Raw genomic sequence first — 144,179 nt, 5'->3', positions numbered from 1 at the left:
CACGTAGTGACCTTTAAAGTCACGTAAAAATAATCGTACTCCTTCCGGAGAACAACATATTATAGCTCCTAGAGCTTTCAATGTTTTTATACCTAACAAGTTTTCTGGACATGATTTAGTAAGCAATAAATCTGTAGTACGTGTCAATGGACCAATCGTGAGTGGAAGAGGTTGTGTTACGTCATTAATTATGGGTTTTCCTGAGAATCCAAGGGAAATATTCTGTGAGCCTGAGAGGGGTGCCCCTGGAACTTCACTGCGTCTTATAGTTGTTCTGCTTGCCCCTGTATCAAGTAAAAACTTTCTGTCTTCCCCTAATAGTTCACTATGTACATAAGGTCCCTCTTGGTCTACAGGAACCTCAATAAGGGGTAAGCCAACTTCCCTCTCTAGGCTATGTCATGTATATCGCTGATAATCGGGATAATCTGCTTGTGCATACTGATACATCTGTTGTGTTGTTGCTTGTGTTGCAGCAATAGGCTGCGCCTGTGGCGGTGCTACGGTCTGTTGTGGAGCTCCCTGTTGCGGAGCTAGTTGTTGCGGAGCTAACCTAGGTTGTGCATGCTGAGGGATTTGTTGTTGATTCTGATCCTGTCTAGGTGGACGTGGTCTCTCCTGGGTTCTACCTGTAGCAATATTATGTTTCAGAACTGGACAATCGTGTATATAATGACCTGGTTGTTTACAATAGTTGCATGTCCCTTTCGTAGGACCTGCGGAATCACCCTTTTGATGACCATCAGCTGGAACTGACTGAGCAACAAGCATTTTCATTTTTGTATCTTTCATACGTCTTTGTTCGTGTTCTTGTTCTTCTCTAATTCTATTGTGGTGATATTGTAACATCTGTAACATCTGTGATGGGGTATTACCTTGCCAGGTACTTTCGAATTTCAATACTCTATTCTTGACTTGTAGCAGAGAATTTTCAACTAATTTTGTCACAAACAGATGTGGATATGACTCACTACTGGCTTTTATGCCACTATTTATACCAAAACATTTTTCAAATCGGGAATAGAAATCACTAGTGTCTTCATCTGGCTTTTGTTTACAGGCTGATATTGCACCCCAGTCTTCCTTTTTCGTAGTTAATAAACGTGGCAGTACCTGCACTAGTAGCCCTGCTAGTGCTGTAGTCTTTTCCCCAAGCCCTGCTCCTGCAGCTCGGGCCCTTTCTTCGTTTTCTAATGCTGTCCAATCTATCTTTTGGTCTCCCACCTCCCATTCCTTTTCTTTGAGTTTCTCATAAACACCGGCGGGTAATAGGACTTTTAATATTTTCATAATGTCGGGGTAGGTATACTCTCCCATGAGTAACATGTCTTTTATTTCACGGTGGAAACCTGCTGGATCCTTGTCATGGCTGGGTACTACTTTCTTCATTTCTAATAATTCCAGTTTAGTTATAGGCGTGTACACAAACACGCGTGTAAAGTTATTACCGTCACCTCTGATTGGGTGTACTTCGCGTAACGGGTTCTGTCGATCTATGTGATACATTTTTCTTCCCATGATGGGAACTGGAACGTGTTCTGGGCATACGAAATTTAAATATTGGTTTCGGGATTCTAGAATTTCCCTAATCAAATCAGTACCTGACCCTCTCCATATGTTCGTGAGTAGTTCTGTCAATATGTCAGGTAAGGGTCCTGGATCGGAGTGTTGGCTTTTATATAATATAAGGAGGTGTTGAATCATGTATATACTAGCTAAACGCTGTTCGTAGGGGTCAAGATTCAGAAATGTGTGTGCAAGTACATCATCATTGTATTCGCTGGGACTGTCAGCCCATTGTACTGCTGACCTGGCTAATTCTTGTTCGTCCATGGAATCGAGCATATGGTACCCCCTTCGATCTCGGAGTAATTTATCAGCGGCTTGGAATAGGTGTTCAGGGGATCTTGTATTTAACATAGGGGTTTGAAAATATCTATTATGTTCTGGACGTATCGGGCGTATCGGGTCATTAAAGCCTCTAGTATTATTATGGGGTCTTCCTCTACCTACATAAGCTATCGTTTCTAATTGTTCTGATTCTTGCTCCTCCTCCTCTTCTGATTCTACTCTGTCTGTTTCTCGTCTTTCTTTATGTATTCGTTCTACTTCCTTGCGGATCTTTCGACACATGGCGATTATACACGCCTGTCTATCATGTTTCTCTTCTGATATGTTCAGACCCCATTTGACAAGTCTTTGCATGGTATCGTGATCTGCCCCAGGCCTGTCTTGATTCCTAATTACACAATTTATGAAAAAACGTAGTAGTTGTCTTTGGACATCCACTTTCTGGTATTCCATAGCTTCGTTAATACTTTCTGGACCTCGCCCTGTTTGGACAAAGCGATATATTTCGTCTAGGTGTTCACCCATTCCTGGTATTGTCATTAAATATAATGTAGCTCGTCGTATACGTAGTGATGATATGAGCAGTTTGTCCTGTCTACCTGGTACTGGGTCGTATCTACAATCCACAAGCTGTTCTTTAAACATGTCGGATGTCGCTAATTGGGGTGTACGTTGGAGTGCTAAATCTCTAAGGGTCTGTTTATTTCGCGGCGGGGTGGCAAACATGTCTGTCGTACCTCCTGTAGCACCGTCTGAGGTGCTAGGCACGAAAGGATTCGTTGGGCGTAGGATAGAAATTGTAGATGCGGGAAAAACTGTAGAAACGGACGGACCTGTGGGAACTTGTGTAGGAGTTTGTAGTTGCGGAGATACAGACGGATGCTCTTGGTGTTGAACACCATCGGCAAGCGGCATGTGTGGTATGGCATTAGCATACTCGGGAGCTACGTCATCTAAATAGGAGGAAAGGAAAACGTCCTTTGCTGTTTTGGGATGTGTTTTGGGATGTGATTTTATCGGGAGCAATGGAGGAGTTAAGTCTTTTGGTATTTCCGGGATAGCCTTAGGTAACCCTTCGGCCAAAAGAGGATACATACCATTCATAAGAGTGTTTCTTTGTCTATCTACTTGTTCTGAGTTTACTCGGGTACCTTCCTCAAGTAATAGATTTTCTCGAGTTTTATTTGAATTCTCTCTACCTTTCTCTTCCTGTCTGAGCGCTTTTTCTGTACGTCTATATGATTCTTTACGCCATAATTCAATGGCATCTTTCTGTGACTGTCTGGCTTTCTTTTTCCATAATTCTTCTTCTACTCTCATGATGCAATCTGCATCCCAGGTCCCCGCTGCGGGCCATCTCTGACTCTCTGGTAATTCTTTGGTGTAGTCCACCCATAAATCAAGAAATAATACGGCATCTAGGCCATGCTTATGATACATAAAGTACCCTGGAGTGTCCCTTGGTGGGATGGGAACAGCTTCTTCGAGTACACCTTTTCTAGTTTTGATCTGTCTTAGTTTCGAAAAGAGCGGCATTTTTAGACCTATATTACTAGAACACACTTTATATAATGAACACAATAATGAACAGTCATTCACACCACAATGTATAGAACGTATTAAAACATTTAACATTTAACAGTTTTAACGAACAATGATAACTAATAGAAAACTAGTTACTGACATAATACTGACACTAGATAATACTTATTTATATGCAAGACATACTATATATACTGCTAAACAGTACAGATACACTGCTGAAACAGTGCAGACCGGATTTGTGTACCCAAACCCGTCTTGACCGGCACAGACTATGTGCACGTAAAATGCCTCCCCGGTAATGGTACTCACCGGGTAGCTCGGAACGGAAGGCCTCGGAACGGAACTGAAATTGGACCGGACTGGACTCAACTTGATTGGACTCGGAACTTCGGAACCTGGTGGGCCTCTGTATACCTCGGATCTTGCTCTCTCAGCTAGGCTCTGGTCGGGATACTTCGCACTTCTCACCGCCTCGTCTGGGTGTTGATCGCAGCCTCAGTCGTCCCCGCTTGGCCGGAGGGAGATACAGGAAATCCTGCAGGTACGCGTTTTTGTCCGTTCAGCTGTGGCAGGAGACCGGGCCTGCAACGCACCTCCGGCGCGTGAGATGAGAAAGTGTCCCTATTCGGGCGCCAATTTATGTGGTAAATATTTCATTACCGGTACTATTTTTTATGCGGTAAAGTCTAGTAAGAATAACTCAGTAAATATAAGAGGCAGAATCCGTGGTATTAGAGGTTTTAAAAGGCTTTATTCCTATACAAAGGAATACAATTCGAATTGTAGGCTTTCTATTCCATCACCACGAAAGTTCAGGAAGGAAGGGCATACATTATTGACAGATAAGCAGTTTTATAGAAAATGCATTACAGTGAAACAGATGCAAGAGGCGTAACAGCTGATAGTACAGATAAAAGGTGCATACGTAACTAATAGAGGCGGTCATATGGGCGTAATTTAATAAACGTCATTATACATGATGTCACAAGTGGGTGGATCCATAAAAGAATCCTGCAATGTCAGCAGAAATATTTGGCAGAGATGCGCGCGCAGCCGCATGACGTGTGATTGACGTGCAACTAGAGGGTGAAGGGGACTTGACATTTAGCTCTACATGTAGAGACAGAAGTCTGGGGGTTATGTCAACCTAATCCCAAATCATATCTAATATCCTATGTTTAAAGAACTGTGTTATCCAAAAGGAAAGGTCTCTAGGATAGAATCTATTCTATACTGACTGTTAGTGCGTGTACAAGCGTCTAAGTGTCTACATGAGATGCGAGGGGGTAGGAATATTCCATGGTAACGGGGCCTATGAATTACTTGCATGAGGACAGCGAGGCCTGGCCCTTTGCACGGTAGCTGGAGGAATGTTTACCTAAACTACTAGACAGGAATGCATCGGATGAGGAGCGGAGTAGATAATCTTGAAGGTGAAATACAGTTTTTTGGCAGGCAATATGCTGGATCAGGCACCGTTAGCCGCGCAGGGAGTAGGACAAAGTTCATGGATACAGATGCAGGCTCAGACTGGAGCTTTCAGAGGCAGAAGGCAGGAAAAGGCTGGATGACAGAATTCAGGGCCTACTCGCCTGAATGTGTAAAATGGGGAAAGTGAACCACATAAAGTCGGTGGCCTTTCATACTTAGGAATGGAATATCTGACCCATTCATGGCGGATCTGAAAGAGGACATGTTGACGGTGGACGCACATGTATTTGCGTCTTCAAAACTGGAACTGGAGGGAACATACATGTACTTATAGCATGCACATGGAGCCGTTGGGGTCTACGATAGGGGACATAACTGATCACAAAATTCATATTTCCTCAACATTCAGAATTTATGGCAAATGTGTGACACATCTGAATGTCTTCTTGATGGAACCAAAGTAAAAAACTGAAAGTATTTCCTACTGAGGAGACTGCAGTAAATGAGGAAATTAGGAAACTTCATAGCAAATAAATCTCCCAAGATGGCCACCAGAGACAAAAGAGCCCAAATGTAGCCCAAATATCACCCAGATGTAGCCCAAGTATAGCCCAAAGACAGAATGGCCCAGAGTGTTCTAACGAACAACTAGAGCGCTAACAGTCTTACTTACGACAAAAGTATGGCACACCTGAAGCCATCTTGATTGGAATAAAGTGGTAACACTTAAAACATTTAATTTAAAAAGGAACAAAATGAGGGGGTTCATTTTGCCATAGAAATTATGATTAGTGCTGCAGAAAGAAAAATTAGGGCACATTTTGACTCCTCAAATCCTCTTCTATTTCATAAAACAATTCTGACATGCAGACTGAAAAATGCACTTTGAATACCAGCAGCAGACTTCCCTGGTGAGCAGTAGCTTTACTACAGTGATCTAATGAGCAACTAGAGTGCTAACATTCAGAATTTATGGCAAATGTGTGACATATCCGAATACCTTCTTTATGGAATTAAAGTAAAAAACTGAAAGCATTTCCTACTGAGGAGACTGCAGTAAATGAAGAAATTAGGAAACTTCATAACAAATAAATCTCCCAAGATGGCCACCAGAGACAATAGAGCCCAAATAAAGCACAAATATCACCCAGATGTAGCCCACATGTAGCCCAATGACAGAAGTGTGCCAAACACTTTTTTTGTGTGTATTTGCAGTTTTATATAGTGCAGACTTGTCAGGTATTGGAGTGCTTTACATGAGCATTGGTTACATCACACAAGATCAAATTCATTTTGGTTGTAGACATGGGGAGATTAAGTGATTTAACCAGAATCACAGAATGTTGAGCTGAAGCAGAAACTCCAACCTGGTTCCCCAGTTGCAAAGTCTGCAGCTCTGGAAGTAACACCACATCCTCTCCCCTAGGTGCAACATTTAATCAAGTGGTCAACTGGATAAAAAAACATAAAGATTACAAATAATTTAAAAGTTCTTTGTCGCTATTTGAAAACTCAGAAAATATGTCCTCATTTTAGTTTTTTAGAGCACTAACCATAATTTTGATGCAAATAAGACCCTCCCATATATATAATTTCTAAAGGAAATGCTCTAGATATTACAGTTTTGATTACATCAAGATGACGTCAGGCGTTCCACACTTTTGTAATAAATATAGAATGTTAGCATAGCAATCTAGTTGTTCATTTGGGATACTGTTGAGAGGCAGAGGCCAGGGGCACGGACTCTGAAAATTGAAGGCAGGTAGGAGAGTTCAGAGGCAACAATTTGACTACACTGGGCAGGCAGGAAGGGCAGTGGCAGCACAACAGACTATGGAGGGCAGTGGAAATGGAGGCAGGGGCAACAAACCAACAATACAGGACTGGCAAGAGAGGCTGTGGCAATATAATAGACCATTGTGGGCAGAAGGAAGAGGCAGTGGTAGTACAACCATACATGCCAAACAGACCCGTTTCAGCCAGGAAACGTCCAATGTTTTTAAGCTCAAATGGGCTTTATTTGATCTGTCTCCTGTCTACAATCTCCTCTTATTCAATGTAACTCAAAGGGGAAAATCAATACCCCAGTTGTTTTTCAAAATCTCCCTCTTACCAAGTTCAAAAGGTTCGCAAGTATGGTACATTGGACCATGGTAGGCAGGAGGAATTGGGGTAGGGACATGGACTCGGATAACAGAGGACAGGAGGGACATGGAGAGGTGCACCAAACTGACCCTACAGGGCAGGCATCAGGGTTTGCAGCAGCACAATACACCACACAGGGCATGCGGGACGGGAGTGCAGCACAACAATCCATAGAAAGAAATAGAGAGGGGACAGGACCATGCACACGGACAACAGAGAACATAGGGGAAAGAGGCAATGGTAGCTAGCTGACCATAATGGACAGACAGGAGAGAAAGCTGCAGCATAACAGACCATAATGGGCAGGAGGGACAGATCAGGGGCATTACAATGGAACAGACAAGCCAGGAGGGAGGGAATAGGGGTCTGCACATGGAAACAGAGAGCTGGGGGCAAGGGGGCAGGGCAGGAGCAGCAAGATGACCATGGAGGTCAGGCAGGATGGGCACTAGAAACAAGACACACCATGGAGAGCAACAGTGAGACTATGATGGCATACACACAGACCATGGAGGGAAGGTGGGAGGGGGTCAGGGGCAGCTAGCTGACCAAACAGGGAAGGTGGGAGGGGCCATGGCAGCACAGAAGACCGTGCATGGCAAGCGGGTGGGTTAGTGGCAGCACAATGGTTATGATGGGCAAGAAGGAGGGAGCAGGGGCATGCACAGAGGACCATGGAGGATAGAAGAGAGGGTCAGGACCTGGGCACAGACAAGAGAGTTCAGGGGAAGGGGCCTCACAACAGACCGCGCGGGGCAGTCAGGAGGAGCAGATGCAGCATAACAGACCAGGGAGGGCAGAAGGGTGTGGCAGTAAAATGGACCATGGAGGACAGGAGGAAGGGGAGAGGGGCATGGCATGTGGATAGGCAGGGTGGAGGTGGCAGGGACAGGTTACAATCATCTGACAATGCTAGGCAGGTGGGAGGGGAGTGGCAGCTGCTCAACAGAACACTCAGAGTAGATAGGAGTGGCAGGTCCATGGAACATGGTGGGCAAAAAGGATGGAGCAGGGGCATGCACAAAGACATCGGAGGCCAGGGGGAAGGAGAATAGGGGCAGCAAGCTAAGCACAGAGGCAAAGCAGGAGGTCAATGATGGGCCATAGAATTGGGCAATGGAGGGCAGGAGGAGTGGACTGGTACATCATGCTAAATGGAGGGCAGTGGCAGAACATCAGACCATGCATGGCAGGAGGGAGGAGGCTAGTCCATGGATTCAGACAACAGAGGATAGGGAGGAGGTGGATGGGGCAGCAAGCTAACTGTTCAGAGAAGGTGGGTATTAGGAACTTTATTGTTTTTAAAATGTGTGTCTGTGTGAAGTACTTAAAATATGAACAAGTATGCAGCATATTCTCACTTTTATTCAGGAAGAAGAGGACGTTTGTGACTGTGACTCCGGGCTCACTCAGCAGAAACACCCCCTGACCCTCCACCCCCCATCGCAAAATGTAATGCCCGTGAAAAGGGTAGGTGGACGCAGTGTTATATAGAACATAGTCCTGAGAGCACGATTGAAAATGAAAACTAGATATAGTATATGGTATAAACTATGCACCAAAAAGTGTGATAGAAGATGAACCGGTGCGTGAAATATAATATGCAATACATTGTGCTCAATGACAGATTCATTGGAGAGTGCGAGATAGCACAGGCACTAGCGCGTGCTATGCGATATGCGCCTTGGAGTGTAATATGCACAGGGCAGTGTTGTGAAACCTAACTAGTCTCTAAAGTTGTAATATAAAATATGTGCTGGGGAGTGTAACGTTGCATATGCACTGTGACAAAGATATGCATCCCAGATTGTAATATGTATGGCATAGCGCTGTGCGTTATAAAATAGGCATTGAGGAAGGCATGTTAGATGGGGCAATATAACCCGTGCGAAGGCAAGTGTGGCATGACATATTCACGGGGTGGTGTTACAGTGCACATGGGCTAGAGAGTGTCATAGCATATGCACTAGCTGGTGGAATACAACACAGAGGTGTGTGGCACTCGGTGGGCACTGGTGGGTGTAACACAGCATTGGGCTCAGCCATGAGCACGCTGTGACTCTCAAGTGAGGTTCGTCTCCTTTCCAGAGCGTTAAATAAAATGTATTACACATTCGGCGATGGATTTGTGTTTTATTAACCGTGAGGGGGGTTTCTTGCATAGTTTGGTCGAATTTTTGTCGAATCCCCTTTGAATGGCTTGGTGTGCGTGTGTATTAAATGTGCCCATCAATAGCTACCCATGTTTGTATAAATAAACGACAAGGGTGTCTACTTGGAGAGTACCCACCGGCGGGGGCGCCCAGATTAGGCACAGTAGGGCGTCAGACACGTCAGAGCTTCACTAGCGGTGTAAATACATTCCACGTGGATTCATTGTATGCATAGTCGCCTTTTAATGAATATCACACAAATCGTCATGGTGATAGGTACATACGGTTTGTCCAGCATGTCCTAGGTGTTTCTATAAATATATATTTTTTTAAAATAATAAAAAACAAAGGCCAGCCCGGGGGATGGGGTCCCCGGGGCCATAAGTGGCCTGAGGAGGGGGGCAACGCAGCCCCCCTCCTAAAGAATAAAAAAAAAAAAAAGGCCATGACCCAGGGGTTGGGGTCCCCGGGGCCAATTAAGGCCTTGCGAGGGGGGTCATGCGGCCCCCTTCCAAATTAATTTTTTTCAACAAAAAAAATTAGGGTGCAGGCCCTGGGGGATGGGGTCCCCAGGGCCAATAAATTAGAAAAAGAAGGGGGGCCACACAGCCCTCCTTCTTAAAAAATAAAATAAATAAAAGACCGGCATCACGCCGGAGGCCACGCCCCCTCCTTGCAGCACTCTGCAAACACGCCCCCTGGCCAGTTGTAAGTTGGGGAATTAATTCCCCTTCAATACCGAGGGTCCCTGAAGGCCAACTAGCCCAACAGGTATCTCTAGTATGCGCCAGGGAGCTGCGTTGCAGACAGGTGTTCTGAGGCCATGCCCCTTTTTACACCTCTATGCAACGCAGCTCTGTGGTGCTTACTGGAGGTACCTAGTGGGCTAGTTTGACCCTAGGGACCCTTAGGTTTCAAGGGGACTTAATCTCTCAACTTAGAACGGCCACAGGGCGCGTTTACACAGTGGTGAAGGGAGGGAACGGGGCCTGAGGTGACGTGTGCAAACACGCCCTGTGGCACGTTTTAAGTTGGGGATATAATTCCCTTTCAATCCTGAGGGCCCCTGGGGGCTAACTAGCCCACCAGGTGCTTCCAGTAAGCGCCACTGAGCTGCGTTGCAGAGAGGTGGTCCAGGCCGTGCCACTTTTTACACCTCTCTGCAATGGCGCTTGCTGGACGTACCTAGTGGGCTATTTTGCCCCTAGGGACCCTCAGGATTTAAGGGGACTTAATCTCTCAACTTAAAAAACGGCCACAGGGGGTGTTTACACTGTGGGGAAGGGAGGGGACGGGGCCTGAGGTGACGTATGCAAACACACCCTATGGCGCATTTTAAGTTGGGGAAATAATTCCCCTTCAATTCTGAGGGCCCCTGGGGGCTAACTAGCCCACCAGGTGCTTCCAGTAAGTGCCACTGAGCTGCGTTGCAGAGAGGTGGTCCAGACCGTGCCACTTTTTACACCTCTCTGCAACGCAGCTCTGTGGCGCTTACTGGAGGTACCTAGTGGGCTAGTTGGGCCCTAGGGACCCTCAGGATTCAAATGAATGTAATCTCCCAACTAAAAACAGCCACAGGGCGTGTTTACACAGTGGTGAAGGGAGGGGACGGGGCCTGAGTTAACATGTGCAAACACGCCCTGTGGCGTGTTTTTAGTTGGGGAAATAATTCCCCTTCAATCCTGAGGGACCCTGGGGGCCAACTAGCCCACCAGGTGCTCCCAGTAAGCGCCACTGCGCTGCGTTGCAGAGAGGTGGTCTAGGCCATGCCCCTTTTTACATCTCTCTGCCACGTAGCTCTGTGGCGCTTACTGGAGGTACCTAGTGGTCTAGTTGGACCCTAGGGACCCTCAGGGTTCAAGGGGACCTAATCTCCCAACTTAAAACGGCCACATGGCGTGTTTACACAGTGGGGAAGGGAGGGGACGGGCCTGAGGTGATGTGTGCAAACACGCCCTGTGACGCGTTTTAAGAGGTAGTTTTAATCCCCTGCCCTATTATATACTAGGGGCTTACAGAGGAGGTCATGCTAATCACAGGGGGACCCCAACGCATAGTGTTCCCTAGTGTATGTAGGTGTTTCACTGTATTCTGAGTGTCTTTTAACATAGCACTGGCTCTACGACTGGTTAGTCAGACTCAGTTACCACCAGTATCCGTCTGAAAAAGTTGAGGGTACAGGATGATTTTGCAACAAGGCTTCTTTCTGCTCTTCTGTTTGTTCTTTCTGCACGTTATCCTTCTTCCTGCACTTTTCTTCGTCTTTGAGGACTTCTGTTGCTTCTTTCTGCATTTCTTCTTTTTCTTTCTGTGCGTTTTTTCTTCTTTCTTCACATGTCCTATCTCTGTTGGCATAGTTAGAAATTAGCATTTAAAAAACCTTTAAATTCACTAAAAAACCATAGGTTTCAGGCACGTTATAGTTAGGAATTAGCATTTAAAAAACCTTAGAAATTCACTGAAAAACCCATAGGTTTCAGGGGCGTTATAGTTAGCTGGACTTTTCACTCGTACAAAACCATTGAAATTCCCCCGTTATAGTTAGTTCAGCTAACTATAACTCGCGCGCCCGCAATGCACTGCTGATGACATCACATATTACATCACTCATGACATGGTCAGTGACATCACTCATGACATCACTGATGACATCTCAAATGACATCACTGATGACATCGCTGATGACATCATCCTTGTGATAGAGTGACAGACCTCTTCTCCCCCTAATATAACCTTTGATACACACATTCAAAAATAGAAACTACAATTTTCTACACAATGGACATACCAATACCAGCTACAACAACCTATTCAGTAATTCTAAGATCCACATACACATCCACTCATTCACCAACAGTCCTATACAGTCACTCATACATGTACTCACTCATCATATGTACTCATAAACCTATACATCCTGTTACACAATGCCACTCAACCATACAGTTACTCACACACATAGTCACTCATGCTAATAAAGAATCAAACATCCATTTACTTGCATATATAGTTATACACACACCACCACACTTACTTCTACAGAAACTTACACATACTTAGTCTTTTAAACAATCACTTATAGAAACACATACTTATTCATACAGGAACTCTTTCAATCTCTCACTCTCACATATACTCACTTATATACACCAATAGTCACATATACTAGTTTAAAACATATGTAGTTACTCATAAAGACACTATTGAGACAGTCATTCACTCACTAACACACCCATGCACACACTCATCCACCCATACTGTCCTGCACACATGCTGTCTTCAACACATACAAACAGTGAGTCACTCATTCATGCACCTATGCACTACGTAATACCCCCCACCGAACCATACAGACACTCAGACACTCATAGTGATACTCAAAAAACCAACTAATAACCTATATAGACACTCATGTAGGTACTCACCAACCCATGCAGCCACTTATACACAAAGTGAGAGACTGATACAGATATTGACATATTTAAACATTACTCACTAAGCCATGTATTCACTGAGATACACTTAATCAGTCAGTTATAGAATCAATTTTTCAAAAACAAATCATCCATTTAGACACTTATATACCCATTTATTCTTCCATCGACCTTGAGATATAGATATATAAAAAATATGTAATTTTCAGAAAAACACACATTCACTGGATGATGTAATCAGTGATGTCATCAGTGATGTCATTTGAGATGTCATCAGTGATGTCATGAGTGATGTCACTGACCATGTCATGAGTGATGTAATATGTGACGTCATCAGCAGTGCATTGCGGGCGCGCGAGTTATAGTTAGCTGAACTAACTATAACGGGGGAATTTCAATGGTTTTGTACGAGTGAAAAGTCCAGCTAACTATAACGCCCCTGAAACCTATGGTTTTTTCAGTGAATGTATATATATATTGTACATTTAAGAAATTAAATAGATTTACTTCTTTACACCATATGTGTATTAAAGAAACAATATTTTCGTATGTTTTTGGATGATATTAGTGTGAATCATTATTTAATTCCCGATATTTTTGTACTTATCATTATAAGTATAGGGACACAATATATTGGTAAAAAATATTTTTGACATGATTTTTGTGTCAAACGATATTGTTTACCTCCATATGGTGTCAGTGATCTCTCTATAGGTATATTTGCCTCTGAGAGGATATGGACTGGTCTGTGGTGAAAGTAGGTGATAAACAGACCATCATTTCTTAAAGGCCAGAGGAGCTGTGCAGGGTGAATTGATACTAATACAACAAAGGAATCTGTCAGTCTGAAAAACAAGGGCACAGTCGCTAGGAAGTTTAGAATAAGCGAAGAGTTTGAAAAGGGAGCCTCAGAGTGCTGTAGGATTCATTAGGATTTCCATCAAAAACCAGTGATTGGTGTATATCATCATCTGGATATCCACTCCTTCCCACCACTGTGATTCACTCCATCTTGGAGTTTCATTCGTGGTTAGTTAGTAACCGGAGCACATTTTTATGAGGCCCATGGAAAGGGTAGGAGAGAAGGGGAGAAGGACAGCCAAGCCACTAGTCAGGGCAAGGTATGATATATATACCAAAAAATGATATATAAGTGGTGCAGTGCAGTAAGGTGAAATGTTAAAAAAGGATAAGGAGGAAAAAAGAAAGTTTATTGAAAAATATTCCTGCCAGTCCTTAACTAAAAATGGTGCAGAAACAGCTTCTAACAAATAGGCTGTTTGACAATAGGGTCGACATGTTTCAGCCTGCTTGCCTGGAGGGTCAAATGGCTTTCGTCAGGACCTTCATTTTATTATCGCTACTGCAGCAAAAGTGAGTGGGAAAATTATAAATTGTGAGACAGTGTTAAAAAATACAACCTTATTATGGTGTACAACTTCTTCGTATTGTCAGTGTGTTTATGAACATCTGATCAGCACGAGAAGTGAGCCTCACCTCACCCGGTAAAGACTCAGGGTAGAAGGAGGCCCCGCCCTCTCCGTCGGTACCTCGATGTGGAATCTGAGCCAATACGAAGAAGTTGTACACCATAATAAGGTTGTATTTTTTAACACTGTCTCACAATTTATAATTTTCCCACTCACTTTTGCTGCAGTAGCGATAATAAAATGAAGGTCCTGACGAAAGCCATTTGACCCTCCAGGCAAGCAGGCTGAAACATGTCGACCCTATTGTCAAACAGCCTATTTGTTAGAAGCTGTTTCTGCACCATTTTTAGTTAAGGACTGGCAGGAATATTTTTCAATAAACTTTCTTTTTTCCTCCTTATCCTTTTTTAACATTTCACCTTACTGCACTGCACCACTTATATATCATTTTTTGGTATATATATCATACCTTGCCCTGACTAGTGGCTTGGCTGTCCTTCTCCCCTTCTCTCCTACCCTTTCCATGGGCCTCATAAAAATGTGCTCCGGTTACTAACTAACCACGAATGAAACTCCAAGATGGAGTGAATCACAGTGGTGGGAAGGAGTGGATATCCAGATGATGATATACACCAATCACTGGTTTTTGATGGAAATCCTAATGAATCCTACAGCACTCTGAGGCTCCCTTTTCAAACTCTTCGCTTATTCTAAACTTCCTAGCGACTGTGCCCTTGTTTTTCAGACTGACAGATTCCTTTGTTGTATTAGTATATTGGATGGGGGATTGAGTCTGTCTTGGTCTTTAAATTTTCCCTCGGACCCTCCCCTTTTTGGTTATTATTACAGGGTGAATTGATGTCAGACTCTGGCATGTGATAGACTCTGCTCCACCTCTACCACCCTTTCAGAGTTAACAGCATGTGCACATCTCTTGCTTGCTCATGGCAAATTCTCTATAGCTGAGGCCTGGAGCAAGGAAGAAAATGCTCCTACACTGTGACATAAGTGCTTCTCATTATCTTGGCTTAGGGTGTGGTCCCCTCCAAGGCACAAAAAACTGCTGATAGAAGCATTCCTGGCAAATGTAATTTCTCAGTTTTCACAGATGTAGTTTGGGAATAGGAACACCTGTTTTAGTTTGTATAACTAATTTCCCTCATCCCCTTCCCTGCTTCCAGGCTAGATCACTTAAAGAGCTTGCTAACCTTACAACCGGAGGTAAACTTTGAAATAGGATATTTATTTGCATTTTGTATAGCGTGCAGTCTAACACTGTTATAGTGTTCCAATGCTTTCCATAGTTCAGAAATGGCTAGCACAGTCAGGTCACACCAGAGAGCTTCTGAGAGGTTACATTTTAAAGAAACACTGACAAAGCCAGTAGGTTTGACTTTTGTATAGTTTATGTAGGCACACATGCAGACTGATATAACCTCGACATACACATTGCCATACTTCTTATACACACATGCGCATACTAAGACAGGGCAACATATTTACAGATATCAATGTACATATCCCTGCAGCCATCCACTTACACAAACCAACAGACAGATGGGCAATAATACACATGGATCTTCTGGCACCCGCGCTCACAGACCAGCAGACAAATAGGCAAACTTGCACTTCAAGTTGTATTATCTGATTTCATTCAGTTTGTTTTGTTTGTTGTGCATGTTTCTGTTTACATTGCCACACAGTATACATGTAAGTTTAATCCTTTATTTGAATAAGTGGATTCAAAGGACATATCACCTCTTCGCACACCCCTGCCATTGCCCTTCCCCAAATTGAACAGAGAAAGTATTGAAGTGTTTCATGCGTGTTGTTTTGTAGCTAATGTCTTTTATGCAAATGTAAGTGAAAATTGGGCTGTGAAACGCACTATTAGACCCCATTGTTTCAAAAGGTTTGTGGGGGCAAATATTCTGAAACCCCCTTGATGTTTGTGAGCTCACTTGCTGAAATCCAGCTTTGGGTGTTACGTGGGTAGCAGCAGTGGTGGAAATAAGGAGCACCAGTGATGGGAGAGGGCCATACCAATGGAGGAAATGGATGATGGCTTCCCCAGAGAAATTGTGAGCATTTGCACATATTTTCTTACAAATAACTCACTGCCCTAAACTCTCACCTACTCTTGCCAGGCATTGGGTCTAACCTTGTGAAGGTAGGAGGAGAACCACTGAAGTACATTGCCGGTGAATCCCATTCGAGACTCCTGGGTTCTTCTGAGGGTAGGACTGTCAACTGTGTAGAAAGCAGCAGAGCAGTCCAGCAATATCAGAAGCAGGTGTCATCTTTATCCACAGTCAACACAACATTGCATAAGATGTGTAAGGTAGCAGTCTCCATGGTGCAGCGTGATCTGAAGCCAGGCTGTTAGTTGAGCAGGAGATGGTTTGCATTGATGTGATCTTGAAGTTGAACATAGACAGTTTTTTCATTGATTTTGCTGATGAATTGTAGGTGAGCGATGGGCCAGTAATAAGTGAGGTCATTAATGTCTAGTGTAGGCTTTTTAGGACTGTGAGTATCCTGCCTGGAGTGAGAGCTTGTAGGAGGATGTTGAAGTGCTGATGTACACCACAAGTCAGGTCATGAACTGCAGACATGAAGCTGAGATGAAATAGTACAGCTACATTTATTGGGGAACTACATAGTTTGGGGTGTTGGTCATGTTCTGGTCAAGCTCTGGAGTAGGGCATTGGAGGGAAAAGAGCAGTGTTTTGCATCTGTTTTGCTTCCTTGTGATTTGCCTCACTCCCTTTGGGAACTACTAGATTGCCAATTTTTTGTACCAATTGGGGAGGTAATCCGGTCAGATTTGTTTGTTTGACCACTGCCTCTTAGGTTGTGACTTTGTGAAGACATGCCATGTTTTACCTGTGATACTTTTATTATGATCTGTCCTGACTTTTGTATATTACTTATTATAAATGTCAATATAAACAAGTTTTTAAAAAAAAGCATCAGAGCATCTATAAGTGAAATAGATATACTCAAGTATTTTGGTGTGTTCTAGATCTACGTGCCTTTCTTTTTTTAGCAATGAAAGAAATAGTTAATGCTTTAAGGCAACCTTCAAACCATTCCAGTTATTGAAAATAGAAGTATAGGCCGGATCTTTAAAATGAAGGAATTCAATAAATAATAAGTAGAACTTCTTATACGAATTGGTATCAGGCAAAAATAAATACTACGCCTACATCTACCACACTTTTTGTCCATCTCAGAAATGTCAAATGTATCAACAAAAGTAGTGTCATCTGACATAATGGATGCTTTTAAGCACACTACAAAACGTCTACTAACAAACATATATTCAATTCAACAGAGGGAACCATGAATTGACGCACTTCTAACTAAAATGAGAACTCGCAGCTCTTAGGAGTGCAAGTTCGAAAGACATCTAGACGGATCTGGCTGAACTAGCTGCCCTAAAAGAGTGAAATGTCTATTCCGATTTCCTGTCAAGAAGAGACATTTTCTCTTGATAAAAATCCCCTGCAACAATAAGATTATCATTAGAAATGTTGGTGAATTTAGCCTTAATCCAATTCCAAAAGGGAAAATTAGTTGTTTTTTTTACCATCATCATCATGCTCCCATGATGAAACTTCAATTTTTAGGAGCTTGTAACAAAGACTACCAACACCACATTTGTGCCCTGCAGTGGGATATAAAGTTCATATAATACCCATTTTCTTTTTAGTTTGAGGGACTCAACTTCATTACTATAAGTCTCATTTAAAAAGGCAGCAATATATTTTAATTTGGCATGATGTGATAAAATCTTTTGTCTCTTGAGAGGGTTGCCAAAAACTCGGACATCACAAGAGATTATGTTAGCCATGAACAATGTAGAAAAGTACAATCCTAGCAAAAAATTGGGCAGTCTTGAATTGCAAAAATATATATATATATATCAGTGATAATAAACAATAGATAAAAACACAAAAGGAACAAAAAAATAGAGAATCGTGAGAACCTTTCTAATAATTAGCATGAAAAGAAAAAATAGAGAAAGAATAAAAACATGATAACAGCAGATCAAGTTAAAGAAACCTGAACTGAGAAGAAGCAAAATCAAGTAGAACAAGGTTGTTGACATCATGACAACGAGAGCCAGCATCGAATTTGTAGAGAAAATAAAAATAAACAATATTGCTCACCAACATCAAGATATTTAATTATTTAGATTGGTAGATATGCATAACTACAGGCGAGAGAATGTCAGGTACTGCTAAAGCTTGGTTAGTGCATCAAAAGACCTAGATATGCCATTGTGTGTTATTCTGCAAAAACAGGGACAAATAATTATTAATAAATAAAATAATAGAATTACATTCCTTTCTTCTGGCATTAGTAGCATTAGATACTTCCTGAAATAGGCACATGGTGTGACCAGACTAACTAATTTATCTTCTCCTTCTCAGCCCTTTTAACAGTGAAGAGATCTGTGTATTTCATGAAAAAGCCCAATTATACCACAAGGTTTAGAGGGAAATATTGTTGTAGATGGTCTTCTTCTCAATCAATGTGCTCTTTTTAAGTTGAAGATGGTTGATTTAGGAATAATCTCCGGATAAGCAATGAACTTGTTAAAGGAGGATCGACCCCCTCTGGCAGACCACATAATCTAAGGTTGTTTTGCATCCTGATGTTCCCTAAATCTTCAGAGTGTTTCTGCCATGTATGTATCTCCAGCACCATTTTCACAACTTCAGAAGTGGCATTGTGAACATCCATTATTAGTTACTCCATCTCCACTAATCTATTTTCTATGGCCACCCATCTGTCTTCAATTCATTGTAATTTTCCATTGGTGGCTATCATAGGAGGTTGCGATGAACCTTACAGGTGTAAGGGTAGAAACTTGAGCACGCCTCTAGGCAAAATCAATTGCTACGATGTGACGCGAATAAGTCATCAAAAAGTAGTAAATTAAATATTCTAATTTTTAATTCTGATTTTTGATTCCGTCAGTGAGAAGGATCATATTTCATCATAGGAATTCAGAATTCCATTCAATGAATAATTTCAAATGGTAGCAATGCAATCACAGGTGTCGAAATATTTTCCATTCATAATTTCAATGGAAACACCCCAATGCATTTCGAGCCATAGGCTCTTCTTCAGGGGACATGAATCTAAAAAGAAACAGAGTTGGAAGTAATGTAAACAAGGAGCCCGAAATAGAATGCATCTGGATCAAGAATAGTGTGCAAGGTGATGGAATGTGACCGTCGAAAGTAAGGAGGCCAGAGAAACTAAGAAAGTGGACGAAGGAATATGTGCAAAAAATAGACAAAAGGAAAAGCCAAGAAATCTGTGTAAAAACAGCACGGTGACGAACAGAGACAAAGCGGTGTGGGCCCTCTCAACCTCCCTCTGTATCATAGGAGGTTGAAAGGGCTTAACTTAATCAAGAATGCTATCCAGAATTGTATTATTAGAATAAGAAATAGGAGAATAAAGGTCATTTTTAAGTCATTTAGGTTGCAACAAGGAGAAGTAGCCAGATATTAATAATAGAAGATGTATCAGGTGCCATTTTGGACAAGCTATTGTTATTTCTGAATAAGAATGTGTCCAAGTCTTCTAGTTTTCAGGTCGATTCTTTTTCATCAACAGTCTTCAATAGCCACTGCCTTTCATCAATAGCCACAGCCAACACGTGTTTCGTCAGATTGATGTATAGGCACTCATATGTGGGTGTGGCCAGATATATGTGGGGAGTTCAATCAGACCAGTAAGAGAGAGGATTACGGAATATTTCAGAGCAGTGAAACAGCGAGATATGAGATATCCAATTGCCCAACACATGAGTGAATGCACCTCACAAGGTAAACATCTACAGTTTAAATTTCACGGATTACAAATGGTACAAGTACCCATAGAGGTGGCAACCAGGAACTCATATTGAGACAAAGAGAAGCTCGATGGAACATTGATCATGAATTGCAGTACTTTTTGGATACTTAGGCCTGTGATATCTGAAATGCTAACTATGATCACAGGACTCCTATGAGTAGAATGTTTATAGGCAGGATCTTATCAGTTGCTGAAGGATATGGAGGAGATAAATGGGGTATGGACCAACATAGCTTGGAACAATATGGAGATACCTCCTGGCAAAATTTGGAGTACATCTTAAAACTTTGGCACATAATTAATGGGATTCCTGATATTGGACAGTCTGATACAGAAGGGACATTGATAATTGGGCTCACACGATGTGATAAGGATGTCCTCCTAGTGATGTCTTCTGTCCCACTACATAAGGGGGCTTGAGGCACATGAGATTTAAATTTAGTGATATACTCTAATTTTCTGGACTAATTGAATATGGAGGATATGAGTTCTAAAATTACATCCAAGGTCATATTTTTATTTTATATCAGTGTAGTGGGACTAGGTCTCCGTCATGAGTAAATCCGGGTAGAGTTTGTCATGGAGAAGACTATACAGGCGAGAGTGAACAGGACAACGTGATTGTATATTTTAGTGTATTACGATTGATAAGCCCTATTTGGGATTATTGTAGAAAGAGATTTGAGGAGAACAGTTCTATAACTTTGTGCATACATGTAACCGGGATACAAATAAAGGGCCGCCATATTAATGGAACCAAGTACTACTCTGGCGACTATATCGGGTAGGACTATAGATGAGAGGAGAAGTGTAATAGAAGATGACTAGATAGATAGATAATGAACTTTATTCGATATGTACAAAAACAATATCATAAAAGTGCATACACTTGAATATAAAAAATCCATTTAAAACAAATTAAAATTTCAGTTATTTTGTAACATAGTTAAGATCAGATAAAAAGTACAGATACACAATCAAAGCATCAAGATATATATCAACTTAGGTCTGCATTGATGTCCGCTGCCTCAAGATCATTTTCAGATAAGATGAAATGGCTGCCAGGGCTAGGGGAGTTTCCAGGGTTTTTAGTTTTTGATAAGCCATTTTACATGAACGTAATCCCCATAATTTAAGCAACGGTTTTAAAAAAATAGTCCTTGGCAATCGATAAAATCTACAGAATAGAATACAATGAATGTTAGATTGGGTTGAAAGGCCATCGCAAGGACACTTCGGTAAGTCGCTGGACCAACAATTTGGATTGGGAAAAGTTAGAAGTCTAAAAAAAGTGTTGGTACGAAAGCGGGTCAGGAGCATGCGGGTAAACGGAGATGGTTCTAAGAGTAAATATTGCTAGGTGCCACTCATAATGGTCGATTCTTGGTAATCCGCAATAGTGCTCTTTTGTTTTTCTAAGGACCATCGATGACAGCTCCAGTAATTTAGAACAAGACGCTTTAACGTAACTTTTGCTATATTGACTAAGGTTGAAGGGTCAGTAAAAAATTCAGGGTGCCCTATATCAGTGGACAACCTCTTGACGTAGTTCAACCATTTTATGTTCTTGGCCTCTTTCAATTTTAGACAATCTGTAATAATTTCCCTGTTAAAAGGTATCTCTTCATTGGTCCAGACTTTGTGCCATAAAATAAGGGGGGAAGAATTGATCGTGTCCGCAATGTATGTGAGGCCCAATTCAGTGTGCACCATATAAGTGGAGGTGCCAGGAGGGACAGCCAGGAGATAACGTAAGAAAGCATTCTTGAGGCGTTGAATTTGATCAACGGGTTCAATCCCCCAAATCCCGGATCCATAGGTGCCAGTTGAGATGCACTTCGCCCGATAGATCTGGAGTAAAGGGCTTATTGGTCGACCCCCTAGTTTTTTAGAAAAGTTGGTCAGTGCTCCTATGGCTTTAGACAATGCTAAGCCTCTGGCTTGAGCCGCAGCTTGCCAAGTGCCCCTCTTGTTAAAAATAATGCCCAAATAAGGGAAACTATCAATATTATCCAATTTGTTGCCATTCAGGAAGATAGAACATGGCTTTTTTCCGATCCCTAGGCCACAGGACATGGTGTAAGTTTTGGAGGTATTAACATTTAGGCCTCTCCTTGACATAAAGTCAGTAAATTCGTTGACTGCCCTTTGTAGCCCCATACGGGTCTGGGACATAATTGCGGCATCGTCTGTGTAGAGCAGAATGGGTATAGGTTTACCATTTATTGTGGGATAGTCATGAAAAGTTCTGTTCAGATGATGGCTAACGGAGTTAATATAAAGGGTAAAAAGTAAGGGAGCTACTATACAACCCTGTCTGACGCCTCGCCTGATGAAAAACCTGTCAGAACATTCTCCATTATTACCATATCTCACGCGGGCCGATGCATCCCTGTACAGCTGTTTAATAAATGAAAGAATAGGGGGATCTAAACCGATCTCTGCAAGGGATTCCCATAACTGCGTATGGTCAACACAGTCAAATACAGAGCTGAGGTCTACAAAGGTTATGAAGAGATTTCCTTTTTTGGCCTGAGTATATTTGGCTATTATAAGGGTCAGATTTAGACCCTGTTCAATAGTGCCCTTACCTTGTCTGAAGCCATATTGCAAGGTGGAGATAATATCTTGATCGCTTAGCCAGTCATGTATTCTGTTTAAAATAATTCGCCCAGCTACCTTCATGAGGGAGTCTAAAAGTGAGATTGGGCGATAATTGGCGGGATTATCCCTCGCGCCTTTTTTTAAAAATCGGGACGACAATTGCCTCGGGCCAAGTGGGAATAAAACCAGTGGTATTCAAATAATTCAATACATTAGTAAGCAGTGGAGCCCATAGATCAGGCTGTGATTTGAAAACGTCTATTGGGACGCAATCCGGGCCTGGGGCTTTCCCAGAGGGACTTTGTTTTAGGGCCATCAGTACTTCGGCATGGTCGAATAGAATGTTTAAGGGGAAAAAGGTAGTGATAGTTAAATCAGAGGGAGAATTGAAGTCACTTTCCCTCTCATACAATCGATTAGCCGAATCAGTAGGGTTGTATAAGGTGCTAAAATGTTTAACCCAAGTTTCGGGAGTTATGGCTGAATCCAAAATCGGGAGCTGGGAGGGTCGAAAAAAGGGAGCATTGACTGCCCTCCAGAAGGCGGTATTATCCCTCTTCCCAGAGGCTTCCACGAGGGCTAACCAAGCCTGCGACTTCAGCTGGTTTTTCCTTGCCTGGCGCGTAGTGCGGTAGTTATGTCTAGCTTGCTGTACTGCTAGGCGGTTTCTAGGATTAGATTTCAAAGCTACTTTCAAGAGTCGCAAAGCTTTGGAACAATTCCTATCAAACCAGCCATGAGTAAGTGGGGGAGATTTCCTTGGGGCACGTGCGAGCAGAGTTTTGATTTCTGACAAGATTGCAGAAAAAGAATTGGTTATTGTCTGCGGATTTTCTGTGAGTGACAAACAGGTTTGAATGTGATCATATACATTATTAACCAGAGTGTTAACAAAAGTGAGGGGAACCACTTTGTCCCATTTAAGAAAGAGGCCCATAGTGGTTCCCGGCTGGAAGGGAGGAAAATACGGGGGATTCTGTGTGACCGTGTCCTTAGCGTACGGGGTTAGCTTTAAAGTTACCCCGATTGGATAGTGATCGCTAATAACAGTGTCTAGGGTCTCCCAAGTAAGTATCGACCCTGAGCACCTGGAAGATATAAGTGTATAATCAATCGTAGTGTGACAACCTCTCCCATTATAAGTGGGTTTAAAGCACTTAGGTGGGAGGCATAAGTCATTGACAAAGGATAAATTAAAATGGGATGTTAAGCCATTTAAAAGATCTCCTAGTTTAGAGTGGCGAAAGTGACTAGGAGAGTCGTCCATGTCAATTGTCAGTCCACAGCAACCTTTAATGCTCTGTGGGCACAAAGGGCAATTGAAATCACCTAACAAAATAATTAGAGTGTCAGAATTATTTTGGGACTCTATTTCAATAAGATCATTTTTTAATCCATTAAGCACCAAATCCAAGTGAGAGCTTGGGATGTTGTTGTAAAAATTGACCAGGACAATGTTTTTAAAAGAGCCTCCGGTCAAACTAATAAGCTGGTAATTTGAAGTCCCTGTGACAAAGGCTGGTTTTAATCGACATTCTACAGAAATGTAGGTCGAAAGTCCCCCCTTGCTTCTACCATGGGGACTGGGAGAGGCTGGGGTATGAAAGGTCTGATACCCTAAGAGATGGAGCTCTGTGGCAGTCCAAGTTTCCTGTAAGCAGATAATGCTGTAATGGGAAACGGTTTGAGTCCATACGGGGTTAGTCAATTTGTCGAGGAGACCTGCCACATTCCAGGACAAAAGACTATCACCCTGCAGGAGTTCATACGTACCGGTGTTACCAGTCGTAGAGTCTGTTACAATCTCAGTAGTTTCTGAGAATTGCAGGGGAATTTTAGGGAGGGAAATATCTCTGTGGGCTAAATAATTGGGAGAAAGATTGGTTATCAAACAATCAGTCAAGAGCATTGGCTCTAAAGATGGAGAGTGAGGGGCAATGCCAAAAGTTGGCTTCCAGCCCGTATTGTCAATGAGCGGTGTGTTATTCTTGAAATTCAGGTTATCAGATTCTAGGATAATTGGCAGAATGCTCGTGGTAGAAGAGTTATCAGCCACAGGTCCAAAGTTAAAAAGTCAATCCTGTTCATCCAAACCTGAAAGAGTGGCATATCTGTTTGAAGTTGGGAGAGTGAAGTGGTGAGCCTGGATGTTGAACCTCGATGGTAGGTGTGGAAATGTGGGATTTGACAAGAGGGAGCGGGGGTAAAAGTAACTTAAGTCGACCGTAGAAATTCCCATGCCCCTGCTCGGGGTGTACCAATCCACTATGTGGGGTAACACCCTACGATCTTTAATTATAATTATAACCCTGGATGTCCTTCGGTCTAGGGCCCAAGCATTTCAATCTCCTCACATGTAATATTTCACCATTAATTTCAGGGGGGAGTGGTCTATTTTGGGTCAGCCAGTATACTACTTTATTTTTGAGTTCCTGGTATCTCTCCGTTTTACCCTAGGCAAGCACTGGAACACCAGTGAGTGTCACTACGTAGAGAGCCGCTTCGGGGGGCAAGTCGATGTAAGAGCTTTTATCCAGTTTGTGATCCGAAGTGGGCTGCCAGTTGATGTTATTACCCAGGGACACTGCAGGATTGGAGAGTTGATCTTCTCTTAAAGCCCCCTTGGCGGTGATTTTTTTCTCTGCTATAGGCAGAGGAACAGATATGTTCTCTGTATGATTTGATGTATTAGGCTGAGTAGTTGTTTGAGTGAAAGGGAGGGGCATAGTAGCCACAGTAGGGTTTTTACATAGGTGGGAATTCAGATCGTTATTTAATGCAATAAGTGAAGCGTGAGATGCTTCCAGGCATGTTAACTGTGTTGAAATATTCTTAACTCTCTCCACTAAAGGTGAAAGTGAAGATCTTACCAGGTGCTCTATGTCAGCCAGTAAGTTGGAGAAAGGAGAGGTGGGGGGCTGTATCGGGAGTGTTGAAGACCTAGCTCGTGTGAGGGTCGGAGTTAATTGAGGTGTGGGTTTAAGCACATCAGGATGACAGTCTTTTCTCCTTTTTTTTGTTGGAGCAATAGGAATTTTTTTTGCTATAAGCTTAGAGGAAGAGGGTCTATTCTTTACGGGTTTTCTCTTAGGTATCTTGGCGGTGTCAGTTGGGGTTAGGTCCTCAAAGGAAGTGACCATTAATGATTGCGAATTAGAAGGGCATATGTCAAGTTCCTCTGGAGTAGCCGCTATGTCAATTGGGTCATATGATTGCACGGAAGGGCCAGCTTCGTCGATGGGATCAGGGTCAGAGGTCCTAGTTGAAGGCAAAGGAACCTGTTGGATGTGGCCCAGGGACGAACGCTTCTGATAAATAGGGTCCAGTGATAAACGGCGTTCCGTAATAGCAATCTCTTGTTCTAAAACAGAAGCGGCCCTGGTGATAAAGTGATCCAAAGTCCCCCTAACTGAGCCCCCCACCAAAGAGAGCCTTGATTTTGTAGAGTGTGTAGCCATGACAATTTGTTAAGTGAGGTAGAACACAAATAAAATGAAAACCAATACGTTGTGCAGTGAGGATAATATAACAAATATAACCGAGGAACAGTAAACAACTGTGAAAGACAGCCCCCTATATGCCTAAGGGAAACAATGAGAATATCAGTCAACTGACTCTGGGACAGCTTGTAGCATGTATGCAGCCAACGACAGGAGGGGGGGCCCAGCCCAGCCTCGGACGGCCCGCCCTTTGCCCGGGCTTAGCCGGGCGCGTCCCGCGAAGCGGGAGGCGCGTGGTCTTTTAAGTCTGCTGCTGGGAGGAGGGAGGGGCTGTTGATGGTCACGCTGACCCCACAGACTTCTGGGCCAAGTAGTTCAACACCAGCACCGGTCAGTAAAATCCGCACTCCAAACGCTGCGCGTCCCGCGAAGCGGGAGGCGCGAGGTCTTTTAAGTCTGCTGCTGGGAGGAGGGAGGGGCTGTTGATGGTCACGCTGCCCCCACAGACTTCTGGGCCAAGTAGTTCAACACCAGCACCGGTCAGTAAAATCCGCACTCCAAACGCTGCGCGTCCCGCGAAGCGGGAGGCGCAAGGTCTTTTAAGTCTGCTGCTGGGAGGAGGGAGGGGCTGTTGATGGTCACGCTGCCCCCACAGACTTCTGGGCCAAGTAGTTCAACACCAGCACCGGTCAGTAAAATCCGCACTCCAAACGCTGCGCGTCCCGCGAAGCGGGAGGCGCGAGGTCTTTTAAGTCTGCTGCTGGGAGGAGGTGAGAAGATGACTATTGTTAATGTTACAATATAACTCACGCCATCTTAGTATATCAGACAAAGAACATACAATGAAGGTGGGGGCCGACATCTTGGGAAAGTAGGCATTGATATGATAACATTTGAGTAAAACGCACGCCATCTTAGTATATTAGACATATACATACAAGGAAGGCGAGGGCGGACATCTTGGGAAAGTAGATATTGATAAGTACCGTGGTGGCTTATTATAATATGGGCTGACCAGGTTACGAAGGTATGATAGATTGTGACGAGCATATGGATATTGGTATTGCGAAGCACCGCAGAGTTTGTAGATGGGAGAGGCCGGAAACAAGCGAGTAGAGCCATAACACGGAGTACTATAAAGAGAGGAGAACCAGTATGGCGCATGTTTACCATACTGAGTTGGATAGTCCAAGGAGTACTCTCCGTATTACAGGTATGTGGATATAGCCTTTGACGCCGGCTTTGAGGAGAATGTTAATGCCCGTTTCTGGAAGCCGTGTTGGGACAGACTACAAGAGATTTATGGAATATTGGGATTCCGCTAATAATAAGAATTGATAAGATTGGCATAAGAATTTATGGTCTAGGGAATACTACGGGGATGTCCATACTTTTCTGATACATCCATGTTGGTTGCAGGTGAACTTGAACCAACATGAATACTAGTGGATTTTGATGAGGAGAGAAACCGAACTTTGGAGTGAGATGATGTTTATGTCTACACTTGGTCGCGTATGGACTAGACTAATGAGAAATAGTGGTATATTAGATGGAATACTGACACGTCTTTCACATTGACTAGATACGACAATTCAACAGATTACATATGAGGAAACTTGACAATGAGGTGAGCCTGATAATCAACACCTGATTGAATGATTGATTGATTGGTTGATTGATTGATTGATTGATTGATGGATTGATTATGAATGTCTGGGACATGACATTTAAACTATGCACATGGTTATGCAAAGAGGGGTGTATTTTAGACACTATACATGTATATCATTTTGAATGATGCCTGTATTACACACATGGGTTTTTTCTATTAGAAATTACTTGAGAAATACCCTCTTGGGAATGTGATTGTGGTTCTAACATGACACTATATTTGGTGTAACACAACAGTTAATGAGTTCAATAGCCAGTGAAAACTGCTTAGGTATTGAATGGCAAGTCAAATGATTCACAGTGTGAAATCCTTAACAAAGAAGGCCAGGTGTTCAAAATGTCTTCTGATATTATGGATGAAACGAGCATCAGATAAAAAAGGATGCTCGGGCAACAAGAGAAGGAGCAAAGACTAAACCACTTATCAATTAACAGTGTTATGTACTGTATGCCAGAAGAAATTAAAAGGCTCCATATTAAAAACAAAATTTGACGGAGAAAGTTGGAAGATTGCTACTGTCAATCACAAAATGTTGTCTGGCATGGTCAATGTGAATTCTCACAGGATATCAAAGCTGCCTAAAATACTGAGGATTGCAACAAAATCAGATATCAAATCAAGTGAATCATGGAGAAGAGGTCAAATAGTGTTGATAAAGAGGAGAACACATCCCCATAGCCTGGCAATGGTCAAAGCATTGAAGAAAGACAGCAATCCTATACAGCATCAAGCTAAGCCCTTTGATACCAATGTTTCTCAGATGATCTTTTCAAATCTGCATACACAGTTTATTTTGGGCACAGCTACACTACATTTGTATTGTCTTTTGTGTGTCTTACAAAATAAGATTATAATGAAAATTGGAGCTATGTGTTGTTGTTTTGTTGAAACATAAAGTAGACTTTGAATAATGGTAAACTGAGACATGAATGTCTCTGCAGCCACGATGTCACACAATATGACTATTGAAGTTTTGGGTTAATTTCTGAAACATTGTAGCTCTGCAAAGGGTGTCAGTAAAACTTCATAGTTTATTTGTCAACTGTAAGTTGTTTTCCTAATACCAGAAAGTGGCCTACAATTTAAAGTAAGAAATCCCTAATTAATTGTCTAGTGATTTGTACATTTCTTTCAAGTTTCCCATTTGCAAATTAAAACATTAATATTGGTATACCCTTTTAAAATGTAGATTATGACTTAATCCTAGAGAATTTTTAAGAGGCTGTTATTGATGGTAAAAAGTGGAACAGCAAGATGTGTATGATTTTACTTCATCCAGTTGTGTGGCTTGTTGGTTATGTTTATTATTTTATTTATAAATACATTAAGCAGAAAACATAAATTGTACTGGATCATGAGGCATTGCGCCCATGATTAAGCAATTTTGCACTACTTTTTGTAACTGCCAACCAATATAGAATGTCAGTTCAAGTGAGTATGTATGTTTTCTTGCCAGTGCAAATGTCAGTGTTTAAAATGCCTAACCCGAACTACAATTAATGTAATTGAGGCCAGGTGTAACTTGCTTTCAGGAATGTTCAATAGGGTTTAGGGTTCCATTACAGGTTCTGCTCAAAACGTGTATTTTATATACATGTATTTAATAACATAAATACAGTAAACACTTACTTTCTTCTCAACTCTTTATGTACACTATTGTTTTCTTCTAGTGTGTACACCAGCACTGATAGATAACATGCTGTGCGCACACTTCACGTAGGAGGTAATTGATCTGCAACCCCTTTTTACACAGCACTGAAATTGTGCACAACTTTTATCGCTAACTGCAGCCAGGAGAGAGAAGGGTGCACACTGCCAACGTGATCACATCAGCTCATTATAGTTACTGAGTCCTAGTGCTTTTAGAGGGTGCTACCAATCAATCCTCAACAGGATAGAACCCAATAATTAAAGAGTGGTCCCCTGGAGCACTCTTCTCTTTCAGTCATCCAAAGAATCAAAGTATCAATCCCTGCAGATATTCTAGAGCCTTCTTTTATTATTCATCTATCCTAGCCAACACATGTTTTGTAATTGCTGACTTCCAGGGCTAGAAAACCATATAGTACATATTAAATTACAGTATTCAAAAGTAACTTTTCATATACTCCCAAACACCAAGTGATATATAGAAAAAAAGGAAAGGAAAGCAGAAGACATTCTAATAAAAAAATCAGTCATTAAAACCCTCATCAAATTCGATAAAAACTAAAAATCCAATGTGTCTCAACAAACAAGTTCATCACCAGTATAGTGTGGGGTAGAAGCTACCAATCATGCATGTGATTAGTGGTAGTGTCAATAGCTCATGAACTCCGCTTTTGTAAATGAAACTTAACCCATGATCAATTTTAAGTGTGAAACTTGTAACAGTGTACTCAGTGTACACAAGCATGTATTCTCTTCACTAAAAAAAAAAACCCGTGAAAGGGATACAAGCCACACCTAGTGACCATGTAACTATAATTCTTGCTGGCATAGTACCACACTCACCTTCTTTGTGAAATTACAACACAGTTTGAAAACAACAACACAGTGTGATCACTGGCTGTATCTATATGATAACTGAAATACAGATGTAAAACACATCAATAGAATTCAACCTGATTTTAGTGAGTTACAGTACAGTAGTATCTCAAATAACCAACATTTTATAAAGTTAGGGTGAGCAATATCATGCTACACCCTGAATCAAATCTAAAAACAAAGCCATATATAGCACTTCCCAGTATGTAATTAGACCAATAATTATACTTATTCCATATGATCAAAGTAGGCTGTCTAAGACTCACTGAATTTCCATTAAGGACAATAGAGAGGTCTGACTCCTCCTATAGGGGTGTGTGTATGTGGCAATCTATGTAGGTGCCATTGTGGGTCAGGGATTTAGGCTCAGGATTAGAGAATGGACTTTCACAGGAGCCTCCTAATCCACACGTAAACACTAATCAATCTGATCTGCTGAGTGGGCACCATCTTGTAGTAGAGACTTAATCCAAATTTACGTAAGTGTTTTCTCAATTACACTTGTAAACATTTGAATCACTATCATATTCAAGGCAGCAATACGTTGAGTATGCTCCTTAAATGATATTACCAGTATTGTATTTACACCTACTGTAAAATCAGAAACATTCAGTCAGTCAGTCAGTCAGTCAAAACCACTTTATTCGATTATTAAAAATCATAAAAGTATGCTATACAGATACAAAGATATAAAAGACAAATAATAACAAATATACATAAAAATATACAATTTCATTTATAAGGATAAAATTCAGGAATTACCATAACCATTTAGATAATCAATACAGATTCAGGAGTCAACTATTAGAGGGGATCAACATCATGGACAATTCTTAGTCTGACCCTCCTCTCTCTGACAGCTGCTACTAAAAAACTGGCAACACAGAACATAATTAATGGAGACTCTAACAAGTTTAAAAAACATAGAGCTGGCTTACACTGGCTAAAATTCATACTTTTTAAGAGAGGAATAATAAACCTTTTCCTGGCATGTTTAAAAAATGTGCAGAAAAACAAGAAGTGCGTGATGTCTTGAGGGGAGAAGTCGTCGCACTTGCAAGGTGCAACGTCTTCTAATCTTCTCCAACCCTCCACGTCCCAGAGAACCATATGTAATTGGTTGAACCGTAATTTGGTTAACAACCATCTGTGGAAAGAGTTAGAGACTATTGTTAGATAGGGTGGGATCCCCGAAGACGGAGTTAGCAAAACATGCGCCCTGACCGATGGTTTACAGATTTCAAAACCCTCTCGCTCTGCCTCTTTTAGTTTCTTGAAGTTAGGTTTTACCCACTCTAGATCTGCCTTACATAGGGATTCGGGGTTAGAGAAAATATCTGGTCTCCCCACGTATGCAGCTAGCGTCTCAATGTTAGACAGCCACTGGATTTTATTTCTATAATCTAAACTTAGGCAGTCCTTTAGGATTTTATGGTTGAGCGAGAGGTTCGGATTTAGCCATGTTTTTATCCATAATAATAATGGTGCTAATTTAATGATGTCTGTTATATAACCAATCCCAAGTTCCAAGTGAACTGAATAGGAAGCTGTAGATTGTGGGAGGCCAAGAAGAGAGCGCAAAAATTTGTTTTCCTCTGTCTGAATCACATCATGCTTAATATAGCCCCAGATTGATGCCCCATACCTAACAATAGAAATAGTTTTGGCCTTGTAAATGGTTAAAATTGCCTCTACTGGTTTCCCACCCAGTCTTTTTGCGAAGCCCAATACTGCCCCACCAGAGTTTCTCGCGGAGTTTACTTTTAATAAAAGCTGGGGGGACCAGGAACTATTGTCATCGAAGACTACTCCTAAGTAGGTGAATACTCTCACGCGTGAGATTTCTTCTCCCCCACAAAAAAAGGGCTTAAACTTATTTTTTGCCCGGCCCAGTGACATCACGTGAGATTTGTTGTTATTAACTACCAGGTCCAGGTTTTTCATGAACTCCCCAAACGAGTCCAACAGTTTCTGCAGGGCCAAGGGGGTCCTGGCCAGGAGAACAGCATCGTCCGCGTATAGGAGAACCGGAATCGGGGTACTTCCTATACGCGGAATATCCGGCGTTGCTAACACCAGGCTATGTTCCAGGGCGTTAATATATCATGTAAATAGCATAGGGGCTAAAATACATCCCTGTCTCACCCCTCTGCTAGATTTAAAACTGGACGTACATTTCCCCTCAGCCGTCATCCTAATGGAGGCGTTTAGGTCTTTATGGAGCTCAGCTAAAAAGTACACGAGCGACCTATCAAGCCCCAATTCCAGCAGCATTGTCCACAGCTTAGACCTATTAACAAGGTCAAAAGCTGTGGACAAGTCCATAAAACCCAAATAAATTGAGCCACTAGCCGCCTTGGTATACTTGGCTGTAATTAGGAGAAGGTTCAGGCATTGATCCTCTGTACTCCGCCCAGCTCTAAAGCTGTATTGGGCGTCTGACAGAATGTTATTGTTTGAGGCCCACCCCGTTATCCTAGCTAGAATAACTTTCCCCAAGATCTTTATAGAGGAATCCAGCAAGGATATTGGCCTATAACATCTCGGGTCTGCCCTTTGACCTTTCTTAAAGATCGGAATAATAACCGACCGAGACCATGATTTTGGAAAACCAACGCAAGCCGCGTTATTAAAGACATTAGTCAATATATTGGCCCAAAACAAAGGATTGGCCTTGTACATATCGGTTGGCACTCCGTCTGGTCCAGGGGCCTTCTTTCCAGCTGAGTCTTAAATTGCCTTAATGACCTCTCCTATATGAAACCTAACTGGCGTAGAGGTGGGTACCAGGTCTTGACCCGTAAAAGGTTCTACATCGAGGTGACTACCATATATAGCTTCGAAGTGGCTGAACCAATCCTCCTCTGCAATATTAGTTTCCAACACATTGTTCTTAATGTTAGAAAATAAGGGCGTATTAATAATTGACCAAAATTTTGCACTATCCTTTAAGGTAGCTTTGTCCATAAGATCCGCCCAGGCATTATGTTTAATTTCTTTTTTCCTATCAGACACCAGAGTTTTATTCCTCGGGCGTGCCTGAAGAGCTTTTTTAAGGCAATTGTAGGATTTGGTACATTTATGATCAAACCAGCCGTTGGCTGGACTATTAATTGCAGAACTATAGTTACGAGTACATTCGTTTGCCACTTTAAGACAAATGGATTCGAACGAGGAGATAACTTGCTTCCCTAATGCTTGTTGATCTCCACAAATTTCTAAATCCGTAGCCGCCTCAGTAGTAATAATATTAAAAAACTCCTCTGGAATTATCTTACTCCAGTTTAACCTCCTTCCCTGGTCTTTTGTCCTCACTTCAACAACCATCAAGGAGGGTATGGATGTATTTAAAAAAGAGAAACCAACAAACAATTCGATTGTCACAGGGTTATGGTCGCTAAAAGTTGACTGTATCGCGTTATAAAATACTACATAATTTAAAAGGCAAGGAGAAAGAAAAATGTAGCCAATTATTGTGTTACTATCTCTACCTATAAATGTTGGAACCCGTGTCCTTTGGTCAGAGAAGCATGGTTCATACAATTCATTTTCAGATAAAAGTTTCTCCAGTGCTTCCCCTTTTTTTGAATGCTCAAAGTGTTGTGGGGTAGTATATTCTGGCCCATCAATATCAATTAACAAACAATCATGACTACATAAGTGCACATTAAAATCACCTAACAAGATAAAATGACAAAAAGTGGTTTGCTTTTGAACATAACTTTTCAAAAAATCTGACAACCAAGTCAAATGAAAATTCGGCGAATCCCCTTGTTGAGAATTATAACAATTTACTAACAATAATTTCATACTGTTAGCAAATTTAAATTCCAGAACAAGGAAATTATTCGATATACAAGGTATCCTAGTAGCTGACCCTCTTACATTCACCGATACCAAAACCATTAAACCCCCTTTAGCCCTCCCGGACGGTGATTTTTTTGCAGGGACAAAATGGGACGTAAAGCCGTCCAACCAAAAGTCACAGTCAATTTCCCAGGTCTCTTGAAAAGCCATGATATCATAGTCCCTCAAGAAATTTAACCAGGAGGGATTATCTCTCTTAGAACGCATGCCCGCCACATTCCATGTTAACATCTTAAGGTTAGCCCCCTTTGAGTTCCTATTTGACAATGGTCTACAATTGTTACCAGCAGGATTCGTGGGTACTTGAACATTTTCCTGAGGCTCCGAACCGGCGCAAGGCTTATCCCTAGAGCCCTCGGTAGCCTCTTGTCAATCACACAAATCCAAGGAAGAAAATACCTCAAAGCGATTTCGAGTAGGGACAGTGGGCCCAAAGTTAAAAAAATTATCATTTACTGGGCCCTGGTCGGGAAATGGCATTGGTGTGGACAATGGTCTATAAGTTCTCAAGTTTAAGCTATGTGAGGGAACACTGGGGGGAAGATTATAAAAGAAACCAAGAGGACGCGCCTTGATGCTGTTTACATCTTGTGCCAATGAAGCAGCCCTCAATAAGACTGTAGCCACGTGCTGTGGGTGTCTAAAGTTAACTATTATACAATCACCAACACAGGATTTTTTCGAGGGCCCAATCCAACTCACTCGTCTAGTGCTTAGGATTTCATTATCAAGATTTAACGGAAATCCACACTTTCTGTGCAACCAGGATACCGTTTTAGATTTGAGGGAGTCATGAGATTCCTTGTGCATAGGAGTTGATTGACTATCCTGGGGGGGTACATTAGTTAAGATCACAGCGTAAGGGGAACATGCCGGGGGTAGATTTATAAACCTATTTTTCTTTGTCTCCTGGCTGTTCAATGACGCAACCAACCCCGTGGAGGCCAATGTGGCAGTTCTTTGTGCAAAGGTGGGCTCTGATAGAACTGGCACAGAGGTAATGGCTGGCTGGTGGGGATGATGCAGGTTAGCTACACTGGCTACATTCTCCTGCCCAACTACTCCTGTCGATTTGATGTTGCTATCTAACGATTTTAGATGTTTAGAAAGCAAGCCTCCCAGCTTCTTGACCTCTTCGGCCATAGTGTCTAATTTCCATACTAGGGATTGCACTAACTGGTTTAACTTAGCATCAATTATATCCTCCATGGAGCGTAATAATACGGACAATTGATCCGGGTGTGTTAAGCTGTTGCCCACATTACTGTCTGCATAAGAATTCGAGGTCTCATCTAGATTAGCCTGTACAGATTCGCTAATCTCAACCCTTTTTCTGGGCTTCTCTCCCCCCCTTTTATTATGCTGCTTTCTGCAGTTCCTCACTGGCCTAGCATCAGGGATGACTTCATCACAACTTTCACCTGGAATAAATGTATTACAGGCCGGCAGATCCTTATGAACCTGTGCTGTGACCAATAAGGCAGCTGGAGTGGCCTGCTCACTGCTGCCAAGATCTGGCGGGCTCACTAAAGGAGTATGGGGAACAATGGGGCTCGGTAGGGGACTGTCCATTCCCAGAGAGGCCCTACGATCGCTATTTATTTTGTTAACCTTTTTCACCAGGTAGTTGTCAAGAGGGCCTGACCCCAAGGTACATGGATCCTTCGAAGCTGCAGGCATTGTGGAGGTTAGTTGAAATATTATATGTTAACAGCAATAAAATACAATATACCTCACAAACACCCACAGGGCAGTATAGGGTAATAATGATTTACCTACAACGAAGAACACCTCTAATGCCAGATAAATCCGTACAAAGTACTAAGGGGATGGCCCAGCCCTGCCACGGCCAGTCCCGGACTGTCACAGACTGTCCCGCCCTTGTCCCGGGCTTCTCCCGGCGCCGACCCGCGCGCGGACCCGCGATGCGGGGGCACAGCAGGAACTTATGCGCCTCCAGGCGCGAAACGAAGTCCGGCGTGTTCCGGGTCCGCCGCTAGGGCAGTAGGGAGTTGGAGTCCGGGGGCGGTGAATGAGAACAGGCTGCCAAGAACCATGCGAAGACCAGCGACGCTGTAGGCACAGCCCCACCACAGGTAAGTTAAGCTCAGGCACTCCGGGCCAGCAGAGGTCCTCCCGCTCTGTCAGGGGCACAGCAGGAACTTATGCGCCTCCAGGCACGAAACGAAGTCTGGCGTGTTCCTGGTCCGCCGCTAGGGCAGTAGGGAGTTGGAGTCCGGGGCCGGTGAATGAGAACAGGCTGCCAAGAACCATGCGAAGACCAGCGACGCTGTAGGCACAGCCCCACCACAGGTAAGTTAAGCTCAGGCACTCCGGGCCAGCAGAGGTCCTATACATTCAGTCTTATTCACCAAACTAATGCTAAATGTTTGCTATAGATAAACAATATCCCAAAACGTATATACTGATGGAGTATAATAAATAATAAAATAAACAAAAGCACTACTCTTCCTCCTGTAAATTCCCAAAGTAAGCTTCCTAACTCTTCTTTCAAGTTTGTATAACATGTCAACTTATAAGAGAACTTAAACACATTCACAAAGTAACTTGTTGAGATGGCGCAGGAACTTAATCATTACCTCCCAGAAAATATTGTAACTCATGATCTGAGTTAAGTCCCTTCTTCGCAGCTTTAACTTTCATCATCCATAGTGCTTCAACATGACACAGATGTAATTCCTGATTACCACCTCCAGGGTTGGCTTCCACTAACTCAATTCCATGACATTGAAACTTAGAGTGTGGGATTCAATTCTGAAATGATGCAAAGCGCACTGCAAAATGATAATTCAAATTGCCAGCTTTCACAGCCCTCAAGTGTTCCAAGATTCTCTCACGTAGTGCTCTGATTCTACTCCCTATATAAATGTTACCACAATGACATATTTAAATGTAAACCACATAGTTCGTATAGCATGTAAATGTCTATTCTTTGCTCCCATTGTAGCTGAAGGTTCTTTTTTTGTCCATAGCCAGTTTACACAACAAAATTCGTACACATTTATAACAAGCATTTGCAATGCAATAGGTTTCACATTTAAGCGAGTTTAAGATATTGGCATTGTAAATGACAATGCCTTTTATTTATGTTTTAAAAACCAAAACATAAATAAAAGGCATTGTGACTTACAATGCCAATAGCTCAAATTTGCATCAATGTGAGACCTATTGCATTGCAAATGCTTGTGTTATTGTTTTTGTGAAGGAAGGTACCTCTTCCTGCACAGAAACAATCTCCCCACAACGGTGCCTTTGTGGTGCATGGCAGCTGATTGTGCGCCAGCACAGGGGAATGCACAGGGATGAATCATATTGTTGTAAATATGGCCTATCCCTGTGTTTTGAAAGTGCCGTAGCGTGGCCCAGCCAAAGGGCTTGCGGTGTCGCGCTGCTGCATTTTCTTGTAAATAAGGCCCCCAGTGACTATATATGTTATATCTCAGCTAAGTGAAGACCTTTAACGGTTCTATATTAGTAAAAGTTGGGAGGGATGTAGAGTGCTGCCCTGCCTCTACCCTATAATGTTACACACATGCAGCCTGAGGGCATGGCCTAAAAGTATAAATACAGACAGGGTGATCACTCGTAGTCACTCAGCGATACCCAGTGTGTTTGCTGCCTGTTTACTTGTATACATACTGCTCCTTACCCCGAGCGGCCTGTCATCCAGCCAGAAAACCGCACAGCTACCTTCCTTCCTGGGAGTCGCAGGGTTGTAAGAGGCCCTGCCAGCACTAAATGCCACCTACAGCTACCTGAAACAGCACAACCGTGTCAGCAACGTCTCTTGCAGACAGTGCTCTGCAAACTGACACCCTCTCTCTTTTAAGCACAGCAGGAAAATGATTATGTTGCAAAGGTTGGCCCAATGACTTCAACACAGCAGGCGTGGTGTCAGGGCTTTGTACCCCTCGCTGGCCGCTCCCTCAATGACCCCTTGCACACCCAAAGGCTTTCTTCTCCAAGAATCCTTTACAACTGCCTAAAGGAGAGGATGTGGTTTCACAGCTAGACCTGCTGACTTTGGAACTGGAAAACCAAGGTTCGAGCCTCGGGGTCGGCTCCACATCTTGTGATTCTGGGCAAATCACTTAATCTCCCTGTGCCGACCAAAAAAAAAAAATTAGGAACATGTCCTTATGTTACGTAACTGGTGCTCATGTAAAGCGCTCCAATACCTTCGGGTCGAGTTCGCTCTATAAAAATCTGCAACAAAACAAAATGAGGGGTCCATCCCAGCCCTGGTTCTACAGTCATAGGGTGTGTGTTTAGCTTTGCGCTGGTTAACTATGCAAGTGCATGGCAGTGGCCCTGGCCCTAATCACCTGACAAAGCAAACCTTTCCCAACACCATGAAAGGTATTTGTTAATTGAAGGGGAGCTGCTGTCCGACAATATTTAGACCGCACTACCCAGTTCAAGCATTTGCTCAGAGGATGCTCTATTCATTGTCACACACTGGCTTTTCATCAGTTCAGGGCTGTGTGAGTCATGGCATCCTGCTCCAGGCGCGTGTCAGTGTACAATAACAAATATCGTCTTTGTGTGAGTAAGCTGAGACATTTGCACACATTAAACCGTAGCAGTGAGCCAAAAATGTCTGGTACCGAAATCCAAGATGACTCATGTTCATTTTTAATACTCCAAACAGGCCCAGAATGCAAACACAAAGAGGGGCGCTAAAAACATTACAACAGTACGAGCGCGAAGCTTGCGAGATCCTGTGAGAACACGCCTGGTTGCAACTCATACAATTCCATTCCTATGACTTGCCTCATGTTAATCCTTGTATAGGAAAGAATATCGGCCTCCTCCCGATTCTCGTAATTTTGGGAAACTCTACCACCTAGTGGCCACTAACCAAAACCACCAGCTCAAAAGCGTGGACTCTGTTGACAGGGCAAACTATACGGGGTGTTACTCTTTAAATGGATTTCCCACTTGAAAATACTTTGAGGCTTTTTTATGTTCAACAGTGCCCCCAAGTGGCTTAAGCTAATAACAGTCTTACTTCGTTTATGGCGCGTTCACTTTCACTTGTCTGATTGCCGCGAGCAGTACGTGTTTACATCGCCTGTCCAGGCGCGAACATGTCCTGTCCCCCTTCAGCCAAGAAACCGACAACAATATATCTCGCCAAGGCGAGCAAGGCGCATGCGCTGCGTCGCTAGGCGAGACCTAAAAGTCCTTCGTCATAGAGCTCCCCCAGTTTAAGTCAGTGTTGGAACTCACTGCGTAACTAGGCCTTAAAATGTTTTTGATTGTCCTTCCTCTACGAAAAGAGATACTAGGGTGTGGGGTAATATAATTCTTGATCAAATCATCCTGTGTTAGGATATGCCAATGTTTGCCCAATATTCTGCTAAGTCTGCCTACATCCTTCCCACATTTATGTAATCATTCTAACCATATTTATCTTTGTTTTATGCTGAATAGTTTTCCCCTTTCAGTGTGATCTCTCATTTCAATTTGAGAGCTTTACTGCTAGCTTTTTAAATCAATCTTTCTCTAATGAGAAATCTATGTTTAATATTGGTAATTCTATCACAAAACCTGTTACCCACACAGCAGAATCTCCTTGCCCTAGTCATTTCCCTTAGCAGGATAGCTGTGATCTGTGATTTTTTTATATGAGCTTGAGGTGTGTAAGATGGCATTACAGGATGTTTTCTTTTGATACATCCCACTCTATAGTTTTTGATCCCTTACATTCTACATCCAAAAAGATGATCTTGTCCTTACTGAATGTCAGGGTAAACTTCATATTGCTATTCGACTGAATCAGGCAGGAGAAGAATTCAAGAAGTTAATTTACACTTCTCATCCATATCAGTAAGACACCGTCTATAAACCTGCCCCAATAATCACAGAATACAATAGTGCATAACACATGTCCATGCTAAAAAGCACTTGCATATATTTCACAGGAAGACTTTCTTTGTAGTACCTATTTACATTTGATGTCAGGCTATTTTAAAGGCCAATTCATAAAACAGTAACAATGTGGTCTGCAAGGGATGCTTACAGTGTCGCTGGTGCATTTGCTGTTCTATATGTTAGAGAAATGTGCACTTTTTCTGCCCATGGTGTGCCTGTGCACACAAAAGCTAAAACTTTCAGCATTGACAATGCTTCTTTCACAATATCCTGTACCTAAACATATAGAAATACAATGGAATGTTATATGATTCCTATGAATTAGGTAGGACTGTGTATCCGGACAACATGAGCTTTAGAATATAGGAACTTAGTACACACAATCCATCATAAAATTCTGGCATGATTCCTAGCTAGCTCACAGTGCCAAATCACAACCCCTAACCTTACGAGGGTGCCAGATGGTATCAGCAACCTCAAATATGACTACTCTTTATTCCCTCAAGGAAATCATGGTAACAGATCTTACCCTTTCGTTGTTTACTTTCACATGCCCAATGTAAACAAAAGAAGGATACAAATTGGTTTTTCAAACTTTTATCGAAACAATCGGATTCTTGCATAGAAAGAATGGGCTGCAATTATTAGGCAGAAGAAACAAAGCGTTGTAAACAGAATTACAAGTACTGTGAAAAAGATAAACAGTTCCACCATGATAACATTACTCCTACCTAACACTGCCTACACTATCTAGAGCATAGTGGGAGTACCTTCTGCCAGATTCGTTAGGATGGCCAAATGCCCCATACCTGCGTGTGATGTACCAGGAAGCCTGTCTGTGTAGAACAGGCTATCGTCCTTTGCAGGATAGAGGTCAGGGTCAGCATCTCAGCAACAGTGTGTCACCCTCCAGGAGGATCCCAGCAGCAGTGCTCCCATGCCGAATGTCACACAGAGGCCATTTATATAATAAAAGCACTGTTGCAATCACACTGTCTCAGAGTTGTCTCCAACCGGACAACGTAAATGCAAGTTCACCGCGTTCTATGTGCCTAGCCTTGTACAGACTGTATGAACAACATGATAATAATGCTTTCTAAGAAATGAAATGCATGTAGAATGACTTCTCAGTAGAATATCATGTAAATGTAAATCATGCACAAAGTCACCATCAGAAAATGGTGTCAAGCTAAAACGTGAAACTGAAATGGAGACTGAGAGCGGGCCCTGTTGTACCTCACAACACTTTAGTTCACTGTGGCTTCAATTAGAGTACCTCTCTTTTTTCGATTTAATTTACCCTCTTCTGCCTTTCACATCCTCTGTAAGTCTATTCTCTGCGGGTGCAACCTTCTCTAAATCACGTGTGTTTGCCTTAATATCTAATAATGTCTTTCTGCAAGTTGCCCACGACTCAGTTCAAAAATCACATGCTCTCCTTTTTTGAAAGCGAAACCCCTGCAAATTAGCAATCCCTAACCCCTTTAGCTGATCTATTGATCCCACCAAATATCTGTATGAATCCACTCACGTCCCCCACCTCCCACTAATGATAACAATTATCTCCTATTAATTTATTCTACTACAAGGAAACCAGAGTGAATGCACCGAATGGTTGACTTGAGGCACACAACTAATTCCAATAACCAATAACACTAGATTAAACACTAACATTGGGTTCTCGAGTAGTGTGCTGCCCCTGGTAAAGCACTTCAACTCTGCGATAGGGGTAGTAGGCGCTGTATAAATGCAATTACAACATGTTTGCCTGTTCAGCTGCCACAGCCTCACGTGTTCATATTATTAGCCATGTCTGTTGGGCCAGATATACAAAAGGAGCTATAATATACTTCCGGGACACTTAGCCAGCCTCCGCCCTGATCTTCTGAATAGCGCTCAGGTTGGCTCTAGTGGGCTCAAACGTCTGATTTGGAGTTAGAGACGCTGCACTGCAGAGATCCGCTCGCATTCATGACTACATCTCCTTCCAGCATGGAATGAACGCGTCCCGCATACTCCTAAATCATATCTTTCTTAAGAACAAAGCGAGTGCATTTTGTCAGGGCGGTCTGACCTGACCTTTCCTTCCCTCAGAGTGGGCGCGCTCGACTTTCATAGGCAGGACGCGCCGGAGGTATTTTTTCTATTCTTTCCAAAGCATAATTGTCTTTCAGATCTGCACCTCTTAACAAACGTTAGTCTGACAGACGCCAGGCCTTGCTTCGTCGTGTTTATCTTGCACTAGAGAGGCTGCTAGGGCAGAAATGCACAAATGACACTAGTACTGCCTCTGCAATAATGTAGGCGCGTGCATCGAGACGAGCCGTGAATCATGTTTCATTACACACCTCACTGGATGTCCATTGTCCAATGAGAGGTGATGTCACGTAAGTCAGCACAGACTGTTATCGACCAGACCTTGCGCTGAGACAGTACCAGAAGTGCCCCTGCATATAATGTCTCGGGCATGAACGCGAAGGTCGGAGTGATGGCACAGAGCTCCAGACAGGATGTCTGCAGGTATGACTTCAGGTTTATGTCACGCGTCGCAAATAGATGGAGTCATCTCGGCAGAGTCATGTGCACGGGTGAGTCCATGGTTCACCTGCGGGGAATGAAGTGATTAGCTTTAATCTCAAAGTCAGTTGCAGATGACAGAAAAGGACAGCACGGTCTGCACAAAGCCACACAGCCCGGAATGGATCATTTTTTTTGTTTTTTAACTTCTGTGTGTTTTGGGTGTGTATGTGTCTGGGAGGGGTTGGGGTGCTTCTGTATCAAAAAATCCAAGCCCCACTCCTTTCCTTTGCCGTTGTATGACTCAATAATGTGCACAATAGTAGACAATAGCAGAAAATGTGTAAATATACAGCAGTACGTCTTAAACAAAGAAGCTTCTGATTCCATTAAGTAACTACATTACTCACCTTAAAGTCGTGTTAGTAAGCGCACCTTTACAATTATTATACATATGATTTAGTGAAAAGACACAGCCATCGCCCATCGCAATGCCATGGAAATAATGGCTGAGGTCGTAGGTCTGATGCCCTGTGAGGCACGAGCTCATCACTGAGCGGGGGGAGGGCGGGGCAAACAGGGGGAGGGGCCACCCTCTTTCCTCCTTCACAGGTGCACATCACTAGGGAAATAGGTGCCCTTGTTCCAGGGTCCCAGGTTGTGAGGAGCAACTTTACCCCAAATGGTGACCGTGTTTTAATACAACATTTAAATCCGTGACATCTGAAACCTATTATTATTATTTATTTTTTTACATTTGTATTTTATTTTACGTGGAATTGGATTGTATAGGACGACCGAGCCAAAATGGCAGTGGAGGACTTCCACTCCTGGAAAGATTAATAACACCAACGGTGTGACACACAGAGGCCCGAGAACATACTGTTAATGTATAAGGCATACAGTGCCCACCTGCTGTGCAGTGTACGGATATTGCAAGTCACCAAGGAGCTCCATGGCCAGATAGAGGAGTGAGGCAAAAGGCCAATTTCCTTCATAAAGTCATAACACTTGGAGATTACTCGCAATATCCTTATAATGTTTCGCAAAGGGGAACTTTATTCCTTAAACACATTGTCACTCCATCACCCTTGCTACAAACCGCTGAAACCCTTTGTGTGTTGCTTTTTCATATGAAAGAGGTGTTATGTTTGTAAACATGAAGGATTTTAGGTAAAATCTCCAATATAAAATTAAACACACCAAAAAAGCAGTGAGATATATGTTGCCAAAAGAATCAGTTTCATACAAGTCAGATTTTAAAACAAGATGTAGACATGCGGAGACATTCAAATAATATATAATAATAATTTCAAATAATTTGTGCCTGCCACATGGTGCCGGGACATAGGTGCCTCCCCAAAACCCAGAACTGAGGGACAGGGGGCAAAGGGGGCCCGCTATGGGCCACCAATGTCCCTTTCCGCCAGCCTTTTCATGGTAGGTAAACCGCCATGAAACGGGCGGCAGGGAGGGACATCAGGCACCGCCACCATTGTAGGGTTTCAAGATCCCTCTGACCGCCACCCATCCGCCCGCCATCCTAATGTGGTGGGCGTGAATCATTAGTGTGATGGCGGTGGGACCACCACAGACTGGTTGTTGGTAGCGGTCCCACTGTCATCGTAATGAGGCCCATCATTTTTAAAATGAGGAAACTAAGAATGCAAAAATGCTGGGCCAAAAAGTTTGGCCATCAAAAGCATTGTAGAATAAAATTACAGAGTAGTATGTAGGTAAGAGTGCCAGGGATAGAATACGGATGAGATGTAGAATGAGGGGTATAGTGGTAGTAGAGTGAGTGATAGCAGTAGAGGCAAAGAATTCTATAGATTAATTCAGGGGTTGCCAATTCTTTCTCTGATAAGAGCCACTTATCTTCAATGAAAAGCCACCAGAGCCACTAATATTATCAGAGATGTAATAATTACCACATAAGACAAGTTAATAGTAGTGGCCACTGTATGCAGAGATTACCAGAAGTGATCCCGTCAACACATCAGGCATGGTTGATTGCAGTAATCTAAACAAGCATTGGCATAGCCAATAGGTCTCGCCTTTGGGACCTTATAAGTGTTTAGCCATGCAACACTTGATGTTGTTGCACCAAGGATATTGTGATGGATAACTTAACACTTATAAGATCCCAAAGACGAGACCTATTGGCTATGCCAATGCTTGTTTCCCTTATCATTTGTACGCCTACCCTTTCAACTAATTACATTATGATGCAGAAAATATTCATAAAAATCTGATCTTCCATTTCTGCATAATTAACATAAACTCACTGATGGATATGCGCACACTCACCCCCTTACATTTTCTTCACATATTTGCCAGGTACAGCACCAAACATTGTTGAGTACAATGGTGTTCAGTTTGTGTGTTGTGTAGTTTGTGTGTACACACTACTTTTATGGACTCCAGGAAGAGTAGTGACAATAAGAGTGCAAGCTTCTCCTACACATATAACTTGTACTAAAGAGCAACATCGCTGCAATTGTCAGGCACACTCAGGAATGGCATTCGTTGTACACACAGTACGGCTGCAGAGCAAGCAACAACCCTTCAAACTACCCTTAGAGTGGTTGGAGAGAAGCCGATAAATGGGCAGAGAGAGCCTGCTAGGAATGTAAACAAGCATTTGCAAAGCCTCGACCTAAAAAGCTTTCTTCAAAGCACAGATATTCATACAGCTCTCACTCAACAATTGCTTACTAAGTCAGCTATCGATTGATCAGCAATTAAACTGATTACAAAACAAACAAGAAAAGAATGATAGCATGGAAGAAAAAAAGGCAAGAGTGAAATAAAGGAAAAAAGAAAGAATCCGAAAGACAGGGAAAGAAAGTGAACAAAAGAGTCAGACTGAAAAAACAGTACATGAAAGAGGAATAAAAAAGAAAGAAACAGTGAAAGGGATGAATGAAAGAAGACGAAGAAACAATGACAAAGGCAGAAGTAGGAACAAAGAAGGAGAAAGATCACGACAGAGAAAGAGAAAAACAATAGCAAAAATAGAACAAGAGAAAGATGCAGCGAAAGGAGAGAAAAAGAATGCAAAAGCAAGAGTAGACGAAATAAGAAACTAAGAAAGAAACAAAGGAAAGAAGGAGAGATATGGAGCACGGACTGCAGCTCCACAGATGTGCCACTGCACCCTGAGCCAGGCAGCCGAATCGGAGGCCCAGGAGCAGCATTCAAGAAGTAGTGCCCCGTCCAGCAGTTAGGTGGTGTTCGGTATATTGTACACTCCACACTGACTCCTGGCCTGCAGCGCTGCCCTTTCCTCGCAGGAACTGCAAGTCACTCCACACTGACTCCCGGCCTGCAGCGCTGCCCTTTCCTCGCAGGAACGGTAAGTCACTCCACACTGACTCCTGGCCTGCAGCGCTGCCCTTTCCTCGCAGGAACTGCAAGTCCCTCCACACTGACTCCCGGGCCTGCAGCGCCTCCCTTTCCTCGCAGGAACTGCAAGTCACTCCGCACTGACTCCCGGCCTGCAGCGCTGCCCTTTCCTCGCAGGAACGGTAAGTCACTCCACAGTGACTCCCGGCCTGCAGCGCCTCCCTTTCCTCGCAGGAACGGTAAGTCACTCCACAGTGACTCCCGGCCTGCAGCGCCTCCTTTTCCTCGCAGGAACTGCAAGTCACTCCACACTGACTCCTGGCCTGCAGCGCTGCCCTTTCCTCGCAGGAACTGCAAGTCACTCCACACTGACTCCCGGCCTGCAGCGCTGCCCTTTCCTCGCAGGAACGGTAAGTCACTCCACACTGACTCCCGGCCTGCAGCGCTGCCCTTTCCTCGCAGGAACGGTAAGTCATTCCACAGTGACTCCCGGCCTGCAGCGCCTCCCTTTCCTCGCAGGAACTGCAAGTCACTCCACACTGACTCCTGGCCTGCAGCGCTGCCCTTTCCTCGCAGGAACGGTAAGTCACTCCACACTGACTCCCGGCCTGCAGCGCTGCCCTTTCCTCGCAGGAACGGTAAGTCACTCCACAGTGACTCCCGGCCTGCAGCGCCTCCCTTTCCTCGCAGGAACTGCAAGTCACTCCACACTGACTCCTGGCCTGCAGCGCTGCCCTTTCCTCGCAGGAACGGTAAGTCACTCCACACTGACTCCCGGCCTGCAGCGCTGCCCTTTCCTCGCAGGAACGGTAAGTCACTCCACACTGACTCCTGGCCTGCAGCGCTGCCCTTTCCTCGCAGGAACGGTAAGTCACTCCACACTGACTCCTGGCCTGCAGGCTACCCTTTCCTCGCAGGAACGGTAAGTCACTCCACACTGACTCCTGGCCTGCAGCGCTGCCCTTTCCTCGCAGGAACGGTAAGTCACTCCACACTGACTCCCGGCCTGCAGCGCCTCCCTTTCCTCGCAGGAACTGCAAGTCACTCCACACTGACTCCTGGCCTGCAGCGCTGCCCTTTCCTCGCAGGAACGGTAAGTCACTCCACACTGACTCCCGGCCTGCAGCGCTGCCCTTTCCTCGCAGGAACGGTAAGTCACTCCACACTGACCCCCGGCCTACAGCCACCTAATACAAACCCAGCTCCCAACATGGCAGCGCTGCAGGTCGGCTGCCCTTTCCTCGCAGGAACTGCAAGTTATAGCGCGGCAGCCCATGAAGTGGGCACAGATTATACAATAAACGCCGAAAATAAAGGCAGCATAGCGGCAGAGGATGTGGTGCCACGGCCTGAGCTGCAGACTTCAGCATTAGGGAACATGGTTTTATTTTTCTCGAGAACAGTAAGCCCAAAAATTCAAATGAAAGAAGAAAAACTGCATGGGGGTCGATAAAATACTCACTGTCCGGAGTTTCTGCCTGCCACACAACTTGTTCTGGTGTCTTGCTGGAACTGCAAGTCACTCCACACTGACCCCCAGCCTGCAGTGCCAACTAATACAAACCCAGCTCCCAACATGGCAGCGCTGCAGGTCGGCTGCCCTTTCCTCGCAGGAACTGCAAGTTATAGCGCGGCAGCCCATGAAGTGGGCACACTGATTATAAATAAATGCCCAAAATTCTAAAAATAAAGGCAGCACATCAGCCGAGGATGTGGTGCCATGGCCTGAGCTACAGACTTCGGCATTAGGGAATATGATTTTATTATTTGCAGCGGATACTAAGCCCAAAACAATGAAAGAGAGTGAGAGTGTTCACCTCTGCTCCCCGTCTGACGGCGTCTTTGAAGCGATTTAAATGCGGCGGTCACAGCGAAAATGCCGAGTCCAGGGCATGACGTGGATGCGGGTAAATGAATGAAGCCCAGTTTTAGGTCCTCTAATCAAGTTAACTTTTCACTGTGTAGCTGGAGAGTAATAGATTCTATTGATGGGAGACAGCGCCTAACGTAAGAAACAAGCAGCCGCAAAAGTGAACGTGACCATCTGTTTACAAATAACGTGAGCACGCGACTGGTGAGCGCTAATTAACAAGCACGAAAGTGAAATAAATGCCAACAATTCTAAAAATAAAGGCAGCACAGCAGCCGAGGATGTGGTGCCATGGTCTGAGCGACAGGCTTCGGCAAAGCGCGCGCCCGTGCACATGCACTCAATTTCTAGGCCGGCCATGGCAGCATCTGGTAGCACTTTTTTTTTACCCCTTTACTAAAAGTCGAGCAAGCACCGCATGCGCTGCTCTAGGCTCGACCTAAAAAGCTTTTTCAATGTGGAATGCATCTATAGAGGTAGCACATAACAGCCACAGATGCAATGCGCCTAGCACCAAGTTAATAATATTAAGACTCACCGGTTGCTGTTGAGGGTTCCCTGACCTCCTGGCACCCTACTTAACACACTGGACTCTATCCCCCAACATTTGAAGCACCAGGAGGTGCAGCTGCAGAGTGGGATTGCAAAGGGGACAGGGCCAGCCACGCTTTGAAAATCGCTTTCTGGCCTCCTGCAGCGCGGGACTCACTGGTTGCTGTTCAGGGTTCCTTGATCTCCTGGGACCCTACTTTCACCAGGGGACTCTAGCCCCAGCATTAGAAGCACCAGGATGCGCGGCTGCAGAGTGGGGCTGCAAAGGGGGTGTGGCAAGTCACACACTGAAAATGCTCCCTGCCCTTCCACAGCCCGGGACTCACCTGTTGCTGTTAAGTGTTCCCTGACCTCCTGGGACCCTACTTTTCACAGGGCACTTTATTCCCCAACTTTAGAAGCACCAGGAGGTGCAGCTGCAGAGCGGGGCTTGAAAGGGGGTGGGACCAGCCATGAACTATAAAGCGCTCCCTACCCTCCCGTAGCGCAGACAGCGTGCGGGCTGCGCCCGGGCCAAGGGCAGACCCGTCTTGCGCCCATCAGTGCCAGGAAGAGGTGGGCGGGCCTCCCCCTTTGGTCTTTCTCTCTCACCGGGCCTGTTTCTGGTGTGTTCCTGTTGGGGTCAAGTCCCTGGCATACCAAGGCACTGGACGAACTGTGGCCTGGCGGAAAGAGTTCAAGAAGGGCGCAAAAACATCCTAATGGGCTGAAGACAAACTGAGGGCCCCATTGAACTGGCTCCTAGCACCCGGCGACTGTCGTAGGGATTAACAAACATTTACAGCCTTGTTCTGGACTGTTTGGTTACTGCCATCAGTAGTGTTTTGTTGAATTATCTTTTGGTGGCTGGACAAACCACTAGATTTTCAAACAAGGGCAAAAGGGGTAGGGGATTGTGTCACTTCTGGGATTGACTTTCTTGGGTCTGCTTGACACAGGGGTTTTGGAGGGGACCTGTTAGTCTCTGAAGCTGTTGACTAGGAGGGGCTGTGTCATGGCACCTCACAGCCCCCCTCACCACGATTCATGACCATTGAAGGGTCCCTAACACGTGCAGTCTCAGTGGTGTCCATAGAAATTGAGCAGAAAGAAGTCTATCGCTAACTAGGGGTAGCTCTCCTAAGTCTTCAATCGTTCATATCTCACCCCTTGAGGTCCCCAGGAGGGTGGAGGGAAGGAGTATTGTGAGTGATTTGGGGAGGCGCAGGAGTCTTGGTGGTCCCTGGAAGTCAGAAGTTTATCAAAGGGGGGCTCAGGGGCCCTTGCTCTTGATGCACTTTCCCCATGTCCCATCAGCCTGAGAAGTAAGTGGAGGGGAAGAGGGGCAACTGTAGCATCGGGGAGCTCCAGCACCCATGTGGTCTCCCGGTCCACCCCCAAACTGCCCTGTTGGGGGGGATCCTCTTATCAAGAATCTTATTTCTGAGCTTGTGACCGTGTTAAACAGCAAACTTGAATCAATCATGTTCAGGTTAAACACCATTGAGAGCAGAGTGTCTGAAGTTCTGGCTCAAATTAATGCAGGGAGGGATTCGCAGGCAAGTCAGACTAGCCCAGCAGATCCAGCTGCTGCTATGGCTCATGCTTCCGTGGCTAGCACTACCTTTACCCATGGTGCATCTGATATTACATCATGTTCCTCCAGGCCAGGAGGGGCCTTAAGGATATTACCATGGCCTCTCCGACCCTAGTCACCCCAACAATGGAGAGTCACCATAGAATTATAGCCTCACTCCGTTCATCACCACTGGAGATACACTTAACTTTCACCTGAGGCGACCCCACATGTCGTAGTTCTAGGGAATGTCCCACCCTGATTAAATTCTGCACATGAGCTCTTTGAAGAGCTAAAAATCAAGGTGACGCATTGGTTCCACCAGCACTCCCCTGTAGGGATGTGGATTGCTGACTCAATTATCATGGCTCGCAGAGCTAGTTTGGTAGACACGGATCTCAAATGTTGGGCAGGGGGCTGTGTGGTGGTAAATTTCAACAAACCCTCGACAGTCGCACACGTCCTGGCTACCCTCTCTTCTTCTAGGCTTCCTGATCCGCAGGTTATTGCAGCCCACCCCTGGGGTTCTTTTACAAACAGGAGATGGTTTTTCGCTCCCATAGGCCTCAGGGCTGGTGAACACAGGGCCATTTTGGTAGCGATCATCAGCCTGGGGGGCAGCCTTCGGTGCTGAACTTTTCAAATCGATTTACTCGTTTGAGTAGCCTTAAATCCTGTGACTGACTGGGACCTATTCACCAGCCATTTGCTCTTTTCCGGCTATTAATCTTTTAGAAGTCACCTTGCAGTCCATCAAGTCCCCATATCCAACCCTCCAGCCCGCTATTTCCCCAGTGATGACCTTAGCATCGAACTTAAAGGGCCTATGGCTATTGTCTTGGAATTTTGCAGGGCTCTCATCCAAGTTTACTGTTTTAAACTGGGTGGAGGTTGTTAAATCCTATCAGATTATTTGTCTGCAGGAAACGAGGGAGGTGAATAATTGCTTTTTCATGTATGGCTATTACACATATTTCTTACCAGCAGTGCCCTTGGTTGCATGGAGGGCAAGTGGGGGATTGATCATCTTTGTGGTAGTGCAGCTGAGTGGGCATGTTGTTGATTTGTCGTGGTATACAATGGTGTTGCAGGGGCTAATGATATCTGTAATGGGCTTGTCCCCTATCCAATTGGTAACTTTGTATAATGCCAGATGTGGGCCTGATGGGGTCTTTAGTTTTCAACATTTAAGTTTGTCTCCAAGCTCCCGGATGGAACAAGCGGTTGGGGCGGGTTGGGAGATGATACTGTTAGTGGGGGATTTTGATTGCCACCTATGTGACTACCCTTTAAAGAATAATGCCTCTAATCCCAGGTGTATGGTGTCAGTGGGGCTTCATTTCATTAATACCAAGGAAGGCTTGGAGCTTGGTGCCATCCTAGAATCCCATAATCTTGTGTGTGCCTTGGACAAGTTGATTACTTCTCCTAATCCTATTATTGTTCCAACGTTTAAGGGGAGGGGGATGCACCTCTAGCATCGATTTAATCCTTAGTTCCGTGCCCCTATATTTGTGTATTGCCAACTTTAATATCACTCATCGCCCAATTAGTAACCATAATCCCTTGTCTTTAGAACTTGAGGGCCTCTTGGACTCCATTTGACCCAATCCGGCTAATACACTGGTCCCAGCTAGACCCGGCGCACATTAAAGCTTCCCTTTTAATTAATGCAGCCCAGGAGATAGCCCCCTGTCAGGACGCAGATGCCCTCAAGAAGGATGTTTTGCAAGCATTTGAGGGTATCGCTTGTAAAGCCAAGGAATTACTGACAGCAACCTCAACTCATGCGGGTGGGCAACACCCACAATGGTTTGATAGGGCTTCTTCTAAGCACCTTCAGCAGCTAAAGATGGCCCTGAAGCAGGACCCAAGAGATAGGTGTGTGGTGGCAGCCCGAAGTCAGGCCTACAAGCAGGCACTAACCAAACACAAAAATACTCTGCAGTAATTAGCCCGGGAGGAGTTAACACAGGCAAGCGAGATGGCAGTAAGCTATATCTTTTGGAGGATATTAAACAGGCCATGCTTTGCAGACGAGACAGGTCCTTCTATTTGTGCCCACATTTCTGTACAACCGTGGGTAGACAACTTTACAGGAGTCTACAACTTTGGTGAGGTGGCATAGGGGGTATCCAAAGAACTGCATCAGGTTCCCCTGGATTTCGCCCTGGAGGAAGAAACTAAGGGTATACAAGCTAACTAGGAAGAAGCCCCCTGGCCCTGATGGGATTCCCCAGGACTTGTTGAGGATGGATGATGAGCTCCGGGGCCCCCTTTTAAACCAGGTCCTTAATGTAGCAGCACATTGCAGGGTGCCACACTCATGGTCAATGGCGGTGATCATGCCTGTGTTCAAGAAGGGCCATAAAGATTAACTCACTGACTCACTGATTGACATGGTAGTAAAGATCCTTGGGAGAGTCATACTTAATAGGCTGATGGCCCCGTCGGATGCAGACAGATGTCCAATATGGCTTCAGGCCAGGGAGGTCCACCTCTGACCTGTGTTTGAATCTTTACTTAATTATAAATAAGTATACTGTAGCCTGGCCTAAATCCCTCCACCTGGGATTCATCGACCTTACAGGGTCAACTAGGTTAATTGAGCCAAACTGTGGTCCTTCCTGCTTAAGTTAGGGATGGAGACCAACATAGTGGCCTTGTAGGCAGAGATGCCCTCTGACACCACGGCTTCTGTGCGTTTTTCGCACAGTGCTGCCTGCAGGCGGTCCTACCGACCAGTGGTGGGGTTTGGCAGGGGTGCAGCCTTTCGCCATTCTTTTTCACCTGATATGCAGGGCCACTGGAATTATGCAATTGTGCAGTCGCTGCAGTTTTCTCATAATTATAGATTTGCCGCATAATCCATCATCTGCCGCATAGTCTGCAGATTTTAACAAAAACTATATTTTGTTTCTAGCTCAAACGGCAAACATTTTGCTCCAGCACAATAATAAATGCAACACACTGCTGTGACGTCATAATTAGCCCCATCACAAGTAAAGTAACATGCACTTTTTCATTTCTTATTACATAAACTCTGAAAAATATTTTCACATTAGTTTATTCTTTTTACTTGGACTAAGCGTTTGAAGTTTTTGTTTGGAACATGCAAATCACAATGTAGCTTATTTGGTTATAGCTAAAGTCTAAATAATATGTGCAAGCTGCATCCCGGCTCCAACCTAGAGCCGTGCTGGCCTTCATATTTCACGCCTAGTGCTCGTGGTCACATGCTCGTCGTGTGCAGAATAAATGCCTTTAATGCACACATACACAGGTCCACGTGTTTGCTGAATATTAGTTAACAGAACCGTGCTCATTTCTCCAAGTGTGACGGAAATCGGCACCTTTAGACAATATAGTCTATGAGTTTAAGAAAAATATAATTCCATCGCTCACCCAGAGCACTAAACTTCTCTTGGTCTGCAGGGATGTGTACACCTGGCCTTCCGATGCTCTCTTCGGGGCATATTAACAACAGACATATCGTCGCTTTTCCGTCGCTCTGCGCCGGAAAAGCGGCGATTATGATTTCGCGATATTTACAATGCGCTGCTAACATGCATTAGCGCATGTTAGCAGCAGTTTTCCTAACGCCTCGCCTCGCTAATTAGATACAAGGTAGGCGTTCCTGAGGAAAACATCATTGAAATACGCGCTAACACGGCTTCACCATATTAACAAGCCGGCAGGGGACCCGCGAAGTGAAGTCTAAACTCGTGCTAAGCCCCCATTATCGCCGATTCTAACGTCTGCAAAAAAGCAGACTTAGCCTTCTTACATATGGGATGTGGATTATAAAGTTGAAACCACACTTCAGTTTCAGCGAGCTCTACTCTTATCGCCGACAATTCATCTCCGGATTTCTAGAGTTAATGGGGTTATTAGCCGCTATCGCTGGATTTCTTATCGCCATTGTGATAAGCATTGATGATACAGCGCTATCACGGCGATGAAATCCATCGATAGCCCGCAATAAGATAAACATCGCTAAACGCGCTTAGCGATGTTTATCACTATTCGTTGTTAATATGCCCCTTTGTCTGCCCGATGCTTGTACTAGGCCTTCTGCTGTCCTTATGTGCCCAGGTGCGTAGCAGGAAGTTGAAGAATACATAAATAGAAGTTTATTTGGTTTGTCGAAACTATAAAATGTTATAGCGCAATATTAATACAAACAACATTGCAAATTGCATGCACGAGTGAAAATTAGGTAAGACGGGTCTTAAAAAAATACTAAGGACGTTTCTATAGACATTTGTCATGTATCGTACACAAAAAGTGGATACTTTCACAATACGTCATCCTGACCAAGCTTCAGTACAACACATCCAGGTTCACACTCCTCACTGTCAATAGATCCGTTTTAAAATAATTGGCGTACAATAATTTCGTTTCTCTATATATCGCCCGGAATCACGGTTAGTATGACTACCTACTGGTTCTATTTGACGATCCTTTATGTAACGAAGTACTAGAAAATGTGGCAGGCTTAATTTATGCAGGTGGTTGGGCTGCAGGTGGGGGGCGCTCATTGTTGGGGACCGGTGCTTGTTCTTCATCGTCCGAATTTGACCAAGTGCAAGAGAGAGAAAGGCATAAAAGGGGGAAGGCGGAGAGAAATATATGAAAACAATAAAAACGCAAGAATGATAAAAAAAGAGCAAAACTGAGATACAGCGGCAGAAAGTGCAGGGGCTGTGGACGAATGAGGCAAAAGGTGGAATTAGAGCGAGGCAGCCTTGGTATTCAGCACCAAAAGTATTCAGGGGCGCCCAAAGTGGGTTCCAAAAACTTTGGGCCCCAACACTTTTTCTAACAAGCATTTGCAATGCAATAGGTCTCGCATTAGGAAAGTTTGAGCTTTTTGTATTGTAATTTTTTTTTTTTTATTGAGTTTTAATAGCATGTAGTCAGAACATACAGTGATAACATGTAAACCAACATACAGGTCATGGCACAGCAACATCCTTCATCCAGCATACAGTAATTATCTTTATACTCGGATGGCATCTTGCCCAACGTTACCCTACAGTAATAATGTTCACACAGGCTGGTGTGTTTGTAGGTATTGAATCAGGTAAGTCCAGTAGTCCCTTGGTTTGGACCCTGTGGGCAACTCCTCCTCATACGTTTGCAGCGTGTCCTTGCAATAAGTCAAGTCCTAAAGCCATTGCCTGACCCTGGGCTCCACACGGCCACCCCAACAGAGCGACACCCGTCTCTTAGCAATTAGCAACGCAATCAGACAGAATTTGCGCTTGGTGGCCCTTATTCCCGGCAATAGGCCCAGTAGGCATGTATTTGTCGAGCATTCGAGCTGTGTGCCCACCATGGCACTCAATATATGTACCACCCTCTGCCAGTACTCTGCCACCGCCCCACAGTGCCATGCCAAGTGTATGAAGTCCGCCGGATCCACCCCGCAGCGCTGACATTTAGCGTTGTCCCTCAGCCCATACTTATAAAGTCTTGCTGGGGTATAGTACGTCTGATGGAGGTATTTGTAATGCAGCATGCGCAGGTTCCCATTCGGGGTCAGCATCCCAGTGATTGTACATGCCACCCCCCAGTCCTCCTCCGACAAGGGATTCGACAGGCAACCGTTCCAGCGCTCCAGCGCCTTGTGTGTCGTGTTGGCAATGTCTGTCTGCATCGCCATGTATAATCTAGACACCAATTTAGCGACAGTCGGTGTTGTAATCACCAATTGTAAAGCTCCCAGGGTGGGCGGTTCCTCTGGATGCGTGGGGTACAGTTTCTGCAGCACCCTCTGTAGTCTGTAGTATGTGAATGTAAACAGTGGTGTCTGGTTGCTTATGTATGTCAGTTCCTCGTGTGTCTGGAAGGCACCCCCTTCGTATAAGACCTGTCGGTATACATGCGCTTTATAAATTCCCCTACAAATACAAATACAAAAGTCCCCCATGGTGGTGATACCAACCCGTCGAAGCAAATCCATGCCAACCTTTTCCTGGGTGACCGAGAGCTCAGGGTGGTGCTGCAGCGGTAGGGCCGGCGCATATAGGGGCAGTCTGTGTGCTTTCTCTCCCATGGTTTGCCAAGCCCTATTCGTAGTGTCTATCGTGTTTATGTCCCGAGCGTGTAATGGAGGTCACCTGTGCGTTATAATAGCACTTAGTGGGACAGGGAGTGCATCCCCTTCCTCGATAGCGGTGTGTGTCAGAAATGGGACCGGATGATACCAATAATGCGCGTATTGAGCTTGCGCGCAAAGATAGTAAAGCAGAAAGTCCGGGACCCTAAATCCCCCCTGGGCGTACGGTAGTGTGAGGGAACGCAGTTCTATCCTGGCTTGCTTACCTCCCCTTATAAGGCGGAGGACCATGGCTGAGATTCTGCGGAACACCGCCGCCGGTGGCCTAATCGGGATATTGTTAAAAAGGTACAGTAGCTTGGGGAGAACGACCATTTTGATAATGGCTATACGATCTGCCAGTGACAATGGCAGCTGGATCCAGCGCCCTATTTTACCTTCTCAATCGCCCACCCATAGTTTGTGCGTATCACCACCTCTGGGTCTCGGTGATACCAGACCCCCAAATATCTCACCGGGTCCGACTGCCATTCCAGCGGAAATTCCACTGGGCATGGATCCGTGGTGTCTGTCAATGGTATGATCATCGATTTTGACCAGTTGATAGTGAGACCAGAATGCTGGCCGAACTTTATATATTCTCGCAGTAGGGGGCTGAGGTTCACCTCCGGGTCTCTCACATACAGCGTCATATCGTCGGCATACAGCGAGATATGGAGCGGCCTCTGTGGGAATTGGAGCGCTGAGTAATGGTGTCTCTGTCTGATTTTGCACGCAAGCGGTTCCAGTGCTAACGCAAATAGTAGCGGAGACAGCGGGCAACCTTGCCGCGTGCCTCTCGAGATCTTGATTGGGTCGGATACGTATCTATTAACCTTTATCCGCGCCGTTGGGTCTGTATACAGTAGCGCCACCCCCTGTAGGAAGAGCGGGGGAAAACCCATACGTTGCAGTATGGTATAGAGATAGGGCCATTCAATGGAATCAAAAGCTTTGGCAGCATCAAGGAATATCGCCGCCGCCTTTGTGGTAGGAAGCAGATAATGTGATAGGGCGAAGAGTGTCCGGGTGTTATGCGTGGTAGATCTGGACGGGATAAACCCAGATTGATCCGGTAAAATCAATTTAGGCATCAGCGGTTTTAATCGGTTGGCGAGAAGCTTCGCCAGAATCTTAGTGTCCACATTAATAAGAGACAACGGTCGATACGACTCGCATTGCTCCGGGTCTTTGTTCGGTTTCAGTAATGCAATCAACATGGCCTCGCGCAACGTAGGTGGCAGCCTCTGTTTCTCATTGGCATCCCCGTACATGTCAACAAGATGCGGCGCCAGTTGGTCCACAAACGCCTTGTAGAATTCACACGTGCACCCATCCGGGCCCGGAGTCTTCCCATTCGGCAGGGATTTGATCACCTCCGTCACCTCCTCCTCCGTGATCGGGAGCGATAAATATTCCCTCTGTCTGTCCGACAGCCATGCAATTGCGATGTCTTCCAGGTATTCCTCAATCACCTCTGGGGGCTCTGTGGGGCGTGAGGAGTATAGTGCCGCATAGGTAGCCATAAATTCACCCAATATTCCCTGCATGTCGCGCTTGAGCAACCCTGTGGTGTCCCTTACCTCCCGCACCGCGTGGGGGCGGGATCTCGAGCAAATCCTAGCAGCCAAACACCCGCCAGGTCTACCGCCCTCGCCATACTGTCTCGCAGTCGCGCGTTTGGTGATATATTTAAGCTCATCCTCAGCGTAGGATTGATATTCCGATAGGACCACCCTGATGTCTCCCAGTATCCCCGTGTTGTGTGTCCTCTCGTATTCCGACTCCAGTTTGCGCAATTTAACCTCGCGTCGGTTTAGTTGGTGTCTAATGCCCTTGAGGATACCCGCAGCGGTACCCAGGCACACCCCTCGGATAGTAGCCTTGAATGCCTCCCACAGGAGCCCCGGGTCATCCACCGTAGGGGTGTTGATGTCGAAATATTCCTTGATGGCCCTATGTATAGTGTCCGTTTAAACGGAATCTAGCAGGGCCCGTGCATTAAACCTCCAGCTATAAGGCGGCGGCGTATAATGTGGGATTTGTAAGGACAACAGTACTGGGTTATGGTCCGAGAGCGTGCATGGTAAGTGCGCAATGGACCTCGTCCATAACAATGCCTCGGGCGAGCCCACCCAGTAGTCTAGCCTAGACCAACTACCATGTGTTGCGGAAACGTGTGTGGCTTCCCGGGTCCCCTCGTGTCTGTCCCTCCAAATGTCCGTTAAGTGTCTGTCTACCAATACATCCCTTAGCATACTCAGCGCCTTCTTGTGTGGCTCCGTCGAGCCCTCCGACCTATCAAGCTGATCGTTGAGTGCCAGATTGAAATCGCCCCCCCCATATCACAGGAATGTCAGGGAGGTTACCCAGTGTGCGCCATATCGTGTGGTAAAAATCCGGGTCATCCATATTCGGGGCATATGTGTTCAGTAACGCTCTGTGTTGCCCTCGTAGTGCTCCTGTGATGAGGACAACCCTCCCTGCATCATCCGTAGTAGTGTCTATCACTTCGAACTGTGTCCCTTTTTTAATCAGTATCAGTACTCCCCTGGAATAAGAGGAGTAGGAGGAGCTTTTTTTGACCTCCGCCCATCTTGTACCCACTTGACCTGGGGGGGCCGGCGCAAGGTGCGTTTCTTGTAAAAGCGCAATGTCGACGTGGTGCCTGTCTAGATATGCAAATAGCTGCCTAATTTTCTTGGGGTTGTTTAGGCCTCTCACATTCCAGGTCAGTAGATTTAAAGGTGTATCATGTTCTTTCCTCCTAGCCATTGGACTCAGTGCAATTATCAAACAGCAGCCCTATATTACCGCACATCATAGCAATCAGTAGTAACACGATCCGAGATATCATATGACCACATGCAAAGCCGGAATATAGCCATGTTTCTCGTACACCATAACCTGTAATAAACATCCCAACCTTTGAGGACCCACCGCCCTCCCACTTCAGCAACCGAACCATGCCAAAGCCATACCCTTCCCATACAGAACAACAACTAGTAACTTAGAGTGGGGAGCACCCGCTGTGGGGAATCCACCGAGAGCCCAACACTGCATCCAGTGGTATGGATGTGACCAGGCATTCGCATACACAGTCTAGGCAGCGCATATTGCACTTCACCCGCTCGTTGAACAGTTCGTGGATCTTAGGGCTCTCAACAAGCACTTGTTGCGAGTTAGTCGCCATGTCGTGCACCCCCCAAGCCAACCAGTGCAACCTTCCAGCACAATAGAGCGTGGGGACAAAGGAGCCTCCAATGGCTATCCCCGCATCCCATCCCTCCTATTGGGGCAATCAAGCAGCGCAGACAGCTGGTCCGTCGGGCAACATGTGTGGTCCCATCGTTCGCCCCCGGTGCTCGCCGTTCCCGCGCCAGGCAGACAGTTCCAGTTCAATTGGCACAGTTCAGGGAGTCCAAATCCGAATGGGCCATCGCCTCCCGCAGCTCCGCCTCTACATGACACAGCCACAGCGCGCCCCTACCTTGACCGGCCGGCGCTCAGTCCCAGCAGAGGTTAGCGGAGCATGCCCCCATAGTAATAAATGCGCAGAGTCTTACCAGTTCTGGACCAATATGACATCCCCGGCAGCTCAGTCCAGGTTCTCGTCCATGTCCGCTTCCTGCCTCTGCTCTGCCTGCCGTCGGTCTCTCCTCTTGCCCACGAGCTTCTTGAGAAACTCCTGAGCCGCTTTCGGCGTCTGCAGAATCGTTTGATGGCCATCTTGCATTACGCGGAGTCTTGCCGGATAGAGCATGGCATAATCAATGTTCAACTCCCGGAGCCTCTTCTTTGCTGGGTTGAATTCTTTGCGTGCCATTTGAACTGCCATCGTAAAGTCCGGGAAGAACTCCAGATTGTTGCCTTGGTACGTGATGGTTCATTTCTCTCGGGCCAGCCGCAAGATGGTGTCGCGATCGTGGTAGTTCAGGATTCGGGCGACGATCACCCGGGGGGTCGCCCCCGACTTTGGGCGCGGGGCGAAGGTCCTATGCGCACGTTCCACCACAAAGATAGCCGATAGGTGTTCCATGCCAAACACGCCGCGTATCAGCTCTTCGATATAGGTCTCCATTTTCCCTGTGTTTGTGGATTCCGGAATGCCCTCGACGCGGATGTTGTTGCGCCGCGAGCGCGCCTCCAAATCCTCTGCCTTGTTGCGGATAACCTCCAGCAGCCTCCCCATCTTGGTGCACTGCTGCTGTGTGCCATGTGATTCGTCCTCTACCGCTGAGATACGTGATTCCGCTTCCTCCAGTCGCAATCCGTGGCCATCTAGTTTGGCCGACATGTGGTCCACTCTCAGTGTGATAGTGTCGAGCTTACCGTTGATGTCCTGCAAGCTACGCTGTATGGCCTGCAGCACTCCCTCTATGCCCGCAGACGCGTCCACTGGAATACTCTGCGCCGGCGTCGCCGCGGCCGACTGCTCCTTCGTGGTCTTTTTGCCCTCAAATGGCAGCTTTGATTGCGTTTTATCTGGTTTCCCCATTGTGAGAGCGTACGGGGAGTAGCACACGTCGCAGCCACCAGACCTGGGAGCACACAGCAGTCGCCAGTGGCCAGGAGCCCCCACAAGTCCGAAGATGATCCTCTGGGATTTGGGCCGTCACCCGCAACCGCAGCGACAACAGCGACCAAACCCCGGCCCAGCAGCACTCAGCAGCCACGTCAACACCAGTCCAACGATGTGGCTCAGCGGAGGTATTTCGGCCGTGCGCAGCGCCTGTCCACCCACGCGCACTCTATGCGGTCAAAGGGCACCCCCGCCATCACTGCTTGCAGGTGTCCACATACCAGTCGGGCGCTGTGCGCTGTACCCAGGTGACCAGACGCCGTGGGCGCACACCGGGTATCCTTCACCGGGGCAAGCCATGCGATCTCCCAGCTCCACATGTCCCCGCTGTGCCCTCCGCGATCGACCATGCGCTGTACGTGTGTCTCTCACCCTGCGCGATCCTCAATCTGCGGCGCCCAAGTGGCCACCAGGGGCGGCGTGGCCGCAGGTAATCCAGCCCCCGGCCAGCGCACCTCAGGTCCTCGTTTGGGGTAGGCCGTCCGCCTCACAGCACCGACCGGGTGATCGGCTTCGGCCGCGTGTGCACAGTCCCGTGCCCGCACACCACAGCGCGGATGAGCCGGCTGCGACAGGGTCCGTTGTGTGGTATGAAGCCCGTGACATAGGCATCCGACTCGCCTCTGAGCCGCCCATCAGGTATTGGCACTCGCTGGGCCCATGCTCCGCGGGAGCCGCCGTACACCGCTACTCTTCCGCGGCCCAACTGCCGTAGGGTGCCGCCATCTTGGTTGCATCGGACATCGCGTCCGCGGCTCGGGGAATTATGCCGTTTTCACAATGATCGCTCGTCAGCGCCCCTTCTCCGGTGCACGCAGTCCGAGCCCTTGCCTTCCGACATCAGTAGCTGGCGGTAGAAGGCAGATGCGAGCCCGCCATCGGCTCTTTCCAGCCGTTAATCGAGCCTGGTCGGCGGAGCTGTCTCACGAGGCAGCCATTCCGCTGTGGGCTCTCTAGCGCCCCCCTTTTGTATTGTAAATTGACACATTTTTTATTTATTTGTTGCTATTGAAAATATTGAAATTACTAGCTTTCTCATGTACAATGTCAATAGTTTTAACTGTTGCAAATGTGACACCTATAGCATTTGTAACGCAATATGTGTTGTATTTACGTGACTTAGATGTATTGATATTACAAATAACAATGGCTTTTCATTTTTGCAAATAATTAATACTTAAATAAAAGTTAATGTAAATTATAATGGCAATCGTTTAAACTTTTGTTAATAACTCTTGTGAAGATTATGTTTAGTGTATTTAATTGCGCCTAACAATATTATAATTTTTTTTTGTGCCATTTGTAATAAAGCCTAAATATTGAGAGAACATATTAGAGCCAGTTGTTGTTGATTGGTTGTACAGATTGATACTGTGGTGGCGGTGAGTGATGTTGTGGTGGTGTCGAGTAATGCTGTGGCGTTAATTGAAGCTGTGGTAGCGCATAGTGATGTAGTGGTGCCCTTGAGTGATGCTGTGGTGGTGCTAAGTGATGCTGTGGTGATGCGATAGATAGATAGATAGAGTGCAATAGTCCGATAGATAGATAGATAGATAAGATAGATAGATAAGATAGATAAGATAGATAAGATAGATAGATAGATAGATAGATAGATAGATAGATAGATAGATAGATAGATAGATAGATAGATAGATAGATAGATAGATAGATAGAGAGGGCGATAGATAGATAGAGTGTAATTATGTAGAATATAATTATGTGGCACTGAGTGGTTTTGTGTGGAGTGTATGTTTATTTTAGTGGCGTGTAATTATGTGGCATTGAGTGTTATTTTGAGTGTATCTTGCATTGTTTGCATTGTAATTAATTGGCACTGAGTGTTATTTGGAGTTCATGGGGCATTGAGTGTAGTGTAATTATGTGGTGTGTAATTATGTGGCGCTGAGGGGTATTTGAGGTGTATGTGGCATTGAGCGCTGTGAAATTATGTGGTGTGTAACTATGTGGCACTGATTGGTTTTTGGAGTGTCTGTGGTATTGAGTGCTTGTAGTTATGTGGCATGTAATTATGTGGCTCTGAGTGGCATTCGGAGTGTATGTTGCCTTGCCTTGTATTTCTATGGTTCCTTAAACCCTTAGAGGCAATTCTTTTATTTTAACTAAAAGGATGGTAGTTAAATGGTGTTTACGGCAGGATGGTCATTAAATGGTGGTTACGGGGAAGCTGAGTGCTGAAAGGCAAAGAGAACACGGGCCAAAGCTGGAAGAAAACACGAGATGCGAGAGGCATGTGTGTGTGGCAAACACTGGTGGTGCTCAGAGCATTCTGTAGCTGCCTTGATGCCTGTGTGTGTGAGCAGGGGGGCTGTGTGTGTGAAGTGCCTAAAGTTGCAAGAAAACATATGGTTATTTAAATCCTTAGACCAGAATTAATGGAGCTAATGTTATCGACCTTAGAAGGAAGAAAAGGGAATGAGCGCGGCATATGTTAACTTTGTAAGCGCAGAAAGCGTGCAGGGCAAACTTATTATTTTGGTTGTTTGATACTCAGATCTGGGCAAAGCTGCAAGAAAACACGGAGGGGGGAGGGCGGGCTGTGTGTTGAAAGGCAAAGAGAACACAGGCATGAAAGTGAAATCGATGGATGGCAATGCGTCCGTGAGACTAGCCCTGTGGTGGGGGAGGGACAGTTGTGAGAGGCGCCATGAGGAAACAATCTCTCGGCATGCTGTGGCGGGGGCGGGGGAGCGCATTCCAGGCGGGGAGTGGACCCTTTGAAGTATAATGTCGAGGCTGTGGCTACACGTGCACGCACCAGTGGGCTGAAGCGCTTCCCCAAACGGATTGCATGGCGACACGATGCACGAGATTGTGCGCGTGCTTGCCATGCAATCCACTTTTGGGAGCACTTTGAAATGCCCCTCTTACTAGAGTCTCGCATGGCGATTGCGTAAACGCAATAGCTAGGCGAGACCTAAAAAAAAAAGGACGGACCGGGTGGATGTGCGCGGTGATGAGGGTGCCAGAGCAGAAAGCTGCTTTCTTCTACTTCTCCCGGAAATCCATCATCACACCCCATGCGCACTCCCAGTCCTTTCACCCCCTCCAATCGAGCACCTACTCGAGACGATGACGCTGGCAATGACGCAGATGCACAGAGTCTGTCCACATTCTCTCATGGTAAATAGCCGATATTTGTCTATCTCCATATTTGTAAAGCGCATGTCTGGTGATTAGTGTCTGGGGCTGAGCCATGCGCGCTGACACCGATACTAAAGGCTGCTAATTAGGCTGCGAGCTGTGAACCAATCACGCTGCAGCAGGGTCACTATTTGAAGAGCAGGCTGGCGCGAGCGCGCTCAACTGCATCCTCCTGAGGTGTGAACCGGGAGAGACGCGGTACTATACACTTTAAACTTGCGATATTTGCACAATCTGTTTTTAAGTTGTTGCATAATCTGTTTTTAAGTTGCTGCATAAACTGTTTTTAGCTGCTCTTACTGCTGAATATCTGTCCACATTCTCTCATGGTAAATAGCCGATATTTGTCTATCTCCATATTTGTAAAGCGCATGTCTGGTGATTAGTGTCTGGGGCTGAGCTCATGCGCGCTGACACCGATACTAAAGGCTGCTAATTAGGCTGCGAGCTGTGAACCAATCACGCTGCAGCAGGGTCACTATTTGAAGAGCAGGCTGGCGCGAGCGCGCTCAACTGCATCCTCCTGAGGTGTGAACCGGGAGAGACGCGGTACTATACACTTTAAACTTGCGATATTTGCACAATCTGTTTTTAAGTTGTTGCATAATCTGTTTTTAAGTTGCTGCATAAACTGTTTTTAGCTGCTCTTACTGCTGAATATCTGTCCACATTCTCTCATGGTAAATAGCCGATATTTGTCTATCTCCATATTTGTAAAGCGCATGTCTGGTGATTAGTGTCTGGGGCTGAGCCCATGCGCGCTGACACCGATACTAAAGGCTGCTAATTAGGCTGCGAGCTGTGAACCAATCACGCTGCAGCAGGGTCACTATTTGAAGAGCAGGCTGGCGCGAGCGCGCAGCGGACGCGCGCAGCGGACGCGTGCGGCGGGCGCGCCCGTGGCGCGCCGAAGGCACGCCTAGGGCAAGCCCGTCTGCGCCCGTCCGCACTCGTTTCGCGCTCAGCGCCAGCCACGCTGTCGGCAATCCCACCCAGGTGATAAAGACATGGTCTAAAGAGCAGCTGCTTGCCTACTCCCATTTGGATTGCCAAAGACCTGTATGCTTCAAACCTGACAAGATGTACACAAAAGGAAAGGGGTGTGTTGAGTTTTGCTGTGGGTCTTGTAGGTTTGCTTTGAATACGCCACCTAGGAAGGAAATGAGCTCTGATACATTGGAGGAACTGCCCTGTTGTAATTCCCCTGAGAACTCTAGCTCAGGACAGCGGATCAGGGCAGGTTTGATCAACTGTAGGTCCCTTCCAAAACATGCTGAAGAAATGTGGCTGCTGCTACAAATGCATGATTGGGACCTTCTGTTTGTAACAGAAACCTGGTTAAGAGAGGGCTCTAACCCTGATACATGCCTTGCTATTCCCATAGGCTATAAGATAGTGAAGGCCAATAGGGACGAGAATAGACTCGGAGGGGGCCTTGCCATTATTTTGAGGGATGGCTGGGAAATATCTCATAAAAAAATCGAGGGCATGGGGCCGATAGAAGCAATGTCCTTTTATGTTAAATTCTCAAGTACTTCCTCAATGGCCGGACTTTTGGTCTATAGACCCCCTAACACTGTGGCCTCCCACTGGGCGTCGCTGTTTGACTGTATTGCTAATCTCTCGGTACGATATACGAACTTTACCGTGCTTGGAGATTTTAATGTCCATATGGATAATGCAAATAGTTCTTCAACTATTCAATTAGGAGATGCTCTACAAAGTTTAAATCTAATGCAAATAGTTCTTTCTCCTACCCATGCAGCCGGCCATATCCTGGACCTTCTCTTTACGAATGATCCGGCCATTAAGGTGGAAGAGCTTTTTCCTCTCACTTGGTCTGACCATCTGCTGGTCACTTTTAGGATAAGCCGGAAATGCTGCGTCAGCGTTAGTGGACTGGTCACTGAGAATAGGAGAAACTGGCGGAAGGCTACTCTTGAATCTATGGGGGATGAACTGTATAACACCCCCCTTGTACTTTCGGGGAATCCTAACACTGACTCCTCCCTCTTTGATTCATGGCTTAATCGAGCTCTCGATAAACTAGCTCCGATTAGAACATGTAAGGTAGCTAGGAGCAAACCATCAGCGCCATGGTTCACGACGGAGCTTCGATGTGAAAAAAGTCATTGTAAAAGGCTTGAGCGCGCTTGGAGAAAGAACTATGACTTTTCAGCTAAAATGATTTATAAGGCAGCGTTGAAAAAATTCCATACGCTGAAACGGAAGGTCATGAGAGATTTTATGGCAAAACAAATCAGAGAGGCTGACAACTCCCCTAGGGAGATTTTTAGGATAGTAGAGGGCTTTATGAAGCCCCAGATCCTAAAAAGCAAGATTTCACCTTCCCTAACTCTTTACGAGGAACTTGCTGTTTTTTTTCACGAAAAAATTCAGACCATTTACTCTGCCTTTCCAGTTAAAGAAATGCAGGACATGACAACTGTCAAGTCATTACACAATTGGTCTACCTTCCATCGATTTGAGGTGGAAGCCTCTCTGAGGGAATTGTTGAAATTGAAATCTGGGTCTCCCCTCGACCCTTGTCCGGCTAGAATCTTTAAACTCCTAGCACCTATTCTAAATGGTCCCTTGAATCTCCTCTGGAATATGTCTCTGGAAACCGGAATTTTTCCTTCCGACTGGAAAAAAGCCTTTGTTCAACCCATCCTGAAAAAAGAGGATGCCGACCCAACGGAGCTAAAAAATTTCCGGCCTATATCACTACTGCCTGCCCCTGCAAAAATTCTAGAAAAAGAAGTTCAAAGGCAACTCTCAAACTTCCTTGAATCCAACAACCTTCTGCATGACTCCCAGTCAGGTTTCAGGGCAGGATATAGCACCGAAACAGCTCTCCTAGAGGTCGCAGAGTCGATCCGTGAAACTCTTGATGCGGGTAATTGTGCTATGCTGGTGCTGCTGGATCTATCTGCCGCGTTTGACACGGTCTCCCATAACATCCTCTTGAATAGGCTACATAATATAGGAGTGATGGGGACCGTGTTGCGCTGGTTTCAATCCTTTCTGGAGGATAGGTCACAACAGGTGTTTCTACACCCCCATGTCTCTAGCTCAAAGACTCTGGCACAGGGGGTGCCACAGGGCTCGGCACTTAGCCCTTCACTCTTCAATGTTTATCTTGCTCCGTTGGCGGAAATTGTGGAAGAATGGGGTGTGCGTGTTGTCTCATATGCGGATGACACGCAACTTGTCTTTTTGTTTAACGAACAAAGCGAGTCAGCATTTGCTAACTTCAGGCAATGTCTCCTAAATATCTCCTCCTGGATGACAAATAGTTGCTTAAAATTGAATACGGATAAAACGGAGGTTTTATTCTTCAATCAACCTATTCCCCCTAGCTCTGAGTTATGGTGGCCAGCTGAGCTAAATCCGCCACCAATTCCAGTAACCTCAGCTAGGAATTTGGGTTTTAGATTTGATGCTCAGCTTACAAGTAAGGCGCAAATTATGCATGTCTCCGCTCAGTGCTTTTGGAGATTAAAAGCACTTCGTAGATTTCTTCATTTTCTTCCTATGGAATGCAGGAAATCAGTGGTACATGCTCTCATTACATCTCAACTAGATTATGCGAACAGCCTGTATGTGGGCATCCCTGATTATCTGATGAGGAGACTGCAGCGCATCCAGAATTCTGCGGCTAGGCTCATCAGAAATGTGCCTCTTCGGTATCACATTACTCCTCATTTGCGCAGCCTGCACTGGCTCCCTATGAGAAAAAGAGTCCAGTTCAAAACACTGGTGCTGGCCCACAAAGCCACTAGAGGAGTAGGCCCTCTTTATTTAAGACAAAGACTCCAGAAGTATTATCAAGCAAGAACTTTAAGATCAAACAGCTGCAACCTTTTGGTCAACCCGCGCTTCAAGAAGGCAAGGATGGGTGGTCGTGCTTTTTCCACCAAAACCGCCTTGCTATGGAATTCGTTGCCTAATGATCTTCGCCAGATAGAGTTGGAACTTCCTTTTAGAAAGGCTCTGAAAACTTGGCTGTTTAGACTACCTTAATTAACCCCGGTATTATACCATACGTCCTTTCCCCCCTCTGTTCTCCCCGGTTGGATGCTAGCGCCGGGACACTTCCGTTGGAAGTAGCTGTGCGCTTAATAAATATTATAATAATAATAATACATATCTTAACCCCTTCCCCGCTCATGACGGAACCGTTCCGTCATGAGCCACGGTTGCCGTGTGCTCATGACGGAACGGTTCCGTCATGACACGACCGTTGGCGGCCGCTCCGCCTACGCGGCGCTGTTTCCCCGCCTGTGCGGGGGGACAACGCAAATGGGCGGAGTCATGACGGAACCGTTCCGTCATGAGCACAGCTCAACCGTGGCTCATGACGGAGCGGCTCCGTCATGAGCACAGGCCCACCGCGCTGCCCCCCTGCCCCCCCCAGCGCTGCAGCGGAATGTCCGCAGCAGCGAAGGGGTTAAACTAAGCCAAAATAAACATGTTATCCATGAATCGATGGATATCATAATATGCAATGGGCTACAATGACAAAGCGCCAAACTGTGGTCCTTGCTGCTTAAGTTAGGGGTGGAGACCAACATAGTGGCCTTGTTGGCAGACATGCCCTCTGACACCACGGCTTCCGTGCTTTTTTTTCGCACAGTGCTGCCTGCACTTGGTCCTACCCGACCAGTGGTGGGGTGTGGCAGGGTTGCAGCCTTTCCCCATTCTTGTTCACCTTATATGCAGGGCCACTGGAATTATGCAATTGTGCTGTCACTGCAATTTTCTCATAATTATAGATTTGCCGCATAATCCATCATATGCCGCATAGTCTGCAGATTTTACCCAAAACTATTTTTTGTTTCTAGCTCAAACGGTTCAAAAGTTACTAAAAATGAAGCGACACGTGCTGCCTGCCCAGTGATAGGCCCTTCGTAAAGCTGCACTGGTCACCTTTTTGTCGCTTATTGCTATATGTGGGTATGAAAATGGTACTAATGAGATGCAACCAATTCCCTTACAAGGTTATCAAGTTTAACAATGAAATAATAAAGTAATACTATTAAACAATGTCCCACATCATGCCGTATAATTTCCCCTTTTCTTGCCGAATAGTTTACTAAACCCTGCCACCTCATTTGGACCTCTCCTGCCACATAATTTAAATGGCCCTGCTTATATGTAAATGGGATTGAGCAAGACCTTCTCTTGATTCAGGCTGATTGCCCTTGGGTAGGTTTGAGGTCACTCCCGGTATTGTTATATGCCGATAATGTGGTACTGATGGCCCGCACAACCAGGGGGCTGCAACTCCTACGGGACAAATTAGTCATCTTTAGGGATAATCTGGACCTGGCTGTGAATTTTACCAAATCTTATGTTATAGTAGTGGGTCCACGATCTACCAGCTAAAAGATCTTCAAGTGGGACACCACACTCTGGGCAAAGTCTCAGCCTTTCCCTTTCTCTGGGTGGTATTTAATGTTGAAAATAACTGGCAGCCACTTTTGGAAGGGAAGAGAGCTGAGCTTGTGAAAACCACTGGGGATGCGGCTAGCTTTGCTCGTATGTTGTGTTCCTGTTTTCTGCAAGTATTGCTTAAGATTTACGATACCAAGTGTGTGTCCAAGACCCGGTATGGAAGTGAGATCTGGGGAAATGTGAAGAATGATATAATTTTTTTTTTTTTTTTTAAGTTTTCAAAAACCTTTATTGAGATATAGTAAATAGGCTTAGCAGACTGCCGTACACTCCGTATACATAGGGTTACTGCAGAAATCCCGTCTGTGACAGTCCTGTAGTGTTCACACAGCCATTTAGCCGACACCCCGGAGGGCCGGCGGCGTTGCAGTTCTGCATAATGCAGCCCGTGCTGCAGCATTACCGACACATGGAACACGGATGCCCCCCCGGCCTGCACAGTGGTGTAACCGGCCCTTCCGTCCAACCTACGGGCAGTCCGCCCAAGCACCTGAATGTTCGTTTACCATATCTCAACATCCCACCCCCCACCCCGTTCACAATCGTGTCACTGTCTTCACCCGTTTCATGTCCACTCATGCACGCTGTCTCTAACCCGGGCGTCGTACTACCGCCGGACATCACACACCATGCGTCCAGGCCTGGCCGGCAAGGCCGTTCCAGCGTCCGCTTCGCAATCATACCGCAAGGTAGCGCACGCCTCATACAGGGGGCACCCCGACCCACCTCCCGCCAACCAGTCACGCTCTCACACGCCGCACTATCTTCATAGCCCATCTCACCTCTATCGGACTCTAATCCGGTGGCCCACCCTCCTCTACCCCGCCACAGACCTCCAGGTCTCCATGCTGCACCTCCCCTCGGCCAGCCTCCTCAGAGTCTCCAGTTGTCAAGTAAGTGCTATACAGCGCCCAGAAGTTCTTAGGGCGACTCCTGGGGGGCAACAGTTCGCTATACGTTTCCGCCTGCGTGCTACAGTACAGCATATCCCTAGCCCATCTTTTCTTAGTGGGAAGTGGCCCTCTCATCCAACAGGCCGCCACGACTCGTCTCGCAATAAGCAACGCCACGTCCGTCAGTCGCCTCAGTGCCCGCGGAAGCGGCTTGGAGTAGCCCAACAGCGCTAGAGCCGGATCAGGGGGGATCTCTTTTTCCAGAATCTGGCTCAACTCGCGGAATACCGCCGTCCAGAACCGGGCCACTCCTGGGCAAAGCCAGGCCATGTGTAGGAAGTCAGCAACTTGAGCATGACATCGTTCGCACTCCGCCGTGGGGCGCAGCCCATATCGATGTAGCCTTTCAGGGGTGTAGTAGACCCGCTGCAAGAACTTAAAGTGTATTAAGCGGTGTCGACCGTTTAGAGAGACCTTTTTAGTGCTGGAGCAGCAGTATCTCCACATCTCATCTGAAATGTCCATTTCGAGGTCCGTTTGCCAGGCTCGCCGCGCAGCAGAACACTGGGGCTCCCTGTGTTGGTCCCCAATCTTTTTGAGCGTCGAGACCAGCTTGGACGGCGCCGCAGTTTTAATGACATATGTAAGCTCCGGGGTCTCGGGCGGCTCCGCAGCAGTCGGCCCCAGAAGAGACAGCAGTGCGCCCCGAACCCTGTGGAATTGAAAGCGCTGGAGTAACGTGCACCCCGGCTGTGCCGATACAATACTCTCCAGTGTCTTAGCCACGCCGTCTTGGAACAAGTCAGCCATCTTAACTATACCCAAAGCACCCAGCGCTCGCGTCACCCCTGCTTCTCGCAGAGGAGAGAGCCAAACTGCCCACTCCACCCGCATCAACGGGGAGTATAAGAGGTCACATTCCTGCCGTTTCATTAGCATGTGCCACGCGTGGTTGGTAGCTCCGAGCGAGTCCAACAGTCCTGCCCTTCGATCCACGGGCAGGAAGATCGTCGCCGGGAGTGGTACCGGGTCCGCGAATAAGCGCTCCAGTAGCACATGGGGGACATCTGGTTCAGCATGGATCCACGCATGCAGATGGGACGCCTGCGCTACCCTGTAATAACTCTCCAGGTCCGGAGCTCCAAGGCCCCCCATCTCGTATGGCAACGTCAGCACTTTCCACTGGACTCTCGGCTGCCCACCGCCCCAGGCCAGTCGGACCAGGGTCTGAGTCAGCTGCGCAAAGAAAGACCTGGGTAGCACTATTGGAATGTTGGTAAAGAGGAACAGAAATCGCGGTAGGATGATCATCTTCATAATAGCTACCCTGCCCATCAGCGAGAGGGGCAGCCTGTTCCACTCTTCCACCTCATCCACAAGTTTGGAATAAGCCACCCCGTAGTTTTCCCTAAACAAGATCTTCGGGTCCCTGTGCAACCGGATGCCCAGGTAGCGGATCGAGTCCGTCGTCCACTGCAAGGGGTACTCCATAGGAAACGGCAATGTAACCGGGGTCAGCGGGAACGCCAGTGACTTGTGCCAGTTGACTTTGAGGCCCGACAGCGCCCCAAACCGCACCACCTCCCGCAAGATAGAGGCGAGATTCTCCTCCGGGTCTCTGATGTACAATAGCGTGTCGTCCGCATAGGTAGAAATACCAATCTTATAAGAAGGAAAGTTAATTCCCTCGAATCTGTGGTATTCTCTTATTGCGCACGCCAAGGGTTCCGCCACCAGCGCGTAGAGAAGTGGGGAGAGGGGACAGCCCTGCCTGGTCCCTCTAGTGATTGCAAACGACTCCGTCACACGATCTCCGAGGCGAAGCCGGGCAGTGGGTCTGAAATACAATGCCCCGATCATCTGCAGGAAAGGCTCTCCCAGCCCAAACTTCCTCAACACCCGCACCATAAACGGCCACTCCACTGAGTCGAACGCTTTCTCCATATCAAGAAAGAGCACCATGGCTTTACTCTCTGGGCGCACATGTTGCATGACCCCCAGGACCGTGCGGATATTGTATGTAAGATTCCTGGACGGGACAAAGCCCGCCTGCTCCGGTGCCACGAGCTCCGGCACCAGTAGCGCCAAACGCGTGGCCAGCACCTTCGCATATATTTTGGCATCGACATTAATCAGTGAAAGTGGTCTATAGGATCCGCACTGGTCGGGAGGCTTCCCGGGTTTTAGAATTGTAACAAGCAGAGCCTCTCGCATCGTGTCAGGCATACTGCCTTCGAGGCAGATGTCGTCGAAAAGGGCCAAAAGGTGCGGGAGAAGCTGGTCCTGGAAGGCCTTATAAAAGGCCACCGTCAGCCCATCTGCTCCCGGGGCAGTGCCCGCCCGCATACTTCCTAAGGTCTTTTTGTATGGGCAGCGCCAAGAATTCCCGCCGCGAGTTGGACAGAAACGGCATTTTGAGGTAACTGAGGTAGTCGTCTATCTCATCCTCCATGCGCGAGGACTGCGATTTATACAGCCCAGCGTAATAGGCCCTAAATTCTTCTATGATCCCCTCCTCCTCAGTAATCACAGCGCCCGTAGCCGTAACGAGCTCGTCAATGACCAGGGGTCGCCTTGTGTTACGCAGTATTCCCGCTAGTAAGGATCCCGGGCGCTCACCCTCCCCGTACGTGCGGGCTGTGGCATACTTCCCCATATGTTGAACCTCCCGGTCCGCTTCACTGTTGAACTCAGTGACCAAGTGCTGCAGCCTCGTGGTCACCTCCGGGTCCACCGAAGTCCCCTGATGCAGCTCCAGCTGAGCTATCTGCGTCTCCAGAGCCCCGAGCCGCCGCCGGATGGATTTAAGCACTCCCGAATGCTTGGTCATCGCTACCCCACGAATATAAGCCTTGAACGAGTCCCACACTATTTGGAAACTCTGGACTGTGCCTGTGTTGACCTCAAAGAACGTGTCTATTTCGTCCGCCAGTTCCCCACGGAACACGTCGTCCAGCAGCGAATACGGCGGGAGCCGCCACGTGAACGGCGGCACCCGCCGATGCGGAGTGGTCAGGGCTAGCAGCAAAGGGGAGTGGTCCGACAAAGTGCGCGGCAACACCTCGCAGTCCGCAACGCACGCGAGCAACGACCGAGACACCAACCAGTAATCTATTCTGGTGTGCACATCGTGAAATGCCGAGTAATGCGTGTAGCCCCCTTTACCCGGGTGGCGATGTCGCCAGACGTCGAGCATGTCGAGCCTGATCAGCTCCGCCTGCATGTGTAGGGTGGCGGTCGCCGGACGGCGGGCTGGCCCCGAGGAACGGTCTAACTTCGGATTAAATGTGAAGTTAAAGTCACCTCCCCATACCATGCCAGCGGACACATGCAGCCTGCATTGTGCCGCCAGTGCATCGAAGAAGTCGGGGGAGTCATAGTTAGGGCCGTAGACATTGACCACAATCAAGTCGTGGCCCTTACCCACGCACCTCGCTATTAGGTAGCGCCCGTCCGGGTCGGAGAGCAGCGACGTCAATCGCAGTTTCGATCTTGGGTTTACCCAGGTGATTACCCCCCTGGAGTGCGATGTAAAGCCTGCTGCCACGCTGGTGCCCACCAGGCCTCTCGCCGCTAACAGCTTACTTGCCAGTGGGAGATGCGTCTCCTGGAGCAGTGCCAGGTCAATGTGATGTCGATGGAGATAGTTTAAAACTTTTCTGAGTTTACGATAGTCGTTCAGCCCTCGGACATTCCACGTCAGCGCTCTAAGAGCTTCCCCACCAGTGTCACCTATCCGTTCACCCGTGCCAGTCATCCCAGTTAAGCATACAAAAATCCCCTCTGCACATAGGGCAGCAGAAAATCCCCGCCCACCCCGCAAGTTCAAACAGTCTGAGACAGCCACACTCCAATAAGTCAAATAACATGCCACGCAAAAGACAGTGCTTATCACAATTGCCCAAAACAAAGCGTCCCCCTAACTTCCCAGCCCCCCACCCACAGCCGACCGTCCCCAACCTGGCCAGACAGATCCCTCGTCCCTCCCCCCACCCTACCCCACAACAACCATACAATACCATCCCCGATCCAGCCCCCGAGGGGGCCAGAAGAGCTATCAGCGCTGGGGCAGGGGCCTCCGTCGAGCAGCTACTCTAAACTCTCAAGAGTCCAGCTTGTGGCCGTGCCCCCGTCTCCAAACCCCTAGTTTAAATGCAGCTCTAGCAAATATCGCCTCCCCTCCAGTAGGTGCGGTGGGGAGGGGGGGGGGGTATCCCCGCCCGCCCGTCAGCGGCGAGCTCCCCAGACCATCTGAATCTGCACAACTCCCCCCTACCACCCCCGGACAGTCAACCAGGCCCTAGTACACTTATCTCACCACTCAGCCCATGTGGTGCGCTCAGGCGCCGCGCACACTAAAGTCTCGCACTACTTAAGGCCACAGGGGCTATCCCGCCCCCGATCAGAACCACGGTAGAGGACCAGTCTCTCGCCCCCCCGCCAACTCTGGGGCAGCGTCACCCAGGGCACCCCCAACACAACGGAACGTTCTCACCCAGCAGCAGCCTCAGAGTCCTCCAGGGCGTTCGTCGTCTCCTACACTCCAACAAAGTTCCAGCTGCCGCAGAGCCACCGGGGAAGCGGCAGTCACCGCAACAGGGCAGCGTCCCCTTGCTAGGAGACTAAGCACATCAAGCGGTCACCGCAAGTGAGCTAGTCCTGGTCCCCCAGGTCGGAGCACTCCGCCCGGGCAGTCGCGTCCTCCTGTATTCCACGCCGCTGTTCCCTCGACCATTCCTTCAGGGATCGCTGCAGCTCCCTTGGGTCCGTGAAGAAGTGCGACTGCCCCTGCCTGTTGATTCAAGCCGCGCCGGGTATAACATTGCATAGTCCAGTCCCAAGTCGCAGAGCTGCTTTTTGTAGGGTGCAAATTGCCTGCGTTCCTCCTGTACCTTCGCCGTAAAGTCGGGATAGATGGAGATATCCATCCCTTCATATTGCAGCTTCCCCTTTTCCCTCGCCACACGGAGTGCCGTGTCTCTGTCTCTATAATTCAGCAGTTTTGCTATTATAGGTCTGGCCGGCGCCCCGGGCTTGGGCCGTGGGCCCAGTGAGCGATGGGCTCTCTCAACCACAAACATTGGGGAGAACACCTCCTCTCCAAGCAGTGTCCGCAGCAGTTTTTCCACAAATAGTTCCATTCGACCTGTGTGCGTCGATTCCGCTACGCCGGTAATGCGGACATTCGATCTCCGCGAGCGGGCCTCCAAGTCTTCGGACTTATCCTGTATGACCTGCAGTAGTTTGCTGAATTGCCGGCGGTCCGAGTCCCATGCTGTCTGCGTCTCCTCCACCTGAGTTATCCTCTGCTCGGTCGCATCTAGCCTCTCTGCGTTCTTATCTACTCGTTCCGACATGCGGTCCATGCGGTATGTGAGCGCATCGAGCTTAGTGTCTATCACGGCCAGACTGCCCTGCAGCCCCTTTTCCATTGCCGCCAGCGTTGCTTTGATGTCGGCACACATAGAGCCCTCCGCCGTCGCTCCGTCCGGGGGCCGCGCCGGCGAAGCCTCGACTGACCCCTTCGGTTTGCGGGGGTCAAAAGACAGTTTGGACTGTGTTTTGTCACTTTTGCCCATGGCGGCGCCGGAGGGCAGCCGCCGGCTCGTGGCCGCTTCTACGATGCAAGGGCCCAGTCCCGCAGGTCACCGCCGCCACCTCTCAATGTCCGGGGCACCGACTCCCCCGCGTCTCAGTGTCGCACTCCGGTGGCGAAGAGCCGCGCCCGCAGCTTCCAGTGTCTGGTCGCCTCCTCGGGGCCAAGTGCTTATGGGGCACGCCTTGCCCCAGTCGGTTATTCCCCCCTGCTCCAACTGTGGCGTTGCTATCCAGGACAGGGAGGGCGCCCCCAGGGCAGCAGCCGAACAACGCCGGCAACGATGGACGCACCGCTGAGGGCCACAGCAGATCCGCACCCCGCCACTCGACTACACCAGCGGCTCCTCTACCACACGCGGCTAAGTCTCAGCGCCAGCTGCGAGGGCTAGTATTCCGGGCCACCGCCGTCTCCCATCAGGCTTTCCACCACACCGCTGTATGGCCGCCGCCGCTTCTGGACTCAGACCCGGGCCAGGATGATCAGCAATCCCTCCGCCGCCCCCGCGTGCTCAGTTCAGCGCCCTTAGCGCATGTGGGGGGGTAGGGCGGCGAGCGGACCAACCTCCAAGCTATCCACAGGTGTCCGCCGCTCCCCAGCTCCCCGGCGCGGTTCCGATGCGCGCCCCGAGGGCATGCACCGCCCCCCTGTATTTCCTGCGGGTGGGGGGGGCGAGTCTCCCCAGCCCGTCGTCCAAATGCCTCGGGGGGGCCTCCGGGTCCGCGCCCCAAGGGCGGCTGAAGTTCGTCGCAACGTGGGTAGCTGTCCCCACCAGCCGACCCACTCAGCTCGCTAGCCAGGGGAAGGGGGGGGCACCACCACGGCCGTCCCCCCGTTCGCTCGTCCGGAGCGCTGGGTCTCGCCTCACTGTCGGCCCCCCGGGCTCCGACCGTTGGATCGCGATGATCGGGTCCACCTCTTGCTTAGCGGCCGCACGCCGGCTGACGCACGGCAGGGAGAGCCACGGGACAGCCCGGGGATCGCGGCCCAGTCCGCCTCCTCACTCCCCGCTCGCCAGTATCGATACACCAGGGCTCGATCTCTGCCGCCGGGCCCCCGGGATGACACCACCCAGTGCCAGAGGGGATCCCCCACACCAGTACACGGTGCAATGCTGCTTTTCAGGATCCTATGTGCGGATAGTTAGGGGTTTTGAGCAGGAGCTCCGCACTCACACGTCCGCCATAGCCGCCGGCTAGCTCCGCCCCCAAGAATGATATAATTCAAGCAGCTGAAAACAAATGTTTAAGGGGACTTGTCCAGGTCCCGCATTGTTTCTCAGCTTTTTCAGTGCATACTGAACTTTGAATCAGGTTTTTCACCGACATAGTCGATCTTAGCCTCCTGCTCTGCTGGATAAAAATCAGGACCAGGGAAGATCTTAAGCAGACTGATCCACTCTGATTGCTTGTCCCTCGATGGCACGCACAGCATTGGTTAGCCTATGTCAAAGCGGCATTTGCAGCACTCAGAAAAAGGAATGCTTATCTGACACCTCATTCTTTGTTGCCCCAGGATCTACAAGGTATAAAAGATCTGTATTTTGAGCAGACAATATTAACCAGAGAAAGGGCTGAATTGATGAAACCCCTAGTGAGAGGTCACATGCTCTTAACGTCTGTTCAGGGTATCGAAAGTTATTTTTTGCTGGTACCTAGCAGGTGCGACCGGATTCTCTTGGCCAGGTTTTGATTTAATCAATTACATTGTCTTCTGGCCACACCCTGCGGATGGGTACACCCGGGCTATAGGATGCCCTGCGGCTGCGACAAAAGGTCTCTGCAGGACACCCTACATTTTGTTATGTTTTGCAAGTACTACAGTTGGCTCAGAAAACAGTTTCTGTTACCATTGTTGAAGACATTGAATTTTATCCAGGTGCGACCTGCTCTCATGTATTTACAACTACTTCCTAATGAACATGTGTTTTTTTGCTGTGGTCAGTTTTTCACATGCAGTCCTGGTATCCAGATGCTCAAGACCCGATTGAGCTTTGTATCATTGTATCTGGTGTCCCTTGTTTAATCAGTTCTTTTTGTATTTAGGATTCTTATGTTGTACTTAATATATGTGTTTTAACTGTATGTTTTTATGGATATTTATTGTGTACTTTTATGGTTGCCATGTACAAACAAATAAAGTTTTTATGATGATGATGAATATTAGTAATAAGTCTTCCAAACACCCTGTGATTTTATCACTCAAATATCAGCTTTAAATATGTTTTGGAAATTTAGCCATTTTTATCAAACATCAGCTTTTGAGTTCTGAAAATAGACACTTTGTCATCTCTAATACATGCTTTTCAATTTTGGTATACAAATATTCATTTAACAAAGCAAAATATTCTAATTTAGTTGACTAGACTGCACACAGAAGAGCTTCTTACTGGTAGCTGTTGAGCTACCAGCAGCTCACAAGCTACGCATTGGAGACACCTGGATTAAGGGCTACAGTTAGGTTTAGGATTACAAGAAGGTATATGGTAAAACAGTTAGTGTAAAGGGTAGGCAAGAAAATGGGCTGTCTGAAGGTTTTAGGGCATAACGGCAATCTCTTCCATTGAAAACTAACACTAGCATAACCAATGGAACTGTTATGTTATGTCATAAAAATTTAATGATGTGCATCAGTCGGAAGTGTATATTTTTGCCTAAAGAAGGGAAGTGTGCCCCGGTTGGGGCCTATTAGAAGAGCCAAGCTTTTATTTTCTTGGGAAATTCAAGGACTGAGCTGTCTGCTATGATATGCAGGGAGAGGTTGTTCTAGGCTTTGGGGTCCAGGATCAAGAATGCGTGAGCACCAGCTGTAGCTCGTCAGATGCAGGAGACGTGGGTGAGCAGGAGGCTGGTTGAGCTGAGGTTACAGGTCGGGCATAAACTCTAAAGCAGCTCTTCAGGTAAGTTGGGCCTAGATTGTGTAGAGCTGTGCATGTGTGTTTGAGGAGTTTGAACAGTGCATGTTTGTAAATTGGGAGCCAGTGAAGGTCTTTGAAGTGTATGGAGATGTAAGTGCAGGGTGGAAGTTTTCGCAGCAGTGTTTTAGATGACCTGGAGTCTTTTGGTGAGGTCTGCTTAGATACCAACATAGGGAGTGTTCACGTAGTCCAGCTTGCTGGAAACCAGGGCCTGTGTGATGGTTTTGGACTCAATATTATTGTCAGGCAATATTTAGGCCCCAATAAGATGGCGCCATACTTGATGTGGTCATTTCTTTCATAGCTGCGGTGTTTCAAACTGTAGTCACTGCTCTGGTTCCTACTTGCTTGCTGCTTTTGCTGCAGTTCTGTTGATGTTACTTTGGTGGCTGCTGTTTCTTCTTTTGTCATTGGTGTTGTGTCTGCCTTGTTGGCAGCTGTTGCTGATGTTGTCCCTTCCGTGGTGGCAGCTGCACTATGCTCCTTTGATTGCTGCTGTTCCGGAAGGTGTTCTTGTCTCTGATGTGATCCCTGCTGTCTTGACAACTTTTGTTGATGTTGCTGTTCCTGATGTGGTAGTAGATGTGGTTGCTGCTTGTAATCCTTCTGTGATTCCTATTGTGGTGGTAGCTGTGATCTGTATTGCAGTGGCAGCTGTTGGGGGTAGGTTTTGTCATGGATGTGATCCCTGCTAGACTTGTTAAAAGCCGCCAACCTTACAATGCAGATGCAACAGCAGTGATATGTACTTCCACACTGGTCAGTACCCACTGCCAACCATTCACTGATAATATGTTGGTTATACGTAGACCTGTTGTTAGTCTCAACTTTTTCAGTGGATTCAACCCCTTAGTTTTTGCTCTTTGGCCTCTGTTTTTGATCCTGTGTTTGTTGCCGATAGTACTCTGGGCACTTTGCCACTGCTGATCAGTGCTAAAGTGCACATGTTCTCTGTATAAATTGTGTTTATGGATTGGTGTTTCCGTGATTGACATATTTGATCTACTGGTAAATCCCTAGTAAAGTGCACTGAGTATGATAGGGCCTGTAAATCAAATGCTACTAGTGGGCTTGTAGCACTGATCGTCCCACCCACATGAGTAGCCCGCAAATGTATTCAGACCTGCCACTGCAGTGTCTGTATGTACTTTTAAACTGCCATGTCGACCTGGGAAGTGCACCTGCTTGCCAGGCCCTAACCTTCCCTTTTCTTATATGCAAGGCACCCCTATGTTGGGCCCACGGTACCCCTAAGGGCAGGGTGCAGTGTATGTGAAAGGTAGGACATGTACTGGTGTGTGTGACATGTCCTGATAGTGAAATACTGCCAATTTAGTTTTTCACTATTGAAAGGCTATCTGTCCCATAGGATAGAATAGCAAATACTTTGTAACATCTTACAAGTATAACTTCCCATTGGAACAAGATAGAGAAATAAAGTTCAGGCTCTCTGAACTCAGAATTTAATAACACATATTTTAGTAAAGATGGTTTTTAAATTGTGTGTTCGAAAATGCCACTTTTAGAAAGTACTTGTATACACAAAACAAATCAGGTGGTTGTGAGATTTAAACACATCTTTACTTATGCATGAGGTACATTTTACTCAATAATCTCTGGCAGGAGGATGATGTGATCCAGAGGGAGCCCTATCAAGCTTTTGTAAAGGAATCACACTGGGCTCCAGTATCCCCTTCTAAACAAATAAAAATGATATAGACTCACAGAACAACATGAGCAATCCAAAAATGCCTGTCCTGCTCCCTTGATTTGGTGCACGAGTACAAATCCTTAATAACCTCGACTACTGATTAGTCGGAATCAAAACCTTTTGTCGTGCCCCCTAAGAATTCACCAAACCTTTGTCCTGAAGAGAACCCCCAAAGAAAGTGTGGGCTCGAAATGCATAGACAAGGATCAATAGGGGATCCTAGTTCAACCAGTATCAATATGGACGTATAAATTCATTTGTCTAAAGAAACTATTGGAAACCCATATTAGATACCTCTGGACCGTTTATACGTTCCAGTACTAAGAGCACTTAATGTGAATGCAATGCTCTGGTCTTGTAAAGTCTTGGATTGGTGAAGATGCAATTTTAGCCTACTTCATGTATAAATTTTGCGTTATCACAATGTATTTTTGATTTATCTCTCCATATTTCACACGTTTTTCAAATATTTTTCACTGTATATCCATCTAGTCGAATGTGGACTTTCCTTTCTTTTATCGCACCAAATGTGAAAGTTTAAAAAAATGTTTGTGTTCAATCATTACTGAAACAAATTTGAAGTCATGATTATTGAGTAAAATGTACCTCATGCATAAGTAAAGATGTGTTTAAATCTCACAACCACCTGATTTTGTTTTGTGTATACAATTATCTAAGGCCCAAGGTGGTTGTAGGTAAGGGCCAAACCCCCAATTTAAACAGAACTTTTAGAAAGTAGGCATTTTCTTGTTTAATCATTCTATGTGCCTCTGCCCCTTTGTGATTGACTGTCTGGTTTTGGAGTGACAGGGGCTGGGGATGTGCATTCACTGTGGACAGCCATTAGGGGGGTTGAGGTGTGCCTGGCCCTTCCTGGATGACTCAGAGCTGAGCTGAATAGACCTTGGCTGACTTTAGAGTGAGGGAGGAGTTCTGCTTGGAAATGAATAGGGCCTGTCTCCCTTGGAGCCCCATTTCCAAGGTAGAGGGGAAAGAGAGTGAGAGTGAGAGAGAAACAGAGACACTGGATACCATCACTCTGCCTGACAGTACATCTTGGCATTGGTTTTCATGCAGGAGCAATCACGTTGGTTCCTTTGAAAGTACCAAATAATTAATGGTCTGCTTCAATTAATTTTGATGGTTGTGCACAAAATTGTTTGTTTTTCAAAAACAAACTCCCAAAGTGGGAGTTTGTTTTGAAAGACAAATAATGGATTTCCCTGGCAGTGATGGACAGAAAAAAGGAAACCCAACCATCTTCCCTAAATGGGCTGTTGGAGTAAACATTCTATGGACAGACCCAACAGGCATGCGGCCAATGGAAAGCTGATGGTCTGTCTGACTTAAACTAGGGTGGGTGCACCAAGAGTTTGGCAGATGGGGTACTCGTTCACATTTGTGATGGAGGACCCTGTCCACCAAATCCTAACTCAGACCCTCTGTGTCTTTCTAGAGCTGAAACACAATTTAAAGTGTTACAATTTATGTCAGAAGTATTCTGAACTATTATGCATTTCTAACTATAGAAAACTACCTTAAATATTATACAAATATGTTCTGAGATTTGCCAATAAACAATAAGGTACCACTTCACTATAACATATGTAATTGCATATCAAAGTGTGGAAGAAATGTGTACCATTTTTGTTTACTTTTTATCAGCAGTTAAGGTATAGTATTGTACACATGTATTAACCATATTGTTTCACATGATAGCTTATTAAACAATCTCATGAGACAGAGAGATGAAGAGATAGTCAAACCATAGCCTCTGCGTGTTGGTAGAAGGCAGGTGATCAAGGTGGGAATGACACTCAGATCAGTAAACTCAGCACTACTCCTATACTACAGATACACACCTCTATAAACAGGTCTTCCTTTAAACACTGGAGGATTGTGGCACTTATTGTACTATACAAAAGTCAGACAACACAATAGGAAGATACAAAGTTCTAGGAATTTTGTAGATTCCCCCAGATACTTTCACAGAAATGTGAGGAAAATGTGTGATTTTAGCCAAAGCTTGACATCTGCAGGGCATTCTTGGAAAGAAAATATTGTGGGATCCATGCAAGTCACACCACCCTGGAATCCCCTGTGTGTTAGTTTGAGCCCAGACCCAAATACCTCAGCTACTCACATCGCCAAAACGGGTCAACTTTCAAGGCAAAATGTTGATGTCTACACATTATGTGTTGGAGCCTTTCCAGTCTCCGACCATCAGCTCAGCCTCACAAGTGGTTTACCATTTTCAACAGAAGAAGTGTAGGAATAGAAAATAGTAGCGCATTTGCTATTGTCAATTGAATTTCTCTCCATTTTGGGCTTCTAAATGTAAGACAGTGCTCCAGAAAGAATACATTTTGAACAATGCCCCCTGAATTTCATGATTGCATGGAGAACCCCAAGTTCAAAGTTGTACAAATGACTACTATGCCTTAACTCAGTATCTTGGGCACATTTAAAAAACACATTCAATTTTCTTTAGGCCCATTTTTCATTCAGTAGATTCTACCATGTGAATTGTTGCATAGTTGGTATGCCCCCTGATCCTCGACAGTGCCTTCATCCTCCTTTGAGACCTCAACTACCACCTTGAGGACCTTACCGAGCCCAACAAGATCAAACTTCTCAAGGGCCTGTCCAACTTTGACCTCACCTGGTAAAGTGGAAGGCCCCACATATGCCCCCGAACATCTACTGGACCCTAACTTCACCAGCTTCAGCAACATCACAGTAGACAAGACACACCGAGCACCTGGTCTGACCACACCCTCATCAACTTCAGCATACCCATCCCACACAATCACTGAAACACCAACACCAAATCTTCACAATGGCCGGTGTTAGAAATGGGGTCCATGGTTGGCAGTGGTTTGCACCCTGTCCATGTAGGGACCCTGATTCTAGTCAGGGTAAGTAGGTTACACACCTAAGATAACTCCTGCTCACCCCTTTGGTAGCTTGGCGCGAGCAGTCAGGCTTATCCCAGAGGCAATGTGTAAAGTATTTGTACACACACACACACACACACACACAGCAGCACAGCGAAAGCACTACAATAGGATTACACACCAGTTTAGAAAAATAGCCAATATTTATCTGAATAAAACAAGACCAAAACGACAAAAATCCAACATACATAAGTCAAGATATGAATTTTCAAAGATTAAATAAATGCCAGCTCCTAAAAATCAATAGTTGCACTTGATCAGGACAAAGTACCTTAGATGCATCAACAATCAAAGATGATGCAAGGCGCAGGAGAGGTAAATAAAAAGGCGATGCGTTGGTTTCTTACTAGCTCAGGGGAGGTGATGCGTCGGTTCTTTACTGCTAGGCAGAGGAGGTGATGTGTCAGCTCCTTACGGTCGCAGTGGAGGTGATGCGTCATTTTCGGACATGTTGCCTCGGTTCCTTACTGCGGTGTGGTGTCGATGAAGAAATCGGTGCCTATGGATGATGCGTCGAAAGTCAAGTTGCACAGTGTCGATTCCACAGCGATGAGGCTGGCACTGCATCGGAGTCAGAGCGATGCGTCATGAACTTCGGTGATGAATTGCTCAAAACTCATGCAGTGGCGGTTCTTCTGACACAATGCGATGGAAAGCTGGGGTCTGCGTTGTAAGCCGCGATCATTGCGTCAAGCGGGGACCACGCTCAGGAGGAGGCAGCGGTGATGTGTTGAGTTTTGCAGCGATGCATTGGTTCGGAATGACGCTGGGAGTAGATGTGTTATTTTTCTTCTTGTTGCACCAGAACTCCAAGGACCCAGTAACTGTATTTGGCGCCACTTGGCAAGACAGGACTCTCAGCAAGAGGACCTAGGTGCTGGTAGGTGAAGTCTTTGATGGTCCTGGGACTTCTTAATAGGAGGCAAGCTCAACTCAACCTCTTGAAGAACCTTGGAAGCATGATGTAGAAAGCAAAGTCCAGTCCTTTCACTGCCAGGACAGTAGCAGCAGCAGCAGGCCAGCAGAGCAAAGCAAACAGCAAAGTGGCAATCTCTCCGGACAACAATCTAGCTCTAGAAGTGTTCTGAGTATATGGTGTCAAATGTCCAGTACTTATACCATTTCAGCCTATGAAGTAGGCAAACGTCAAAAGAAAGTCTTTGTAGTGCACAAGACCCTGCCTTTTCCTGCCCTGGCTTCAGACACACTACAGGGGGATGGATACTGCTTTCTGAGAGGACAGGCACAGCCCTATTCAGGTGTCAGTGTCAACTCCTCCCACCACTCTAGCTCAGGAAGGCCCATCAGCTTGGTTATGTGCCATCGGGATATGCAGGACACATGTCAGCTCCCTTGGAGTGACTGCACAAACAGCCCAACTGTCATCCTGACCCAGATGTGTATTCAGAGACAGGCACAGAATGGTTAAAGTCAGAAAATGCCAACTGTATAAAAGTGGCATTTTCAGACCAGCAATTTAAAAAACAACTTCACTGATATATGTGTTTTTAAATTGTGAGTCCAGAAACACCAAACTCCAATTTTCTATCAGCTCCCAATTTGCAGATACACTGGTAAGATGTTACAAGGCAGCTCCAATGCTATGGGAGAGATAGGCCTCTGTAGTGAAAAACAATATCAGTATTTCACTACCAGTACATGTAAAACACAATAGTCCTACCTTTTAAATACACTGCACCATGCCCATGGGGCTCCCTTAGGCCTACCTTCGGGGTGCATTACATGCAATAAATGGGAAGGTTTGGGCCTGGCAAGTGGGCGTACTTGCCAGGTCGAAATGGCAGTTTAAAGCTGTACACACAGACACTGCAGTGGCAGGTCTGAAGCATGTTTACAAGGCTACTCATGTGGGTGGCACAATCAGTGCTGCAGGCCCACTAGTAGCATTCCATTTACATGTACTGGGCACTCATGGTGACAATAAATGGAAAGGTGCACCATGAAAACATTGCAATCCAATCTGTATTTTCCAATTATGATTTTATTCCTTTTTATATACCCGTATAAAAACATCCACTCAAACTTTTCATGGTGCACCTTTCCATTTGTTATCATTTCAAGTCTGCTGGACAGTGGTACTGAACAACGTCAGTTACCGGATGAGCAGTGCACAGGACTATATATTTGGATTTTTGATTGAGGTGCGGTCTTTCTGGTCCACCATTGTTTGTCACTGGGCACACATGGTGCACTACACTAGGGACTTATGAGTAAATCAAATATGCCAATCATGGAGAAACCAATCACCATTACATTTTAGGGAGAGAGAATATGCATTTTGGCACTGCTTAGCAGTAGTAAGGTGCCCAGAGTCCTAAAACCAACAAAAAGCAGTTAAAAAAAACAGGAGGAAGAAGGCAAAACGTTTAGGGATAAGCCGGCAAAAAGGGCCAGGTGTAACAACCTGGAACATGATCTCAGAACTATCCTGGTCTTTTGAAGTCCTACACCTCTGGCCTAGACACAACAACAACCTCCATTCACCTCCAACTTCAATGCCTGGATCACTGGCTGTGCAGATACTCTGGCTTCTCTCAAAAGCAATAAAACCAGAAGAATCAGTCCACAAGCAAGCTGGTAAACGGAAGAGCTCATGCTCACAAAACGTCACTGCAAGCAACTTGAATGGAGATAGAGACAAGGTCGTAACGTCACAGCCAAGACCATCTACAAATCCACCCTCAGTCACTACCATCAGCCAATTAGAGCCACCAAACGCTCTGTGCTCACCGACTGTATCAAAAGCAGCACCAAAAGCGCCAAGGAAATCTTTGCCATTGTGAAAGACTTTACCTCTTCGACAGCAACCTCCACTATTGTAGCCCTCCCTCAGGACCTCTGCAGCCAGTTGTCACTATTCTTCATCAACAATATCACCAGCTTCTCCAAAAACGTCCATCCCCATACAGACTCACATCCCCCGCAGCCCTACTGTCCATCTCTGCCAACACCCAAATGACTGCCCTTACCACCTGGCCCATCATCACCACTCAAGAAACTGCAATGAACATGCAATCCATACACTCCAGAGCACCCTCAGACCACTGCTCTCGCTCTCAGCGCAACCCTCACCCTGATTTTGAACTAATCAAGCATCACAGCCAACTACCCAGCCGCTTGGCAACATGCCACAGTACTCCCCTCATCAAGAAACCCTCAGCAGACCCAAAGAAGCTACCCAACTACTGGCTAATCTCCCTGCTACCCTACTTAGCATAATTCATGGAAAAGATGATAAACAAATGCCTAGCCACCCACCTCACTGACAACCTCCTCCACAGCACTACTCAATCATGAATCATGCTCCATTACAAGCAGATGCCACCCTCATGGCCTCCACAGACAACAACTGGATGATCATGGACAGAGGTGATACCACAGCCCTTATCCTACTGGATCTTCCCGCAGGCTTCAGCACCGTCTCCCACACCATCCTTATACAACGACTGCACAAAGCTAGCATCCACGGTCCCACACTTCACTAGATTTGCTCCATCCGGACAGGTTGCACTCAGCCAGTCTGCTTGGTCCACTTCAGCTTGGAGGCCATCAGTGTCATCTACAGAATTACACACCTCACAGATCCCCTCTCAGCCCCACCGTGTGTAACGCCTACATGACCACACTTGCCAGCATCATTCACTCCCACAGAATAAACATTGTATCCTATGCAGACGACACTTAGCTCATACTCTCCTTCTCCGACAAGACGTCAACTTCTGGACCAATTTCTCTGCCTGCATGATCGAAGTCACCAGATGGATGAAAACCAGCTGCCTCAAGCCCAATACATGTAAGCCGGAACTACTAATTTTCAGCAAAGACACCTCGCTCTGGGACTCTACCAAGAGGCCTACCGAACTTGGATTCACACCCGTCCTGGTAACCTACACAAAAAACCTTGGAATAATAATCAACAACAAGTTCACAATGACCGGACAAGTGAATGCAGTCTCCATCTTCTGCTTCCACACATATAAGATGCTCAATACAATCTTCAAATGGCTCCCCACCAACACTCGCAGGACTGTCACCCAAGCCCTCATCACCAGCAACCTTACTACAGTAATGCACTCAATGCTAGAATCAATGATCTACTAACCAGAATACTACAGACCATTCAAAACTCTGTGGCCAGGCTCACCCTGAACTTCCTACCCAACACTCACATAACTGTACACGTCAAAGAGCTCCAATGTCTCCCAATCCACAAATGAGCACGATTCAAACTACTCATGCAAGCCTGGAATGACCTACCTCCACACATCAGAGCCTCCTCCTCAGCTCTTGAATTCTACAAGAAACTGAAGACCTAGTTCTTCACCTCACCTTGACCCTGACTCGGCCTATGCAGCTCCTGCTTCAGCGGCAGAATACCCTCCTGGGTGAGTTGTACATAACATAACATAAAACAACATAACATAACATAACATCAGCATAAACTGCAGCTCAGTGGTTGGCTCTATTAGTGCATGTTGTAGAACATCCAACAAACACTATATATCCCTGTGATCAGAAGGGGCTAATGGATGTAATGGTATATTACTTTTATAAATCGCCCTTTGAGGGAAAATGTTATAGATGAATGTTGTTGTAAACAGTTTAGTTTTCCTAATATAGGTTTCCAGGTTCAACCCTGAGTTTCACACATATTTCCACCACCAACTGCAAGTAGATGAAAATACAGAATAGGACAAATAGACTACCTTTTTAGAAAAATGCAAAAACTGGTAAAAATGCATTTTTGCAACGCTGCCTCGTCCTGAAAGTTAAAAAGAGGGTAGTCTACACATAGAAAACCATTTGTTGCAACCATTTTTGGGGCAACAATGTGCTTCTCTGCACAGCATTCTATATATTTTGGCAATTTTTTCAGTTTCCTCCAGGAGAATCCAAAAACCCAGCTACCTTTAGAACTCCAGACGTGAGTAAAAAAGGTTGCAAATTTGGTCAGAATATATTTTGTTGAAAAATGTTATGAAGGCTCATGAAAGCTCGCAACTACTGTTGTTGGTGTTCTTGCTACTGCAATGTTGTCTGTTTGCAGCTGTTGTGGCTAACCCTGTGGCTTATTTGGCTGCTTGCTGCTGCTATGGTCTATGTTGTGGTTTAGCTTTACTGCTGCTGTTGTTGTCGGGGCAGATGTGGGTAATACTGCTATAGCTGCTGAGTTTGAAGCTGTGATAATTTTAGTTGTCTCTTCCGTGGTGGCAGCTTGTTTCATAGCCCTTACATTGTGGAATCTGTGGCTATCCATGTGGCAACTGCTGTGGGCCCTGCTCTGGTCTTTGCAATGGTGGTGGTATGGTCACTGCTCTGACCCAGCTGTGGAACAGCTGTAGCTACTGCTATCGCCCCTGTCACAATGCATGGCTGATGTTGTCAGTGCTGTGTGCATGCTGTACTGGCAGCTGTTGTTTCTGCTGTGGTAACTGTTGTGGTGGCAGATATTTTCACTAATGTTGTCCCTACTATGATGTCAACAGTATTTTTTTGCTGCGACTGAAGCTGTGGGTGCTGCATCTATTTCTGCCATGGAGGCAGCTGTGGCTGCTTTTGTGATCCCTGTTGTGGTTGCAGTTGTGCTTAAAGCTTTTTTCACTGCTTTTGGGGTCCTTACTATGCTTGCAACTATTGTTGCAACTTCTGTTGCTACTGTGTTGATGACTGTGTTTGGTCTTGTGGCTCCAGTTAGTGCTTTTGTTGCTACTGCGGTCCCTGCTGTGCCCGCTGTAATTGTAATAGTAATTCGCATTTGTAGAGCGCATTATCACTGTCAGGTCTCTAAGCGCTGTCAGAGAGAGCCTGTCCCTGGCACGTGGGGAGATGTTTGTAGATTAGGGTAAGCCCCAGGCTTCTGCGAAAAGGACTGTTTTTAACTTCTTCCTAAAGGGAAGAAGGGCTTTTCCTTGTGCAAGTTCTCCGGCAGCTTGTTCCAAAGTGGAGGAATAGAGGCTGAGAAGGCTCTTCCTCCTTTGGAGGTTAGGCTGAAGCGGGGGCAGGCCAGCACGCCGGCCTCTGAGGACCGTAGCGCCCTGCTAGGAATATATTGGGATAAACAATCTTTGATGTAAGTAGGAGCTTGGCCATAGATGGCTTTATGCGCAATGCGAAGGCCCTTGAACTTAGTTCTCTGCCCGACCGGGAGCCAGTGCAACTGACGTAGGAGAGGGGTGGCATGGGCCCTCCTGGGCAATCGAAAGATTAGTCTGGCAGCATCATTCATGATAACCTGTAGTCTGGCTAGCAAATTTTCCGGGAGACCGATGTATAGGGAGTTTCCGTAGTCTAGTCGTGACACTATCATGGCTGATACAACCATTCTGAGTGTGGCGAATGTGAGAAGGGTGGCAAGCTTCCATAGCTGTCTCATCAGGCCGACACATGTTCCCACTACTGCAGACACCTGCTGGGTCATAGAGAGTTTGGCATCAACTTTGATGGCCAAGCTCTTTATGGTCAAGGCCGGTTCCGGATCAGTGCCCAACTCCTGTGGCCAAAAGAGGTCACTCCAGGGATTGGAATCTGTGGTGATGGCCAATACTTCGGTCTTGTCCGGAATGATTTTGAGGGAGTTTGCTGTCATCCAGTTGACAGTGAATTTTAAAATGTTTTGCATTCTTGTGTGGGCGGCCAGGGAGTTGTCTATCTGGATGATGATTTGAGTGTCGTCGGCGTAGTTGTAGATCTGACACTCCATAAGGTTCAAAGCGGCAATCAGGGGCTGGGTGTAGGCGTTGAAGAGGAGGGGTGACAGCACCGAGCCCTGCGGTACCCCGCACAAGAGTTTGCCTGGGTCAGACACATAGTCCGCTAGCTGTACTCTCTGGGATCGGTCGCTGAGGAAAGATGTGAGCCACATGAGGGCCATGCCCTGGATGCCTAGTTCCGAAATCCGCGACGGAAGTTGTAGTACAAGTTATAATCACAACAGTTGTTGCTGCCATGGTGGCAGCAATGGCTGATGCTGTTCTTCTTGCTGAGATTGTAGATGTGGTCCCTGTGGTTGGAGGAGCTTTGTTGATTGCTGTGAGTACAAACTGTGGTTGATGCTATTGTCCCTGATACGGTAGCAGTTGCCTTTCCTGCTACTGTCCCTGTCAAGTGGACAGCTGTTGTCACTTCTGTGCTCCCTCCTATTACTGCTACTGTGTCACTGTTCTGGCCCCCGTCATGGTGGCATCTGTGATGCTTGGTGTGCTTGAAGTGGTTGCTGTTGCTGTTGTGATGAAATGGTCTGAGCCCAAGTTTCTTTCAGATTATTTCTTTTTTGATCACATGAGCTCTGGTAGAATGCTAAAGCTGTCTCTAGGCTGACCCAAAAATAGTGCCTTCACCCAAGGTAACCCTATACAATCACTGGTAAGTAACTGGGCTGGTCTTATAAATAGGGTGATCAACATTCCTAAGTCTATCTCTGTATATACTCTTTTCTTAGTTTATGACTGAGCCCTGAACGATAGCTAAAGCTGTATCTAAGCTACATCTCAATATATAATGAGATATTACTTATACATCCTGAAAACAAATATCAGAGATTTCTGTAAAACAAATGAAAGAATAGAACCAATTGAATGCCTCCTCAGTGATCAGCCAACTACAATTCACCTTTAAGTGTTTTTTATCCGAAAAAATTACATGGACAACTTTGAGCAGCATAGGTCACAAGGATTTCCTGTTCCAATGCCTAACACGTAGGATCCTTACAAAACACAATTTACACACACAAAGTAATTAACAAAATGATGAATGCTTTAGTAACAACGTTGTTGTACTAGAGAGTATCCTCAGCTCTCAATACTATAGACGTGTTTAAAGTGAAATCTTATATAGAATCATTTCCTGGCTAAATGGAGTAATGCTTTTTTGAGAACACATAATCTTCACAGAACATTTTGTATGTTATGCTGTCTTTTATTATGCTGTTATGTGATAACCCTCCGGTGTGATTCTCTTACTTACCATGTTTAACTTCAAAACTGAACAACTCAGTCTATTCTTGGATGACTATATTAAAATACAGCAATGTGCAGATGACAAGCAACTCTTCCTAAAGATGTCATCCATAATGGATGTCCTAACATTACACACTGTAATTATTTCAGTGCTGTGAGAACTGTGCAATACAAAGACTAAGAATTATAAAAATATAAATTATTCTGTTAACATTTTAAAAGGAGGGTTCTTGGGGTCCCTGTAGCTTTATATTACCTATTATGGTTATATAAATTATCCAGTGAGGGTATGACCCCCATCCCTCAAAAAAAGTGTTTACAAGTTACTGGAAGTATGAGGAAAATTACATTACAGTATTTAGAGTCAATCTCAGATGCACATTAAGTATGATACATATTAGGAATTAGATAGTCATAACATCATTTTACATGTACGTGCTTCATGGAGATACAAGGACACTGGACTTCAGTTAACAGTGATTAGGTGTTTTTAGCTTTTATTTTCCTCATGGTCAGAACAACAGCCGACATATGTTTCGCCCTGTAGTGGCAACATTAGAGAGATTCGTAGTCATTGACTCAATGATGAAGTAGTGAGGACTTGCACTAGTCTCTCCCCTGAGGCGGAAGCCGGGGGCTCTTAGATTGCGGTTAAGAAATCGATTTTACTGTTCTTAATATATTGTGTATACCTTGTTGTTTTTAAACATTGTGAATAATTTGATGTTTTTAAACGTTTTAAAATCTTTCTAACCTTCTATTGCTGCCATTCACCGCCTTGCCTTCACTCCTCGCGCGTTGTTGCTCTCTCGCGCCGGGAAAGAAGGGGCCGGCCATCTTGGGTGAGGGAGGGGTAGCGCTGCAGCTGCTCGCCGCCTCCCGCCCTCCCAGAGTACTTAATTCGGCTGTATTTCGCACAGCGCTGACTTGCACTAGTCTCTCCCCTGAGGCGGAAGCCGGGGGCTCTTAGATTGCGGTTAAGAAATCGATTTTACTGTTCTTAATATATTGTGTATACCTTGTTGTTTTTAAACATTGTGAATAATTTGATGCTTTTAAACGTTTTAAAATCTTTCTAACCTTCTATTGCTGCCATTCACCGCCTTGCCTTCACTCCTCGCGCGTTGTTGCTCCCTCGCGCCGGGAAGGAAGGGGCCGGCCATCTTGGGTGAGGGAGGGGTAGCGCTGCAGCTGCTCGCCGCCTCCCGCCCTCCCAGAGTACTTAATTCGGCTGCATTTCGCACAGCGCTGACTTGCACTAGTCTCTCCCCTGAGGCGGAAGCCGGGGGCTCTTAGATTGCGGTAAAGAAATCGATTTTACTGTTCTTAATATATTGTGTATACCTTGTTGTTTTTAAACATTGTGAATAATTTGATGTTTTTAAACGTTTTAAAATCTTTCTAACCTTCTATTGCTGCCATTCACCGCCTTGCCTTCACTCCTCGCGCGTTGTTGCTCCCTCGCGCCGGGAAGGAAGGGGCCGGCCATCTTGGGTGAGGGAGGGGTAGCGCTGCAGCTGCTCGCCGCCTCCCGCCCTCCCAGAGTACTTAATTCAGCTGCATTTCGCACAGCGCTGACTTGCACTAGTCTCTCCCCTGAGGCGGAAGCCGGGGGCTCTTAGATTGCGGTAAAGAAATCGATTTTACTGTTCTTAATATATTGTGTATACCTTGTTGTTTTTAAACATTGTGAATAATTTGATGTTTTTAAACGTTTTAAAATCTTTCTAACCTTCTATTGCTGCCATTCACCGCCTTGCCTTCACTCCTCGCGCGTTGTTGCTCCCTCGCGCTGGGAAGGAAGGGGCCGGCCATCTTGGGTGAGGGAGGGGTAGCGCTGCAGCTGCTCGCCGCCTCACGCCCTCCTCTTACGGATAAATGGGACACATTACTCGACCGCGCAGCGGGCGCGCGCAGCGGGTGCGCCGGCGGCTCGCCGAAGGCGCGCCAAAGGCAAGCCCGTCTGTGCCCGTCCGCGCCAAGTCCGGGCCCAGGGCCACGACCCCTGTTACATCTCCCTCACGTTTGAAACAATCATACGATCGCTATACTCTCATGAGGCTTCAACCTTCCCCCTCTTCAAGCTGCTTCATACATGTCCCCTCACTGCTAAATAACGACGCCTATCATACCTGCTTACATTGTAACACCATGATCAGGATTTACAACACCAAGGTATTGATCTATCAGGGAAAGGATACTAATGAAGCGACCATTTTCATGGCACTCATTAACGCACGCTCTCTAGTCAAACACAGCCAAGAAATTGCCGACCTCATTCTCGACAATAACCTGGATGTGCTGTACATCACGGAAACCTGGACAGATGATGCCTCAGGCCCCGACCTTGTGGTGGCAGTTCCGTCCGGTTATAAAGTCCACCGACAGGACAGGGTCGGCAAAAAGGGTGGGGGCGTAGTGATAATAATTAGAGAGAGGCTAGAAATCCGAACAGCACCCATCCCTGATACCGCTTGTGAAGCTATGTATTTTAACATAAAGCTCACAGCCTTGTATAACTATAAGGGTGTGCTTCTATATCGGCCCCCGGGGAACAAAGCTGACTTCCTCGCCAACCTTAGTGTATTAACAGAAGTCATGGCTACAGATGAATCTATCACTATAATGGGTGATATGAATTTCCATCTGGAACAATTGACTGACAGGGACACCGATGCTCTTATCTCAGACCTTGAAATCATGGGTCTCAGACAACTAGTCACAGCCCCTACTCATAAAGCAGGACATACGCTGGATGGCATTTTTTCCAACGCAAAGGGCTTACATATATCACATATCTTGCCCATGCCTTGGACGGATCATTATGCCATCTTCAGCAGTCTAAAATTGAAGGAAGTAATGAAGAACAAGGCTGTAGCTTTAACAATTCTTCCCTTTAAAGTCTGGAAGAATTTAGACCAGGATAAATTCGCTAAACTACTGGATGATACTCGCCCTATTTTATCGGATGATCCTACCACCGCCACCAACCAACTACATGATTGGTTCAGTACGGCATTGAATCATCTTGTACCTACTAGGCGCTATTCCAAGAATAGGAGCACCCCGACAGCCCCTTGGTTCACGGACAAACTACGAGCCCTAAAACAAATATGTAGGAACAAAGAAAGGCAATGGCGCAGAAGTTATGATGCCAAATCCAAGACAATATACAAAGAATCATTGGCCATCTATAAATCTATGATTGCTGCTACCAAAAAAATATACTTCTCGCAGCAAATTGAAACCTCAAAAAATTCTAGCACCATAACAAAAACCCTGTCTGGTAATGCACCAGATTTACTTCCACCTCCGTCCCAACCACTTTGTGACGCGTTGTCAGAATTTTTTTACTTTAAGGTTAACAATATCTATCAAGCCTTCTCCTCTACAAATACCGGCAGTAAAGTTCCTCCGGTTGACATCAGCCCCAGTAGTTCCATGTCCAGCTTTAGGAATCTTTCTACTGATCAGATAACTACCATCATGAAAACCATCAAATCAGGTTCGGCCTTGGACCCTTGTCCTCCCGCAATGTTCTCCTTGGCGATGGATACTACCATCCCTGTCATCACACAGGTCTGTAACACCATACTGACTTCCGGGATGTACCCCGTTTGTCTTAAAAACACACTGATTAAACCTTTATTGAAAAAACCCGGTCTTGATACAGAAGAACTCAAGAACTACAGGCCCATTGCTAGTCTTCCTTTCCTAGCTAAGGTGGTAGAAAAGGCAATGAATCAGCAGCTCTCCGAATATCTAGAGACCAATCTACTCCTGGATGACACACAGTACGGCTTCCGTAAATATCACGGCACGGAAACCGCCCTCCTCAAGGCAGCCGATGATATAAGAACCATCCGCGATCAGGGCATGACAGCACTGCTCGTGCTGCTGGATCTCTCGGCAGCCTTTGACACGGTCGATCATAAGATTTTGGTCGACCGTGTCGGAAAGAAGGGTATTGATCAGTTGGCAAAAGAGCTGCTTTCGTCCTTCCTAGCCGACAGAACTCAGGTGGTCACCCTGGGTCCATATCAGTCAACCAAGTTGTCACTCCCTTGCGGGGTTCCCCAAGGCTCCTCCCTTAGTCCGACGCCATTTAATATCTATGTGTCGGACCTTGCAAGTATAATCAAATCAGCCGGGATGAGCCTAACCTCCTACGCCGATGACACTCAATTGGTATTGGCCATTAAAGGTAAGGGGACGGAAGTGGCAGAACACTTTCAAAATACCATGAGTTTGATTGGAGAGTGGATGGCAGGTAACTGCCTAAAACTTAATTCCGATAAAACGGAGGTGGTCATCTTCGGATCCCTCTCACCGACCTGGTCCACTCTCTGGTGGCCCCCTGAGTTCGGCACTCTACCTAACCCAACTACCAAGGTCAGGAATTTGGGAATTATCTTCGATGATCACCTCAACTTTATGGCACATGCTAATAAAGTGGCAGCTACTGCCCACTACAAACTGAAGATGATTAAAAAAATCATGCCATTTCTTCCAGATGATGCTGCCAAAACTCTGGTTACCTCTCTGGTCCTCCCTTCTTTGGACTATTGTAACTCACTTTTTCTCAATGGTCAATCCAGAGTCACAAAAAAACTCCAAACCATACAGAACGCGGCAGCACGCCTTCTGACAAGAACACCCAAGTTTGCGCATACCTCGGATACCATCAGGACACTCCACTGGCTAACTATTAAGAACAGGATCACCTTTAAATCCCTTTGTATTATCTACAAAATCCTACACGATCAAGGTCCACACTTTTTGAAAGACCAACTTAAACCCTACAGACCTACTAGACAACTCAGATCCATGACCCTTGATAGGCTGGTGATGCCACGTTCTAAAACTGTCTCATGGGGTGATCGCCGCTTTACAGTAGCGGCACCCAAGATTTGGAACACGCTGCCTCAGCAAATTAGATTCAGCACATCTTTAACTCAGTTCCGTAAGAGCCTGAAAACATGGCTGTTTAACCAGTAAACCCCCCTTGATCCTTCTTGCTGAGGAGAGTTAGTTGCTTAGTCCAGCGCCGAGACGCCCATGGGTATTTGTTAGCGCTCTATAAATGTCAAAAATAAAATAAATAAATAAATAAATAAATATATATGTCCTATACCCAAAACCAAATTAATGGGCACCTATGAGTCACTGCACACTGGAGATAAACTGTGTTCAAATGAACATAAGTCGATTAAAAAGGAAAGAACCAAGATGCTGTCATTAGGTGAGTCACTGCACACTGTGATAAACTGTGTATTTTAAAAAGAACATGAGTCAATTGAATAAGAGAAAATCCAAAGTTGTGTCATTTTATGAAGAGATAGGCATGTGGGAAGACTAGAATACTTGTGAAACATTTAGTGGATAGAGAATATATAGCAATAGAATGAGGTTTACCTAGATGGTAAATGTCATAGTCAATGCCTAGTTCATTCACTAGTAAGTTCAAGTTTGAAGTGTTAAACTGAAGAGAGCTGTAGAAAGAACGTAGTGTAGATCAGTAACTGTGGCAGTGGGTGATCTACTTTAAGCACTCCGTGCTTGGTAAACAAACGTAAGTTACCTCCTTGCTGCTGAGGTAGGTCTTAGGTATCTGTGACTGTAGAAAAATGCATGTACACATAAGTGTTTTTACAAAAAACTAAACGGTAAGAGCCAGTTTGAGTTCTCCACTGCAGGTGGTGGTCACATAAATAATAGGCTAAAACATACCTGGACTCGGTCCTGGTGTTGCCAAGAGGTACATGTCCTAGGGGTCATGATAGTTCAAGGTGCCTTTCCAGTCCAAGTGTTGCCGAGAGGTGTGTGCCTTTAGTGGCTGAAGTAGTAGAGAGTGTAGCCTCATTTTAATGTGGTATGGGTAAAAAGGTCCACAGGAGAAGGTTTCTTCTGGGTTTAAGATTCCAGATCCAACCTGGAAGTTATCAAGTTTGAAAAAACAAGGCATTCTGGGAATGCGAGTGAGGTTGTGCACTTTGCGCGGCCATATTAGAGTGTGTTTCTAATAAGCTATCTTCAATGGGAAGAGCCGCAATGAGTCCTCATATCATATACATTGAGACACAGGGGCCAGATGTACGACAGAAAATTGCATGGGCAAACTGGTTTGCGACCCATTTGCGCTTGCAATTTTCCTCTGGGCCATGTACTAACACAATATTGCGAGTCACAAATAATTTGCGACTCGCAAAGTAGTGTTTTGCTACTCGCTATGAGGAAGGGGCGTTCCTTTCCTAATAGCGACTCACAAGCCATGTACAAATGTTTTGCAACCTCAATTTCGGTCGCAAAACACTCACAATTTACCGCCCTCTTCAAGAGGGTTGTAATGTAGTCGCAAATGGGAAGGGGCCCCCCTTTGCAAATGCAGGAGAAAATATTTTTGGGGGGCAGGCAGTAGTCCCAGGGACCACTACCTGCCCTTAAAAAATGAGATGAAAAAGTTTCTTTTTGAAAAAGAAAATGCATTCCATTTTCCTTTAAGGTCACAAATTGTGAGCGCCTCATTATTATTCATGAGGCTGGCATTTTGTGACCCCATTGGGAATCGCAATCAGTGTCTCTGACACTGTGCACATTGTAAATTGCGACTTGCAATCGAGCGAAAATTGCGAGTCGCAATTTACACTGATCATACATCTGGCCCAGGATCATATACATAGATTTAAACAATGTACACAGCATATATGATCAGTACATAAATGGTTCTATTGAGGAAAGTCCCCTTACATTTCAAACAGTGGTGTAATCAGGCAATCCATATGAAATTATTTTCAATTTGCATATACAAATTATATCTCAATGGATACATTATTTAATGATATTGAGTGCATATTTATATACTCGTGTTGAATGGAAGCCTATTAGTGGTGGTCCAGCTATAATCGGTATAATGTATAATATTGGTGTCATTTTAAATGCGTGATTCAGTTTACATATCCTATTTTTATCCCCAGTTTCTATTTCCAGAACAAATCCAAGTAGGTGTGTGGTATATATATAAGATTTGTACAGTCGCAGTTATAGGGAAAAGGAGAGAGGTTTTGGAATTGTAAGATAGATTTATTTCTGCCAAAACTGTAATTCTGCATCTTTGTTCAGGCCATCATGTACAGTACTTAGTCATAATATGTACATACGGTCTGTTTTGTGCATTTTTAGTTCATGGTTACCTCCTTGTGGATGTTTAGCAGTTTGTTTCAAACCAAAGAATTTAAATTTCCGATCATGTTCATGGTATTTGGTGTATTGTTTAGTCAATGGGAGACTTGGATCACTTTTAGGTATGTTTCTATAATGCTCTTAGATCCTACTTTCCAATGGGCTTGTGGTGCTTCCCAAATATATTTAGGAGCAAGGGCACAAAATGATATAGATCATGTATGTACTGTTACAGTTTATCCATTGATTGATTGGTATTCTTATTTTTTCACTAGTTTTAAATTGTTTCAGTTTATTAAGACCCCATTTACATACTAAACAACCATGGCAAACTTAGAACCCTGTTGGCTTTGTCCAAGGAAATTTTGTCTGATTACTTTCATCCTCATATTTGGACAGAGTATTTGTTTCAGTTTAGAAGCCCTTCTGGAGTTCATCTGTGGTTAAGTGGAGATAATATTGTTAATCTGTTAATGGATTGATTGCTGGTTAAGAGATGCCAGTGTTTTCTCAAAATCTTCTGACTATGTTGATGTCCAGTGTGAATTTGTATGATAAATCTTGGATTTTCAGTCTCTTGATTCTTTCTAGGGTATTTGTTATCCGTGAGTAAGGTGCTAGGTGGTGTTAGTGTAATATCTTCTACCATACGTTTATGATGTTGGGGTTTGTATCGCCTTCATTGTAGTCTGTTGATAACCTCCTTTGATCTTTTTCTGAAGTTGTCATCCTATGAGCAGTTCTTCATGTGCTCTAGATTTCTCAGTTCGTAATGTTTCGTATGGTAGTTGGGGGATGGCAACTGTCCGCCTGAAGGATTGAGTTTGTAGCTGTGGCTTTTTGGAATAAAGTGGTTTGTAGTTTATTGTCTGAAATGTACATCTTGAGGCCTAGGAAGTTAATTTTTGCAGCAGAGAATTCTGAAGTTGGTGTGATAGTCCAGAAATTATTTTTGATGAGCTGCAAGAATCTCTTCAATTTAGATTGATCTCCTTGCCATATGCACAGGATGTCACAATAATTTATTGTGTATATAAAAAAATACTCTACACCAGTCAGAGCAATAATAAACACGATCTGTAATCATCCCTTAATTTCATATGTTTCTTTATTCTCCCATGCTACTAACTTTATTATTTATTTGCAGAACAATGTTTATTAAAGTACTGTGTTGAAATGTAGACACAAAATTGTATTTGATGTGCTTCAACTGTTGACATATTCTTCTTCCAGGTACTGGAGACTTGCACCAGATGGTGACGCTGAACCACCTACAAGTAGAGGGTGGAAACAATCATTGTTGAGAATCCTAATCCTACTCCAGACAACAATGTCAGCGGCCAGCACAGCATGACAAGAAGTGGAAGAGGAGGAGATGAGGGAGGACCAAAACGAGGAGGAGGACATTATGCTTCCACACAGAACATCTTCAAGCAGTTCACTTCAAGACCAGGCAGCATTGGTCTTCTTAAATCATTTCTGAAGATTGCCTTCAGAACAAGCATCCGTGACTGCTTAGCTAATTACTGGGGCCATTAGCTAAGCAGTCACAGATGCTTTTTTCACCTATGCATCTCATTACAAGGAAGTACATGGTCTGCCTCCATACATTCTCAGTGAAGCAGAGAAGGTGGCCATGATGTGGCAGGAGGTGACAGACTATGTCAATTAACTTGTGGTAGAGGCATTCACCATGGGGGACCTTAAGAAAAAGTGACAGGCTGGGAGAAGATGCTCTTCTTGGAGGCAGACCTAGATCCTGTCTCCTTCTCATTTCTCAAGGAGCAGGTCTTCACTATCATGCACCCTGACTTGCTATATGGTGTATCATTCCAGGGAGCTTCCAACGTAAGTCCTGTAAGAACTCAACCTCTCTCACAACTAGTTCTTGTATCACCATTCATGCCACTTTGTCCTATCCCTGCCCTTGACAAAAAAGTAGACATCAAACACAGGTCCCTTATACACAGCCCTCTTTGCAGAGAGTAAACTGTTAAAATTGTTCTCAGCACACTCTACCTTTCTGACATACAGTTCCCCTATATAATGCTTTGTTAGCAACAATCGGAGCTGGAGTATTTCTGACTGTGGCAGAGAAATAACTTTGTGCACTCAGCTGCTGAATACCTGTCACAAGCACAGTCATAAGCTTTCCTGTGAGATGGCTTCCGTATCTGCACTGACCCTCCGGAAAGATCCAATGACCTAGCAGTGGAGTGCAGACATAAATATGACTTGTGCAGGTATGGTCTGAGAGTGTGCTGCAGGTAAACTGAGCTCCTACTCCTGGTCTGCAACCCTGTCCAGGTTCACATCAAGTGAGAAGCAATATATAGTAATGACTGTTGATTGAAGATGTTGGTCCTCTGCCTGTAAATTTTCTCTTTGATTCTTAAAAAAGTGTTCCTTAAAATTAGGGGCAAGGTAAAAAAGATATTCAATGACTTCGTGAAGTAAATGGGTATTTTTTTCTCTTTTTGTCTGTGTCTTCCTGTCATATGGGGGCATGCTGTGTATTAATGGCTCATGTTGTGAGTGTCAGCTGTTGCAGAGTGTGGTCGAGTGCTGACTGTTTACTCACTTGACCCTTCCAGTAGCAGTTGCGTTGCATATGTTAGAAGGATGGAGTTTACCTTTTTGTACTTATTTATTAATATAAGTTTAAAAATTATTTTTAACTTTTTTCTTAGCAGGGGAGTGCTGATAATGTTTACATTATGAAATAATGCTATTATGACACCCAATGTATGGATATTTGTGATGCCCTGTTCTTTTTTTATTGTTTACAGGGTACCTACTTAATGAAGTTATTGATGGAAATGTGATGATTTTAGATTATTTATAAAAGATGTTTTTATGCTGTTTTAAGACCAATGGTCTAAATGAACGTTGGTTTTGGACTTGAAAAAAATACTATGTTAGAAGCCATGTTGGGAAATGTATTTTATATAACTTTATCTTAAAATGAATTTTATTTTTATTTTTAAAATTGCCTTTAATGGGTAAAAATACAATTTAATGAAACTTTTTATAGACATTCAAAACTATTTTTCAATTTATTTTCTTTTTTGTGTGGTGTTATTGCCTCTAAAGATTCTATGAGAATGTGTTGCAGTGCCCGCTATTAGCCATTTGTGGTGCTTAACTTCGTCCACGGCTTGAGTGGAGTAGATATGATACTATTTTGTAAGAGGCTAATGTAGTAGATGTAGGTGTAACTTTTGTGAATAGCAATTTTCTTACTCTTTTGTAGGTGTGCTTTAATATTTGCAGGCGCCTCTCTAAACCTCTTCTTTAATGTCCCTTAAGCCCACCCACTTAGTAGTAGATAATCCCCATTTTCCAACCAGTCCCCCTTATCCCTCCAAGATTTAATATAAAAATGTATATTTCCAAGTATGTAGACCTGACACTTGTGGTGAAAAACTCTGAACATAAGAGACAGGACAGGCATAGGAGGAGAGCTCAGGCCGGAGACTTGTGAATAGCATTTATGAGTATGTAAAGTAGCACCACCGGAATACTGGTTACTGTGCTAAAAAATGCTTTGTGAATAGGCCCCAAAGACTGCAAAAGGATTTGAAAGTAGAACATTTTACAGATTTATTCCACTACCATGTGGTGATCGGACCCATGAGTGTCACCTCAGGGCAGCTAAGAGTGGCAGCTGCTGCATCAGGATTGACCATGCTCCCACTGGCTGTGCCCTTGATACGTCTTACGATGATGGAAGAGGCGGCAAAATACCAAAGTAAATAGAGCTTCCTGACCTTCGTCTCAGGCCTCATAGGAATGGTCCATTCATTCCTGAGTGCAGGAGAGCAATGTTTGACAAGGACCAGTTCGCTTGATCCTTAGGAAGCTCAAAAGTGTCTGGCTAGTGTCAGTCTATATGTGGCTTCTTACTATTGTAATTATATGTTTCTTGTAGGTATTAAAGAGGAACACAAGAATTGTGGTTTCTTTGCGAAAGTCCCAGATCGTTTGAGCATTGTGAGAGCTGGTTATTGTCCTTGCATGTAATGTAACACACATGGGAAAATAGATGAGAGTATGACCAAGCGCTACAGAGCATATGGAATGTGCATGGTTGTCTGAGATTAGGAGGTCAAAGGGCACAAGGGACAGTGAAAGCATTTGGTGGATGGAGCAGTGTACAGTTCCTTTGCCATTGCCTCATAACAGTCCTGTCTCATATATGGGAGAGGTAGGCAGTGAGGTTGCCGGTGTATCTATGTGAACAGTTATGATCCTCTGGGTGGACCCAGCTGGGAATTCAACTTCAGGGGACATGTTTTAGGTGAGTGGGAAATAGGCTAAGATTGCAAAGAGAGGATCCTTTTAACGGGGTGCAGGCTACCAGTTTTCCCCATGAGTGGGTTCCTGGCTATCTTGTTGACACAGACAATTGGAGGTGATGTTGCGGAAATCGCATTTTAATTGTAGGGGTACATTATAATCACATGTGTAAAGCACATCCACATATAATCCTTTGTTGTGTTAACATGAAGAGCTAGGATTGTGAACATTATTAATCCAAACGTGATGTGCTTAGGCCATTTGAATGTAACATGGAGAAATTAACTAGAATGTAAAGGTAACGAGTAGATAACATTAACGTACAGAATTTGTGTTATGAAACTGACAATTATTCATGTATTAGAAGTGTTTATTAATTGTTTCGTTTAACATGTAGGTAACATTAATAACTGACTGTGTCTTATATTTCTATGCAATTTCATAAAGCCGATAAGGTATTTTCTTGTGTTAGCTGAATTTTGTAGGCCTGAAATGCATTATCCCTGGAAGCTCTCCCTTTAGAATTAATAAGGGAATTTCATGAGTGCCGTGGAATTTGCTCTTTCTCACGTTTTGTGTTGCAGGTGAAAGAAGCGTTCTTGTTAGCTAGAATAATGTATTTGTTTTACTAGTCAGGCAAGGACAGAAGAAGTTACAGCGGCATAGTTGCGCCGATAAAGGAACTACATTTTGTTTCGTACAGGAGAAGGTCTGGGAACCAAAGATAACCTCCCGTCAGAAGAAGAACACCGTTGTCCTGTGGAAAACTACCTTTTGGATGATATCCAGAGCAGATAGCGTGACATGCAAAGGATCTTGGGAGAATTATCTACAATAATGTAATATTGGAAGTAGGGAGAGAGCCCACTTCTTCTTCTGCCTTCGGAGAAAGAGCATCTGAGACCAAGCTCTGTCTCGATAGCTTATTCTATCTTGCCCACTAATGGTGGAGAGACTTCTTAGGAAGACTCCACACGCTGACACCTTCTACCGTTTTTCTTGAAGATGCTAAGTAGGGATGTCACTTTATTGTTAGATGAGGGATAGATTTAATGCTTTATATTCATCAAGGAAAAAAATTGGACTCATGCTTTTTGAACTTCCATATTCTGCTTCTGCAATTAATTTTCTTTCTTATGCTTCAATGCCTCCAATGTATATGCTGATTTGGCTTTCTGCTGATTCTGATGTATTTTTATGCTCTTGTGCTGAGGTGTTTTTATATTCAGTTATTTCTGGCTTTGTAATAAAAAACTAACCATACGTAGTTGTCTGTGGTTACTTTGTGTCCAATGAAAGATTTGCTTAATCGATTGGTTGCTCTTAATTAGTTTTTTCCACTCCACGCTTTCATGCTGCTAAAAAGAACCATCCGATTGTAAGTCTAGAATAGTTGCAGAATTTATGGGCCCAGCCCTTTCAGAGGAAAACTGACAAGGCCCAGGGCAATGGAGGGATTTAGTATGTGAATAGTGTGCTGAGTGTGGAGGCAACAGATGGGTAGGACTTTGGTCTACAGCAGGGTCACAATTATTTTTGGGATAGCTTAGGTCTGGCCCAGGCAGAGGTCATGAGGCATGTTGCCAAATGAGTACTCATTCAACAGGCCAAGAGAGTTAGTGGTGATAAGAAAGGCCTATGGACAGAGGCAATGCAGCGCCTTGTGGCTAGTGTTGGGTGAGTAAATACACCACTAGACTCCACCTTCAGGATGGAAGCCTGAGGAGGCCTGCCTTCTGTGCTGGACACTTTGCATCTAGGGGTGGAAATATATCATTGCTAATTTGGCACTGAAGTTCCCTAAAATTATATATTTTTTGTTTCCTGCATCAGAGAGCTGCTTTCTACTTGAAGCACCGACCATGACTCATCTCTGCAGTGCTTGCCTTGTGCTGTCCTGTTTTGGAAGCATGGAGCTGGTCACCTTCAGTCATTGTGACGCGGTATCAAAACTAGTTTTTTTCTATCCATAATTCTAGAGGTAATGACCATTCCTCAAACTATGTGAATTGGTTTCGATGAGTAGATATTGTATATCCTATATTTGCATCCCAAGTTGACCGTGACATGTTAGTTTTTTTCACTTTCCTGCACGAGGGCATTGTGCAACTAAACTGCAAGACTCCCGCCTTTCTTCTTGTGGGGATATTACCAGCCGCGGCCCGTGGAGGGAGTTCCGTGGGGCGGAAAGGTGGGGCAGGGGAGGAGCAGAGTGGGGGGTACTAAAAACCGGAATATGGATAATTGGAGGTAAGTAAGCAAATAAATAAATAAAACAAATTTCGTAGCGCACCCTGCATCGCAAATTGCGATGCAGGGCGTGCTACGAAATTCGTTTTATTTATTTAATTGTTTACTTACCTCCAATTATCCATATTCCGGTTTTTAGTACCCCACGTCCTGCCCCTCCCCCGCCCCGCCTTTCCGCCCCACGGAACACCCTCCACGGGCCACGGCTGGATATTACTAAGCAGAACTGTGAAAGCAGCATAACCTTTCAGTTCGAGATCTGGCCTAGTAAAGTCTCTTATAATACCTACTCAGTTTCTTTTAGAAATGTTCTTAAGGTGACATTCAACATTTTTTCTCCATTCACTAGGCTTCCTCAACTCCTTCTTAGCTCCACGGGCTACTTAAGCCTGAAATTTCGCACCCTCCTTTCAGTTAGCTACCTGACTATATTGGCCACACCCCAGCTCGATTTTGCTTCGTACAAAGACCACATCCCTTCATGGATGGACTGACCTAACCAGGTGAACTTGTTATCTGCTCCTCTGTACCCAGGTCCAGCCCTTAATCAGATTGACCCAGAAAGTGCCCTGGCCAGAAAGAAAAATTGGTGTTTGTTGTAGGGGCGGGGGTCATTGCTGTGTGAGGAAGATGGGAGAAGGGCAGGAGATTAATGGGGTGCTAACAATTATGCAGAGGTACATTAAGGGCTGATTACAAAGTCTTAAATGGGACCTGATTGAGACCAAGTGCAATGGCCAAGCTGCTGTTTGCATGACATTAAGTCAGGCAGCTCTAATGCTAAAATAAAGCACCCCCTGAAAATTCTAGAAGTTCCTAGGACAGGGAAACAATTCTTAATGAAGTAACATTCCTACACAACTTGGGACCACTTGAAAATCAAATCATATACATAGGGAGATAATGTCTATATAGGCTAAGTGTACTACAAAAGTGAGTTAAAAATATTTCATTTTATTCATACACAATTTAAAATTTTTACATGAGCAGCCATGGTAGGACATGAATAGCATAACATACAATTCAACAGCATATACACATTTAGCAAAATACTGAAATGATCAGTTTAGACAGAAACGTAAAACGGATAACCCAAAAATTGTAAAAGACAGAATGAATGTTCTAGTGGTATTGACCACGTGTGGCTGAAATTTGTAGATGTATGTTTTTTCTCAAGAGAAAATGTGTATATGTTGTTGTATTGTATGTTATGCTATTCATGTCCTACCATGGCTGCTCATGTCAAATTTTAAAATTTTATATGATAAAATGAAATATTTTTAACTCATTTTTGTAGTACACTTAGCCTATGCAGACATTATCTCCCTGTGTATAGGACTTGATTTTCAAGTGGTCCCAAGTTGCTTAGGAATGTTACTTCATTAAGAATTAAGTCAGGCAGCTCCCTGCTATGCCCCCTGGAATATTGGCCGCTGGGCCTGGGCCCAGCTTGCCCATGCCCAAGGCTGGCCCTGTCTGTACTCCTCACACGGGTATTGAGCGGGTTTGGTACTTCGTGCTCATGGCTGGGCTGGCCTGGAAAGGGGACAAAGCCCCGGGTGGCTGTGCCCCTGGACAGGGCCGGACTGGCCGTAGCGGGCACCGGGCATTCCCCCAGTGGGTCACCAGGGTGGGAGTCGATTTTGGGCCCCTGGGGGCCTTCTCTGTTACAGGGCCGTTTTTGCAGCATAGCTGCAAAATCGGCCCCTGTAACAAAATCGGCCAAAACCGTCCCTGGCAAACAGCTCGGCCGCTCCCAGGGAGGCTGGCTGAGCTCTTTGCCAGGGTCAGTTTTGGTTCCCAGTCCGGCCTTGCCCCTGGAGACTGTTTTCAGTCCCCAGGTGGCTGGTTTCGGTCGTCAGAAGGGGTGGTGCGAGCTATTAGGTCCCACAGCAACTTGCAATGCTGTTTGTTTGATTTTGGCTTAGCTGGTTTTAGGGGGAAATGCGCATGAATGCACTTGCGCACCAATAACAGATACCACGGCCCCTGCCCACATTAACAGAGCAAGCACAGGAGACATCAGAAGAGAGGTCAAAGAAGCGCATGCATGACAGTTACAACTTCCCATGTCTTGTACTCCCACAGCATGCTATTAACGTCATTGCATTTGGCTACAGAGTAAGACACCTGAGGCATGCTGCATGTGTACTTATACCTCACCCTCACGCTTTTTGCAATGGCAGCACCCGTGGCACTGTGAGCGGGCCCACAATATGTGCGAGTACTTTTTTTAACAGAAGCGGCAGGTATTTGCCCCGTTTCCCGAGAATTTGTAAACTTCCCTAGTTATGTGTTCATTTCTGCTAAGAAAAGGAGTTCATCAAAAGCCCAAAAAACAAAAGAAGCCCAAAAAACAAAAGCCTTTTCATCCATTTGTGGGCTGAAAAAATGTAATAAAGATTATGGGGATATGTCGCATAGACAATGTTAAAAGCTTATGAAGCTATGATTCCACCTCAAATATTGTACGGGGCAGAAGTTCTCCATCTAAGTGGTAAAGGAGGGTGGGATCGGGAAGAAGGTAAGGCCTTAAAAATGCTATTGTCCTTACCAAGCTCCGCAATGATTCAGGCAATAAGAATGGAGACAGGAACAATAGCGTGGAGTAGCAAGGTCCAAATGTCTCTGTTAAGATTCTGGAAACGCCAGGATCCAGGGGGAGTGCAGAAAGTCTCACACTGGTGTAGTGAGGAGATCCGGCACAGTAGTTTAAAATGGGCCAAGGAAGAGAGAAGGAAAATCCAGGTAATAGCAGGGAGTTTAAACGTGAGTTCAATACAGCACCCCTTGGATGTAGAATTTACCAAGAGATCGCTCAGGTACCAAGGCATGGAGCAGTAAAGGAAGCACGATCTTGAGTACCTGAGTAAGAAAAAATCAGTTCAAGGTATAATAAACTCCTGGGTAAATGCTGCATAGTATCCGTATCTGGAAACTCTGCCTAACCATGGGCTTAGGTGCGAAATCCTAAGAGTACGAATCAGCATTAACCCATGGCTAATGGAGGGAAAAATAAACGCAGAAATGTTATACCCAGACGGAACATGTAAATGTGGGCTTGGGACCCGATCCGAAATTTTGGATATATTGCTAGATTGCCTTGCGGTTTTAGATTTGAGAAAATTGTTTTTATACCAAGTATTTTAAAATATGGAATAAGGTCACGAGCCCAAGCCATCGTTTTACTGACAGAAATGACAAGTCTTGATATTGCTATTGCACTAGGAAACAACATGAAAAGCATAAATAGTTTTGTACGGGATAAACTCAAGCGAGGTTAGAAATTGTATTTATTTTAAAAAATCCCCCTATTCTGAGCATATAAATATCTTAGCCTAATGAACATTTTATGGATCCAACTGTTTTAAATTACTGCTGCTACTGGGGAAAAGATGTGGATAATGTACCCCTTTTAAATCAAGAGTATTAATGGTACCGCTGTTCAATGAATTTTATGCTATTTTAATTATTTAATTAGTGTATATAATATTGAATATTGAAAACGTTGATGCTATTGGGAGAGAAGGTGGATATCGGACCTTTTAACATGTACTAAGCTAAGATAGTTTTAACCCCTTCAGTGCCCATGACGAGCTGGACTCGTCATGGGCCGCGGTTGCGCTGTGCCCATGACGAGTCCAGCTCGTCATAGACCCCGCCCGCTAATGCAACGGCCGGCACAGGGCGGGGAAAGGGGCGGGCACTGAAGGGGTTAAGGAATTGTATGGTTTTATTTGTTTATGAGATCTTTTTGTGTTTAAAGACTACGGTCTAAATAAACAGAGTTCTCTCTCTCTCATCAAAAGTCAGCGAGAAAAACGTAAAATAATGTGCGTGGAGAGGGAGAGGTATGGGTACAGTGCTTGGGGTGCAAAGTGTTGGAGGCCGATTAGGAGTGTAGACTGTTCACTTCGTAATATATTGGGTTGAAGTGCAGTTCCCTTTATTAGGTCTTGCCTGGCGATAGCAGCGCATGCGCTACCCTCGCCATGTGAGGACCTTTTGCGATCAATTTAGCCAAAGCTGAATGCACGCGCTTACCGATGTACAGAAATGGCTGCTCTTGCCATTCACAATGGTAAACGTGCACGCGTAGGGACAAAAAAATGCGCACGCATGTGGACAGCCCGACGCCATCTTGGTGCGCACGCGCGCACATTTTTTTGTCCCTACGTGTGCATGGCGGCATGCTTTCGCTTTCCAGGCAGTGCTGAGGAATCCGCCGCGGCTTTTTAATGCGTCACTATTTGGGTTTACTATTCTTTTTAAATTGACTAATGGGGTGTGGACAGGTATCATGGCTGACAAGCAGCATTTCCGTCAGCAACTTTAGGATCCTGTGTAAACTACTATCCATCCGGTGCCTTCCCTGCACCCACAGCGCTGTATTACTGCCGGTGATGCCCGGGGCCCAGTTTGAGAGCAAGTTTGGAAAGGGTGCTGTGCCGCAGCAGCCTCGGAGTCTGGTCGTGGGCTGCGTGGTGCCCCCTGGAAAGCCCGAGCTCCGGCAGAGCACTGCTGCTGCCTGGTCCCATCGCTGCAAACCAATGATCGGATGCGGGTGGAGACTTCTCCCCTGCTTCCTTGCCGACTCGGTTGGGATTCTAAACCTAGTACAGGCAGACCTTGGGCCCTGAGAGCGCGGTGCCTCACTGGCCCAGGAGTTACCTCCTGGGGCCCGCCATAGACATCGCATTTCCCCCTTGCAGCGAGTGCATTACCTGCGGCATGCCTGGAGTGATTGGGTGTTCTCGGCGGGGGTCGGCCTGTTGGCAGGCCGGTGGAGTCCACAAGCTGAGTCTTGTGTTTGCAGTGATTCTTTCACCATATAGCATGGCCACTCCACCTGCTTGCTGCGGTCACCCAAATCAGGGTGACTGGCCTCCTCTGACCCAGCGCAAAGGAGCCGCGATTGAGTCCTCGTGCCCTTGAGCCTCCGGCTACTTGGGGTGGAAGGGTTGGGCTGGGGCCTGATTCTACTATGCCATACCACAGGGGCTCTCTAGCTGCTCACCGGCTCCCCTGCCCACTTTGGGCCTCGCTCGCTGGCCCTGTGCAGCCCTCCATTTCTGTAGGTCCCGCTCTGGTGCTTGCAGGACGCCGGGGTACTGTAGTCGCGGGGCCCTCGATTGGAGACCCTGCTCCATGTGTTCCCCATTTCCATGAGCCCACACCTCCTCCTATATATGCTGTTAAACAGTGTCTCTGGCTTCTAGGCGCATTTCACATACGCTACTTCCTGCTTGGCTCTGCGGATCACATATTCTGCCCTCAAAGACCACCAGATTAGGATCACTCCCTCCCAGGATGGGAAGTTGCCTGTTTCCATCTGTTTCTCATACGGTCTGCTGACTTCATTCTCATGGCAGTGTCGCTTGCCTGCCCCATGTCTGAAGCACATTCTCAAATGCCTCATTCTACACTCTGTCAACCAAGCACTCCAGTATTGGCGCAATGAACATGATACAAACAGGAGCGCTTCGCAGCCTCATCAAGGATATGGAGCGCTACATAGAAGTACGTTATGTTGGTGACACATTAAAAGCGCAAGTACCACAGAAGGTTTCTTTGCGCTAGTTGGGTGAAGTAGATGGGATTCCTGCAGTGCTTAATTTGAAGACGGACTTTCCATTTAGCATGCTTAACACGGGGCGGGGACATTGCTATTCTTTACTTCCAAGCATTGTTCTATTATATGTAGCAATATGATTTTCTTTCCCTTTTCATTTTAGAAAGGTTTCAGTATGATAATTCTTGGGCCTAATTATGGCGTTTTGCAGGGAACAAAAAACAAACATTTGCAATGCAATAGGTCTTGCATATGCGAGAGTTTGTTATTAGTATTGTAAATGACAATGCCTTTTATTTATGTTTTAAAACCCAAAACATAAATAAAAGGCATTGTCATTCACAATGCCAATTGCTCAAACTCGCGTGAATGTGAGACCTATTGCATTGCAAATGCTTGTTCTTTACAGGAGCCTTTTTCTTGTCTCCGTCTTTTCTTTTGTACCTCCAAGACCAAAAGGAAAAGACACGGGCCGCTTTGTTTACTTCTGCTGCGTGTGTGACTGTTAAAAGCAACAGTAGGTGTTTTGCTTGGATTGGGAAGGCCGGGCTTTAGACGGGGAATGCTCTGCATGTGTTGTAGAATTAATCTCTAGTGGAAGCATCTTCTGCTGAGCCGAGGTTTGGTAGTGCATGAATCTTTGCATTCTGGAATTTGTAGCCATGTCAACCCACTAAAACATCCATACTTGCAAAGTAAACATCTGGACTGAAGCAACTAGTTATGCAAGACTCTGGAAAAGATTGCAACTATACACAACATGTGTTCCTGTCCATTTGCTAGTTATTCTGAAGGGAGCAATTTTTGATAATGAATGTCCTGCTTGGATTTGGAGTAACTGGATTTAGAGAAGTGCTCTGCATATATTGGAGTACTATCCTTACGTCCTCATCACAGTCAATTACCCGTGCGCATGATCGTGGTGTTGGTCAGCCGGCGCTCCTTTTCTTCGCATTTAAAGGACGCGCCGGAGGCAGGTAAGGTGCCGTGTTGATTGCAACTTGGTTGATTTCTGCTTTTCGAGCCTGCACTTTGCGTACTGCCACTATGGAGAAACACTCTAAGAAGAGTAGACACCTGTCCTCTTCTTCCAGCAGTGATTCCTCTTCTAGATCCAGGTCTCCTACTCGGGAGCGAAGCTGGGGGACAAGGTCTCCTCGGGTGATGATGCACTTGAGGAGAAAGTTAAAAGAGATCCTTCGTCTGAACCTGAAAGCTTGCTCCATTTGCTAGATGTTAGGAGAACGATTTTGCTTCATTTGGATCATACCCTGGGTTTCAGAAAATCAGATCACTTGCTCATTACCTATGGGGATACTAACCAAAGTGGAAAAGCATCTAGCATTTCCATTAGTCGATGGATCAGGGAGGCTATTTCTGTAGCATGTGAGTCAGCTAATGTTTCCCCTCCTGCCTCTATTCAGCGATGCTCCACTAGAGGGGTGGAGGCCTCTTGGGGTAATTTCAAAGGTGTTTCTTTGCAGGAGATTTGAAAAGCAGGCACCTGGGCTCCTCCACATACTTTCTTACGCCACTGCTAGATTGATGGAGTAGGGCCGGGTAAGGATTCCTTTGGTCACAAAGTGTTGGAGTCAGTTTTAGACTCTTCATGATTTCTTTTTGTTTGCTGTTTTTCACGAGAAGCTTCTGCATTTTCGATCTTTATTAAATCAACCTAAGGGCCTCACTTACAAGGATTTGGCGTAGGGCAGCACTGCAAGTGTTTTCGCAAACGCAATCAGATGATGGACGGAGTGCTGAAGCTTTTCAGACACTGACTCCAGTCACAGATCTGGGTTGAATTCATCATCGTTTTTTAGCTCACTCCGCCACCTCAGTTCAGACCCAGCCATATGCAAATCAGTCTTGAGCCTGTTCCCCCTGGGAACAGTCCAGCCGGAACTGTCAAGCCAGGATTTCCCTGGACCGGAAACAAGCATTCTGGGAATGGTTTCGGGGTAATACCCATCATCAGCCAGGCTAGCTTGAATCCAGTGGCAAAGTGACCAAGGGACCCATGTCTGGCATACCCTGCCAACTTAGGGCAAACAAACACAAGGGGATGATGGACGGAGCGCTGAAACTTTTTAGACACTCACCCCCAGTCACAGATCTGGGTTAAATCCATCATTGTTTTTAAGCTGCGCTGCCCTACGCCTAATTGAAAGAGCAGGAATGCACCGTATTTACGAGATATGGTGCATTCCTGTTCTTTCAGCAAGTACCGAGACACAATATGATGCCTAGTGCCAACGCAGGCACCCTTGCACCATGATGCAAAAGTGCCTGCATTGTTGGCAGGATAACTTTTGCGCAGGACCTTCCTGCACAAAAACAATCCATGGAGGCATTTTCCTTTTTCTGTGTGTGCTGCATATTGCAGCACACTTAGAAAGAGGAAAAACAAGTAGAAATAAGCATACTTCTCGTTATGCCTGCTCTGAGGATCCTTGTAAATCTGAAAATGCGTCAAAACCCATGGGTTTTGCTCGGGAACGCCTCCCTTATCCATTGCAAGGCAAGGCAAAGGCTTGCGCTGCGTTGCCTTACACCATATCTATGAGGCCATGAAAAGCCATGCAAAGTGAATTTGCGTGGCCTCGTAGAGATGGGTCTGCACTCTGCGCCACTGGAACATCATAAAAAGTGACTCACCGGTGGCTCAAGGGGCTTATAAATACGCCCCAAAATTTTCAGGGTAAATATCTGATTACTGTGATTTTTGGGCCAGTATTAACTTTGGTATTCCTCACAAGTAATTGACTGTGTCGAGGGCTTCGGACTAACGATAATGGAGATTACAGGTAAGTAACTGGACCAGTAGTCTGTGAGGAGAGAACTCAGTGCAAATGGGAGCTGAATTTTTCTTTTGTTCCTGAACTGCTTCATGCTCCAAGTCCGGCTCTGTTCGTGCTTAATCTTTTCTTCGCTGCTTGCATGAACATCCCATGTTAATTCGGTGCATTGTGTTGGGTTAATGCCCTGTGGATGAAGACACCAGAGATGGGAGCACCATACGCAGCACCGATGCAAACAAAACGAAAACACCTCCCACTATGTGTGAGAAGCACCAGCAAAATACCAAGATCATTCAATCCATGTCAGCCGTGACTTTTGCAAGTCAATGAAGAACTCCTTGCAGAACCACTAAACAATTCCACCTTATAGTCCACCTTATAGTCAGTTGCAGCCGGCATGGCTCACGGGGCACTGGGTGGGGGGATGGATGAGTGGTTGTGAGGGAAGGGGAGGTTGCGGGGGTGAGGGGTTTAAATAATATATATTTTTTTAATCTTACCTTTCCCGGGTCCCGCGATTTCTAAGCTCCAACTCCGGCTCCGGCTCCTACTTTCCAGCCTCTACAGGAAGCAGGCAGCCTCCCTCTCCTCCCCTAAGCCAATCACAGCACTGCAATGGCAGCGTTGTTATTGTTTGGGACGCCAACCACACATGCATCTATGGGGAGGCCATTTTCTCCATGTAGGCTGCATGCAGCCTACATGAAAAAAGGGAGAGTGCGCATGACTGCTTTGGTCTGCCCCAAAGGGCCGACCAAACATTCAAGGGCCCGCAACATTGGGCAAGCCACTCCTCCCCTTCCCTTGATCAGGCCCGCCCGCCCCCAGCCAAACCCTTCTGCTTTCTCGCAGAGCAAGAAGCAGAAACATAAAATGGTATTTATAATACCATGTTATGTTTCTCCTTCTCGTACTGCGAGAAAGCAGTGGGGCGACACTCCTCCGCCCACATGGAGGAGCTGCCCCTGCTTATAGGTATTTGCACAAAGGCCTTTCCTTTCGTGCATACGCATTCCTGACACTGTGGGCTAAAACTATCTTCGGCCAAACCTATATTAACATGGCTGGTTCCAGGGCTTCAAGTTGGATGAAAAAACTGGGGGGTCTGTGCTTAGCATAGTGTGCCGCCCGACTGATAGTTTGCTGTTTCTATCATTGCATCCAGATATATAATACAGCAATTAACATTACACATAAAACAAGCCAGGACTATTGGCTTTGCCAATGGTTGTTAGTTTCATAAGAGAAATTAGCAACAACTAAGGCTTCGTTGTATATAGCATTGAAAATGCTTCGGTGCTGAAATGAAGAGACTGTGAAAAAACTATACCGAGTCTCTTTGAAGTTTCATCAAAGGCAGCAAAGAGTGGTACTGCTGCGAGTTAAAACTATGTTTTTTCACTCTGCGAGTGAGGGCTACAATGGAGTGCCCGATAGGGACCCGTCTCGGCACCTGCACCGGCAGGACCCGGCCCACTTAAAGCACTGGCTGGCTCTACATTTCAGTAAGTGAAGCGTTTCGACTCACTTTCAGTACTCAAAAATATAACCAGAGACCTCTTAATCAAGGCCATTGAAATTATTTTCCCATTTATTTTTAATAAGTAGTTTACAGTGTAGGAGATCTGCGCATGTATTTTATATTTTAGGAATTTTAACTGCATTTCAGATTATACGATTACGCAACAAAAAACACACGTACACACACCTTGGGTGTGAGGGACAGACAGCTGCCGACTTTGGAACTAAAGACCATATTCGAGTCCCGGCGTCAGCTCAACATCCTGTGATTATCAGCAAATTACTTAATATCCTCATGCATACAATACAAATCTGACAACGTGTAATATGGTGCTCATGTAAAGCGCTCTCATTCCCATGGGACACTTTTACGGTGTATGATGCTGCGCAAAATAAGAATCGTCGTTCCTTTTGAGAAAAAAAATCACTTAGGAATGTAAGTTATTATTATTTTATCCAGAAGAGGGCACTAGCGCTACAGCTGTAGCTGGCGCTGCATCACTGTAATGAAAAAAAGGTCTGGTCACGTGACAGGTTCTTTCATCACATTCGCAGCCTTTGCGCCCATTGTGATTTGATAGTCACAGGTGACCTGTTACGTATTGTTTCAACAGCATGGATCACTGGGCAGTGGAAATATGGTGCCCTGACGCCTAAGTGTTTCATTGCGCGGCACACAAATTTGGATTTAATGAGAAGCAACTTTTGTGCCTCAACACATACGCCCAGACCGAGCAGCTCTGCGTTTATTGAATGGATATAAACGAGCAAATGCTGCACAATATTTGCTCTTTTGGATAAACATATGGATGTGAAAATATTTATCTGTTTCCAGTTAGTTCAAAACTATCATTTTTCAATATTTCTCACAATATGTTTACACTATTAGAATATGGCAAACCATATGTAATTATGAATCCTGTCATCTTAGAAAAATGTGGTATACATTATTACAAAGAACAAATAATATGCATGAAGTATAGTCGCTGCGTGTAATTTGTCCATCCAGAAACATTGAATCAAAAAATTCTGCGAGTCTGATGCAACTGAGATATATTTAACCTAACACTAAAATGATGTAATTTTCGTGCTATAAAATTTTAGATACAAATGCATAATACCGAGTCTTTCCTTTCGCATTTCACTGAGCTGTCTCTCCATTTATATCTACCCAACACAGGGGGGCGTTCTGAAATGTAAATCCTGAGATCTCGGGCGCAAACACTAGATGAAATGCAATAACTCTGGGTTCGGTTAAGTTTCACATCTAGTAGTGGGCACATATGACCTCGGCCTCCCCAAGGGACTGGAGACACCTACAACTCAAAATGCAATTGTACATTTACTGCTAGTAACTTTTAAGGCTGATTTTAGGCCTAACTTGGTCAGATGTAGCTGTACATAAGGTAGGTGGAGATCTCTGCTTACGCTATGCAGAACTACAAACTAAATAGAATAAGGAAGCAGGCATCACTTGAGAAAATAATACACACAGAACAACAATCACAAGCAGAATCACATAAATAAAGCTCACATCCTGGGCTCTGGCCTTTTCTTTTGTGTTGAGGGGACAGACGTCAAGTACAGCTGGGTTGAGTGTCATTGTGTCTGTGAGTTTTCGGGACATGTTATGTGTTATGATGTACCTTAGAGCATGTGCAAAGCAGTAGCGTTAGATATGAGAATGCTTATGTGCTTTCTAAATTCATTAACACGTTACTTATTTGTTATTTTCTAAGTATTTGCATTTGTCATGTTGACATTTTTGCAATGTGAATGGTGGGTGTGAATGCAAAAACTAGTGTTTTATGATAAAAAAATGTAAATGAAATTTTATTTAATTATTCTGTTGATATTTTTAATATCTTAGCAATGTAATGTGTACAGGAGTCTTCAATCTTTAAAACTGTATGACAGTTAATATTTTAATGTTAATTTTGTTATAGGGAAATTTATATAGGTGTGTGCAATGTCTGACATTTCTTTTCTTTTCCTTTCATTTAATATTTTTTTAGGCATAGGTTTTTGTGCTGGGACGGTTAGTCTCTACTACTATTGGTTTAAGTGTGCTGTTTTTGCAGTACCTGTGAGTGGTCAAGTTGCGTGGTGTGGGTCTTATACCAATTCCTGGCTCGAGTCATTTTGTGCCTATTTTGGCTGTAATACTACTGGAGCAGGTGTGGGTGTAACGTTGGTGAATTGTTAGTGACATGCCCTTTTGGACTGTGTTTTTGTTTTTGTATGTCCCTCCATGGGCCACTCCATAATTTACCCTTTCCTCTTCCCACTTTGTGGTAGATATTTCTCATTTCTCCACCATTCCCCTGTTCCAATCCCACATTTACACCTAAAACACAGAATCCATTCTCAGCAGAGAACTCAACACATGAGAGATAGGACCAGTATAGGTGTAAATCTGTACCTGTACCTTCAAGAATTGTATTCATAGGTATAGGAAGACGTTCTACGGTATGGTAACAAAATATCGTGGCCTAACTATTATCTCACAAAAATACTGTGTCCTAAATATTGTTGACAAAAACATCACCCCATTCCAGTTAATAGAAGACCACCACCCAATGGAGTAATATTTTTGTAAACACAATTCCATGCAACAATATTTATGTCTGACAATATTTCTTCTACCCATATTCTGACATACAACTTGCTTAACAGGAGTACTACTGCACATATTTATAAGTTCCTTTCTGAATTGATACTGCTTGTGCCTCCTTTACAGCCATGATGCTGTGTTTGCCAATTGCCTCTATGAAATGGTCGCTTCTGAAGCCCCATGCTAATTTTGCAGCATTCCCTTTGGAGGCTGAAGCGTCCACTTGAAAGTAGACATAGCTGATTCCATGTCTTCTGCTTTGAGGCATCTGCTCTTTTTCTGATCTAATCTAATTCCTATTTCCATCTCACAAAAAGGTATTATTCTGAATGTATTTTCTGCTCCCCCAGATCTTCTACAAATCAGTATCACGTATTTTAGCTCGGCCAGACCATGTTGCTACACACCGGGTACCCGACATTCTATTTTTCACTCATTAGGCCAGAGATGAGAAATAAAGGAGATGGGAAAAAACTGTATGGCTGCAATTTCCTAAAGCCCTTACATGATGGAGACATTTATACCAATATATGTGAGTACCCAACATGTATTCCTAAAGATGGGGGGGCAGATTTACAACTTCTGGCGCATCTCTGCAAATCAGCATGGATGCGCCAGAACAGATGCGTCACGTAATCCCTCCCCTTGCACCACCACGGATGCCTCGCATTTACAATGCGGCGCACCATGGTGCAAGGAGGGGAAGATGCGTGACGCATCTTGTGGCGTACGGGCGGCGCATTGCTGGAGTCGCGTCGCAAGCACGACGCAACTCCTGCAATGCACAGGGGCCACCCATACTTCACATGGTGCGTCACTCCTCACGCCTGCTTCAAGCAGGCGTAAGGATTTGATGCAGCAGCGTCGTAAAACTGACTCAGTGAAATCTTGAAGATTTCACTGCGTCAGTTTTACGGGGCTTTCCTGCGAGGGAACGCCCACCCTGCGACAGAACGCCCACATGAAACCTGACGCAGGTTTCATGTTGCGCAGGGCTTTACAACGTAACGCATCTGCCTAGATGCGTCACGTTGCAAATAAGTCGCAATGTGGCGCATGGTCTACGCCACCGCTGCGTCACAAAAGTGATGCAACTGCGGCGTAAAAGTGTCGCAAGGGGCCTGTAAATCTGCCCCGGGGTATGTATCTAGTACCCACATTCCCAATGCTGGAGGTTTTCCAATAGGAGGTCAGAGACACTTGCTGTGAAGGAGTAATTACTACTAAAAATAAGATTGGTCAGGCCACCCTAAATTGTGTGCCCAGAACAGCCTCATTTGTGGTGGAAAATAAACCATCCAAACTCTGGTGGAGACTCCTTTGGGGAGATCACCCTCCACTGCTTCCATTTTTTTTTTTTTAAATATCTTTATTGCGTTTTGTCTTTTCTTATACAATTATAACATATCATTGCATACAATAATCTTGCGATAAAATAAACGTTGCCATGAGCCCGTACACATAAATCTGGGTGTTACCATCATGTAAACGTAGCAAGATATGCATCTCTAGTGCGCAGAGTGGCATACATACATGAAGGATCATCGGCATCAACCGTGTATTTGTGTTGTCATCTCTATTGGCATATGAACCCGTGTATCATGTGTGTGCATTACCCAACCATAGGTTGCCTGCGTGTATATACTGCATGTAACTGATGGATACTTATTGCATTTCGAGCACATCTTGAGGTTCAATTCGCATTGTCTCGTGGGCAATCTGTGTACATATCAGCAAGGATTACTAGACATCAACTTTTTCTGATTTGAAAAATATGAACTACAACCATATAAAAAAAAATAAAATAAATAAAAGAATAAGAACGGAGACATTAAAAAGGAAAAAAGGGAAAGTGAGACATCAAATACCAAAGGAGATGTGAGATCATCATATAAGGTGCCATCCAGGTGAAGCTGTAGTTAGGTTGGAATGTTTGTAGTGAGTGTGGGCTGCGTTCTCCATGCTATATGTGGTCATGTGACGTCTGGACGACGTGCGACTAAGTTCGTTCCCATGGAACATTACCAAGGCATGTGAGGTCGTGCCCTGGCCCCGCAGCTGCAGTAGAGGACTCCGCCGTTCACGGCATGAGGGACTCATTGGGTGGGATTGCAGGCAGTGTCACCTGCTTGCTGCTCGGGAGGTGCGTGCGGTGGTGCATGAGGATGTTGATGTGTAAGGGCTTTGAGGATATCATCCCAGGATTGTGCTATGGGGTATTTTCGCAGCCCCGCTGTTTCTTCCCTGTGAAGGACAGTACTCTCCGCCTGCGCCCATATCTCTAGGGATTGTTTCCAACTGCATGCCTCGGGGGATCCTTATGCTTCCACCTCTTAGTGATCAGCCGTTTCTCAGTTATTAGGCCCAGATCATGAAATCTAGAGCTTACCCTGTTGGTTTTATTGCGAGTATAAAACCCCAGAATACAGACCTCCCACGTGGTAGGTATCTGGGTGTTGGTGCAGTGTGCGAGTGTCTCTATAATTGTGCGCCAGTAGGACAGGAGCAGGGGACAGGACCACAACATATGCAGGAAGTCGACGTCTACAAGCCGACATCTCGAAAAATCAGAAGTGGTAATGTTAAAGTATTTGTTTATTTTGTCTGGTGAGAGGTACGCTCTGTGTAATATATACGTTTGTATAGGCTTAAATCGGGAGTTACGCGGTATGTGTGTGGCACTGGCTAGAACACGTTCCCATTCCTTATCAGTCCAGGGTCTGCCTCTATCCTCAGCCCAGCATGCTGGGAGACCCTGTGGTGGTTTCAGCACGTGGATGAGCAAGGCCTACACCAGCCAATGGATCACATGTGACCCCTCCCCCATAACATGTAGGTATTGTACCAACTGGTGAGGTGGCGGCTCAACCGTCAGATCACCCCATGCCGGCGACACCCTCCACTGCTTCCATAAGGCTGTGTCGGAGCACCATTCTTCCGGCACAAGTCCCACGAAGACCCTGCTCTAAATAAGACCATATGGCTATTTAATGTATTTTTTAATTTATAGGATGATTTATAAATCATGCACTTAACCCCAAACACAGCTGTCAAAGTCTAACTGCAACCTACAAAACTTCAGAACCAGCAGGAGAGATGTGGACCCCAACACCATCTCCCACTAACACCCACAAGGTGTAAATACTGTGCAATGGGATGCATAGGGCAATGGGAGAAAAAGAGAAGAGAGAGAGAGAGAGAGAGAGAGAGAGAGAGAGAGAGGGGTGCTCTGAGGTAAACTATTCTGCAAGTTCGAGGGATCCATACCACTTGCTGATCTGCTAACTGTTTGTGTGGGGAGTAGACAAGCTTATTTCAAACATATACTGGAAACAATGATAGGGCCACTCGGACACTACACCCAACTGTACTTCCCTTTGTGGTATCAATCAATTTATTTATTATGTTTTGGCTCTCAAAAGAGGGCCACATAGAAGTTTACAATGATAAAAGCAGAAGACAAGTACATATCAAGATTATGACATTTGAGAAACATATTTAAGTACAAAAATAACATACAATGACAGATCTACAGCAGGAAGCAATGTCAAACATCTCCAGAGGCATGTTAATAAATAGCTAAAAAACCTTTAAAAAAGTTAAAAATATAGAAACAGAACATTTCATTAGGAGGCCAATAAAGTGCTTGGAGAAAGCCGTTCAAAGTGGAAATGCCCAGACGGATACAAATAGGTTTTAACCATCTGAGACGCAATATACGGAGCGCAGGGCAGGTCAATAAAACATGCATACAATCCTGGGTACTCAGTTTACATAAATTGCACATAGGAGAAGAACCGTACCATTTGGATAAAAGTAGATTTAAAGGTACTAGGTCGTAACGTAAAAGAAACCAGAATCTACGAATACCATGCGGCAAGTTCCATGTGACATAGGGTTGGGCCAACTTCATCACATAAGAATTAAGGAGAAGGTCTACATCCCTTTTTTCACAGATTAACTTCTTATCAGACTGAAAACATAGTTCCCACGAGGCCTGTTTTAATACGAGTTTTAACTGTAAGGGAGAATACAAAAACAAGGTGTTTTCATCTAATTTTAGAAGGGTTACGGCTTTTCTAAAATTCCTTACAAGTTGTGAAAACTCTTTGAAATTACCCAGTAATTCACTTCTGAGGAGAGCTCTCATCGTCCCTAGTTCAGCTCTAGCCAGGCAGGGCACCCATTTTACTAGGGCACATAGTCCCTGTACCCAACTGCTCCTGAGACCGAAATCGAGCCTACAAGCGGCCAAAGAGCACGCAGTATTCAGAGAAGATAGGGATCTTAAGAGTTTCCCCTCAATCTTATGGCAAAAGTCCCAATATTTCACCTCTATAAGTTCTATACCATACAGTATCGTTGCGGGGATTTTAGACCTGTACACCTCCAGTAAACACGAAAAGTGCCTTTTCCCCGTAGCCTGATAGAGGGAGTTTAAACCTTTGCCATGGGCGAGGGCTTTGCGTGAACTATGCTCAATATGGGGCCTCTCACTCAAGTTAGCCGTGATAATTTTCCCCAGGAAGGTATAGGAGTTAACAACCTCCAGTTTTTGGCCGCCGATATACCATCCAAAATTTACAGATCGGCACTTCTTCTTACCGGCTATGCACATAACTTTACTTTTAGATATATTAATCTTCATGCAATGGGCAGCAGCAAAAACATGAAGGGCATGTAGCCGATTTGTAAGTCCTTTAGGAGTCAAGTCTAGAATAAGGACGTCATCGGCATACATCAAGCAGGATATTGGGGTCCCCCCCATCACCGGAGCAATACCCTCACTGGCAGACAAGGCGGCGGGTAGGTCTACAGTATATAAGGAGAACAAAAGGGGAGCCAATAAACAGCCTTGTTTAAGGCCATTCAAGGACGAAATTTGATGGGAGAGCCCCCTTTCGCCCCCTTGCAAGACACTACACCAAGTCTCTGTATGGAGAGTCCGAACAAGCTCCAATAGATAAGCTGGAACACCAAGAGCTGCCAATTTTCTCCACAGCGTTCAACGATCTACTTTATCGAACGCTGTGGAGAAATCAATAAAAGCCGTATACACCACCCCCCCTCTCACCTGCACGTATTTATCAGTAACCACATGGAGAGCGGTGAGGTTATCTAAAGTACCATGCCCCCTACGGAAGCCAGTTTGTTCAAGAGGCAAGATATTATTCTCCTCGACCCAGTCGGAGAGGAAATTTAAAAGACATTTCGCAAAGACCTTTCCGATAGAGTCGAGGAGGGCTATCAAACGATAATTGCTGGGGCTATCCCTGGTTCCCTTCTTAAAAATAGGGACCAAGATACTTCCCCTCCAGGAGGCAGGTACCGTTTTAGACAAGAAACAGGCTTTAAACAATGGATACAGGATTTTACTCCACCTTAAAGGATCCTGCTTCAGGAGTGTCATAGGGAGTTCGTCAGGACCCATTGCCCCAGAGGCACGCATATTTTTTATAGCCATCTCAATTGCTTCCTCTGTGGGATAATTAATGAGTCCTTCGGGCGTTGCATCTAGGACAATATCTTCACCTGTAATACCATTCCCTGCATAGAGGTCCCGAATATAAGTGATCCATACCTCTTCAGCTATGGGGATGGGGCAAGGGCTTATTCTAGTACCACATCCCTTCCCAATTATTGCCCAAAATTCTCTAATCCTACCATGAACAACTGATTCCCTCAAGTTGATCCAAACTGTATCTTCCTTCTCCTTTTTTATTTTCGCCTTTAGTCTGCATCTCTTTCTTTTTAGTCTAGGAATTTCTTTTTCTCGTTCCATAACTCTATCTAGATATTGCTCACGGACTAGTTTATTTATTTCCTTGTTCAGGATGCGTAGTATACTAGGCACCACTACCCCTTTTCTAGGGCGGGAAGTCTTTTTTACATGTAAAATAATGTTTCGCATGAGTTTTTCAAAATTAACTATTTCTAGACCACGCCACTCATTTAATTCTATTAAAGTTTCACATAATATATCCTGGACCCCATTAATGGCAGAAGGATTCCAAAAACACCTTCCCGTGGAAGCGTGGAAAGCAGCGTCACTGCTGTTAAGGGACCATGGCGCAGTGGGCATGGAATTTAAAGAAATAGTTATGAGCATTACACTATGGTCGCTCAGAGATGTAGGAATAATCTTAAAATCCTGAATACACGGAAACAAGCCATAATCCGAGATTGCATAATCCAAGATAGAAGACCCAAAAGGAGACTTATGTGTAAATTTGGCAGGCACATCGGACGGGAATCTCCCATTTAATATAAGTCCCTCAACGGCCGCTAGTTCTTTTAGCAGAATCTTCCCTCTTTTGTTAGTCACTAACTTATCTGGGAAGAGGGGTAGGGGAACAAAATGCGCCTCTTCTTTAGATTTATTTCTAAAAAGTTTCAGACTAGCATTGGAAATTTTGCAGTTCAGATCTCCAACGAGAATGATATCCGGAGGGGATGGAACATTTTTAATTTGATCAATATATCGAAATACCTGCTTCAATATGAGATTAAAACGCTCTTCTGGAGGAATATACACATTAAGAATAACAATAGGTGACTTTTTAAAATTACTAAACAGATTTGCTATTGTTATAGCGTGAAAAAATTTACTTGGGTCGGTGTAATGGGAAAATCTCCACTGCAATTTATTTGATAATAGACAAGCGATTCCCCCCCTAGCGTGACCTTTCTTGGAAGGGGCAGCTGGCACTTCCAAAACATAGAAATCCTTCGAAACGTCCAGCATATTAATACACCAGGTTTCCTGTATACAAATCACATTTGCTCCTAAAGAGAATAAACGGTCAAATTTCTCTGGACTACTATGAATCCCTGCCGCATTCCAAGAAATAATTTTCAATGGGGTGTTAAAGATGGTGAAACAATTTGGGGTTATCTGTGGTCTTAGTAGATAAGGCACTGTGCAGCCAATTCCACCGATTATTATCCTCTATGAAGGAGGAATTCTGAGGCAGAGGGAGTGGCTTTACCTGAGAGACCGAACGTTTCCCCTTAGAGACCCAAATCTTCAGGTCTCTAAGAGGGGAGGCTACCCCATTTTGTTTATCGCCCTTTAGTGCCATCCCAAGGGAAGGGTTGGTATTACCAAGGTTAAAAATAGGGAGAACATCAATACCTGTGCGTTGAAAATTCTCAGCTTGCTGTAATATCAAATTTACAATGATAGGTGAATAAAATTTAACCCTTATACTCAAAACCCTGTCTCCACCAGACAAAGAGACTAGCTCAATGTCCCTAGATTGAATAGGGTGAAGACTTTCAATCTGGCTAAAACGCTTAAGTAGCCATGCTCTGTTTAGGGGTCTATCTGCATCGAATAAAGGTAAAAAGTCTAACACGAGAGTGTCCACATGAGCCTTTGAGTTTTTTGGATGGCGCGCAGGAAGAGAGCGGTCTCCAATCTCTGGGGCAGGAGAGAAAGAAGAGGCCAAAGGGTTAAGGGGCCCAAGTTGATATAGGATTGGGGCTCTTGTCGCAGTCGATGGAGAGGAACTCGGAAGAGGGCCCTCCATTTGCGGCAAAACTTCCAAAGACATTGGTGGGCAAAATTCACTTTCCACCTTTAAAGACGTAGAAGTTGGATCCAAGTCTATTTCTTCGTTCTCCGATGCAACTAGAGAGTTTTGGAAGATTATCCGTCGTTGTCTTTTCTTCCTGTATTTTCGGATTGGTTTCCTTTTATTCCCTTTATTATTTCTATGTTTACCGTTTTTTACCTTTAGCTCTTGTTTATCTTCAGAAAGTTCTTTTTTATTTTCAGACATGAAGATTGGGAATAAATCTTGAACCACTTTAGAACCGGAAATAGATTTGTTTTCTTCCTCAATCTCTAGAACAGAGTTCTTAACACAATTGGGCACTGCGGTTAAAGGCTGAACTGTAGTATGAATTTCATGAACTATTGCTGCAGCCTTTATGCCAGTATCCACTATGGGCGCATTTATTTTCCCCTTTGGAGAACTGGGTTCAGCCTTGGAGGGGGAAACACTCCTCGTATCTGGTGATTTTTGTAACAATGTCTTCAGTATTTGGGTAACTGAATCCAGGATACAATCCGAGCTGCCTACAAATTTCCCCAGGAGAAATAGAATGGAGGCTAATAATTGTTCCAAAGCAATCATGGATTCTGATATCGGTTTATCACTAGCTTCAGCTGGACGACAAATACCAGAAAAATTGAGACCCGAGCTCCTGGAAACATTTAACAGATCAGATATGTCCTGTCCGTTTAACGAAGGGGTACTACTATATAACATTAGCCCAGAGGGAGTAGCACCCCCAAAAGGCTTAATAGGATCCAGAGTCTCCAAATTAGCTGTATTTACATAGCGGCCGCAAAGTTCAAGATCAATGGATAACGGTGAGGGATCCCCACCTAACCTGTCATTCAAAGTAACAGCTTGAGGCATAGGTGGTTGATTCTCTAGTTTTCCTTCAGATACAAGAACTCCGAGATTACTCTCCCCCTCCCCTTCAGGATGTACAGGGCAGGCATTCACCGCTGCTGCTGTTTGCGGTGGCGCGGTCAGCAAGGATGAGGACAAAGAGTTTGTAACAGCTTGAGTAAGATCCTCCTGAACTGCGGAGCGGAGAGCTTCCTTTACAGCAGAATTAGACTTCTTATCCATAGGAATGTCCCATAGCTCAAAGAGTTGGCATTGACCCTTCAACGGGGGATTATTCACAGATTTATTTCTTGTGCGGATGGTATCTATTTTAGCACCAGGTTTTCCTCCCACTAACCTTCCTGAACGGAGTTTTTTAGACATCTTCTGCAGACTTTTCCCACAAATCGATGTTATACAAGTAATTTACCTCCAGAAGAAAAAGTCACAAGATAGTACAAGGTTCTGTCCCGCGACGTGGATGTCAGACTGGATTTATGGCGCCTCCGGGCGCGTAATGCGATGTGCACGCCGCTAAGCCCCCTGGGAGTAGTAGTCCTCCCCTCGGCTGCCGGTCCGATGGTAGTGCGGCAGCGGGAGGTCTACGGGGCTTTAGGAGCAAGTGGCAAGCAGGTAGGGCTTACAGGCAGCAAACAGCGGGTCCTCGGGGTCCGCAAACAGTCACACCTGCTCCACCATCGGGGTCCGCAAACAGTCACCAGTCCCCAGGGTACCACTGAACTCGAATGACACTCGAAATTCTGCCAACTACCCTGATGGGAGGGCCGAGACTGTAGAGGACCACCAGACGAAGATTAGGTACAGGGCTGCCCAGGATGGAGAGGATGTACAAAGTTCCGTCGTAATCTGCAAGTCCAAGCCTGAAATATATAGAGGGAGCAAGAGGCAGAGTCCAATGGAATACAGCAACACTGAAGATGCAGGCCACTACGATGATCAATGAGGCAGGAATGGCGGGCAGCCGAAATGTAGAGCGAACAGTCCAAAAGACAATCAGGATAGAGTTTCACCACTTAGTCTCCAAAGAGGAGGGAGGTTGCCTCCAGGCTCCTGCAGTCCGTTGCACGGTTTCTTTCCTGGATCCCCCTTAGTGGTACTTGTACTCGAGGATATTTTTTAATGTGAGCTTCATTTTAATGAGGTACATGCAAATGTAGTGCCCCTGCAATTACACAGCATATTAACAACATGCCCATTTTAACATTATGACACATTCAGTAGGACAAGCAGATGCAGTCTAGTGTCTGCCTCATATGAAAGTCTGTCGTTTTACTAATGCTTTTTCTGGAGTTGGTGTCTCCACATGCATGTTATGTTACAGCGGCACATTGTTCAATTTTTGTGAATCAATTTATGCATTAATGCATTTGCTCATGAACAGCACACAGAGCGCTATTTTATAGTTTAGTACCTTGAGAGACTGAGGTGGCAAGTACTGCTCCTGGGAATATCCAATATCTCCGCAGTTAAGGTATGACAGTTCCAGAGGTCTCGGGGAGGCGCAGGAGTATTCTTGATAGGGCACGCTGGCATGGTTTATGGCTTTGACCTACCTCTCTGTCTCCTTCCTTGCATGCTGCTGATGTGTTAAGTGACCATGGATGAAGCAGGGCTGAAGACCACAGATGCTGGTGTGATGGGTCTTACAGCTAAGTTAGCGCCGGCATAAGATCCACAGAGATGTTGAATAAGCCGAGAGACCTCCCACTGTTGAGTAGTATCACTAATTCAAGCAAGGACGGCTGTCTACGTCCCTAGTTTTATACAATGCTGTGCCTAAGATGGCCGCTATTCCTGTGAGTAGCAGTGATCCCAGGCATGCCCGTGATAGCTCAGCAATGACTGGTCCTGCCATATACTGTGTACGGTATCTTGTCCTCTCCAAGTTTGCCTCCTAACTAGTAGTAATAAATGTGTCCATATCATTGCAGGACAGAGCGGCTAACGTGACGTCAAATTCAATATGAGGGGCAGAAAGCACTGGAGAAAGGGTGAGACCACTGTGAGAGCAGCAGAGTGCTGTACATAGCAATAAAATATGTAGCATAAGACAATACAGAGAACTGCTGGCATGATCACAGCATGAAGGGAGGACTCTACGCGTGGACAAATGCAGACGTGGTCATAAATAGCATCTTAGCGGGATGAGGGGTGGGAAGGAAGGAATACAACCTCTGGTCACAGTAATATTCTAATTAGGTGGGATTTTAGGCTATTCATGAACTCCACCAGTGAAGGAGCAAGTTATAAGTGCAACGGAATCTAGAACCCTTTGCCATAGGCAGGGAAAGTCTATTCGAATGTACATTATTTGTAAGCCTTTTTGGAATTCAAGCCTAGTCAGTAAGTTGCACCTGGTGCTGCTGGCACCACTGAACACATTGAAGGTTGTTATGCTTACTCCCTTGTAGTGCCTTGAAAATCACACATCAGACTTTAAGGTCTATTCTGGCTAAGAAGGGAATTGTGAAAGATTTGTATTTGTTTTGTCATTGTTTATTCTGCTCTCGACTAACTTACCGCAGCTCAGTGACACACTGAAACATTTACCTTAAGGTCCTTGATCCATTCATTAATATAGCACACTATTGTTAATGCATCATGTTTGTTCTAGTAACTCTGGATGGCATTAGCATGGAGGATGCTGAATTATTATTCATATAGTGGGATAGTGAAGTGATAAGGTGCTAAGGCTATATGACGTTTCATTTTTGCGTGTTCTGATATGCTAATGAAATGATACATTTGCTCACACAACAGTGATTCTGCAGTTTCTGTGAAAGTAATGTATAAAAGCCCTCGATTTTGAGGGTGAGCCAGAAGAATTTTCTGTTCTGCTAGGGACGTTGTCCATTAGTCTCCCGATTTTGCTGCCCACATAGGACTTAGAAGGATTTCTGTTTTCACATTCCTCTGTACTGCGAGCCTTTATGGCATTGACTCTATATTGCTCCATTTGAATTATTGTAATAAAACCCTTTAACTTTCTATTCACGTAGAACTCGTTTGCTTGATAAATTATATTTCCAAATGTTAATGTTTTGGAAGGTGCCATAATGTGGGGACTCATTGGCTCATGAAATTGAGTGTTTAACACCGTCTCAGATCCAGTGAATGTAGATATTCTGGTTGAATTAAATTTTTGGGGTGCCCAAATTTCAAGGTACTCTGTGCCCATGGAAAAAAAGAAACTTTTCAACTACACATATGGCAGGCATGCTCAACCTTTCTTTGGAGCAAAAATGTTCATGTGACAGGCAGTTTTTTCAGCAGCTGCATAAGGAATGGCTTTGATTGTAGTCAACAAAGAGTCTGCGAGTACTGTGCTGACACCATGATATATGTAAAGATGAGGGTTAGGACTGTGGACTAGAAGTTGATTGGAGAGACGAGGGGCTTGCTTTTGGTCGGTAATGAAATCTAGATGTACGCTGTTGGTGTTTTTCTGTGGTTTGATGCCTGAAGGAAAGATAGAAGCATGGAGAAACTCCAGGGATTTAGGGGAATGTGACAGATAGAGACAAGCCATTGCATACAGTAGTCAATATACAATTGAGGTCTGATCCTGAGCGAATCAACTACAGTAAAGACTGAAGAATAAAATTGTTCAACACCGGACTGGAAGAAGAACTTGGTATAAGTTTAAAACTGCTTTAGCATGGAAGTTGAGTGGTTAATTTGTTTTCAATGAGATGGAAGTGCTAGTTAAGTGGTTGCATCTGGAATATTATCTCAAGAGTTTGGAATATAGGCAAAACAAGATTTCTGGGATGCTGAGGAAGGAAGATATATATGAAAGATATAAGATGAATCCATTTAATAATGTAAAGGCTGAAGGGACTTTATGTTATGCTAAACAAATCTTTCTGGATGGATGGTAGCTAAGCATCCCTTTGGCCTACAGACTGAACACAATTGAAGGGAGGGGTTTTATATATAGTGCCAGTGATGTTCCAGGGATCTTGGTTACTGATAAATAGCAAATCAAGAGTGCAAGAATTTTACCAGTCCATACATAGGTTGGATCTTCGTCATCTATACAAGACAAAACATTCACTGTTAACCTGCCATTTCTCAAATTATATTCCTGAAATTTCACCATTGCGCCACATTGTGTAGTAATGTGGCATTTGCTGTTTGAAGCACTTATGTTTTTTGTTGGATTATTTATGATGTGCACTCGAGGATGCATTGGAGCTCAAATATAGAGCCATATAGCATTTTTGCAATTTTTATAATAACCCCTAATTTTGTCGAGTTGTGTGTAATGTTTCAGCAATATTGCATAATTGTGCATATGAATTTTGCACACCCCTATTAAAAACACATGAGGAAAACAAAAAAGTGATCGATGGAATACTTTCAATTAATCTCAGCCACTGGCAATTACTTGAGGCCGCATACAGGTCCATCATTATTTTGCCATTTTTTTGCCACTAAGCACTGCCTTAACTTACCACCAAAAGCATGAAATAGTGCCAGGCAAAAATATTTTGTGATTCTTCCATTGTTTTTTTTTTGTCCACCATGCCACCTCAGATTAGACACAGTCATATGCATATCAGCCTTGATCCTGCTCCAATAGGAACAGTCCAGCCTGAAGTGCCAAGCAAGGCCCTCCCTGAACCGGAACACAAGCAACCTGAGGCCAATTTCGACCAATTTGAGGCTCTTCAGTCGCGTTCAGGTTGGTTCCCAGGGCATAGTGAGCCCTGAACCAATGTCTGGGCATACAGGTCCCATTTAGGGTGCTGCACTGAAGTAAGCAAAAAAGTGATGAATAGAATGCTTGAATTAATCCCAGCTACTGGCAATTACTCACGGTCACATTCCAGTCCATCATTATTTTCCATCATTATTAAGTTCTGCCTTTACTCATCACCAAGGACATGAAATAGTACCTTACAAAAATGATGTGTGATCCAGCGCCAGGATGCAGAAAAGCAAAATAAAATAAAAATGAGGATCTGCAGAGTTAGCACAGTGTCCCAACATATTCTAAGTCAACTCTTATTTTACGGTTTCACAACATGTATACTATTTTATTGTATTTATATATCTATTATATGTGCATTGCTCTCAGGAGGTGGTTGAGAATAAAAGAGGATTAGGCCACTCAAAACATCGCCTTAGAGTGTCTATAACACTATGATGCATGTGCTGGGCACTTGTGGCCCTGACAATGCTACTACTAAGAGTAAAATTCACCCAAGGGTCAAGAAAAACTGTGATAAGGTACCAGAGTCAACCCCCATATATAAGAAAAGATGCTACATTCTAAAAATGTAAGGATATTCGTAAATTACATGCAAAACAACCTTACTAATTAATTATGCCACGGTTCACTAAATTGTGTCCCACAGACAATTCATGCCCATATCTTTTTTGATTTCTGATTTGTTCAGTTAAAACCAACATTCTGTTAAATGGCTAAGCGTGATGAAAAGATGATACATAATCCCAATCCCGGCACACTGTTCCATAGATTACATAAGGCAATCCAGGGCTAATGCCAACCTCCACTGATTCTGGGTTCATATGTTGCCTCATAAGACGACTCATGTACTTTGAGTGTTCCATTGTTTCCAAAAAACCTTGCTTTGAATAAGCTCCTTTGGAATAGACCAATGTGATGACGTGGCACATTACATCTAAAGGTCAATGTAGTAGGTTGACCTCCATGTTCATAAAAACAACTTCCCATGATCATGTCTATCCTGGGAGCCATCGGTTTGTCTCACGTCCAATAAAAAAGCAATTATCTTAAGTGAAGACCACATAAACAGTAGAACGATTTCTTTTTTTAACGCAGATATGAATTGGGGAAATATATTATAACCATTATACAATCATGAGACTCATAAAGTAACCTACTAAATTGTTATGCGTTGTACTTCGCAGCCGTAATCTACGTGCAAGAAGATTCTGCACGAGGGAAGAAAGGCTTGCATTCATAGATTTAATACCTTTGAACGTTGTGCTGCACAGGTTTGCTTTGGCACAGAATGTCATCCTGCCGTCTGCCAAGTGCACTGAGAACCCGAGGAAAATAGTGGATTATGCAGTAGAAATCTTTTCCGTGGCAAAGCCCATATAATAGCAGCGGCATGTACATATGCAGATGCACTGAACTCACCAAAAGTATAGAACTCTTTTTCCATCACATTCATCAATATAATATTTCACATTTTTAAGAATTTATCAAAGCAATTTTTAAATACGAAGTCATGTCTCGTGTGATTCTAGCCCGCTTTTGCATTACGTGAGCCACAGGAGGGGGATGGATTTTGTGCAGTTAGATTTCGAGGAGTGTTATTGCGCCCCAAGAAAATGTTGGAAACTGGGACCAAACTGTGCATTTTGGAACATAGTTCCGAAGGGAAACGAATTATATATTCAGTTACCATCTGGCACAGTGGTAATGAGCCCTTTCAATATTTCACCTCCAACTGTAAGACTAAATTATTTGACACTCCACTGGTCCTTAACCAAACACAAACATTTTTTTTTTTTATTTGTTTATTATTCCGGTCAACATCGACAAAATACACGTTTCAGATAATCAGCTTTGTACAGTGGCATAAACTCACATACCGTTATACAGTAATATTCTTCTATTTCTGTACATAGAGAAGCAAACATACATCCCTATACATCCCGAACTTCCGACTTCCATAGGGCTCCTGAAGTTATCAGCATATAATACAATTTGATAAATTCCTAGGCATAAAATTAAGTGTTACATCTGTTTCTCTGCTCACCAATAAACGGACAAGAGTAGCTCATTCTATGCAATTTCACCAAGAACATGAATCAACCGCCCACCTGTGTGTTCTGAAGATACTGCATTAGGGGTTCCCAGAAATCCCGAGGTCTTGATGCCTGCGGTAATTCCTCCACGTAAACCTCCAAGGTCTCTCTACAGTAGGACATATCCGTAAGCCAGTCTTGAAACCTAGGGGCTCGTTTGCTGCCCCATCTGATTGCAACACGACGTTTAGCTAGCAGCAGTGCTACAGCCAAGAACTTCCGCCATTTGGCAGGCTTGAGTTTGTATATTCCCAGTAGGCAAACAAGCGGAGCATTCAGTATCAGTTCAGACAGCATAGCTGTGAGAGCTCCCATAATTTCTTTCCAATACTTTTGTATCTGGGTACACGCCCATGCCATGTGTAAGAAGTCAAATAACAATAGAAACCTTGAGGATTTATTCAGTTAAGATTAATTAATTAGACAGTCACAATAGTGATCTTGATTTCCACGAACTCAAAAAAGAAGAAAGAAACTCACAAAGTGAACTTTAAAAAAATGACCCAAGTTCATCCTTAGTACTTTTTTTGACAAAAATCAATTTATATTTTCAATATTTTCATTCAGTAAACAAGTGAAATAATCCACTTGATATTTCATGTACGGCAACATAAAACTACTGTCTTATTTAGAATCACATTAGCAGTAGTCAATGACATTTTTTACAAACAAATTAAAGCCAACCACACATTTGGCCATATGTTGAACTTAATCCATACAAACAGATAGATTTTTAACAGCATCAAATGCCTATTAGTTATGCAAAAAAATGTCGTAGCGTCGACGTTTCGGTCTCACTCTTGAAGAACAATCACAGAGACCATGCTCAGGACCGAAGTTGCACCATGAATTGTATTGAGAAGTCGAAAATTTCAGCCTGTTCTAGGATTTAACAGCGTTCTGCAGTGAGCGAAGAACGGCTGCTACTTGCAGACAAGACGGCACCACTCGTCTCTCCCGTTGTAATTTCTTTCCGTATTACTCTAGCAGCTTCGAATTCTGTATCTCACTCGCCAAGTCAGTCGAGCTTCAAGAGTGAGACCGAAACGTCGACGCTACGACATTTTTTCACCTCTTTAAAGTTTCTGTCAGTGTCGCCAATTTACAAGAATTATACAAGAGACCCGTCATGCATCTAATGACATCACAAGAAGTGACATGACATCACATGCGGCCAGGGTTGGATTGGGATTAAAAATCGTCCCGGGCATGTTTAAAAAAAAAGTGGCCCAATTTTGTATATTGCCTTGCAAAACACGACTTTAGCGAAATTTTATTAAAAAAAGGGGGAGGGGGGATTTAAAAAATGCACGGATTAGTTTTCAATGATGAAACACCTGAAAACAAGTGAGGCCACCTTTGCTCAGGCCCCCTGACCCGCTCAGTATACGTATATTAATGGGCCGGCCCAGGGAGTGACAGGGACTGACACCTCTGCCGTTGATAAGAGGGAGGTAATGGATGCCCATTTACCTACAGAAAGGCCACTCAGGCACCCACTGGGCCACTGGCGGCATTGAACAATGCAGAAACTGCCCAAATCGGCCCCCCCAGGCTGCTCAAAAAAGCAGCCCACAGCTCGAACTGGACACCGAACTGGACACCGGCCCCTAGGGCATTGCCCGAGTGCTCTCGGTACCAATCCGACGCTGCATGCAGTCACATCAAGGCCCTTGTACCGCGCATAAAAACAAATCTGTGTTGAAAACTCAAGGCTTGTGTAAAGTAACTGGTGCTCATGTAAAGTGCTCCAATACCTTTGGGTCGAGTTATAAAACTGCAAAAAAAAAAACACAAGTGTCGAGTTTGCGTTATATACATCTGCAAAAAAAAGCATTGCCATAGCCAATAGGTCTCGCCTTTGGGACCTTATAAGTGTTTAACCATGCAACAGTTAATGCTGTTGCACCAAGGATATTGTGCTGCATAACTAAATACTTATAAGGTCCCAAAGGCGAGACCTATTGGCTATGCCAATGCTTGTTTTGCATTTGTCACTCCGAGTGGGACGGGTATTCTCAGACGTGAGTCCCGTGCTCTCCATGCCACTGGAAACAAGCTATCCTGGCTGAAGAGGGGTGAAACCCCGAAACCGGTCCTAGGATGCTTGTTTCCAGTCCAGGGAGGACCTGGCCTGGCAGTTCGGGCTGGACTGTTCCCATTGGGCACAGGGTCAAGACTGATTTGCATATGGCTGGGTCCAAACTGGAATGGCATGGTGAGCAAAGAAAACGATGGATTTAGGCCCGGATCTCTGTACTGGGGTAAATGTATGACATTGCTCTGCATTCTGTCCATCAATAGTTCTTTTTGCATTTGTCACCCCGAGTGGGACGGATATGCTCAGACGTGAGTCCCGTGCTCTCCATGCTACTGGAATCAAGCTATCCTGGCTGAAGAGGGGTGAAACCCTGAAACCGGTCCTAGGATGCTTGTTTCCAGTCCAGGGAGGACCTGGCCTTGCAGTTCGGGCTGGACTGTTCCCATTGGGCACAGGGTCAAGACTGATTTGCATATGGCTGGGTCCAAACTGGAATGGCAAGGTGAGCAAAAAAACCAATGGATTTAGGCCCAGATCTCTGTACTGGGGTGAATGTATGACATTGTTCTGCATTCTGTCCATCAATAGTTCTTCCTACAGTGTGAAGGGCACTTATAAGGCATGTTGAAGGTCAGAAGCCCTAAGTGAGTGGGTTTCATTAATGCACCTTGGATCTAGTCTTGTTGGTAATCCCTTTAGGATGCAGTTCTGTATAGGAGTTAATGTCTATAACATGCTTGTGATGGGCTGGTGACCCACCAATTTTGAGATGTGTGGTGGGTATAGTTCTCTTGTGTATAGAGTGGTATTGTGTGTTAGTATTCCCATTGTGTGGTGCATTCAGTTAATGTCCCCTGTAGGCAGTACAGTTGGTGGGTATGTTTTCCTAGAAAATGATGCTGTTTGCAGGGTTACTGTCGCTGGTGGTTAGATAGAATACTTAGGGGGATATTCTCAACAAAGTGTGATAATTATCGCAAAATTAGCTTAATGCAGCTTTGCATATCGCAGTCTATCGCGGCGAAAATAACGCAGTGTTAACGGTGTAGTCTCACCACGGTGGTACCATGCGATAGTCTCACAACAACGTGCCAAATGACCGCGTTAAAACTAACGCAACGCCGAAAAAACGCAAAACACGAACGCGAAAAAAGTTGCGATTTGGCCATCCGCAATACAAAAATCAGTGATAACCAGCAACAGGCCTGCAATTCCCACGGGAAAATGCACTGTATAGCAGTACAAAAAAAAGGCAAAAATAAATAAACTGCGTAGCACCATGGATGCACCCGGACTGAGTGCAGAGGACAACGCGAACCCCACAAGCCCCACAGATGACCAGCAAGTAACCTCGGGGTCGGGGAAGGCCAAGGAGAAGAGGAAGAGGAAGACGCGGTTCAGTCCACAGGATAACAGGATCATCGTTACGGAGGTGATAGAACACTACCAACAACTGTTCGGCACCTCCAACCTGTCATTGGCAACAAAGATGCAAATATGGCAGACCATCTTGGACCATGTGAATGCACTTGCAGCATTGAGGAGGACAATGGAAGAGGTCAAGAGGTGCTGGAATGATGTGAAGGGCAAAACCAAGAAGAAACTCGATGCCAACATGAAAGCAGCAATGCTCATTGCCCTGTACCCCATGTCCCCAAAAGGGTCCCACCCCACACATCACCAATCTCACCACCAACACATTCCCTCATGCAAAACACAGCAAAGATGCATATTTGTGAGCCACACTGACAATGCAAGTGACACTACATGACGATTAGCATGGCTGCAGGCCAATCATCAGGACATCGTGCACGCCACGACACTGAGGTGGATGAGTGTGGACCTCATCCGTAAAGGAACAGGTCACACTCTGACACACCCACGTGCAACAAACAACCCCTGACGTACACAACACATCTGCGGACAAACCATGCCCAAGATTCACAACTCGACCAAGAGCCCAATTCACTCAAGTCCCCTACATCTCAGCACTGTAAAAGCACAGAAGTCAAAGGCACACTGCCTGAAAGGGATAAGGGGCCGCCAAATCAGAGCTGCAGGGGCGACTCACACACAATGCAGCACACACACATAAGAATAAGAGCACCTCAATATTGACAACAATGTGGCGCAAACTGCAACACTTTCACAACAGAACACAGGACACAACTGGTGCCGCATGTGTGTACAAAATGGCCAATCACATCTGGCATAGCAGGAAACTGTGGGATGACAAGGTACAAGTACAACCTCACATCCCTGTTGTAGTACAATTGTCCACTGTTCCACATTAAATAGGCATCTCCCCACAAACAGTCACAATGTACATTGTCATGCAGTCTGTATGTAAACATTGCCAATGCGTCAACATACATGGAACACACTGTGAAACTGCATCTCCCCTTTACATTGCAGAGGGACAATCAACACCTCCTGCAGAGCAGACCCTACATCACGTCAGTGATGATGGAGACGATCCCCAGGACATCGACCTAGACGAACTGCAACAGTTCATGGACTCCCTCCGCACCCCACCTCTAGTAGCAGGTCAGCCCAGCACCATCGAGGTGAGCCCACCCCTGCACAGACCACACAGCAGGAAGCACCCACCACCATGTCTGGCTCTCAGCACCTCACCGAAGAACACATGGCATTCCAACGCCGTGTGTTAGACTGCCAGAGGGGGCTGGCTGAACAGGTGTGGGTGGGGTTCGAACTCATGGTAGCCAAACTGGATGCCATACGTGGGTGTCTAAGTCTCATCAGGGATCACTTACACTCCCTAACAGACACCCACAGTCCGCCCCATGCCCTCCAACAATCTATGGCTGGCGTCGCTGGAGTCATGACTCGGAGACAACAACTGTCCAGTCAGAGTGGCTACAGCGATATCATCCATGATTTGGGAAACATGAGGAGGGTCATGGAGAACATGGAGCGGATGCAGGCACAAAGAATGGCTACCACGGCTGCACATGAGAAAGCTGTGGATGGGATCTTCCATGCCCTGCAGATCCTCATCATGGGAGTGATGCCACAAGACATTGCGCTGATGAATGATGCTGCTACTTCTATATCCACATCTTTGGCCCCTGATGTGTCAGTGTCACACAGTGCTGCAGACCAAACACCACCATCCACATGTGGGGCACATGAAACGTCAGAGGCCGAAGATGAGGATGAATCTGCCTTAGTGGTAAGTAGGAAGCAGTAGCATTCATCTCCGCCATATGGCTTCTTTCTGCTTGGTTCTGCCCTCTGCATCATGCCCTGGATTAACACCTTCCACTGTCCCCGGATACACTCAGCGACACTAACCTTGCACCTTGACATGGACTGACATATATTCTTTGCAAAACAATGACACAGCAATCAGCCTGCGGACTAGACTCTTTGTCTCCTCAGAGTAACTTGACAATCTTTGAAGGACTCTGGCTGGCCCTCCACGGGGCAACATTGTAAAGTGTTGTCTGCATTGCCCAGTACTAAGACAAAATCAATACTCCACTGAACGTGAATAATACATTCCAATACACACAGATGTGTCATGTCCATGATTAATCAAGTATGAAAGCATAGACGAATGTAGGGGCAGTGATTCCCCCTTACGTCCATGTTTCTCATGTTGTGAGACTTGAGTCACAGGGTGCATCCCTGCACCATGGTGGTACATATCTGACCCCAAAAGAAGCACTGTTGTCAATTGTAGGTCACAAATGACAGCCTATATGTAATGATTTGGGACACATGTGAAACGCTGATGAGTGGGATCCTGTACTATCTTTGACACACAGAAATGGCATTTCGGATACGTGACACCCCAAACACCCTCTCTGTACAGAGGTGACACACCCAACACCTATTCTCAATTTACGAGATTGTTAGCACTACATGTTGCACTTACACTTGTCAGAGTGATGTGCTTGTACAGAGGAGTGAAATGCACTCAGGGAATGTGTGTGGGAATGCATTTATTTGCACATGCTGTGCCTGTGGTAATTTTGTACTGTCCCATGATTGCTAAGGACTGTGACAATGTGACGTGGTCATGTGTAGAAATTGTCAATGATGGTGTTCCTATGGGCTATTCCTGCTGCAGCTGCAGTGGGGTGTGGTCCACCTGCCTCATCTTCCTCATCATCGTCTGGTGCATCGGGCACTTGTAGCCATGGGGCATTGGTGCGTACACATATGTTGTGCAACACACAACATGCAACGATCATCTTGCACACTATGTCTGGGCTGTACAGGAGCCTTCCACCTGTGATGTCCAGGCACCTGAAACGTGACTTCAACACGCCAAATGTGTGTTCCACGATGCCCCTGGTGCATTTGTGGGCCGCATTGTACTGCCTCTGGGCCTGTGTGTTTGGGGGTCGGAGGGGTGTCATCATCCAAGGGCAGAGTGCATATCCTTGGTCACCAGTGCAGAGAGACATGAGTCAATAGTTGGTTCTGCATGATGTATTGGCAGGCTCACTGGTTCCTTGGTGTGTGATATGTGTAACTTAGTGATTCCTGTTTGACATGTACTGCTTGTCGCAAATGAGCGGCATCACTGTGTATTACATAGCCTCATTGCTGCTCCTCCCTCCCCCGAGCCTATTTACTATTGTGCTCAGCACGGTTGCATCACTTGCACTCCTACGGCACACCATTCTCATGCCTGTCTGCGCATGTTCACACGCCTGACAACGACACTGTGATGTTGTGCGTTGAAGGTGTGCGGCCACGTGTGTGTAGGCCTATGGTAAGGATAGGGCGGACACAGATGTAGAGTTCATGGCTGGCTGAACTCGCAATGCGGTTGAGGGTAGACCTTTGGTTTATGCTGCGGTAACAGGGACACACACAACAGTTGGCATGTATGACCCCGGACCCCGAGCGGGCTTGCGCTCCCTCATTTACCCCTTCTGCCAAGCCCACACTCCGGGGGCATGCTACATTGCAACACTGTCCGTTCCAGGACAGGTGGCGCCGACACTACAACAGAGACACACGAATGAGTTACTTCCTTAGCAAGGCCAAGACTTAACCATGCCCAGAGCCCCTGGTTGATTAACCACACACCTACGCTGGACTGTCGTACATCAGTCCACTCTGCCTACGCTTACAGGGGGGTACGACACAGCTACATGTCCCAGGTTGACCCCACTGCCTGAGTTGACATGGTTGCGCCCGCTGTACACAGTGTATGTGTTATGTGGTAGGGCCCGGGGCCCTCATGCATACATAATGACCACACGGACACACTTAGATAGTTTGTGGAACTGGCTACGGGCACGCGCGCTCGGCCCCTTTTATTGCCAGGGTCACATATTCAGTGATGCCTGTGCTGGATGGGTGTGGGGTTCAAACAGCAAGGGTCCCTGACTTGAGTGGTACAGAGTTAGTGGCCCCGGAGGCACTACAGCCGGCACAGGCACACTGCCATGGGACGGTGACTTGCGGTGCACTGAGGTAGGGCCAAGGGAGCTGAGTGGGTCCTCGTCGATGTCCAAGGTGAATGTCGCGGAGTGTTCCGGGGGACAGTGGAAGGTGTTCTTACAGGGCATGATACAGAGGGCAGAACCAAGCAGAAACAGGCAATATGGAGGAGATGAAAGCTACAGGCTCGTTCTTAACACCAAGTCAGTATCAGCTACATGATGATGAAGACAACCCCCAGGCCATATACTCAGATGCCACCAAAGTTCAACCAGAGAGTGTCCATGAATTTCGGGGCACAGAGTTAGCGGCACCAGAGCTGGAATGGGATGCAGTCTGCGATGAGGCCTGTGCACTGATATAAACTCTGCCAAAAATAAATCAAGGCTCAGATCCAAATGTTTGACCTACTTGACTACAGTGTAGGCCGGAGGCAGCGGTCAGCAGGGGCCCACAGACACGTGTCATTGGGATGCTATGCACAGAGTTGCTGGCACCAGATCAAAGGGAGTACAGTGAAATAAATGCTGCCATAAACATATGACCTCGGACATCATGAAATCAAGACTCAGTTCCAAATGTGTGACCTACTGGACTGCAGTGTAGGCCGGAGGCAGCGGTCAGCAAGGGCCAACTGCTGTCCAGCCAGCTCCTCCTGGAACTCTGACACACAATGGTGGAATGGCATGTGGCTATGATTTGTGGTTAACGGAGGTAGAAGCACCAGAGCTGAGCATGTGTGCAGCCTGCAACGATGCCGTGTCCTGCCTGGTGCGGACTGGATTGGATTAGAGTGAGGCCTGCTGGACCGCAGTGTAGGTCGAAGGCATGCGATGCACAGAGTTAGTGGCACCAGAGCAGTTGTTGGTAGTGTTCGATCACCTCCGTAACGATGATCCTTTTTTCCTCCGGACTGAACCGCGTCTTCCTCTTACTCCTCTCCTTGCATACAATGATATGAACTTTGCCATGAAGAAATCAAGACTCAGTTACAAATGTGTGACCTAATCGATCGCAGTGTAGGCCGAAGGCAGTAGTCAGCAAGGGACCACAGACAAGTGTCGTTTGAATGCTATGCACAGAGTTGGTGGCACCACATTGAAGGGAGTACAGTAATATAAACTCTGCCATAAAATATGTACTCTGCCATTGTATAATCAAGAATCAGTTCCAAATGTGTGACCTACTTGACCGCAGTGTAGGCCGGTGGAGTACATCAACGAGAAAGGAGTGCTGGGGGTCTGTGTCGCGGAGGCCGTGATGGTCTGAGGAGGCTGCCAAGGTTGTGGGCCTCGGGCTTAGAGCTTGCACAGGCACGTGGTGGGCCCTCTTTGACACAAGCTGGTGTCGGCAGGTGAGCAGTGTGGCCTGGTTGCGCAGGGGTGGCCAAGACGGGTCTAGGGACCTGTGGCCTGGGGGGCAGCAGGCGCACATGATCGCAGGCACCGCCGCTCACGGGGTCGGCCTCGTGCTGGGCTGTGAGGCACCACCCTGGCAGACAGGATGACTATTCCTCATTATTTGTAGCGTAGAAAGCAACGGTCTAGTTCCTAAGTGAGTCTTCCCTTGCCTCTCTTATGATTGGCTGTAAGGACGTTGCGTGACGTGATACGTCATTCCGGGTTTTCCGTCCTCAGCAGCAATCAATATCCGATCTGTGTGGCTACCCATTGGTTCTCCCAGGCATTTATACCATTGCTCTGACCAATAGTGGCACCGACGGAATCCAAGTTGAAGGGAACGTTAGGTTGTACGGCGGGAGCTGCGCTTTGACGAAGTAAGTAGCCCTTTGCTCGTTATCCTCTTCCTTTTTTGGCATTATCGTTTCAGTTAGCGGCTGACAACGAACAATCTAACTCTCTATTTTAATTTCTAGAGTGTGACTACAAGCGCGCTCCCTACTCCCTCCTGGATTCATGATGTGAGGCTGTTTGTAGCCATCAGTAAGCCTCCCTCTATTAATAATACGACTGTTTAAACACTCTTTCCCCCAATGATATCGTCGGGGGTTTTTTGAAATGACGTGACTTCTATAGTGAGTTCCAGTTCTGTCTCTGGTCTCTTTAGGCCATCGAGTTAAGACTTCTAATACTAAATTAATGAGACAGTAACCACTTTTCGACAGTGATACGAATGTTATGTTTACTGTCCAAACACAAGGAATTCGGGAATAATGGTGCCCGAACAAAAATAAATAAACAAATAATTTTTTTTTTGACAATTGGTCTTTTCATATATCTTGGTCTTATGGGCCAGGACGTATTCCATAGTGGTTTCCTGACCAACCTGTGGTATCATTGGGTGAAGGGATATACCTGTTATCTTTTCTATATACGCAAATTTTGTTTGTATCTCTGTTTATTCTTACAGATACTGTTCTTCAGAAATTCTGAATTTCCTCTCCGGTAAAAGGAACCGTGAGTTTTTTTACAAATATTGCTGCCAACGGTAGGGTGCACCTTAGTGTGTGTATACCACCGGGGCAGTAGGGTCCTGATGAATGCCTGGTGAACATTCCAACAAGGCAGAAACATGTCGACCAAATTTTAACATTCTTGTCACTACGAGGGTTGACTAAGCCAGATCTGGTATTTAGTTATTATAACCCATTTTAATTTTAATGCCGGGTTTACCACAATAAAGGATTTTGGTTGAAACCTAGACATTTTTTACATTCTTTTTGCACATCACTCTGCACCACACACATCACTGTCAACTACCAGCTCCGCTGTAAACAGGCGTTGAAGCACACCGGGGAGGTATTAGACCTCCCTGGTGGGGGTCCAATGATGAAGCATGTCACCAACCAGGTTGGTGAGTGAGGACCCTTTTAAAACACTGTGTGTTTTTTTAGGTAATTCCCCTTCCCCTTTGTAAAGTTAGTTGTAAAGTTAGTTGCTCATGCTCTTTTGTTGTTTAGTAATATTCCGGAAGTGAACCACGACCAGAGCAACTGGCTTTTTATTCACACCCCTACGCCAGCCTGGCGTACGCCGGGCCAGCTGACTCCGCTCACGCTTACAGGGGGGGACGTAACAAGCTACGTTTCCGCGATCTTCCCCACTGCCTGGGGTAACATGGTTGATTCCACTGTTCACTACACTGCAAACACCAGCAGTATATGTCGACATGGACATATCTGTGGTCTGCATACTGCAGTCTGGCCAGCACATCCATGCCACATTTGGCATTGTGTACATTCTCATTCATGTATCACTTGCCTCCTTCGCACATGCCTGGTTCCCACATCTCCCCACTTTCTGCTATTGTGTGGCTGAGGTGCAATGCCGTTGATGGCTTGTGTACATGGCTAGCCCAGGTTACCACAGTAAGTTGTGCTGCCGTGTCTGGTAGGTGGGCATCTTGTTTGGCATGTTGTATTTGAGTTTGTAACATGCGCATTCCCAGAGTTGTGAGTTGCATGATTGTGGAGTTGGGGGCTGGCGGGCCTGGGTGTGGTGGCGTGGGTGTTGTGGCCCTTTTGGGGCTCCGAGCTGCATGATTAGTAGCTCCATGGCATCTGTTGTTCTTCAGGTGTGGCTCGTGGCTGGGCTCCCTTTTCTGGTGCAGGTTGTCATCCAACTTAACAACAGGTAAGAGCTAACGCGCCTATCGCATGTTTTGGGATCTTATCGCCGATCTGGCTGGTCATTGAGAATGTTGCGAAGTGGTGTTTTCGCGGCTTTTTGCACGGGAATGCCTACTCTGCATCTTATTAGCGTTGGTTGCCGGTGTCATCCATGGCTATCATTTTTGCGGCTGCTATCGCAGGAAAAGTGGTGATATTGGCTGTTAACACCAGCTTGTGAATAGGGCGATATCTTTATCGCAACTTTGGCTGTGATAAAGTGCAGATCACTCGGCGATAAGTCCTTGAGAATATGCCCCTCAGAGTATAGGACAATGTAATGGGTTAATGTCCCTTGTATCCAATGCTGTAATATTGTTCCTCAGTAATAGTGTAGTGTATTGGGTTGAAATAATCAGGATTCAAGTTCAGCATGCTGGATTGATGGCCTTATGGTGTAGGGCAGTAGGAGGCGCTAAATTCAATCGAAATACACTGCAATGTAGTTGGTTACTGACCTTAAATTACAATACTATCTCTATATCTATTTCCCTGAGTTTTCTGAATAGGGTCGGTGGAGTCTCTGAGATGCAGTGTGGAGA

The 144,179-nt window shown here is 45.4% G+C and overlaps 1 long non-coding RNA gene across 1 annotated transcript; it reads left to right on the top strand.

Annotated features, from left to right (window-relative positions):
- The first annotated feature begins 42,336 nt into the window (after positions 1-42,336).
- LOC146805746 (uncharacterized) lies at positions 42,337-103,815 on the top strand. The gene is made up of 2 exons (XR_014967501.1): positions 42,337-42,393; positions 99,485-103,815. It is a non-coding gene; the product is annotated as an uncharacterized LOC146805746 (long non-coding RNA).
- The last annotated feature ends 40,364 nt before the right edge of the window (positions 103,816-144,179 follow it).

Source organism: Triturus cristatus, chromosome 8 (assembly GCF_964204655.1).
Source record: "Triturus cristatus chromosome 8, aTriCri1.1, whole genome shotgun sequence".
NCBI classification, from domain to species: Eukaryota; Metazoa; Chordata; class Amphibia; order Caudata; family Salamandridae; genus Triturus; species Triturus cristatus.
This window is presented reverse-complemented; position numbering and strand designations above follow the sequence as displayed.